At 42.6% G+C, this 144,179-nt stretch overlaps 9 protein-coding genes and 1 long non-coding RNA gene across 20 annotated transcripts in view; 7 read left to right on the top strand and 3 right to left on the bottom strand.

Annotated features, from left to right (window-relative positions):
• The window catches only part of dlg1b (discs large MAGUK scaffold protein 1b), a 166,502-nt gene extending 161,673 nt beyond the window's left edge, over window positions 1–4,829 (top strand). For all 10 annotated transcript variants that reach the window (XM_079530381.1, XM_079530385.1, XM_079530384.1 and 7 more), the window contains 4 exons: window positions 264–436; window positions 3,221–3,330; window positions 3,689–3,780; window positions 4,459–4,829. In XM_079530381.1, the coding sequence (XP_079386507.1) occupies window positions 264–436; window positions 3,221–3,330; window positions 3,689–3,780; window positions 4,459–4,565 (482 nt within the window). In that variant the 3' untranslated portion in view covers window positions 4,566–4,829. The remainder of the gene's footprint in view (window positions 1–263; window positions 437–3,220; window positions 3,331–3,688; window positions 3,781–4,458) is intronic.
• Window positions 4,830–18,102: 13,273 nt separating this feature from the next.
• Window positions 18,103–19,986, top strand: LOC306943090 (protein mono-ADP-ribosyltransferase PARP8-like; the record flags this gene model as incomplete). The annotated part of the gene is made up of 1 exon (XM_079529293.1): window positions 18,103–19,986. One exon carries the CDS (start codon window positions 18,103–18,105, stop codon window positions 19,984–19,986), a length of 1,884 nt encoding a protein of 627 aa, XP_079385419.1.
• Window positions 19,987–26,172: 6,186 nt separating this feature from the next.
• On the top strand, window positions 26,173–28,122 carry LOC306943089 (protein mono-ADP-ribosyltransferase PARP8-like; the record flags this gene model as incomplete). Its single annotated transcript, XM_079529292.1, has 1 exon — window positions 26,173–28,122. Exon 1 carries the CDS (start codon window positions 26,176–26,178, stop codon window positions 28,120–28,122), a length of 1,947 nt encoding a protein of 648 aa, XP_079385418.1. The 5' UTR covers window positions 26,173–26,175.
• Window positions 28,123–29,991: 1,869 nt separating this feature from the next.
• On the top strand, window positions 29,992–33,392 carry rnf182 (ring finger protein 182; the record flags this gene model as incomplete). Its single annotated transcript, XM_079529291.1, has 2 exons — window positions 29,992–30,030; window positions 32,244–33,392. The coding sequence occupies 2 exons, from the start codon at window positions 29,992–29,994 to the stop codon at window positions 33,390–33,392; spliced, it is 1,188 nt and encodes a 395-aa protein (XP_079385417.1).
• Window positions 33,393–41,138: 7,746 nt separating this feature from the next.
• Window positions 41,139–84,520, top strand: ranbp9 (RAN binding protein 9). Its single transcript, XM_079530391.1, has 14 exons — window positions 41,139–41,736; window positions 46,958–47,069; window positions 52,923–52,975; window positions 58,531–58,698; window positions 64,741–64,763; window positions 68,223–68,407; window positions 71,589–71,701; window positions 75,215–75,323; window positions 75,534–75,688; window positions 75,961–76,114; window positions 77,126–77,247; window positions 78,236–78,387; window positions 79,728–79,839; window positions 80,653–84,520. The coding sequence occupies exons 1-14, from the start codon at window positions 41,517–41,519 to the stop codon at window positions 80,781–80,783; spliced, it is 1,809 nt and encodes a 602-aa protein (XP_079386517.1). The 5' UTR covers window positions 41,139–41,516; the 3' UTR covers window positions 80,784–84,520.
• On the bottom strand, window positions 82,227–87,364 carry LOC306943880. The gene is made up of 2 exons (XR_013792455.1): window positions 87,225–87,364; window positions 82,227–87,190 (listed from the first exon to the last, which is right to left on the bottom strand). It is a non-coding gene; the product is annotated as an uncharacterized lncRNA (long non-coding RNA).
• A 3,154-nt stretch (window positions 87,365–90,518) lies between these two features.
• Window positions 90,519–95,917, bottom strand: nol7 (nucleolar protein 7). Its single transcript, XM_079530394.1, has 8 exons — window positions 95,642–95,917; window positions 95,277–95,337; window positions 95,054–95,109; window positions 94,518–94,543; window positions 92,996–93,086; window positions 92,073–92,194; window positions 91,745–91,822; window positions 90,519–90,866 (listed from the first exon to the last, which is right to left on the bottom strand). The coding sequence occupies exons 1-8, from the start codon at window positions 95,860–95,862 to the stop codon at window positions 90,793–90,795; spliced, it is 729 nt and encodes a 242-aa protein (XP_079386520.1). The 5' UTR covers window positions 95,863–95,917; the 3' UTR covers window positions 90,519–90,792.
• A 1,114-nt stretch (window positions 95,918–97,031) lies between these two features.
• Window positions 97,032–108,278, top strand: epdr1 (ependymin related 1). The gene is made up of 3 exons (XM_079530399.1): window positions 97,032–97,402; window positions 104,100–104,308; window positions 106,193–108,278. Exons 1-3 carry the CDS (start codon window positions 97,146–97,148, stop codon window positions 106,396–106,398), a joined length of 672 nt encoding a protein of 223 aa, XP_079386525.1. The 5' UTR covers window positions 97,032–97,145; the 3' UTR covers window positions 106,399–108,278.
• Window positions 108,279–109,919: 1,641 nt separating this feature from the next.
• LOC306943087 (tRNA-specific adenosine deaminase 2-like) lies at window positions 109,920–111,671 on the bottom strand (the record flags this gene model as incomplete). The annotated part of the gene is made up of 3 exons (XM_079529290.1): window positions 111,156–111,671; window positions 110,762–110,910; window positions 109,920–109,999 (listed from the first exon to the last, which is right to left on the bottom strand). The coding sequence occupies exons 1-3, from the start codon at window positions 111,656–111,658 to the stop codon at window positions 109,920–109,922; spliced, it is 732 nt and encodes a 243-aa protein (XP_079385416.1). The 5' UTR covers window positions 111,659–111,671.
• Window positions 111,672–114,471: 2,800 nt separating this feature from the next.
• Window positions 114,472–130,200, top strand: stard3nl (STARD3 N-terminal like). 2 transcript variants are annotated; one of them, XM_079530396.1, is made up of 9 exons: window positions 114,472–114,638; window positions 121,950–122,398; window positions 123,537–123,614; window positions 124,316–124,393; window positions 124,482–124,535; window positions 125,384–125,501; window positions 126,233–126,331; window positions 127,545–127,600; window positions 128,559–130,200. In XM_079530396.1, the coding sequence occupies exons 2-8, from the start codon at window positions 122,198–122,200 to the stop codon at window positions 127,595–127,597; spliced, it is 681 nt and encodes a 226-aa protein (XP_079386522.1). In that variant the 5' UTR covers window positions 114,472–114,638; window positions 121,950–122,197; the 3' UTR covers window positions 127,598–127,600; window positions 128,559–130,200. The 2 variants fall into 2 exon arrangements, with proteins under 2 accessions (XP_079386522.1, XP_079386521.1); XM_079530395.1 differs by having other exon boundaries at window positions 121,947–122,398.
• Window positions 130,201–144,179: the final 13,979 nt, after the last annotated feature.

Raw genomic sequence — 144,179 nt, 5'->3', positions numbered from 1 at the left:
ATTTTGGTGGCAGACTGAGAGCAGTGTAGAATGATAACTTTCCCATGTTTGTTCTAAACTCCATCGTGTGTGTGTGTGTGTGTGTGTGTGTGTGTGTGTGTGTGTGTGTGTGTGTGTGTGTGTGTGTGTGTGTGTGTGTGTGTGTGTGTGTGTGTGTGTGTGTGTGTGTGTGTGTGTGTGTGTGTGTGTGTGTGTGTGTGTGTGTGTGTGTGTGTGTGTGTGTGTGTGTGTGTGTGTGTGTGTGTGTGTGTGTGTGTGTGCAGACACAACGCGTCCTAAGCGCGACTACGAGGTGGACGCCAGGGACTACCACTTTGTGGTGTCCAGGGAGCAGATGGAGAAGGACATCCAGGAGCACAAGTTCATCGAGGCGGGCCAGTACAACAACCACCTGTACGGGACCAGCGTCCAGTCGGTGCGAGAGGTGGCAGAGAAGGTACGATGGCATTCAGAGGTGGCAGAGAAGGTACGATGGCATTCAGAGGTGGTTAGAGAAGGTACGGTGGCATTCAGAGGTGGCAGAGAAGATACGGTAGCATTCAGAGGTGGTTAGAGAAGGTACAATGGCATTCAGAGGTGGCAGAGCAGGTTCGGTGGTATTCAGAAGTGGCAGAGGAGATACGGTGGCATTCAGAGGTGGCAGAGAAGGTACGGTGGCATTCAGAGGTAGCAGAGAAGGTATGATGGCATTCAGAAGTGGCAGAGAAGGTACGATGGCATTCAGAGGTAGCAGAGAAGGTACGATGGCATTCAGAGGTAGCGGAGAAGGTACAATGGCATTCAGAGGTGGCAGGAAAGGTACAATGGCATTCAGAAGTGGCAGAGGAGGTACGGTGGCATTCAGAGGTGGCAGGGAAGGTACGGTGGCATTCAGAGGTGGCAGGGAAGGTATGGTGGCATTCAGAGGTGGCAGAGAAGGTACGGTGGCATTCAGAGGTGGCAGAGAAGGTACGATGGCATTCAGAGGTAGCAGAGAAGGTACGGTGGCATTCAGAGGTGGCCTGGCTAATAAGCCAGACTAATATCACACAACACTGTCGCGGTATATTAGTCTGGGCTGGCTCCACTTGGATTTAATTTCCCGGGGGGCGAGTTCAAACATTTTCTCTTTGACGCAATTGGTCAGAGCTACTGTCAGTCAAAGGTCTCAAGCATTGAACGTCACTGTACCAAAGCCCGCCCATATTGCATACCGTGTCCCGATTGGCCCGACCTGTTCTCGGTTGTAGGAAAGAGTCGTGCTACTGAGCCTCGCCAGACCCTAATCCGCTGGCAGGCAAATTTGTTTTTGCCAACGGCTGATTCGGTCTGGTTTATTAACCAGGCTAATTCAGAGGTGGCAGAGAAAATCTGAGAAAAAGAAAATCAGAGAAAAAGAGGTACGGTGGCATTCAGAGGTGGCAGAGAAGGTACGGTGGCATTCAGAGGTGGCAGAGAAGGTACGGTGGCATTCAGAGGTGGCAGAGAAGGTACGGTGGCATTCAGAGGGAGCAGAGAAGGTACGGTGGCATTCAGAGGTAGCAGAGAAGGTACGATGGCATTCAGAGGTAGCAGAGAAGGTACGATGGCATTCAGAGGGAGCAGAGAAGGTACGATGGCATTCAGAGGTGGCAGAGAAGGTACGGTGGCATTCAGAGGTGGCAGAGAAGGTACGGTGGCATTCAGAGGTAGCAGAGAAGGTACGATGGCATTCAGAGGGAGCAGAGAAGGTACGATGGCATTCAGAGGTGGCAGAGAAGGTACGGTGGCATTCAGAGGTGGCAGAGAAGGTACGATGGCATTCAGAGGGAGCAGAGAAGGTACGGTGGCATTCAGAGGGAGCAGAGAAGGTACGGTGGCATTCAGAGGGAGCAGAGAAGGTACGATGGCATTCAGAGGGAGCAGAGAAGGTACGGTGGCATTCAGAGGGAGCAGAGAAGGTACGGTGGCATTCAGAGGGAGCAGAGAAGGTACGATGGCATTCAGAGGGAGCAGAGAAGGTACGGTGGCATTCAGAGGTGGCAGAGAAGGTACGGTGGGGAGGAGGGGAGCGTATTCAAGTTCAGCCTTATTTTCCCTCAGCCATAGGCTTAATATGTGATATTACAAAAATGATGTGCAAAAATTATATGTAATTGGCCACTGACCCCTATCTGAAAATATGTTGTTCCAGGGACCCCCCTCAGAAGCAAAGATTGCTTGAAAACGTTTGCTGTGAGAGAATATATATTCAAAGACGAAGTGCCGTGCCACGAGCTTGTACTGTAGATCTGCTATTTTTCAACAGCTAAAGTTTAAAATAATGGTTACAGTGGTTAAAAGCTAAGGTGACACAGATGCGTTCCAGGTCTTAATGGCTTATATCTTCGCTGAGAATAATATGGCGTGAGCCACCTTATCTCTCTCTTCATGACAATAGTATGGCGTGAGCCACCTTATCTCTCTCTTCATGGCAATAATATGGCGTGAGCCACCTTATCTCTCTCTTCATGACAATAATATGGCGTGAGCCTCCTTATCTCTCTCTCTTCATGACAATAATATGGCGTGGGCCACCTTATCTCTCTCTTCATGACAATAATATGGCGTGGGCCACCTTATCTCTCTCTTCATGACAATAATATGGCGTGGGCCACCTTATCTCTCTCTTCATGACAATAATATGGCGTGAGCCACCTTATCTCTCTCTTCATGACAATAATATGGCATGAGCCACCTTATCTCTCTCTTCATGACAATAATATGGCATGAGCCACCTTATCTCTCTCTCTTCATGACAATAGTATGGTGTGAGCCACCTTATCTCTCTCTTCATGACAATAGTATGGTGTGAGCCACCTTATCTCTCTCTTCATGACAATAATATGGCGTGATCCACCTTATCTCTCTCTTCATGACAATAATATGGCATGAGCCACCTTATCTCTCTCTCTTCATGACAATAGTATGGTGTGAGCCACCTTATCTCTCTCTTCATGACAATAATATGGCGTGGGCCACCTTATCTCTCTCTTCATGACAATAATATGGCGTGAGCCACCTTATCTCTCTCTTCATGACAATAATATGGCGTGAGCCACCTTATCTCTCTCTTCATGACAATAATATGGCGTGAGCCACCTTATCTCTCTCTTCATGACAATAGTATGGCGTGAGCCACCTTATCTCTCTCTTCATGGCGACACCATGAAGAGACTGCAGTTAACTTGATGATGATGAATGATGTTATTGTATATTTCAGGGTAAACATTGCATCCTGGACGTATCTGGTAACGCCATAAAGAGGCTGCAGTTGGCACAGCTGCATCCCATCGCTGTCTTCATCAAACCCAAGTCTGTAGAGAACATCATGTGAGCCCTCGCTATGTTTATAATGCACGTTACGCACGCATGCATGCACACACACCCACACACAAATATCGTCTTTGTCGGGTGGAAACCTCATATGTCCAAAACTGTTACTTTTCAGGATTCAACTTCAAAAGCAAAAGTAGCAGATAGACATGCTCGCGGATCTGCTACATTTGATGATTTTGTGTGACACTGAAGTATGATTAAGCAGGGCGTTAATTATGAAATAAAACCACAATAAGTTAGCATATGGAGATTATATTTATTATATGGAGAGGTTTCCATGTATACGGTGTGTCCATGGTTATGTGACGTACAGTGCTCTCTGTGGGGATTCTAACCTGAGATGGCGTTTCAGGGAGATGAACAAGAGGCTATCGGAGGAGCAGGGCAGGAAAACCTTAGACAGAGCAACCAAGCTGGAGCAGGAGTTCACCGAGCATTTTACAGGTAACACCCCAACACCTCCTATCATATTTGATTAAATATTGTACTTTTACTCCACTACATTTAATTGAAAACTTTAGTTACTTTGTAGATTTGGATTATTATTACAAAACATGCATTAACCACTTCAGCCCCATATACATTTCGGCCATTTGAAAATAGCCGATCTACAAGCTCATTGTGAGATTTTTAGATCTATGTAAAGCTCTTTGGATAAAAGTGCTATATAAATGCGCCATTTGTAGATCTGCTATTTTCTAAAAGATTTTTGTACATTTGAAAACTTGAAACAGGAGTACTTTTACTTTTCATACTTTTAAGTACATTTGTATGTACTTTTACTCAAGTACATTTTGAATTCTGGACTTCCTGGTTCTCCAACGGTGTAGCCATCGTTAGGGTTAGTTGACACCATGGTGCTAACTAACTAACTATTAACTGCTGGTTCTCCCACGGTGCAGCCATCGTTAACTAACTATTAACCAGTGGTTCTCCCACGGTGCAGCCATCGTTAACTAACTATTAACTGCTGGTTCTCCCACGGTGCACCCATCGTTAACTAACTATTAACTGCTGGTTCTCCCACGGTGCAGCCATCGTTAACTAACTATTAACTGCTGGTTCTCCCACGGTGCAGCCATCGTTAACTAACTATTAACTGCTGGTTCTCCCACGGTGCAGCCATCGTGCAGGGCGACACGTTGGAGGAGATCTACGAGGAGGTGAAGCAGATCATCGAGGATCAGTCTGGCCCGTTCATCTGGGTGATCTCCAAGGAGAAGTTATGAAGAGAGAGAGAGGAGGAGGCGTTCCACTCCTCCCTTCATCCATCCATCCATTCATCCATCCATCCAGCCCTCCCTGTCTCCTCTCTATTTATATGATTTGGTTTGTTCTTGGTTCTTTCTTCTTTTTTTCCCTTTTTTTTTTTTTTACAGCCACGCACCGCACAGGTCGCTCACCGGCTGTTAACTGGGATTTATTTTCATCCCAGTCTTGTTTTAAGAACACTCAAACTGGCAGTCGCCCCCTCCCCTTCCCCTTCCCCACCCCCACCTCACATACTATCAATATGAACTCTCCACCAGGTGTCTCACTGCTAGGACTAAGACTGGTTCTCAAACCTTTTTATATATTTTTTTCACGGACCCCCAAGTTCTGTATCCATTAGGGCCTGCGGACCCCCATAAATGAGAGCGTGTGCAGATGGAACCGGTTCTCCATCGGTACGTACGGTTTCGTTCCTTACTATCAGTCGTTTAGCTGGGGACCCCCTGGAACCCCCGCTGGGGATCCCCAGACCCCACATGACTAAAGGGTTGGGTTTTTATTTTTTGGTTGACCCAGAAGTGGTTGGTTTAACCGTATAGAAGTCGATCAATCCCCCCACATCCCCTTCCATTTATTTTTTTACAAACCACCCCGATGCTAAGGCGGCGGGGCCAGATGATGATGAGCAGGAGGGGCGGAGCCAAGACAAGACCAGCGAAAGAAGCACACGACAACGCCGGGGTTTTCAAGACGACGTTAACGAATTAAAAATAATAATAATTTCACAAAAAAAAGCAAACGGTACAAGTTCCTTAATGTTTAAGGGAGGAGAACTTTTGTGAGGAGGGAAGTGTCCGTGGAGAGAGGAGAAGTACGTCCTTATGTAAAGCGATATTTTTCTTCTTTTTTTCTCCTTCTTTTTTTTGGGGGGGGGGGGGGGGGGTGAAGACTCGATGGCAGGTTGGGTGGGGGGGGGGGTGTTCAGTCTCAGGCATTTTTGGGTGAGGGGTTCACAAGGAAGGCACGAGACACAAAGCAAAACTTTGCACGTTGTAGCTTTAAGACTAAGAGCATGTCTCCTCTTTTTTTTTAGAAACCTTTATTCTGTCTCTCTGTTTCGTATTCTCCCCGTCTTTCAGCCTATACCTTCAGCAGCGGCTAATGATAGCCTGTCATTTTGCTGGGGACCCCCTGGAACTCCCTCAAGGACCCCTGGGGGTTCCCAGACCCCACTTTGAGAACCACTTGCCTATGGGGCAGCCATTCTCAACCTGTAGGCCGTGAGGGTGTGGCAAGTGGGTCGCTGCAAAACACTACGATTTTAACTGAATATGAACCACGTAAACCCCATTATGTTGTTGGAGCGGAACGATGTTGATTTCGTCGGCTAAATCTATGAGAGAAAAACGACGACCACCTTATTTCACTGACGAAAACAAAATGAAAACGAACTCAAAACTAAGCTAGGATGACTAAAACTATGACTAAATATATTTCAATTTCGTCAACAAATAAAAACTAGACAAAAATGATCCATTAGAACTAAAACATCCTGGGTCAAGGTGCCACATGGATGTTACAGGCCAAAAATTACTGATCTACAAGCTCACTACGCGTCGCGCTTGTGAGCTTGTAAATCGGCTATTTCGCCAGGGTTGGTCCCACCTTTCACGTTTCTCAAGTTAGGAAAGATGACGTCCGATTTGTCAGAATGCTGGATCGCAGCCCCTCTAGAAGCCATGGCATTCCAATGCACCACGAGCAGGCGGGTCCACCCATTGTGACAACACGTTGTCAGATGGGTGGGCCGAACCGAATGATGTTCCACATCAGCTGGTTTGTGGCTGATATTTTTCAAACGGCACCTCTTTGTTCAACGACTATCCATGTCTTTGTTTGACTTCTGTTCATCTTATTTGATTCTAAAACATTTTCTTTTATTTCTTCCAAGAGTAATTTTTACAAATGAGACAGAAGGAACTGCCATGTGTAGGAGTCCATAGAGAGACGCAGAACAATGGAGAAGACCATTATGTACAATGAGATTTTAACAGACATTTAACCCTCCGTAAACTGCCTATTTTGTTATAATAAAAAAGAAAAATCTATATTGAACTTTACTTAAGCACTACTACTTACGGGAGTTATTTTCTTTGCATTGTTAATCGTTAATGAAATAGAAAAACTATAAAGATATTTGAATATGAATATATATATATTTTTTCTTTTACTTTTATCACCACCTCCTCTGTCTTTTAATTTTCTTTTTTAAGCATAATAATAAAAACTTAACAAGAATGTGGTGTCTGGTGTGTAAGTGTTGTGTCCTCTGGCCTCGAATAGACCAGGGAATCTCAGTCTTTTTCATATCGAGCACCCTGAGTGCTTGATATCGTCGCTGCCGGTATCTTTAATTTTCATCATGTTGCTGATGTCTGAGGTGGGTGGGTCTTTCAGAAATGAAATGAAATGAAATGATTACTATATTTACCCAGGGTATCTGGGCTAAGCTCAAGAACTTGTTTCCAGCCAGGCCTTGTTCAAGGGCACTTCAGCGGTGGTAATTTTAACGTGTCGGACCGCTGATTCGAACTGGCGACCTTCAGGTATCAAGACCGCTCCGCTATCCGTTCGGCCACCGCTGCCACAGTACCGTCATGATGCTCAGTGACATCATAGAAGGTAGGTTTGTTTCCCTGCCCACATCCCTGGTTTTTCCTTCAGCCAGGTGTTCGGGTGAATTTCACCCGTGTTTAGTGTGATAGAGAAAAATCCAATACACCGGACAATTCTCACATGTCTTAGGAATGGGTGGACCAAAGAATAAGTTCCCAACTTCATTTCTCTTTTTTCTAGGAATATTTTAAAAATAATATGCACGTTTTTCACCGATTTTGCCCCCACATGATAGGGCCCCCCTAGGAAATCTTTTTTTTGTTTTTTTGTGAAAAGTCATGATGAAATATTAAAGAAGAGTACCTCAAGTTGCCATGTATTGCTGTACTGCAATATATTTAGATGAGAAATATTTTTTATGGAATATTTTATATTGGGTAAAATATACCTGTGTTTAGTGATGGTGTAACAAAAAATATGTTTAGTGTTCTTGGGTTAAATAAATAAATCAGTGCTATTGAACACCCTTTTCGTCTGTGTGGGTTTTGCAAATATTGAACCATGAAGTCCTCAAACTGTTGGATCCAAACCACCCAATTACAACTTTGGATATAGTTGTTTTTCCCCCCACTATTGATTAGAATGACAACGTCAACAGCAGACAAAGAAGGTGTTGTATTCCAAGCAACAACATGATGTGCTTGTTATGGCATTGTTACCTCAATGACCGGTGCAAGGGTGAAGGCACCCTATGGCAAAGATGGGGACATTACATCTAAAATGACAGCTCTGCTCTCTGCCACCGACATCACAGGCCTTCAAGGAAATCGTGAAGGGAGCCCATGTGACATCTGAAGGACAGCTCTTCAATCAGCCCAAATGCTGATCCCACCGAGTGGGTGGGAGAGGATTCAGGAATGAGGTTAAGTTAACTAGACTAGTGAATGGTTTATTCCCCATCCTCCTTTACAAAAACAAAATACACCTGCAGTCCTGTTGAACGTTCATTGGCCATTCATTACCTAATTATGCAAAGTTTCATTTTTGGCAACAATTTTATATTTCATACACATTATATTTCAATAATAAAAAAATCACACCTGTGTGAACTGAGTGGTGCAAGGTCTTATATAGCCTGATCAGCTGTGGTCTGACGTAATGTCAGTGACCATAGTAACCATGCTCATTTTTTTGGGTCCCACGTACAGGTACATAGATACATAGATACAGACAAAGCTGGTTGTTGGAGTGGTTTGCACCACTCAAAAACTATCTATAGTATAAAATCACACCCGTGTGAAGTGAGTGGTGCAACTCCGTGTGGGGGTCCCTGGGGGGTCCCCAGAAGTTCCAGACCCACAGGAACGCGGCCAGAGTGCTGGACCGGTTCCGGCGAGCCGCCCGTGTCCGAAACATCGAGAAATGACAGTTACCGTGTGGGGGTCCGAACATCCAGACCCCCAGGAACGCGCCCAGGGGGCTGCCCCGTTTCCGGGTCAGGCTCCTGATGGATCTGTAGATCTGCTACTTTGGTATTTTTTGTGGACATGTGTCAAGTGTTCATATTTTGTCATCTTGCCCTTTGACCATCAGTTTTATCACCCTCCACAGGCCTAATCATCTCAGACCTATATTATTATATCATATTATATTATGGATTGCCTGACGCCAAGCTCAGATTTTATATCTTAATTAGGCTCCATACTGTCTGCCTGTAGTCAAAAGTTAGCTGGCATATTGAGAGGTCTATTTGGATAAACACTACATGCATTTGACCTTGGTGCCCAGTGAGAAAGTAGATAGGAGTATTTCTCTCTGTCTCTGCTAGCAGGGAAAGAATGTTATCAACAGGTTGCCTGGCAACGCCAGCGTCCACGCTTTCCCGGTCTATGGCTTTCAATGACGGAATTAAGGAAGCTGTCCCAATATCAGTCTCATCAGCTATGTGCTGGTCCAATCAGCGTTCGACACCTAGTGCCAGCGTGTCCTAGTGGAAATTAACTGTGTAGTCAGCCAATGAAATGTGTATCAACAATAACGTATTCTACAGTATGAATAGCCTTTGAAATGAATTGTTCGTCAGAGACTACCCTGTGCCCTTTTGGTGGTACAGGGGAGAGTAATTTGGCTGTATGCGGATCTGTTCTGTCTCTCTGATCTGAAAATGAATTAACTAAACCATAATTGCTCGGACTGGACAATCCTTCTTCCTGGTGGTTTCATCTTTTTATTGGGTACAAGGTATTTTTCTAAAAGAGTATTTCCTGCTTAAAACTAATGGTTAACTTGGTCATAGGCTCTCGGCCTAGTTGTGGTGCTGAGTATTTCTGTGTACTCTTTGAGTACTTTCTCAAGAGTAGTTTTATAGTTTTAGCCCTGTGTGGCTCAGTAATTCAATATAATACAGTCCTTTATATCTTTGGTCCCTTTTGCATTTTATAGGCAACAAATGGGTTTTATCTTAATTATAAATCCATCAAATTGGTCCATTTCGAACCGTCTTTTTTTTCCGAGTATAAGTCTAATTTATTTAATTAGCACCTCCGACAAAAAGGAACCAGCCCCATCCCCATTTTTTTTTTTTTTTCCTGCCGGAAGAACAAAGTCCATGGTCATATTTTTGGAGCAGTGGTTTTGTCGATCCATATTCAGTTCTGGAACCGATCCTCCCCAGTTTTGGGAACATACAAGCCGCGGATCTGTGGACGAACGGACGAAGCACGACGGCTTGAACCAGTCCTCCACAGATCTCCCCCCCCCCCATCTGGATCGTCTGTCCGTACGACGGTTCCTCTCCGCTTCGGTGGACCCTGTCCGGGACCACCTCCTGCCTGCCTGATTCTCAGCTGCTTGCTTTTCTGAAGTTAAGTAATTTACCTTTCTGATATCTTTCAAAGATTATACTGTTATTATAATTTATTGCCGTACATTCATGTCTGGGACTTAATCCCTGAACATGTCTCAGTCACATTACTCTTCCTCCTCTTTACATTTTCAGGATGTGCCGCTACGCGTGCGCTGCGTCCTAATTCTTTATTTTTTATCTATCGGCTTCGATTTCTTGTCTTTTTATAATATTTATGCCTTTCAGCATACGGTTATCATTCGTAGGACACCCTTGTTGATATATCGCTGTAAGAATCCATAGATGTTACTTAATTTATAGTCTTCTTTCTCTCAAACCTCGGCCAGGGTGCGAGAGTAGAGTAGGTTCTTTTTATACCATAAAAGGTCTGTGATTCCTTTCACCATTACATTACACATGATTATTTTTTATCACCCCTTTTTACATTGTTTTTAGAGTGTGTAGGCTCCTTATCTAAGGAATTTAGTCTCTCACTCCCTCTCTGGGACTGAGTGCGTGCGTGTGCGTGCGTGTGATAACGCATGCCTCCAACTCTCTCTCTCCTTCTCTCCTTTTTCTCTATCTGCCTGTGGGCCTCTCTGTCTGTCTGCGTGCGTATTCGTGCGTAGGTGTGTATTTCACTGTCTTATGTTTGGATGGATGTGTGTGTTGTCCTGTAGAACAGTTATTCTTCTTTTAGGCCTAATAGTTGAATGATGTGGGTGTGTGTGTAGCGTGCCATTCGTTCAATGTCACCTATTTACGCTGTATATAATTTTATTTGTATTTAGAGTGACTGAGTGAGTACGTTTATCCTGTGGGCGGATATGTTGCCTTTGTCTATGTGTGTGCATGCGTTCGTGCGTGTGTCAGTAGCTGAGACAATTACGCACAGGGTGCGTGTGTGCGTGCATATGTGTTTGTCCGTGTTCATGCGTGTGTGTGTGGGTGAAACATCATTTGATTGTTTTTGTTTTTTTAGAGTGTGACAGTACGGGTACTTGCGTATAGCCTCCATTCTAATGATTAGTGATGATATTAGGGATGCGCGACGACTATTTACTATTGATTTATTTATCTGTCAGGCTCCGTTGTTCCATTTATCATCATTTCATACACTTTATAATTGCCTAGTGGCCGTGCCATGGTTTTTCAATTTTAGATAGGACCCCATGAACATTTAAAGGCCCATTATCATGACAATTTATTATTGATTTCAACCAATCCCCTTATTGATTTAAATTCATTTATTATTTTGTATTATTTAATTTCATTTATTTTTGAGTGGTGTCAACCATTCATTCCCAAGACATTTTAAATTCCCTATTATTATAATACTTATTATTTTATTTTTATTTGTACTCTACTCTCTCTTTTTCTCTGCCTGGAACGAGTTCTGCAGGCTCCTACAGGTAGAACTTGTGATCTCACAATTTCTTTTTTGGCGTCATATACGTGACATTAGCTACGTCATTAATAGCGTATTTGATAAGTACATTAGCATACATGTGTTTTTTTAGGAGTGATGACCTACATTTTGTTTATTTCTGTCCGTGTTTGCAATGCCATGCCATATTATGCATGATAGTCTTAAAGTCCAGTGCAAATACAGGGCAAAATAGACTTGTGCGTTTATTCTGTCATCATCAAGCTGTGTTTCCTGTGTTAACGGATTTATCACTGCAACGTTGTTTTCTACTTCAGATATTATCGTTTTATTGTATTCTCCCTGCCCTTTATCTGTAAGGTGCACATACATACGTAGAATGCTGGTTTTCTTCTTGAGATATCTTTCTCTCTCTCCCTGTCTCTACGTAACCTCCCTCCAGTTGTTTATCTCTGTGTAAATGCGTACGTAGAACGCTGGGTCTCTCTCTCTATCTCTCTCTCCTTGACCTGTCTCTCTAAGTACTCTCCCTCCATCTAACTGTGAAATGCGTGCTGTGAGAACGTCTGTCTCTCTAAGTACCCTCCCTCCATATGAATGTGTAAATACGTACTGTGAGAACGGTCAGGAGAAGTACAAATATTAATATTATTTTTTATTATTATTTTAATTTTAATTTTTTTAAACCATACCCTGTCTACCTACACGCCCTACTTTCACCATTGCTGTGGAACATGCGCGGTTGGTAGATCAGTCATTTTCATTTTTTTAAACTTTACCCTGTTGATGAATTGTTTATAAGTATTATTGTTTCATTTCATTCACCAGTTGTTTTTTGTCTTTCTGTTTTTATCTCACAGATACGGATTTCTGGTGGTTTCGTGGGTCAGGAACAAACCCGGGACAGAGTAATCTAGAGGTCAACAAGAAGTGATGGAGAATAGTGAAGGAATGTGTTGTCGACCTCGAGATCCCTTTTCCCTTAAGTTTAGGGTTTGCCCTTAGACCCCGACCCACTCAGAACCGTTTAAAAAACAGTATTAGGCCCGACCCCCCTAGAACAGTATAGGCCTTATGCCATCTGCTCATAGATTTCCCATCGGGAACAAATTAGAATTCCACTCATGTTTCACCATTACACATAATTGTTTCATGTTTTTCTTCCATGTTGTTCTTTTCTAAGACACTGTATTTTGCTAAAACGCTGTTACCCTTCCCTACCTAGTATTAGGATTCATTTGATCATTCCTTCTACCCTCAATTAATTAATATGGTATTTTGACTATTCATTTTCCAGATCCCAGATCTGCTTCATTATATAGATTATGTAAACTGAATTATCCCATCTTTGGACAATCTAAATTTCCTTCCATTGGGATTCATTATCCCATCTCATTATATTTTTATTATTTTAGATTTGATTCATATTTTACCTCTGAATTTGGAATATCCCTCCATTGTTAACATTTAATCTTTATTATCCCCGAACCACCCCTTGACCTTACATTGAAATATTTAGAATAGGGACATCTTCCCCTTTCATTTCATTTTATTATTTTGTTTTCATCACCTTGAGTTTGACTTGATTAGGCATATATATCCTCCCCTGAATAGACTTGATTCTATATTTGGCCTTCATGGTACTAATGGACTCGCCAGGAAGCGACACGACATCATCAATTACCCTGTCCCCCCCCCTTTCCAAGCTTTGCTTGGTATAAGAACTGTTAGGGGCATCTCCGGCCGTTTTCTCCCGTTTGAATCACAGAGATCCAGTATCTGTCACTGAGAAAGTATAGGCTGAGATTGTCACCTATGGGTCACCTGTTATGTCACCCATCCTGGGGGACAGGGCGAAGATTCGGCTCCGACAACGAGCCAAACCATCCAGTGTCTGCTCTGATGAGCTACAATGAACATTGTCAAACTCTGACACTAAACGTCGGCGTAGGAACGCTGCAACATTGCTGAGTTCTTTGAGAACCCCGAAGATAGAAGATCGAGAGAGAAAAGTCATTCTGTCTCTCTCCCACAGTACCATCTAAATAAGGAGTGATTGTTTGCCTAGTCTTAAGTCAAAACTATTTTTTATTTTTCATTGTTCCTGTTTCCACAGCATTAGTATAGAGTTAATTTTTATTTCTCATCTCCCAATTGACCCTTATATTATTTTAATTTAATTCCCTGAAGATTGATTATTGATTATTGATCACATTTGACACTTCATCCACAGAACGTGATGGAGTTGATGGATCTGTAGATCTGCTACTTTGGTATTTTTTGTGGACATGTGTCAAGTGTTCATATTTTGTCATCTTGCCCTTTGACCATCAGTTTTATCACCCTCCACAGGCCTAATCATCTCAGACCTATATTATTATATCATATTATATTATGGATTGCCTGACGCCAAGCTCAGATTTTATATCTTAATTAGGCTCCATACTGTCTGCCTGTAGTCAAAAGTTAGCTGGCATATTGAGAGGTCTATTTGGATAAACACTACATGCATTTGACCTTGGTGCCCAGTGAGAAAGTAGATAGGAGTATTTCTCTCTGTCTCTGCTAGCAGGGAAAGAATGTTATCAACAGGTTGCCTGGCAACGCCAGCGTCCACGCTTTCCCGGTCTATGGCTTTCAATGACGGAATTAAGGAAGCTGTCCCAATATCAGTCTCATCAGCTATGTGCTGGTCCAATCAGCGTTCGACACCTAGTGCCAGCGTGTCCTAGTGGAAATTAACTGTGTAGTCAGCCAATGAAATGTGTATCAACAATAACGTATTCTACAGTATGAATAGCCTTTGAAATGAATTGTTCGTCAGAGACTACCCTGTGCCCTTTTGGTGGTACAGGGGAGAGTAATTTGGCTGTATGCGGATCTGTTCTGTCTCTCTGATCTGAAAATGAATTAACTAAACCATAATTGCTCGGACTGGACAATCCTTCTTCCTGGTGGTTTCATCTTTTTATTGGGTACAAGGTATTTTTCTAAAAGAGTATTTCCTGCTTAAAACTAATGGTTAACTTGGTCATAGGCTCTCGGCCTAGTTGTGGTGCTGAGTATTTCTGTGTACTCTTTGAGTACTTTCTCAAGAGTAGTTTTATAGTTTTAGCCCTGTGTGGCTCAGTAATTCAATATAATACAGTCCTTTATATCTTTGGTCCCTTTTGCATTTTATAGGCAACAAATGGGTTTTATCTTAATTATAAATCCATCAGCTCCTACTTGGCCTCACCCCCCGAACCCACCTCACCCCTGCCCACTTTGACAGACTGGAATGGCTTAGGGTCGACGACAGAGTACAGCATCTTGCAATGGGTCTGGTCCACAAGATTCGATACTCCACCAAGATACCCATGTACCTCTCTAGACTTCCTTAATGTTAACGAAGTCCACACCCACAACACCAGAGTGAGTGCAACGAACCATGTACAACCCAGATTCGGCACAAACAAGGGACTAAATTATTTTCGCTCCTATGCCACCAAAATGTGGAACGCCCTACCAACAGTCATTAAGACGTGCAAATCCCTTGACTCCTTCAAAACCGCTCTCAAAGGGCACCTACGGACGGCTGCAATTCGAAACTGGCCCCCGTACAAATCTGAATCCCCCACCGCCCCCCCCCCCCCCCCCCCCCCCCTTTTTTTCCCCCTCACTGTATATGTCTCTTTTCCCTTTTTACCTCTATGATGAATTCCTGTTCTGTTCTTTGACTATATAGAAGTGTCTATTTGTACGTCTCTAAATGTTTTGATGAATTGAACATGGTGGACCCTCTTGTAAACAAGTGTAATGCTTAATTGGGTCGTCCACTCACAGTTAACAGTCTTTGTATTGAGTTTGTGCTTGAAATGTACTGTAATTCTGCAAACTGTTAATAAATATTTCAATCAATCAATCAATCAATTCCAGCACAGTTCGGACTGAAAAGTTAAATCCAAGGCTACGTACGATCGCCTCTTCTATTCAGGTGTATACTACAACATAAGGCAGGAGAGACGTGCATGTCTTTCGAGGACGATTATGACACATCAGCTGTGTGTGAATCAATGTTTTGTTATGCTTTAGGCAGTACACATGAACATGTAAGACCAGATATGTTGTGCTGCTGTTTTATGATCATAAAACGAGCACTCTTCAGTGGCATTGAGTTATGTTATCTGTAAAATAAGAGCTGTAGTAGGCAGGGACGGATTAATCCCCATGAGGGCCCCTGGGCCGGTACGTTTTGCAGGGCCCCCATAGCACGCGTGCGTGCGACATTTTCATGATTTTCCGTGTTTTTATCATCTTTTTGACCTAAATTTAACTAAATTAATGGCCAATGAAGGGCGTCAAATCTATTACCGTGCAGTCCAGTTTCTCTGAAGGGCCCCTGAGAGCCAAGGGCCCCTGGGCCATGGCCCCACTGGCCCAATGGCTAATTTGTCCCTGGTAGTAGGTCATGCCAAGGCCCCAAGGGCACTGGTTCTCAACGTCTGATCTGGCCGGGGATCACAAGGTGTCCTAATTTGACTTCTTACTGCCCACCATATAAACATCATGTATCCCAAGGTCATCTGTGTTTCGGTAATATAATAATAATATAATACAGTGGTTAATAGGGGGAAATGAGGGCTAAAATATTTATATTAAAGGAACTACAACATGCAATATAAAACTGTTTTTAATATTGAATATCATATTGTTTATGTCCCTCAAACGTATTTCTAATGGTTTGAGCCTAAATCACTACTCTGATATAACCAGTCCATGTCATTTCTTTCAGGCTTCTGAAGCAGTTTTAGCTGCAGTACCACAATGTCCTGAGGTGGTGGGGGCGCTGATATGCAAGTTATTTTATCTTCAAGTCATTATAATACTGAGGCTAGATAAACCCAGACTTGTTTCCATTCCATGCCAGTGTGGCAGGATGGACGTGCAATGACACGGCCCATCTCCCACCCTTGTTGGTCAGGATGTCACAGCCATCCTCCACCCACTTATTAGTGGGTTGAATGGTAGCGTTATAAGGCAGCGTGTTTCCGTTTTTGGTCGGCTGTGTTGTCTCTCCGTCTTCTTGTGTTTTTGACGCCATGGGAATGTAAACATGGGCTCTTGTTGTTGTTCCAGTGGCTTCCCATGGCTTCGCTGTGTGAGGCACTACGACGGTACGCATCGTCCCTCATTAACACGGTAGGTTCCATTGTGCTCTCGCTGTTCTTGCCTCGGTGAATTGTAGTTTTTAAGTATTAGTTTAACAAGGCAGTTTGTGCTTTTAGAGCCAGCAGCACCACACCTGCTGCTTTGCTGGGAGTTATATACACAGGACTCATCCAAGTTGTCTGTCCATACTCCTCCACTCCACGCTGGCTGGAGGGAGAGTAACCTCCAGACAAATTAAGATGGGTCTCATAGTTGCCTGAACCTTGGTTTATTCTTTTATTTGTTGTTTTCTGTTTGGTTATTCCTTTGTCAAAACCAGACACTTTATGCTGCCCATACCCCTGATTAATACCCGTTGGCTAATAGGAAGTGATACACTTTTACTGTTCCACTGGAGTACTGGCCTGTATTTATAGGATATGTCATATCCCCATGTTTATGCATCTCAACTAGAACTTTTATCTTTTGTGGATGTATCTTTCGTATTGCATACTGAAATGTTGTATTTATTAATGAATTGGTGAATTAATTGATACTTGATCTAATTGCATACAACCAATTAATTTAAATAAAACCATTTGTACCCTGTTGATAAACATGTTTCTGCCTGCCTTTTTATATAATGTAAAACAAATCTGTGTGATTACGTGCTCCGGGTGTTCAGTGTTATATCTTAGTAAATATCTCCTGGGGCGCAATTCCCCAGGTGGCGTAGTACGCTATAGGTTAATTCATACCACCCTGTCACACCATCTTGGAAAATCAACAATGGCAGACATTGTAAACAAAGTGGAAATGCGTATTTGGAACTGGGAGAGGAATTATACAAAGTAGGTAGGGTGATACAGATGACATCACGTGTACAACCAAATCAGTTGAGCTGTTCCTGAGAGCAATTTCCATAAAAGCCCCTATATGATGAGAAAGCATGAATTTTATGTTGTAGGACCTTTAAAAAAAATAGGCTAAATGTTACCTATCCCTTTAAGGAAAGTACTTTTGTTACTTTCCACTACTGGCACAGGTTTACTGTGAACCAATCACAGTCAAGCTTTGTTCAGCGTCCAACCTTATAGGAAGAGATCCAGTGGTGGAAAAGGTTATTTAACCCCACTACTTGAGTCATTTAAAGTTTAAATAGTACAGCTCAAACATTACTCACTAAAAGTACTTTCTATACTGAATCTGACCAAATTTCTCTTAGAAATGTTCTTAAGAAGAACGTTAAGAATTTGTGACGTGACGTGATCTGGCCGCCAAGTCTATTGACTTTTCATGTTGGTCTTATTCATGCTGAGTGTGGAACCCAATGGATCGCTAATGTTTGATTCCATTTGTACGGATGTGAGGCAGGCACCCTCACATCCATATATGGGATGCAGCGCCTGTGCTTGACGTTGCACTGCCGCTCACGTATCTGACGTCATGCTACGTCATCATATACTGCATATAACTATTAGCAAGTGAAATCTGTGCTTAGTGAGTACGAAGGAAAAGAAGAGCAAGGAAGAAAGCAGAAGACTCCATTCCAGCAGGGTTTTGTTTTATTGAGAGGATGTGTTCAAGGCAAGAGAAAATCCAAGAAGACATCAACAATGTTATTCAACTGTGCAAGGCGGACGAGGAGAGCCTTTTCTCTGATTTCAGGTACTCCGATGACATCTTCACGTTTACGTACTCCCAGGGATCCAAAGGGATTTCCTATTTCATGAATGTCTCAGAAGATTATCCCGACAACACCTGTGTGTCCAACTCGGACAATGCTGACGACATTTTACTCACAAGTGATCCGGTTCCTGTTATTTTTGATCGAATTGCAGCAGAGGTGAAGCTGAAAAATTCCGAGAAAGAGACACACCAGTGCCATAATGCACCAGGGAATTCCGACGGAGATAATGACTCTGACGAAGATCATCCTGAGGAACATTCTGACGATGAGTTTCACAGACATCCGGAGCTGGTGGCTGACCTCCAGGCAGTGAGGGATTTGAAGTATCCAGTATTTGTCAGTGAATGTGTCGAAGACGTGGACATTGATCTGCACATTGACGTCAGTTTCCTAAACGAGGAAACCGCATTGGCGTGGAGAGTGCTCCGTCGGGAACCTGTAACAATACGGCTTACCTGCTCACTCACGCAATACCTGGATGGGGCCGTCCCGAAGGTGGATGTTTACCAAGTATCAAAAAAAAAAGACACGTTTGGCCTGGGACATCAGCTGAAAAAGATCATGCAGGCGTTTGTCACCGAGGAGTGGGAGGGAAATCACAAAGAGGATGCTCCATGCCTCACCAACTCTACCAGCGTCAAATGCAACATCAACCACTTGTACAATCTTATCAAATCTGTGCCGAACAGAAACAGAGGATTTCTTGTCCAGGTAATAGAGTACGCAGAGCAGAGGATTCCTCTTTTGAATGAATTCTGCGTGATCTGTGACGAACCTCATGTGTTCATAAACGGGCCCATGCTCAGACCCTATGTGTGTGAGAGGGAGCTGTGCATCTTTGCCTTCCAAACCCTGGGGGTGATGAATAAAGTAACCGATGTGATCGCAACTGGAGCTCTGGTGGTGGATCTGTTATTGTCCATGGCTCGGGCTGCACTGACATCAAACAGGAGAGACATCATATTTGACCCGTATCCCTCTTTGGTCGATCCGGAAAATCCAGAGGAACTGGCTTTAGACCCAAACAAGAAGGACTATCAACGAGTGATGACAGCCATTGACAACCTTCCACCTATTACTGAACTGCTCCAGATCCCTCCCGCAGAGATGAAGGAAAGAATGGTTGACAAGTTGTCTCTCCCATTGCTACGATGGGTCATATCCAGTAACAGGTCATACATTAGCAAACTACCAACAAACAAACAACTGGATTTCATGCACACACCACATCAGTTCCTACTGCTTTGCAGTGCCCCTGCCAAAGAGAACGCCTTCAGAGCAGCCAGAGAAACCTATGGCAGTACCTTTGTTTTCCATGGATCAAACATTGAGAACTGGCACTCTATTCTGAGGAGAGGACTGGTCATTGCGTCCAATACCAAATTTCAGCTGCATGGCAACTCCGAAGGGAATGGGATATATCTCAGTCCCTCGTCAAACATACCCTTTTCTTTCTCCGGGCTTGCCCAACCAACTAATAACCCTCAAGCAACTCCACAACAGAAGACAGGAAAAAAAACATTACAGTTCTTGAGCAGTCGTAATCTGAAGTGCATTGCTGTGTGTGAAGTGATCACTTCTCCTGCCGTGCACAAGCATCAATTCGATATTTGGGTTTGTTCAAACGCTGACCATGTCTGCACCAGGTTCTTCTGCATTTATGAGGATGGGCAGGGGAAAGACCCCAACATCAACACGCAAACTACTCCAGGCATTTACCAGAAGATCCGGAACGTGGTCAACAGTAGACACATGGCGAACGGCGAATAAATTAATAAAAACCTGAGGGGTCCTGATTTTTGTGGACTTCCCCAGATGATAGTAAAGTGGCAATTTAAATACTTTTAATGAATACCTAATACCTTAAAAAAGGTGGACAAATTGCAGCTGCAGCTGTAAAGTTATAGGTATTGCATCACACGCAATCAACAAACTATACTATAACAACATTTTGAAAATAGTTGATCTACAAGCTAACAACGCCTCACAACACGAGGCATTGGGAGCTTGTAGATAATTATCTGTGGAACCGAGTCAAATGTAATGCCTCAATTCCTACAATTCAAAGTGCTTGTCAGGGTGGGGGGGTCCCCAGTTCAAATGTGATTATTTTGGGGGGTTGTGACCTGAAAAGGCTGCTGGGTTAGGTAATGGTTGCCAAGTAATTGTACCTACCCTACTAGAGGTGCACGGACGGGCCTCACAAGTCAAAGAATAATAATCACACTTGTGTGAAGTGAGGGGCGCTATTATCAGCATACATCACATTCCATGCTCAGCCAATCAAATCATCACTGTGGGGTACACACATTGCTCAGCCAATCAAATCATCGCTATGGGGTACACAGTACACACATTGCTCAGCCAATCAAATCATCGCTATGAGGGAACACAGTACACACATTGCTCAGCCAATCAAATCATCGCTATGGGGATGATTTGATTGGCTGGGCATAGGAGCGGCTAGCGCCCCTAATTTCTTTTTACAAAAGAATAAAATAAGAATCGGCTTCCCATCATGCACCTGTAACCCAACATGCACTGCCATCACTGCACTGCAACCAATGTGCGTATCACATGATCGGGCCGTAGCCAATCAGAAAAAGGAAACACAGCCGTCGCTTCTGCGCAGTTTTAAAGCCCTTTTTCCTCAGAATGTAGGCTGCATCCACGGTGATTGAACAGAACGTGAACGTACTGGGATCATTTCTGATGTTATGCTGCGTCGCAGTTGCAATATTAAAGCTTCAGAATGCACAGTATTTAATACGTGCATTTCTAGTTATTTATGTGTCCCTTTTATGCCCATATATGGAGTTCTTTATCAGGCATGCCCAAATATGGAGTCTATGCAGATGTCAGAACATCATTGTGATGTCAGAACATGCCCATATATGGAGTTATTTGTCAGCCACGCCCAAATGTGGAGTCTATGGTACAGAGCCCAGGCAGAGGCTTTTGTGCTGGTTCTGGACAACCGGCGATTACAATTTACAATTTAGGCATTTAGCAGACGCTCTTAATCCAGAGCGACTTACATTAAGCAAGAACAAAAAGCATGGGAATACATCACAAAATGCATTTATTGCGAAACATGCGTAAGCTAAGAACGTAACTAGAACATATCTATATAATGACACTATACATATAAACTATAACTAGAACATATCTATATAATGACACTATACATATAAACTATACATATATGCTATACTATGCTGTACAGATATACTATGAAGTGCTATGACTACATACAATGCACTTATTGTGCTGTCTACATGACATGCTATAAGTCTGTTTCAAATGCTATATAAGTCTAAGAAGTGCTGTCTAAGGGGGTAGGGTAAGTGCTATGGGCCATGATGGAGTCTGAAAAGGTGGGTTTTCAGACTACGGCGGAAGATCGGGAGTGATGCTGCAGTTCTGATTGCAACGGGAAGTGCATTCCACAGTTTTGGGGCCAGAAGGGAGAAGAGTTTGGGACGTGTGGAGCGTTGTCCCGGCGTTTTTAGTGAGGGCGATCAGACGGACTCAACACGGGACACTGCATTCCCTGTGACGGTGTAGAACGCGTGTGTCGAATTTGAAGTCGGTCGGGCGTGGAGTACATTCCATATGTTGATCTGACCTCAGCACACACACAGAGACGTGGTGCATTTATAATAGGATACAGCAGTGCCCGTTGGGCACTGGCCTACTTGGAACATTGCAAGTTGGAAATGCTCTACCAGTTATTATGTCTGTGTCTCTTTTATGCCCATATACAGAGTTATTTGTCAGGCATGCCCAAATATGGAGTCCATGCCGATGTCAGAACATATTGTGATGTCAGAACAGGCCAGCTCCATATATGGAGATCTAGGGCCTCTTTCCAGAGCTTGGGCAGAGGCCTTTTGTGGCGGTCCTGGACAACCGTGGATCCGACCGACTACATACACACACGCACACACACAAAGACTTGCATTTATAGATACTAGACCGGTGCCCGGCTGTAGAGTACCGAGTCGGTTACGATGGAAGTTGGAGATCCATGCCCCACCTGGCTATGCAATACCCATTGTACCCGTGTCAGAGTACCCGTGTCAGAGTACCCGTTCCACCCATCTGTCTGTGTCCCTTTTATGCCCATATATGGATATTTCTGTATCTGTCCCTATATGGAATTCTGTGTCAGGCATGCTCAAATATGGAGTGTTGTGATGTCAGAGATCTGTCCAGAGCCCGGGCAGAGGCCTTTTGTGGTGGTTCTGGACAACCGTGGGTCCGACCGACTCAACACCGGGCACTGCACTCCCTGAAGAGAAAAGAAAACAACAAACAACACACAAAACAGAAAAGAAGCAAAGATAGAATAGGAAATCTGTGTGAAGTGAGGGGCGTTCTTGTCGTCGTACATATAAAAAAAAAATGAATATACTTACTTCTTCATGAATTAATTTGTCAACTATCTTTTAACCATGATGATACAATATTTAAAAATCTGTGTGAAGTGAGGGGCGCTCTTACCATTATACATCATCATACATCATCTCATGAACAACTGAATTTGGGTCAGTGACGTGACACCCCTAAAAAAGTGTTTTTTAAAAACCTTTAAATAACAGGAATAAAAATCATTTACTTTTGTTCTACTCACTCTCATCTTTATGGAAACATATTTTGTTTTTAGATATTTTATTGGAATCAGAATTTATTCAGCATTTTGTTGTACTTGTGCCTAAAATCATCATATGGTGTGACATGACAATAATTGTTTATAAAATGAAAATGGAGTACACCTTTCTTAAGTTACTCACTTTATCAAAGTCCTTTATCATAACTAACCTGTAATCCACTATAGTTTTGTGAAAATTTCTTAAATCTGTATATTATTTTTGTAATCAACACTCAATGTGAGCCCCATGTTGTCGGTCTTTCAACATATTTTGTATTTATTGTGACACAACTTTCTCTAAAATTACACAAATATTTGTGACTCTTCCTGATACTATTTGCTATGTAATCCATGAACATTAATGGTTTCATCATTAATAAAGGTATGATTTTTTCACTATTTGGAACGTCACACCAAATGATTTAGTGTCACACCGTATGATCATATCTTCATTTCTCAAAGCAAACTGTGTTTTAACCTACCTATTAGTGAGTACTGAACTTTACAGATTGATTAAACAATTACTCAGGAAAAACAGCAACAGGAAAATTGCTTTAACATTGAATAACATGCAAATGACTTAATAAAACAAAATTAAACACATTTTATTGTGGATAGTTGCAGATTTTAGGTGAAGCTGTTTAAAACAAATGTTTAAATGGACAAAAGAAACATGGGTCTTTGTTATTTATTGTTATATCTGTAGGAAAATACAGTTTGCATCATATGGTGTGACAAAAAAGTCATATGGCGTGACAGGCAGACAGTCACACCATTATGATATAGTGTCACACCATATTATGTTTTCTGCACTTAACATAACCTTGAGGCTACTAGCTACACATTAGCATGCTAACAACATGCTAGCTATAACAAAGCAACATAGATTTACATGTAATTATGACCAAAAAATCTAATAACTTTAGCTTTTTTAATGAAAAAGGTGTCACACCCACAGACACTCGGATGAGTCGCATTGGTCAGCGTTCCAACAAGATCGTATTTCATGGAAATGTTAAAATGATAATTCACCACAGACACCTGTCATGCTATTGTAATGCAAGTGCTGAGCAGCCTTACTGAAGAAGGACCTCTCTATCCCAATGGGTGTCCAAACAATTGCCTGTTGAAATTTCCCAAAATGGTGTCACACAATATGATTTTGGTTTGGGGGACAAAATCTTTTTGATCAGAAATTACTGAAAACATTATGCTTGGACTTTGAAAAGATTAGGCTCACAAATAAACATCTATATTATATTTATGGAATTTTTAAAAGAATTTTAGCATTTTTTCCCCTTAGTTTTATTCAAGTTCCTACTTTGAGAAACAGGGCCAGGACAGTCGCACCATATGAGTTTTGCTATGTTTGGTTGAAAATTCTGAAGAAATGAGGAATGAAATGTTTTAATCTTGAGTATGTTCACATGAAGCATAATGTCCTGCACAATATTCAGAAGGTTTTTGACAAATATATTTTTTATTTATACGCGTTTGACACTGAGGACAGCAAAGGACAGCATGTCACGTCACCCACCCATTTATGTAATTGGTATAGCCGATTTGCTTGTGCACATATATGACGTACATTTTCCCTTCATTGTCAATTTATCAATGGCATTTACATCATATATGACGGTCTAATTTCTCCTTTCATTGTCAACGGGACGTGTGGGGCCAAAAGCTGTATATAGGAGGTGATACAATTTATAATTTACAATTTAGGCATTTAGCAGACGCTCTTAATCCAGAGCGATTTACATTAAGCAAGAACAAAAAGCATGGGAATACATCACATATGTAAAATGCATTTATCGCGAAACATGCGTAAGCTAAGAACGTAACTAGAACATATCTATATAATGACACTATACATATAAACTATAACTAGAACATATCTATATAATGACACTATACATATAAACTATACATATATGCTATACTATGCTGTAGGCCTACATATATACTATGAAGTGCTATGACTACATACAATGCACTTATTGTGCTGTCTACATGACATGCTATAAGTGATATACATATACAGCATGGACAGACAAGTAAACACGGACAATTCCTCAACGTGTATCTCAGATACCTTCCTCAGGTCTCAGATACCTTCCTCAGGCTTGACGCCGAAACGTGTCCCTGTTTGCTTGTCTGCCCGTGCTGCACAATGCAATAAACGTACCTGTTTGCTTGTCTGCCCGTGCTGCACAATGCAATAAACGTACCTTGAATGGACTTTGGAGTGCTGGTGTGCTGCCTTTGGAATGGCAGTTTGGTTAAAATTCATAGTTTAAAAATGTTAATAATTCTGTCATTTAATTAAGTAAGTTAAAAGTAAGTGTATTGTACCAGTTCTTACTGTTTTTACTGCGCTCCAGTGGTGGAAGTAGAAAGTGAAACTAAACTCAGAGTCAGCATTTCCCCATGAAACAGTGAGCTGTGCACATGGTCTGCTGATAATTCTTCTTTAATGCCTTTGCCTTGGACATTATTGTCTGTAAGTACTTTGAAGTTCTAGTTAATCGGTTCAAAGATTATATTTCATGTAGAATGTGATGTTTGCAGAATACCTTTGTAGCTGGTTATTTTGTGTTTGGAAATTGTGTAAACACATGTGGTCTGCATGTTAGTTTACTGCTGCAGTAGCAGTAGCCTAGCCATTTTCTGTGTTTGACTTCAACATTGTGTACCTAGTTCAGTGCAAATAGCCTACTAATAACTATGCATACTATATTACTCACACACGCATATTTACCTGTGTGCTAATTCCCTTATGTTTATTTCTGTACCATTTCAGTTTTACAAAATTACCTGTGGAGACTTCAGTAAACACAAGAAAAGTCAAGCCTTGTCTCTTTATTGGAGGATCTCAGAAACTGTTGACTAGCTGTCTAGCTGCACATAGGCACGTGTTGCAAGGGCAGCACAGCTGGCTATCTCTCTTTTACAGTACTCTGTCAGCAGACATGATATAGAAAGATACAGAAAGCACAGAAATATGGAGCCGGCTGACATATCTGCATCATGGGATCCACATTTTTGCATTGGCTGACCTTGAAACTCCATATATGGATATATGGCATTGGTTGACTCATCGTGACATCATCTCGCATGACAAGACACCTACGTCACAAGTGTTTATAAGCAGGTGAACGTGAAAGTTATTCAGTTTTGCTCCCAGTTATCTGTGAAAAAGGTCTTCTATGAACCCCTAAACATTTTGCTTTTCGAAGAGAGAGGAGTAAGGTATAAGAAAGCAAGAAAACAACCATCATATTCCAGTAGATTGTTTTTATTTTATGAGGATGTGTTCAAGGCAAGAGCGTATACAAAAAGACGTTGATGTCGTCATTCAACGGTGCAAGGCGGAAAACGAAGGCCGTTTCACAGATTTCAGATACGCCGACACCACCTTCACATTTATGTACTCCCAGGGCTCCAAGGGGATTTCCTATTCTGTGAACGTCTCTGATGATTACCCAGACAACACCTATGTGTCCAACTCGGACAATGCTGACGACGTTTTGATTACAAGTGATCCGATTCCTGTTATTTTCCATCGGATTGCAGCAGAGATGAGGCTGAACAACGACAGAGGAGAGTCCGGTCAGTGCCGTGGTGCACCAGGAGATTCCGACGGAGATAATGACTCTGATGAGATGTACTCTGAAGGAGAATGTGAATACTATGGCGGTCATGAGGAGAACGACGGTGATGAGATCCTCATACATCCGCAGCTGGAGGCAGACCTGCAATCCGTGAGGGATTTGAAAGGACCCGACGCAGTATCTCTCAGGGAATACGGTGGATTCGATGATGTGGAGATTGCTCTGTTCGTTGACGTCAGTTTCCTAGACGAGGAAACCGCGTTGGCGTGGGGCGTGCTCCGTCGGGAGCCTGTAACAATACAGCTTAACTGCTCACAGACGCAATACATGAATGGGGCCGCCCCGAAGGTGGATGTTTACCAAGTATCCAAACTTAAAGACAGGTTTGGCCTGGGACATCAGCTGAAAAAGATCATGCAGGTGTTTGTCACCGAGCAGTGGCAGCAAGAGAGCAGCGAAGGGAAGGCTGCATGCCTCGCAGCTCCAACAGCGCCAAGCAAGTTCAATTTCAACTTCGATCCCAAGTTCAATTCTGCCAAAGTTGTGCCAAAGAGAAACGGAGGTTTTCTTGTCCAGGCAATAGAGTTTGCAGAGCAGAGGATTCCAGTTTTGAATGAATTCTGCGTGATCTGTGATGAACCTCATGTGTTCATAAACGGACCCATGCTCAGGCCCTACGTGTGTGAAGGGGAGCTGTGCATTTTTGCCTTCCAAACCCTGGGGGTGATGAATAAAGTAACTGATGTGATCGCAACTGGAGCTCAGGTTGTGGACCTGTTAGTGTCCATGGCTCGGGCTGCACTGGCATCAAACAGGAGAGATGTCATATTTGACCCGTACCCCTCTGTGGTTGATCCGCAAAACCCACAGAAACTGGCTTTCGACCCGAAGAACAAGGAATATGATCGAGTGATAAAATCCCTTGAAAACCTTCCACGCATTGAAGAAATGACCCAGACCCCTCACTCTGAGATGAAGGACAAAATGGACATGGTTGACAAGTTGTCTCTCCCATTGCTACAATGGGTCATATCCAGTAACAGGTCATACATTGCCAAACTTCCAGCAAACAAACAACTGGACGTAATGCAAACGCCACATCAATTCTTACTGCTTAGCAGTTCGCCCGCGAAAGAAAACATCTTCAGAGTTGCCAAAGAAAAATATGGCAGCACGTTTGCTTTTCATGGATCACACATTGAGAACTGGCACTCTATTCTGAGGAACGGACTGGTTGTGGCTTCCAACACCAAACTTCAGGTGAATGGTGCCGTCCATGGGTCTGGGGTATATATCAGCCCCTTGTCAACCATATCCTTTAGCTACTCAGGGATTTACAGTAATGGGCAACAAAAAGCTACTTCGAAGGACGAAAGTACAGCACAGAAGAATGGGAAAAGGTTCTTGCGTAGTCGTAATCTGAAGTGCATTGCCTTATGTGAAATCATAAAATCTCCTGACCTGCACAAGCATGGAGATATTTGGGTCGCTCCCAACGCGGACCATGTCTGTACCAGGTTTTTCTTCATCTACGAAGATGGGCAGGGGGGCGACCCGCAAATCAACACTCAAAAGTCTGAGACCTACAAGAAGATCCTTCAAATTGTCACCAGCCGACACCAGGCGACCAAGGCGTGATCGTGTCCTCGTGGACACCCGACACCCTCTCTGAGACCAGCTGGATGTTTGAGGCGGGGGCTAGAAAATAATTGAAAAATCAACTAAATGCTTATGGTCTTTGAAATACGGTGGGGAAAAAAACTATATATAGGCCTACCAGGAAGACGCCTAAGGGAGAGAAGCCCATCGCATCCGCCTCGTTGACGGCAGACCGCTGGGCGAGCGCTGGCGCTTTGGCATGGGGGGTCAGATCAACATGGAATTAATTCTGTACTGGCCATATAAGGAGCATGTCTTGAGTGTACAGGGTTTGATGAGGTCAGATCAACATATGGAATGTCAGAACAGGTCAGCTCCATATATGGAGATCTAAGGGTGGTAGCTGGGACGTTCTCTTGAGTGTACAGGGTTCCGGGCCTGTTGAGAACCTGCTATCGCAATTAAGCCCATATATGGAGATCCCTGATGTTGGCCAGCAACTCTACATCTGACCTCAAACCTCAAACCCTTAGATCTCCATATATGTCAGAACCTGTTCTGTTTGTTGATCCTTCCCCATCCATCCTTCCTCTTCAATGTCTCCCTTTTGACACCTGTCCAATCAAACTCTAGATGGGCCCACCCCAAAGTTATTAGTGCAGCCGTGCCCGGCAGCCGGCGAAAACTAGAGTCGCATTTACTATGACATTAGGGATCTCCATACCTGATGATGTCACGTGATGTCACGAGACCTGGGCACCATATATGGGGGCATTCCCATGTATGGGGATTTTGAGAGACTGACTGACGGGAAATGTATGATTTCATAGTAAATGCGACCACAAGAAACTTGTTGTTTTCCCCCTAGGCTCATACATGGAAATACATGTTCTGAAGTTAGTGACATGCTTTGGTGTACCTTCAAATTGTAGAACTTGAGCTTGTAGTTAAGGGGCCTTTTTAAAATAAATACGATTTTTGAGGGGCGCTAGCTCAGCTATACCTCACTTCACTCGGGTGTGATTTTTTTTTGTTTACGTAAAGGTACAACCTGATCTTGTTTACGAAGATTATTTTCTGTACAAAATAGTATGCTGCCATTGTTTTTATACACAAGTGAGGTCTTGATGTATGTCCCCTTGTACAAATGGAACCTAATGGTGTCCATTTGATTCCTAACTATCAATCATTTTGGACCCCCTCTAACTGCTTGAAGGATTCCTTGGGGGTCCCGACTCACCAGACGGACCCCCTCTAACTGCTTCAAGGAACCCTTGGGGTTCCCGACTCCCCAGACGGACCCCCTCTAACTGCTTCAAGGAACCCTTGGGGTTCCCGACTCCCCAGACGGACCCCCTCTAACTGCTTCAAGGAACCCTTAGGGTTCCCGACTCACCAGACGGACCCCCTCTAACTGCTTCAAGGAACCCTTGGGGGTCCCGACTCCCCAGACGGACCCCCTCTAACTGCTTCAAGGAACCCTTGGGGTTCCCGACTCCCCAGACCCCACTTTGAGAAACACTCCCCTTTAACTTTACTGATAAATCAGTATATCATCGTACATCGTAACATCATCATACATCATCTCCTTCTGGCCAATCATAATTTGCGTCTTCACTTGGCTGCCCTCACTTTTAGCTTCAATATGTACTTTGCTCAGCCAATTAAATCATCGGTATGGGGTGATCAGCCAATCGCCAATGGGAAAGCTGGGCATAAGTATTTACTGGAATGCAGATGACCATAGTTTACGGAATAGCCTTTGGCTAACTAAATCAAATACATTATTTAGTTGTTTATCCTTTTATTTGATGTAACAGTAATGTGAATTCATGCAATTTAATGGGTTTTTTTATTACTTGTTACTTGCGCGAGCAGAGCGTGCGCAAGTACTGCTCTCGGCTGCGTATGTTGGTGACACCCTCGGCCAATCAGGGCGCTACGTGCGTACGTTGGTGCGTCACTATGTAGGTTGGCAGCTTATGTCGGTGGTCCCTTTGACCCTTTGGACCGCCTCCTTGTGTTGGTTGTGTTGCTTGGCCAATCAGGGATTGGCTGATGACGTAACTATGTGTGTTTATGTAAAAACATGTTTAAAAGACGTATGTGGATGACGTAACCAATTTAAGTTTATAGTATATATTTACTATATATGTCATGGTTGTGTTGCTTGGCCAATCAGGGATTGGCTGATGACGTAACTATGTGTGTTTATGTAAAAACATGTTTAAAAGACGTATGTGGATGACGTAACCAATTTAAGTTTATAGTATATATTTACTATATATGTCAGATGTTTCAATAACTTGATTGGGGTCTGCTTATAGCGCAGTAGTTGACGGTAGAGAGCAGGGGCGCCAAACAGAATGTAAGTTGACAAGAGTTAGAGATAAGTTGCGCACTCTGCTTGCGCACAAGTCGGCCATTCATGGTCGACTTGTGTGCAAAGTGCAAGTTGGCAGCTCGACGGAGTGCATTTCTAGTTATTGCCATTGCATCATATCATGGGGATCCTTTTCAAATGAATAAATAAATAAATAGGGAAAGACCAGGGCCACACAATCCGCCGCTCCAGAACTACTCTGCCGGGACTGGGAGATAGACCTGTGGGTTGACTCCTGTCCGGGCCCCTACCACGTCTCACCAGGTCCACTCCTGCTATCACCAGGTCCAGGACCTGTGCATTGCACTAGACCAGTGGTTCTCAAACCTTTTTTTTGTGTCACAGACCCCCAAATTGGCTTTGTGTGGGTCTATGTACCCGCGACACGCTGTCAGGCAGAAGAAAAAAACGGCAGGTTACACTTTTTTGTTGTTTTTCTTCTTTGTAATTATTTGTTTGGTCCAAAATATTGTTTGTGTTGTCATGAGTTGTCACGACTCGAGTTGGCTTTGTCCGCGGCGTAACCGTCTTTAAATAAATACTTTAAGAAATGTCTATGGGAAAAATGCATTGGGTTTCATTTCCTGGTCCAGGGTAGGAGGCGGGACTGCGACGCTCTATAGGGGGGTGGATAGAGGGGGGAGCCAGGGGAGAGTAGGGTAGCCTATGTCGTATCCCAGAACGGGTATGGACTAGTATGCCGAAACAGGCAGGCAGTGAATGACACCTCCTTTCGATGGGAATTCACATTTACTGCCCCATGTGGTCTATACTATAGGGCCATTTAAAAAAAGAAGAAGAAGAAGGAACTCCATGTTCTCTATCATTCAGAGTCATTGTGATCAACATGTTTCTTATGACTATGATGCAGGGTTGTTGTTCTCATGTTACTTAATCGTATGATTGAGATGTTCAAACTTAACTATAAGGACTCAAATTTCATTCTACAGAGGTCTGAAGTAGGTGAATCGACGAGCAGCATCCTCTTTGAACTCATTCATCTCACTCTCTCTCTCTCTCTCAAACACACACACACACACACAGTCGAGACATGCTCAACAGTCATTTGCATGTTGCGACATGTGTTATCTCTCTCTCTGTGTGTGGGATGTTTGTGCGTGCGTGTGTGCGGGACAGAGTCACTAATTGGACTGAATTTGAGCGCCTAACAAAAGATTGTCCTGGAACATACCAGAGCTCCCTCTGTACAAACCCTGCTTTGTTGTTGCTGCTTGTTCTGTGCTAGTGCTGTGTTAACAGTTAGCCTGTATACATCCATGACCTCTCTACCCCTTCTCACTCTCTAGCTATCGCTCTCTCTGTCTCTCTTTACCTCTTTCTCCCTTTTCCACCTCATTTTCTACAGTACATCTCTCTACCCCACTCGTTCGCTCTCTCTCATTGGACTCTTTCTCTCTAGTTACCCAACTTCTGGTCTTCGCACCCCGAGGCCCAGAGCCAGCCACACACACACACACACACACACACACACACACACACACACACACACACACACACACACACACACACACACACACAAATCTGGCAACTCCCCAACCCACCCACTCTCTCTCACGCTCTACCGCGTCTCACATGCCCATTTCCGAATCTCTCTCTCTCTGACTGACACGCACGCACGCACGCACGCACGCACGCACGCACGCACGCACGCACGCACACACACACACACACACACACACACACACACACACACACACAGTGAGTGCAGCACACTCCAAACCTTCTCCAGAGTTGATTCCTGTGTCTCTCCCATCAGCCTCAATGGGACGCTCTGTTTGGCCACCATCGCGTCCCCCTGCTCCATGGCTGGATTATCATTGTGTTGACCGCCCTGCTTCATGGCTGGATCATCATTGTGTTGACCGCCGGGCCGTCCAGATCAGCCCGGACGGCACGTCCAGGTGAGAGGATGCTCCAGCGATGGGACACGGTGGACGGCAGGAGCACGGGAGGGGGGGGCAACGACGGCAACGGAGGGGCGAGCAGCGTGTCCGTGGCCATGGAGGAGGGACTACTGAGCGCGGACGAGCTGGAGTGCAAGATCTGCTACTGCCCCTACAGCCTGGGCGGGCGGCGGCCCAAGGTCCTCGACTGCCGCCACCGCCTCTGCGCCAAGTGCCTCGCCAAGATCCTGGCGCTGGGCGAGTCCCCGCCGTACGCCGTGGTCTGCCCATTCTGCCGCTACGTCACCGGCCTGCCGGGGCCGGCGGGGGCCGTGGGCGCCCTGCCCGACGACCGCGGCCTGGTGGCGGTGCTGGCGCTGCAGAGCCACAACCACCGCAACCTCCGCTACCACCACCAGCGCCACCAGGGCGGCACCACTGAGCTGCTGCTCAGCCCCGGGAACCTGAGCTCACTGGTGGGCTGCTACGCCACGGCCACCGCGGGGGGCACCGCCTCCTCCCTCGGCGGCGCCGCCACTTCCACCGCCACCACCTACTCCTCCATCCGCGGCTCGCCCAACTTCGTGGTCATCACCATCATGGAGCCGCCACCGCCTGGCCTCGGCGCTCAGGACTCCGCCCGTCAGCAGCAGCACCAGCCTCATAACCCCCACGGAGCCTCCTATCCGCCGGGGCTGGGACTGGCGTCCATCCGGAGGTCCTCCGCCGGAGGAGGAGGCCAGCGCTCGTCCGTCACGGACTCCATGACGTCCATCACGCAGCGGTGGACGGTGTGGAACTGCGCGGCGCTCCTGTGCCAGACGTCGGCCCGGGCTCTGGTGTGGGCGCTGGGCCTGCTGTACTTCAGCTCGCTGCCCATGGGCGTCTACCTGCTCATCCTGCAGAGGACCACCCTGGGCGTGCTCCTGGTGAGCCTGGTGCCCGCCAGCCTGGTGATGGTCATGGTTTACGGCTTCTGCCAGTGCATCTGCCATGAGTTCTGGGACTGCATGCCACCATAGCCTGCCCCCTCTATCACCACCACCACCCCAAAGGACAACAACATTTGGACGATAGTTTTGTTTTCCATGGAGGCCTGGAATGTTCCATTTTGACTACATGGTGCTGGGTGCTGTACGTGACTGGGAACAGTAATGTCTGAATCGTTGGGATGGCTGACTCATTCTTCAGTTCATTCACAGTTAGGCCAGTCAATCTAAGCTAAAAAGGGGCGTGACCCAAAATAAATTGCAATAGTAATAGTTCAAGGTGTGCTGACCTCATCACATTTGGGCACATTTGGGTAAGTGGCTATGGCCGTTTTAGCCCAAGGAGTGTTTTCCGAATCATGAAAACCCTGTAGTTTGACACATTGCATGCTTCTTAAAGCATAATTAAAATGAGATGTATTTTTAATGGTATAGGCCTACTTCAACTTTCAACCCCATAATTTACCATGATCCAAAATGTCTACTAGTATTGCAATTTCTTTTGGGCCAAATCTTAGATTGACTGGCCTAAGTCATGTTCATTTCGGTAGTGGCCTCAGTATTAGGCTTGCAACTCTCTTAGCGATTTATCCTATAATTACTTTTACCGATGAATCGAGAAGCAAATGTATCATATTTATTTATATAATCAATGAATCCACGCAAAAATAATTCTAATACATTTTTTAATAATCGACTAAATTGTTTAGTATGATTAACCACTTAAGCCCTATTTTATATTACATTGTATAACGATTGTCACACAAAAGTAGCGACAATAGCAAGAACTATTTTTGAAAATAGATCAGTTCGATTAACTGTTGCACCTACTGAATACATTTATTCAAGTTCTGTACTTAAGTATAATTTGAGATAGGCATACTTTTGCTTTACTTGAGTATAGGATATTTCCATTTACTATCATCTCTGGAAACCTCATGTGTCCAAAACTGTTACCTTTCATGATTCAAATTCAAAAAGTAGCAGATCTACAAACTCAAAACGTGTAGATTCACGCTGCGTTTCAAGCTTGTGGATCTGCTACTTTTGATGCGTTTGTGTGACACGCTGTATCAAATAAGGCACTAATTTAGATTACTACGGTAATTTTGCACGAGTAGCCTACTTCAATGTTTGGTATTGTATAGTAAGTATATTTTGATCAATACTTTTGTAATTTCACTCAAGTCAAATTATGAATACCGTACATATACCTTTTACTTGTAACAGAGTATTTTTATATTGTGGTATTGCTACTTTTACTAAAACAGGGGTCTTCAACATTTCTAGGCTAAGGACCCCATAGCTAGAAAGAGATTCATGTTAAGTGTGTGTTTCAAGACCTTTAATGACTTAAACCTCAATACTCTGTAAACTTGACCTTTGGCTCGGTACAAGGTTTTCTCTTTTTTCCCAGCACCAAACCTATTCACCGAAAATAGCCGGAATTTACAAGCTCAGAACGCAAGTTTGTTGTGAGCTTGTTGTAGATCTGATATTTTCGGCTAGAATAGGAATGCGATTCAAGGGTTCAAGTGGTTAATGTAAAAATCACACCCGTGTGAACTGAGTGGTGTAAGGTCTTATATAGACTGATCAGCTGTGGTCTGACGTAATGTCTGACGTAATGAAATCACATCCGTGTGAACTGGGTGACCATAGCAACCATGCTCATTTTTTGGTACGAACAGACAGACAGACAAACTAACAAAGCCAGTTGTAGGAGTGGTTTACACCACTCAAAAATAATATATATATATATATATATATATAGCAGCAGTATCTCTGAGGAGTCGGACCCTCTAGGGGTCCCGGACCCCTGTTGAAGACCCCTGTACTAAAACATTACAGTGTTTCTTCCACCACTGGTGGGGGGTGGAGTGTGTGTGGGGTACATTTCAGATGCAGGTATTTGCAGTTTGTGGGGCATCTTTAGTGCTAACCAGTTGGTTGTAATAATGTAATGTAATAAACACCAGACTTGTGCTACTAGAAATGCCAGAATATGATTGTGTTTGATTGTTATTAATTTGGAAATGAGAAACATGAGCAACTAAAGTTCATCTGGAGTAAATACAGCTTTTTTTAAATATATTAAATGCTTTATCAATCAGAAATGTAAACAGTACAGAGGTACCATAAAACGTTTCAGGCTAAGTATAACATTACATACATACATACATACATACATACATACATACATACATACATACATACATACATACATACATACATACAAGTGAAAGGGACACACATTGCATTGGAGTGGCTGCATCACTCAAAAATGCCACCCGATTCGGGTAGTGTATGACCCCTCATTAATTTCAAGGGGATATTAATGTCTATCTCCAAATGCTTTTTCATGACAGTTTTGAAAGAAGCCAGTGATTCACATCGTTTAATGGATGATGTCAAGGCATTCCACATTATGGTGGAAGGGTAGCAGAATTAAATTTCCCCATGTTTGTGCAAAATTTGGGGGAGCGCAAGATCGTAGATTTGTAGACACTTCGACACTAACTCTGGGGGAGCCCGGGATTGAGCTGTCCGACCGCTCTACCAATCACTTTACCCCTGAGCCATTGCCACTTGTTATGTTATGTTATGTTATGTCGTTGTGTTGCGTTATAGCCTACATTGTGAGCTTGTAGAATAGATCGTCTATTTTCAAAAGGGTTTTATATATTTGAGAATCTTTAATGGTACCTTGTGTAAATTCTTACATTTTTATGCCAATATTGAACTGTTACTCAAGTACATTTTCAATTCTGGACGTTTACTTATATTATATTTCTATATTGCTGCATGTTCCATCGCTTGGTGATAACGTAACGCTTTTATTATGTGGAAACCTGTCAAAAGTATACGCATGGTTTCAGGCTTGCATGACATCATGCTTTTGTAATGAAATAATAGTCTATGGTTACAAATATAGTAATATGATATAGTAAATAATTGAATGCTCTATTATTATTATTATTATTATTATTATTATTATTATTATTATTATTATTATTATTATTATCTTCTTTCTTTCTCATCTTTGCATATTGTATAATCCATTATATAATCACATTTGAAAGTTTGGGTAGTCTACATAATATATACAGTCTTGACATAATTAGACTTGCGGGGGAATTTAGCTTGATGGTCTGATATTTTTGGTGACAAGATTTGGTGTAGAGAGAAAGTGTACAAATGTGCTCCTCCCCACTTCTAAAAGTAGCACTACACCCCTGTACAATTTTGAGGCCTACTTATACTTCACTTAAGCATTCACATTTTCAATACTTCTCCACGACATCTCAGAGGCAAATATTGTACCTTTAACTCCACTACTTTATTTGAAAGTGTTTGTTACAAGTTACATTTAGATTGTTAGTAAAAACCATACGCTATCAAGCCGATTTATTGATTGATTTTCTATTTTTCAAATTGAAAATATCTGATCTACAAGCTCACAGTGTGTCGATGCATTGTGGGCTAGAAGACTGCGCCCACGACTCGGCCGCATCATCGAGGGGCGTCTATTCCAGTTTACCTCCTGGATCAATCTGATTACTATGGAGAGAGGTATAAAAGGTTTGCGTGGCTGCCTCTGTCTTCATTCCTCACTGACTAAAGGTGACAGATTGGGCGTGCTCTGGTGGTAAGCGACACTTTCACAAATTTCTCTCAACACATATAATAAGAAGAAATCACTAATGGCATCATTGGCATGTTTCCTTTTATAGTCAACCTACACCCGAACCTATCTATGAATGCATGCTACTGACACTTACCTGGCTACACACGGCGAGGAACGAAGTACTTGCCTGAGGGCGGCCTGTGGAAGGAAAATTAAATATTAAATGAAAGACTTACCGTGAGCCCCGTTAGAGAAATAAATTACCTACCTGCTCGACCTGTGGAAAGAAATACCTACCGATGTCCTGGAAAAGGGAAAGAACCTGAAAAGGAAGAATTGTATAAATTATTTCATGCATTGTGTGCTCTCCTCCTACGTTAAAGGAGAAATCCACACCAAAACACACTGAATCAGCCTATAATCCTGTCCCAATATACATCTTGGCCTTGAATTGTTTCATAGATGCCCCCTGTTCTCCATTTTCCCCACCCCTCCCACAGTAAAATGTAGCTAGAATGGTAGAAAGCTAGTTGTCTTCATTCTAATGCGGGTATTTTAATAGCTACACACTTTTTTCCTCGCGAATCGTCTATTAATAGTGTCCTGGTACTCACACATGCATCGTTTGTCACCCTCAAGCTGCTGTTCATACAGAACCCAGGGCCGGGCCTTAATTTTCTGGCAAGTTGAGAACTCTTATCGCTGGGTCTGGAATTCAAAGTAGTCTGGAAGTCTGGAATTCAAATGTTCTTGAATAAAAGTACAAAAGTAATGGCATATAAAATGTAGGCTACTTAAAGTACCAAAAGTACTCATTATACAGAATGTCCAATTTCAAGTTTTCAAATGTATAAAAATCTTTTGAAAATGGCAGTTGGAAATACTCAAGTAATGTACAAATACCTCACAATTGACTACATATACTTAGTTACTTTCCATCATTGCTAATTAGAGCAGTTTGTTCTTGTTTAACAGAGCCCTTATTCAAGACATTTTGAAGCTATGCTTTGCTTCCATCTAGAGGACATTTATCAGATTGCTCACTATACATGTAACAATAGTGACATATATATATCCATAATCCATTTGCCCCATGGCCTGCACGGCTGCACCCCTCATCTTCTCCCTCTCTCCATCCTTCCTGTATGTCACAGCAGCATCGGGGGATACAGTCTTCTGCAGCTGTGTGCAGAAGAAGTTGCTGCACAATGTTGGTGATATTGTGTTGATATCGCTTCCTATCTTGGAGCATCATTCTACCATTATTTTTGTTTATAGTTATTTGTTGCTTCTACCCTTAGCTTACAAACTTTCCTTTTTGTTTCACTATAGCCTATATTATATTGTGTTGTACGGCAACTGAAGTTCCCCTACAGTAGGCCTATTAATAAGGATCTATTTAACTTCAAAACAATGTATTGTTTGAAGGCATGGTCTTTACTAGTGAGTTATAAAATGTGACAACATAACCAAAAACTCCTAAGTCTAAGTAGGCTGTACAGCAATATACTGTATAGTAAATGGAAAGAAGGGCCACCCCAGTACATTTCACCACCTGCTATTTTTGAATCCTGTAAGTGAGTAGCCTATACTGTATTTTAAGATTTTGCCAGGTACCAGGCTCAACTAAAGTACAGTGGGATTCATTCCCAAACCTTAAAATTCACACAATTTTGATTGTTAAGAGTGAAGCCCATCTTCACATTTTCACTAAAACTTTTTTAGGGCATGCCTTCTAATACCATTTTTGCTCATAAGAACGGCCTCATACTGAGCCACTAGAGGGTGCTAATGCCATGATTTTTTTCTGCCTACTTGCACGTTCCATCACTATTAAAGGGCCACTTCACCCCTTTTGCAACCAGATATTATTTTTTTATGAGTTGTTGTTTATGAGTTGCCAGGCCGGGCGGGCAGGGACAGAGATTCTTTGATTGACCTCGGCCTCGTGCGTTATGCTATTTTATTTTACCTCATTGTTCTCTCTTGTTTATATCAGTTAAATTCATTTCAATTCAAATGGCCTTTTTCTCTATGAGAAAACATGTTTACATTGTCAAAGCAAACGTGAAATAAACTAGTCTGTCTGTTATGAAACCATGAAAATGTTGCATTTTTCTCTAAGATAAGATAACTTGGTTCTAGGGGCGTCCCCCGCAAAATGGGTTAATATTGCATCACAATCATTTTAAGCCCTGTATCATCACTTTGTGCCGTGCTGTAAGCTTGTACATCTTATTTTGGAACATTTTAGAAAAAGTGTTTGGAAATGTTGACACTAAATCAGTAAATCTCTTCTGGAGGACCTGGCACAGTCCATTTTCGCATGTGGATGCACATCAATGTGAGGGTCCTTGACATGAAATAATGTTTGAGAACAACCGATATGCCATACGTTAGACACCAAATGCCAGAGGTTTGTCAAGGGTCAGTTTGGAAAGCTATCATGTGGTTCTTCTACTATCTACAATTGGAATATCCCAGATGTAGATTCCACCCATCTGCTGCTACAACAAGTAGCCTAGCTTAAAACAAACACTTCAAACATAAGTCAGATTTAATGAAAACACTGAGGACACAGTGTTAGACTAACCAGTCCTTCACTACAGGGACAATGTCTCACATCAACTCAGATTCCTTTTCTGTGATGCAACCAGCAACATTTCCACATGTCCCACCGGCCACCCACTGTGTTAGGAAAGAGACAGGCCAAAACAATCAAAGTTGAACATTCATAATAGACAACATCAGTGGTAAAAAACGTAGCCTACCGGTACTCAGATTTATTGCTTAAATAAACTAACAATACCGATATAAAAGTCCAAAAGTATTGGCGTCAAACTTTACTCACACCCAGAAAGATTGATTGCAGCTGATGGTTTCTCTTTTACTTTACTTTTTATTTGTGTTTTTTCTATTAATTTGGTAATTAAGGTCCCCAGAATGAGAGCTAGGTCTGCTCTGCCGGAAACATTGCAAAAATAAGTTACGGCCATTTTTGTATACCACACCATAGACAACCAATATAAGGCAAACATTTCCAAATTTCATCATGCTTTAAGTAGCATGTGACATGTCAAAAGTGTTTTCATGATTCTGAATCCATTTAAGCATATAGTTTTGCACGGAACACACTCGTCGGCCATAGCTGTCATCACAAATGTGATGAGGTCAGCACATTTGGGCAAGTGGCTATGGCCGACTTTAGGCCAAGGATAGCTCTGGTCCATAGCTCTAATTCGTTGCATTTAGAGCTATGTTACTGTCATCTTCCGGGGCTCGCATGAATGCAGACCAGCCTCTCGTCTTTAGCGTAAATAAAAATAATGTTTTTGCTACTCACCAAAACAAAGGCGAGTTATGTCATTAGAAAGCCTTCTTTCCTTAGTGGAAGCACTCTGAGCCCCCCACCACATGTATAAACGGTACTTTTTGGCCAAAAAGGGATTTTGTTTCCACCGGGGGAAAAAATACTTTTAGTTACTCCAAAAGTGGGTGACAATATTATCACACGAAAAGATGAAATTACCTATCTAGGTTCCATCCTGGAGGCAAATCTTTCAGGTGATAAAACGCCCTACCAACAGCCATTAAGACATGTGAACCCCTTGACTCCTTCAAAACCACTCTCAAAGAGCACCTACGGACGGCTGCAATTCGAAACTGGCCCATGTAAATCGAGTACCCCCCCACACCTTTTCGCCCCATACTGTACATGTTTTTCCTTTCTTTATATGATGATTTCCTGTCTTTTTTATAGAAGTGTATATTTGTACGTCTTTAAATGTTCTGATGAATTGAAAAAGGTGGACCCTGTTGTAAACAAGTGTAATGCTTAATCATGGTTCGTTCACAAAGTAACAGTTTTTGTATTGACTTGTCCTTTCATTTGAAATGTACCCATTCTGCATACTGTGAAATTAAAATGTCAATCAAATTGACACACACACACACACACACACACACACACACACACACACACACACACACACACACTCTCTCTCTGCATCTGACCATAGAGGGTCTATTCTATTCTTGTAGGAAGTGACAGGAGCTGCAGTGAACCAATCGGATCGGAGGATAGAGCCTCAGACAACAAACAAAAGATCGAGGTTAGCACAGATACTTCAGTGAGTGTGTTTAGTCTACTGCTTCACTGCTCTGACTGTCTCCCTGCTCTCTCTGCAATGCACTGGTCCCCAAAACGTCCAGCAGTCTCGACAACGTCCGCTCTCTGAACCCCTTGACACGCCTGTCTAGTTGTAGAACGGCAGCTTTAGAATAGATCCGTGGCTTTGTGTTGTCAGCAAGCTTAATGTCAACCAGGGGGGGGGGGGCTAACTAACTAGCAGTGGCTACCTAGCCAGTTAGCGTAGCCTTGGCTAGCTACTGTAGCTAGCTGCGCTGCTAACTCTATCCCGACGCGACGGGTCCCTGTTGGGTGGGCTCTGGCTTGTTGCTCAAGCCAGTTTTTGTTTTTACTTTTTAAATTGAAATAAACTGTGGTGGTAGGTGGTCGGTAGGGAGGCATGTCGGGCCAGTCGTCGGGGGGTTGCGGCTTCCTCATGTCGGTGGTGGTCCACGGAGACTCGGCGCTCAACGAGCAGGAGAAGGAGCTCAACCGGAGGCTGCGGCGGTTGTACCCGGCCGTGGACGAGAACGAGACCCCGCTGCCTCGCTCCTGGAGCCCCAAGGACAAGTTCAGCTACATCGGCTTGTCGCAGAACAACCTGCGGGTGCACTACAAAGGTAAACGCGCACCCACGCGACGGCCGTGCCGGTACTTTTCGGCTCGAAACACGACAGAGAAATGGGATAAAAACACTTTTTTTTTACCCCTCCTCCTCCGAACATAGTGGCGGCTAACTGTTAGCTCGGCTAGCTTGCTATGGTTAGCCGCAGCTGCCTGCCACGGCGGAGTTGGTGACCTGTCGAATGTTGCTACCGTACCGTGGGAAATGCTCTGGTTCTTTGAACCTAACCTCGCACCACCAGACTTTACAGACAACAGTCAAAACAAAATAACTTTATTTTATAATAATAATATGGAACAACAATCATTCATGTGTCGGTGAAATTGGAAATGGCATGTGTTAGAAATATTCACATAATTGAGAAAAAAAACAACCTTATTTGATTACAAATTATATATATTTTATGCCAATCAGTTATTTGGTTAATAATTCCACGACTAGAGTTTGCCTTTTGAAGGTGTTTAGACATTTTGCACAGCGTCAGTGATGGAAAAACAAGTAAACAACCACAACCACCAGTTTAGCTGAGATCTACTTGGTAAACAACACACCATTCGACCGGTCGCCGATTTCAGTGTAACACATGCTAGCCCCAGCTGCCATTGTGGCTAAAAACAAAGTAGGCTAACGCTAGCAGCCTTCAACACAACAACAAGACAGAGGACATCTTGCAAAACCCAGCCAGCAGCTGACATCCAAAAACTGACCCAGTAGCTCTCTAGCTATCCTGCTAACCGTCTTATTCACCCTGCCGAGCATTACTGCTCTGATGTCATCGAGCTTACATGGTTGCTAATATGTTTTTACATGGTTGCTAATATGTTAGCTTAACTGTCAAAATGATTATTGTGACATTTCAATATACAATGACCATGACATGCAGCTGAAGATGGTCTAGAATGCAAGTCACACAGTCATAAGCTGTCCCGAGCAACCTGCCATTGTTGACAGCTGTGTTGTTAGTTAAGATTGTTAGGTAACCAGATTACAGGAAATGTCATGTAAAGCTGGAGTTTAGTTTAACAGAGGTGGCAGCCTTCCCAGCAACAGCAATTAAGTCTTCTCTGCTACTGAGCTTTTCCTATCAAGTTTTCCTTTTTTTGACATTCAGGTTTGACTAGCTGCTTAGCTAGACTAGAGTAGGGTAGGGTTGTTTTTGATGCAGGCCTACTAGAGAAGGCCACAAAGGGGGGGGGGGGGGGGGGGGTTTATTAGGTGTGACTTTGTTTCCTGGGTGTGTGTTCTACAACACTTTTGTTTATGTCTTGCAATTTTTCTGTCTGAAGAACAAAAGTATCTGTCATGTATGATAAGTGGTTCTCAGACTTTTTCATGTCATGTCACAAACCACATTTTCAAAGGGTTGATGTATACTGGGTTCAAGTGATTAAACTTATTTTGAAGCCACATTATAGCCGGTGGGCCACAGGCCCAAAAGCTCAAGGAATAGGGTTTAACCTGTGATGTCATGCCTTACTTTTTATTTGTGTTTTTTCTATGCATTTGGCCATTTCCGTAGATCTAGGTCAATTAAAGCCTATTATTTAATGCTACGCTTAACGCCATTGCCGTAGATCAATGGCAATTGCGCTTTCGATCGATCAAGCCATAATGCTACTTACGTTAGCATCGGGTAGCTACCAGTGCCCCGGTATAGATCCATCTTGTAAACAACAGTTGAACGGGACCCGTTTCATTTACTAGTTTATGCTCACTTCCGGAAGTCTGGAAATGTGGCTTTTCAAAATAAGAGTGGGGAACTGGGAAAAAATGCTGCCTATTTGTCAATAAATGCTAGCGGGCTAAGTGTTAAGGTCCACAAGATGAGAGGCCTGCTCTGCCGGAAACATCAAGAAAAAAAGTTATGGCCATTTTTGTATACCACACCATAGACAACCAATATAAGGCAACATTTTCCAAATTTTATCATGCTTTAAGTAGCATGTGACATGTCAAACTAGGGGTTTTTCATTATTCTGAATCCATTCCAAGCATTAGGTTTGCACAAAAAACACTCCTTGGCCTAAATTCGTTTTTTTTTGTGCAAAACTAATGCTTGAAATGGATTCAGAATCATGAAAACCCCCTAATTTGCAGGACCTTAATGACCAAATTAATAGAAAAAACACAAATCAAAAGTACGGCATGACATCACAGGTCCTGTTCAATTTTGGGTGACTGGCTCCCTGGCTATTAACACATTTGTTGGGTGGGGAGGGGAGGGGATCCCCTGGAACCCTTTCAAGGACCCATGGAGGTCCCCGGACCCCACTTGGAGAACCTGTGAGATAGACTGATACTGTGAGCTACTAGCTACTGAACATTTTGACAACAGTCCATCACAAGCTGAAATATCCACTCCTAATTGCTTACTGCATACTGTTACTGTAAATATTAATAATAATATCTGGGATTTATATAGCGCTTTTCTTGACACTCAAAGACGCTTTACATGTGTTGGGGCCAGGGGGGGGGAACAAGAAAAGGACAACTTTATTAGAAAAAAACAATTAAAAGAATAAAACCAATAAAACAGTGCATATAACAAGTTTTAAAAACACATCAGCTTGGAAATGCGATGGTGAACAGGTGGGTTTTTAGTGCAGATTTGAAGGTGGGAAGTAAGGGGGCATCTCTGATGTGTTTGGGGAGAGCGTTCCAGAGGGTAGGGGCGGCCACGGAGAAGGCCCTGTCGCCCCAGGTTTTCCACTTGATCCTTTTAGGGACCTCAAGGAGGCCGGCGTTGCTGGACCTGAGGGAGCGGGATGGGGAGTGTGGCTTGAGGAGGACCCCCAACTTAATGTGTAATCTGCCCCCCCTCCCCCATAAGACAAGATTTGTCAAATTGTGTCAACATTTTTCAAAAATAGCAGATCTAGCGTTGTGAGCTTGTAGATGGGCCATTTTCAAATAATTTTTAATTCTAGCTCTTAAGTGCTTAACCCATATTCTTTCAAAGTGAATGTTCAAAGTTTTGCTCCACTGGCTGCCTGGGACCTGGCGTCTCAAAAACAAAACACCCCTGGTTGGTCACTGGACTAAAATGAATCGCAATCTAAATTGTATTATTTAACAAATGCTTTATAAACATGAAATTATTTTGGGGCCCATCTGTTAACAAATGTACCCGACTACTCCAAATCCTAGTTTGTTAAAGGAGCATTCAGTGATTTGGGCGATTTGGAAAACCACCCAGTCCGCCCCGGTGCACATGCACAAAAAACAAGACTGAATGAAGCGAAATCACTGAATATGCCTTTAAATTAGTTTGCAAGTTTCCAAACATGTATGCTTAATATATGTTTTTCAAATAATCAACACGTTACAACAAGAGCTGTGATAAACAGGAAATGGTTGAACAGACGCTAATGCAATGGTTCTCAAATAGGGGTATGCACTAATATCACTATGCAGAGGTACTAGAGTTCTCCGGCCTGACAAATTAGCATACATTTTAGGCTCGACGACCCGGCCCTAAAACGTCGGGTTAGGTACAGCCGTGTTTTGGCAGAATTTGAGAACTATATCACAGAGTAAAGGTGAAACGCCAGTCAGCACCATCTTCATAATGGATTAATACACACAAACACAGCACAACAGAAATATTTTTTTTATTATAAAAAATCTCTGATTTATTTTGAAGTATATCTTAGACTTATCTGATGGTTGGTTACCTGCCAAAGGATTCAGATTAGAATAAAGAACAAGTTAATGTGGTCATTGTTACAGACCGTGATGTATCTCTCTCATAGGTATTTAAAGCAGGATGTCGGTATCCTCAAGCTGGCTACTGTATTTGTGTAGCAGCCATTTTGTCACATGAAATGAGAAATGGGGTTGTTGGACAACAGGTTTTCAGAACGGACGAGAGAGGGGCTGAGATTGGTCTCATTCCTGTTTTAAGTGAGTCCAATGGGAAAATTGAACAATTTAACGTTTCATAACTAAATTGGAGTTTTAACACCAGGCAAATGCTATTAAAATAAATCTCGGCCTGTGGCTGGTAAATCTACTCCAGCAACAATAACAGCCATCATGAACCATCATTTGCATATCTTTTTCTGCTGTCAAAGTTGCTGCTGGATGAAAATAATGCTAGCCGTGGCGTGGACAGTGCATTTAAAAAAAATGTCCTTTTGTTACATGAAACCCTTTTCACAGCAGACATTTGACAGGTGAACGGAACAGAGCCCAAGATAACATGTTTTATGTGTTACTGTGTGCCACTGCCAGCATAGACCACTTCTGTATATTTTACTTCATGCTCCTGTGAGACAGAAACCAAAATGAAAATTACCTGCAATTAGCGTTATTACCTTCGGCTACGTTTACACATCAACATGTCTGCCATGAAAAGGGTCAAAGAACAATGGATGGATATGCATGATAAATTAAACACTTTAAAACCCATATATTTCATTGACCAGTGTCCCCCAGTTGTCTATATTGTGTCATCTCCTTTTCCCCCCTCTACCAAATCTTTCAGCAAAGAGCCGTTTCTTTTTGCCATTTTCGGTGATTTCCTATTTCCTGTGAATATTCACCTATAGCCCGGAATTGGGAGACTAGGGTTCATGTGGTTAAATAATACATAGATTTTTTTTGGTTGAGAAATTAGTGTTTGGTGGTCGGTTATGTCTCTGTTGTAAGTAACCATGTTTCTTGGCAGTAACTTTTATACAGTTAACCTGTGTATTTTCCTTTTTGAAATGGTGCCCCATTTGTAAAGAACATGCATTTGTGAGATGAGCAGCACAGCCGGGTATATGGGTTGCTCACATGGAAGAAGTCGCCATAAATTTACAGAAAACAGTTTGAATATGGAGATAAAATGTTTCTGTCCGACAGCAGCATTGTTCTCTTGTTTATTAACTATTGCGCATCCTAGTTTCTTTACAAATGGGTCACCGTTTAAAAAGAGAAACAGTTTTTTCAACAAAGTCATTTGCGAAGAAGCCTTGGTACAGATGATGCTACAGAGGCATGGCATCATCTACAAAACACACTGTTTTACTATGGTTAATAAGTAAAGCATGTTTTTTTTTTTAATTGAATACTTTATTTGTGAAAATGTAAACCGCACGTGGTATAGTAAGATATTAAGGCTGAAAGGATGACGCAAAAAAGTCCTGGGGAATTGTTTCCATTGCTGTCATGTATTAAATCCATCAACATTATCAGTTAATATTGTCTCCCTCCTCCTGCTCACCCTACAGGTCATGGAAAGACGCCCAAGGACGCAGCGTCTGTCCGGGCCACACACCCCATCCCCGCCGCCTGTGGGGTGTACTACTTTGAGGTCAAGATCATTAGTAAAGGACGAGATGGGTAAGGAGAACCATTTTTGGAAGGCCGCACAGTGTTGTGTGTACACACAGGGGTGTAATTTGGGGTCCACAGAGGATGGCATTTGCCACCCCCCAGTGACACGTTTAACCTCAAATTTAGTTATTTTATGCACTGAACGTTTTCTTTTGCACAAGCTCACAATGCATCGCATCGCTCATGTGGTAACGTTTTTTTTGCCACCCTCTATTTCAGTATTTCTCAAAGTTCTAGTTAGCTCTGTAACTTTGAGTGTACAAATGGAACCAACCCCTTTGTGGCTTTTTACATTTCAAGACGCAAACCCATTTTTGGTACATATAGCAACATATGTTTTTTGTAATTGTTGAATAAATACGTAGTTTTTCTCTCAATGGGAGAGAGAGATGGCTGTTATTCAGGAAAATGTATGTTTAAACAAAAAAAAAGAAAGGATCAACGTGAGAAGTAGTTTTATAACTATAAAGGGTGTGAAGCTGTGGAATAAATGTGATGATGAACTGAAAGACTGTGGAGCTAAGGATAAACTTAAGAAGGTATTCAAAAACAAAGTATTAAATAGCTACACAGAGTAAAGGTTCAAATCAAGTGTTACTGGGCCTCAGGTCTAGTAACACTTGATCGGGTCTAAATGGGTTACAAAGGTCTAACACTGAGAGTGTACACATGTACACTCAGGTTCTATAATAATAATAATAGCTCAAATTTATATAGCGCTTTTCTAAATGCCCAAAGCGCTTTACATAAACACTAGGAACAGACTTTATTCAAGGAAAAAAAACAAGGCAAAACAAGTACAAAATCACTCGGTGCAAGGTTAAAAAGATAAAAGGATAAACAAGGGATGGGGGACATCTTAACCAGACCTTAGCTGGGGAAAGCTATCTTGAAGAGGTGGTTTTTGAGTGAGGTTCCAATACATACCACTATGGCCTATGTATCTATGGCCCAATACATAGCACAGACGGAACCGGAAATGACTCCTCTGCAATGTGTACATGCTTGAATGATGGTCTGTCTCTTCAATCACTTATCAGATTGTGCCTGCAGGTTTAACTAGTCTAACTTGTAGCGAGCTGTTCTCTATCCTTTCAATGAGATGGTCAAATTACACTACTAGACCCTTTACTGTAATTCAGATATTATATGGGTGCTTCAGATATAAAAGATAATCTCAACATGATTCTGGTTGCAGTTTAGGACTGCTATTATCGATTATTTTCTTAGCATTATTTGCTATCTCACTACATTTTCGATTAATCGAGTAATTCAGAAGCACTTTTTTCCCCTCACTCAATGAATCAATTAACCACAAGTTATTTTGTACTTCTTCGCACAACAGTGTTGTTAAACAATTATGAAAATAACAGGTTTACAAGCTCCAAAACACACAGATGTTGTGTCAGCTTAATGGTGTGTGTTGACTCGACCGGTTATTGTCTGCCTGGATCTTGATAACCACTGGCCGGCACCATTACTACGACCGCCAGGCTCGGTACAAAAAGTGCTGTTTTGACCAGAAATGCCACCTGGGAGGGGCATTTGGAGACTAAAGCGTGCGTGCGTGCGTGCGTGTACGTGCACACACATGTGTGCACTAAAGAAGATGGCGCAGCCCAGGGTCTAAGCTAACAGATAGCCATCCGAAGCTAATGTGAGTAGCCTTTCCACTAGATCGAATCAAACGCATTTATACAACTGACTACATGTAGGCTACGCATTTTGGCAGTGCCGCTTCCCAACAAATAACGCAGACTACTTTTTTTTAGCGGGGAAAAGGTTAAATTGTTGCCGTTTTCCAGAAAAGCAACTAAGCAAGCCCATGACACCACTTTAATTTCAAGGATCACCCCAAGTCGGGTGTGCATTTAGGGCCACGGACCCCCATACCTTTTTTTTGACGGTGTAGAAATGGAACCAAATGGACCCGTAAGGGTCTAATGGTTGTTACCAATGATGCTAGTCTCGCGCAGATCCATAGAGTAAGACAGAGTTACGACAACTCCGTTCACTTCATGGGGCCAGTCCAATGGACATAGACGAAGAAGAAGAGCATAGCAAACAGTGACAAGTCCTGGACCGGAAGTTGGCAGAAATGCATTGGACTCGGGCAACAGCCTCTTAAACAGATCTTAAATCCCTTATTTTAGATAGTATTTTAGTAATAGTACAACATAAACATTACAGAGACTTTAGTTGTTACTGTACAATACTTTTGTATTTTGTATACAGTTGGCATGTTGCACACATGCCTAAAATTGCTCTTATTTGCGCTGCCCTCGTTGAAAACAATGTATTTCAAACTCCAGTTCAGGCTGCATGAACAGCGCTCAGTTCAGGCTGCATGAACAGCGCTCAGTTCAGGCTGCATGAACAGCGCTCTGTTTTCTGCCCCCTCAATGTCGTAACTCTGTCTTACTCTTATGGCTCTGGTCTCACGTAGCCAGACAGCAATTCCACAATCTGCGAATGCTATATAGAGTCTGGAACTACACCTCTTGAAATCCGTAAGGAAGCTGGAATTTCCATTCACGAAAATATATTTAAAAAATATCTTTACATTTTTTTTACATTTCTGCTGAGCAGCAAGCTTAGATGATTTCTACTTATATTAGGATAAACTTGCACTACTGTAAAGACGAAATGGAAGTGGGAAGGAGGCTCCACTTCCGCTTTATTTTAATCATGTCATGATAGAGCTTCCGTTGCTCCAGACTGTATGACAGAAGCATTTGAAAATTGCGAGATGCAACAGTCTGGCACCGCAAGACTGCAGTGATACCAATAAGGCTATGTTGAATTTAGTGTAGCACAGTGGTTCTCAAAGCTTAGTTTTAATATGAAAGACCCCCAGGATAACTTGTTGTACAACATGGATCCAAATAGACCCGTAAGGGAGAGGCCCATTTGGAACTCCAGGGAACAATGAAGTTATCTGGACTGCCCATATTTCCGACATCCCAGTACTCCGACTACGTTGCTTTGCATGCGGTTAGGGACAGGATTAGTAATGCGGTGAGTTGGACCAACACGCTGTCGGACTAATGATACAGCGCCACCTGGACCACACCTTGAGACCCACTGGTGTAGCAGTATTTCCAGTGAGCAAACAATATCAGCACCCTGACTCTGTTTGACCAGAACAGAACACGGCCTTCATTAGTAAAAAATAGACACAAATAGAGAAATGGAAGCGCTGCAGGGATCAGTTAGTGGCTCTTAGATGGGTAATTGGTAATACAGGTAGAACCATATATAGACAAAAAAGGTATCTTTCCTTCAAGTTGTACTGCTTAATTCCCAAAGGTGTAAATTGCAGACTTGCAAAGAAAAAAGGAATCCAAGGCACTCCGTCTTTGGTGAAAAAAGATTCATATAAATAAAAACAGGACATACGCGTTTCGACCAAAAAGGTCTTCGTCGGGGTCTATCCGTCAGCCTTCATTAGTATCATTGGTAAGACCTGTGAAGGAAGGAAGAGGCCACATTTCCCTCTAACGCCAGGGCTCCACCGGACGCGTTGCGTCTCCGTCGCGTGCGTCAAAAAACGCACCGGTTCAATTTTAATGCACGCGTCGCGTCTCCGTCAACGCAACGCAACGCGGGCAGTGGAGCCACCCTTCATTGATTAAAAAGGGAACATTCCCTGACGGTGACGGAGACGCGACGCTGACGCGCCCGGTGGAGCCCGGCCGTTATATGGCTGCTGTGCATAGAGCCTATTCCTTGGGCACAGACATATTGGTAGGTGGTGGACATCTCCCATCGCCTGGCATCACAGGACTAAGATGTGACAACACATGTGCTCAAGCTTCATTTTGTGATTTTTGTCACACCACCTTGCTCCGTTTTCTGAATTGTCAAGTAATCCACAAATTAATTACCATTTTGTTCCAAGAAGAATCTGAGACTACTCTCTATGGTAGAATCAATTCACTCAGCGTGCGGTAAGGGTCATCAAATCAATACTATGTGCGTATTCCCCCAAGGCACATGACTGGACTGGCTAGTCTACCATCGATTGACCTTCCGGGACCCGCAGTGATTAGCTGGTGTCTGTATCGGAGACCAGCGGCGTCAATTCATCACGCATTCCTAAGTATCGCTCTGGGTCTTTGATAGTCAGACTGCAGACCCTTGTCCACCGAGGGGCTAATGTGGGGTAGCTGGACACTGACTGAGTGAATTCATTTTTATATTCATTGATTTGTATATCGTCAATGCTTTTTGCGTACAAACCTTGGTATGTCCAAAATGTTACTTTTTTAGGAAAAAATTTATAAAATAAATCCCTAAATCATTTTAATCCGAAAATATTTTGGGCCAGTGACAAGATATGTTTCAAGATATTTTTTGACAATGGCATTATTAGCAGATCTATAAGCATACAACACATCGTGTTGTGACTGTGAGCTTTTAGATTGGCTATTTTCAAACAGCCTTTTTATATAGGGTTAAAGTTTAAATTATTTAGCTGGGGAGTCGGGGACCCCCTGGAACCCCTTCAAAAACCCCTGGGGGTCCCACGTCCCCGCTTTGAGAATCACTGCTTTAAACCACATACTGTACAATCACTGGCAGCCATAAAGAACCATTGAGAAAGGGAATTACAAAGCAGTTTAAATTAATCTTCTATGCAGTGTGTGGTCATGAAGTTAAAGGGGAAAACCACTCATTTTTAACATTGAACTATGTCATTAATATACCTTACACCGGGGCTCCACCGGGCGCGTCGCGTCTCCGTCACCGTCAGGGAATGTTCCCTTTTTAATCAATGAAGGGGGGCTCCACTGCCCACGTTGCGTTACGTGACTGCATTCAAATTTCCCCGGTTCGTTTTTTGACGCACACGACGGAGACGCGCCCGGTGGAGCCCCGGCGTTAGAGTTGTTGTGTAGAAGTAATAAAAGAGTCCCCCCCCCCCCCCCTTCTGTTTAGCCTAGAACTGGAGGTCTAGGCTTGGGTCATATGATCAGTGACATCACAAAGTTGTACTCTGCAAGCCAAAAAAATACAACTTTGGGATGTCACTGATCACATGACCCCAAGTTCTAGACCTCCAGTTCTAGGCTAAACATAAGGGGGGGACTTTTATTATTTCCACACAACACTATAAGGTATATTAATGACAGTTCAATATTCAGAATGAGTGGTTTTTCCCCTTTAAAAGTATATTTACTAAACTCCCCGCAAATGACACAAGTGTTAACAAACGCCTGATAGCATTGGGTTCAACACTTGATAAACCCCTCACTATCGTGTTAGATATGGGATGTAATTGGGGGATGTAATTTCCTGGGGTCTATTAGGACTATAGTAAATAATAAAAAAAGAAAACACCATAATATTTTGTAAAAAAATGTGTGAAGTGAGGGGCGCTAATATATTAAAGTAATTCATGTTGATTAGGTGATGTAATGGTGATGTAAAACAAATGTTGCAAACACAAACATTAAACGCTAATAACTAAAGAAACAATATGACGTAATGAGGCACATTATGAAGTAAAATTTCCCTTCACTGTCAATGACGTTTACAAAACAAACATTGAACTAAAGACAAACATTAAACCTGTGTATAGGAGGGGCTGGCGCCTTTCAAAAAAATCATATTTAGCCCCATGCTCGAACCCCCCTGTCAAACGGCCTAAATCCCTAAAACGAAAGAAAGCAGCAAATGAAAAAGAAAATGAACACTCATCTTTTACTTTCTCTAATAACAACCTAAAACATGAACCTTTCAAAACATGAATCTTGGTTGAAAAAAAACTAAAGTTGTCCTTTAAACCCTTTTATGATTTTTGATGAATACATTATTTTTGATGAATAAACAACTGTAAATAACTGTTCTCTGCAGGTACATGGGTATCGGCCTCTCCGCCCAGGGTGTAAACATGAACAGACTCCCCGGTAAGATTACACTTCTGTGTGTATGTACTTGTAGTATGTATGTGTGTGTGTGTGTGTGTGTGTGTGTGACAATGAAAGGTAAAGTTAGGTGTGTGTGTGTGTGTGTGTGTGTGTGTGTGTGTGCGTGTGTGTTAGTGTCTTTTGGGTGTGGTGTGCGTTCATTCCTGTATTGTTTTGCATGGTGTCCTGTTGTAAGTGCTTATGTGCGGGTGTCTCTTTGTGCTTCGGATGTGACTGTGTGTGTAACAGAGACTTGTAATTTGTATGTATCGTCTGTCAGACGTGACGTGGCTGCATCGGTGTGTTGTCATGTTGTTACCGGTTTGGGGACAGTGATCCTATATCGGTCTGGAAATATTTGGCAGCGTGCAGGAAATGCACTTGGATTCAAGTTATCATTTGTCACTACTGATTTCAGTTATGATATATATATATATATATATATATATATATATATATATATATATATATATATATATATATATATATTAGAGATGTCCCGATACTGTATCGGGAAAAGTATCGGATCGGCCCTTATTTGTCATATCGGTATCGGTGAATATGCCAGTCTAAACACAGATCCGACACAGGGGTAAGGAGTTGACACTATGGCAGGTAAATAAAATGTTCGGGCATGTGGAGTTTGCTTTGGAGTTGCCCAAACTGCAAGTGTACGTTTGAGTGAGGAGTCTGCTATAAACACAACACGAGATATAGCTATAAACACAACACAAGATCACGACACTGGTATCGGTATCGGCTAACACAGAAATTGAGGTATCGGGATCGGATCGGAAGCGAAAAAAGTGTATCGGGACATCCCTAATATATATATATATATATATATATATATATATATATATCATAACATAAAAGTAGCAGATCCACAAGCTCAAAGCGTGGCACCAAGCGACATATTTTTACCTGTTTTAATTAATTCTTTATCTTTTCTAGTTTTCAGTATTTACTGTCTTCTGCTGCATATATTTAACTTTGTTATTTGTTGTATATTAAAACCCTAAGACTTTCATAAAAGCAAAGGTTAAATGCCTTGATCTGCAATTGCTTCTAATGGTTGGCTGTAACAGCTGGAATGATAATACCTCAGCATCAGCAGTAGTATGGACACTGGAGGACTCCTTTCACACACCTTTCACAGATTGGGGACCTCAAAATATCAGCTGTGATATTTCTTTTAAGCTCTTTGACAAAACTGGAAAGGCAGGGTATGAAAAATAAATACATAAAATTACTTCACCCCAAACCTAAAGCCACACAACTGGCTCAATGCAGATGACATGTACCTACATTTATCTGTGATCTGTACCAAATGTGCGGTATTTCCTCTCCTTGGTTTTTGAATGTCAAGATCTGACCACTGAGGAAATTCTATTTATTTGTATCATTAATTTAGGGATGCACCGAATATTCGGCCACAAACTTTTCGCCCGAATAGTGGCAAAAATGCATATTCGGTAATTGGTTCTGTTTATTTTAGAGCCAAAACCGAATAGTCAAAGAACCGGGGTTACCTTTCGTACAGCTATGACCGCTATGGTGCAATAACTGAAAAATAAATAAATAATAGTAATCACTACAGAATTCATTCCATATGTTGATCTGACCGCCCCATGCCAAAGCTCCAGCGCTCGCCTAGCAGTCTGCTGTCACCCAGGCGGGTGCGTGCACGCTCTCAGGGTGTCTTACTGGTACTATATAATGTTGTTTTTTTTGTGGCTTTCGCCTTTATTTTATATATTTTATGGAGGGACAGACAGTAGGCTGACAGGAAATGGGGAGAGAGATGGGGGGGGATGACATGCAGTAAAGGCCGTCGGGATCGGGAGTCGAACCCGCGGCACACTGCCAGACTGGATTACCAGCCAAGGTGCCTGGACCACTGAGCCATGGCCCAGGCCTCTGGTACTATATACGGTATCTGATTTACTTTCATACCACTAAAATGGTATGAAAGTCATTTGGAGTGAATATTGGCCAATCAACGATCGCGATGGATCGGAGATTCGGAGCATCTCTACTCAAAACATGTGCAGCATGCGCCCAAAGAAACCTACAGCTGTGTCCACTGTGTGCATGTTATGACGGGGAGTGTCACATTCCACATCAGCCCCAAAGTTGTAGTTCAAAGGTAACCTGAATCCTGGCGCTCGGGTGGTAAAGTAGCTGTCCGCCGCTACAGAGACTAGGGCTGCGTTCGAATTGCTAGGGTTGTTCCCTACTCCCTACTCCCCATACGGGGACCCAGACTCAGTGGACTCAAATAGTGATTAATTCGGACAATACTCCCTGTATGGGGAGCACCGACTCTGACGTCAATATCGATAGAGGGCGCTATAGGTCCGCGGGTTCATGTACTTTTTTATTTGCATTGTAATCCCCATAGGGTTTTTTCAGATCGCCTCATAAAGAACTGTATGAAAAATAAACAAATCATCCCGGCCGTTTCACAAATAACATAGGCCTATGATTATTATCAATAAATATTATATCCATTATCCAGCAATATGAAAACAGTGCACCACCTTGACAATGTGAAAATTTCAGCAGCATGATTATGAACCCCCGCTAATCCTGGGGGGGGGGGGGGGGATACGGCAAAAGTAGCCGATCTACAAGCTCTGCTCACAATACGGACGTTAACAGAAACAGCAGTCCAATAAATTACTGCCTACATAATGAAGTTTTAATGTATTTAGCGCAATTCAATGAAATAATGTTAGATAACATATATTTTGTAATGGCAGGAATTAATTCATATTAATATTAAAAACATATGTTCGGAGACACAATTAATGTGTCTCACATGCATGTACAAAATATATATTGGACTTTAGCACATAGCTTTACAACCTCACCAACCTTAATCCAAAAACTATTAAAATATAAGGCCTTCTACAGCAAGCAACTCCTCTCCTAACGTCATGCGCTGGGCCTGGGTGATACAATGAATCAGATTAGTAATACTATTGCAAATGAATTGTTTTATCATGAATAAATAAAACAAAACAATTGCAAATAAATGCACAGATCATTTGTCTCGAGATCTGTAGCTTCGAGATCCGCCAGGGAAGAAAAGTTTAAAAAGTTTAAAAAGTACATTTGTGTTGATTTCTTTCGCTGGTTCAACTTCTGCCTCTTCTGAGTTGGAGCGCAATAAGCGCATGCATGCAGAAGCAGCGCACGTGCGTGCAAACGCGGGCATGTGCGCTCAAGAGCGAGCTTGCGCAATGCATTATGGGGCAGATTTGCTTCGCTGTGTTTTTGTAGTGACCATCGGATGGTCCCTACAATTCCCGGTGCATTGTGGGATACTTCAGTCCACTACATTAGGGTGCAAAAATGCTCACTACATATTCGGACACTATAACAAAATGGCGGAACCCCAAAGTAGTGCACTATATGGGGCATAGGGAATGAATTCGAACGCAGCCTAGGGCTTTGAATCCACCGTGGTGCATGCGGATTTGTCCAGCATCTTATGTGTCACTTCAATGAAACGGACACATTTTGTGAATGAGTTTGAATGCTGAAAGTAGGTAGCTTGTTTCACCTCATTTGGGCTGACCCCAAAAAATGGAATATTCGGAAGCTTCTGAAGGCACAAAATTCGAATAAAAAAAGAATAGTTTTCTATCTTTACATTTTTTATAAAAATGTCTGCAAATGTATCCTAATATAAATCTAAGCATAACATAGCTTGCTGCTTATCAGAAATGGATATTAAAAATATCTTTTCGTGAACAGAAATGCCAGCTTCCATTTTGTGGCTTTTGAGGCTCTTTGTGGAATAGTTGTCTGGCTACGGGGGAATAGGTGAGAGAGTAGGCTGTCACACGCTTCCTCCTCCTGCACTGTGTGTGTGTGTGTGTGTGTGTGTGTGTGTGTGTGTGTGTGTGTGTGTGTGTGTGTGTGTGTGTGTGTGTGTGTGTGTGTGTGTGTGTGTGTGTGTGTGTGTGTGTGTGTGTGTGTGTGTGTGTGTGTGTGTGTGTGTGTGTGTGTGTGTGTGTGTGTGTGTGTGTGTGTGTGTGTGTGTGTGTGTGTGTGTGTGTGTGTGTGTGTGTGTGTGTGTGTGTGTGTGTGTGTGTGTGTGTGTGTGTGTGTGTGTGTGTGTGTGTGTGTGTGTGTGTGTGTGTGTGTGTGTGTGTGTGTGTGTGTGTGTGTGTGTGTGTGTGTGTGTGTGTGTGTGTGTGAGAGAGAGATCGGACCACACAGGGTGGTTGTCCCTAGCTGCATCTCACTCCACCAGCACCCACAGGCCCTGACGTAGGGCAGAGATCGGCCCTAACAGCCCCCCTCGGTAGAAAGATAACAGGAGGCCGGCTGTCCGCTGAAGCCATCCCAAGTCCCAGCTAGTTGGCTGCTGGACACCAGGGGTGGAAGAATACTTAACTACTTAAATCCTATGATTGAGTCCCTCAGTGGTGTCTTTGCTGTTTTCGCTCAACATTAAATATCTTCGCTGAAAGCAGCTGATGGACAAGCTTGTCGATCTGCAATTTTCTGCGAAGGTTTTCCCTCAAAGAATACGGGTTTTAATTAATGCTTGAGGAAAAGGATCTGGAAAGTATAGAAAAAAGGGGTGGTTTATGTATCTTTGTAATCACATTCTAAATCTGCAAAGTATTACAGTGGAGTCAAAACAAAAAAGGTACAATATTTGCTTCTGAAATCTAGTGGATTAGTAATTGTAAATATCCAAAAGGCAAAGTGCCTCAAAATTGTACTCACTTGTACTTGAGTAAAGTTACTGGGTTACTATTTCCAGTTTCCACTACTAATGCTGGCGGCTAATAACAATTAGCTAATTGCTTCTTCTCCAGGCTGTATTCGAGACTGCAGTGGTGTGTGTGTGTGATGGATGATGCAACAGCAGCATTTAATAATCTAGCCCTGCTGTAATTTACTGCAGGCTGTCATGGTTGTTTTTCTACACCGCTGGCAGGATAAATCAGCTCAGTGTGTGCTTTAGGACAGTCAGTCTCATTTCTCAACCTTCTTTTCATTTCAAGGACCCTCTCCACCCAGTTTGATATGCATGATAAAAAATAAATCCTCCTCTGTGGTCATTTAACTCTTCAGAGTGTACAAACGGAACATAATGTACCCTTTGATCCAATTGGTTCCATTTGTAATCTCTCGGAGTGCAAATGTGCTACACCTGCCATGTTGAGGACCAACACAGGTGTTTTCAATTAGTCTATAACAGTCTGATTAGCATAGAACTAATTAATCTGTTAGCAACACCTGTTTGGTCCTCAACATCTTAAATATGTAATTTAGCTGGGGACCCTCTGGAACCCCCAGCCCTCACTGACCCTTGGGGGTACCAGGACCAGTGTGCTAGGAGTCCCATTGATGCCCACAGGTATAACTGTAGGCCAGTGGGTAGTAATGCAATTTGTGCCTAAGCAATTCCTAACTTTTCGAAAAAACAACCTTTTAGACCTTTTACATTGTCTTCAACGTGGTTGTACTTGGACACAATGATTGCAATATATTTTTGCTTGTGATGTAAAACCTCTTCCAATCCTCAGGTTGGGACAAACATTCGTATGGTTACCACGGCGATGACGGCCACTCCTTCTGCTCGTCAGGCACCGGCCAACCATATGGACCCACGTTTACAACGGGCGATGTGATTGGCTGCTGCGTCAACCTAATCAACAACACCTGCTTCTACACAAAGAACGGACACAGCTTAGGTACAAAACAATACCTTGGTGATGTGTACACCATCGCTGTTTGTGGAAAAAAAAACATGCGTCTCAGTGTTTCAACTTTTTATGTTTTCTTTTTTGTAAATTAATGCCACATAAAGGCCGTTTTAGACGGGGAGCGCATTCTCATTTGGATCATCGGGGATCACGCTGCGATGTCATGTGCAGACGTGTAGCATTGACAAAAAGTTGAACACAATCCGTCTCTTGCACGTGAATGCGACTGCGGCCGCTTGCGTAACCGCACCTGTCACTCTTTGTGAGCTTGTAGATCTAATTGTGTCTACGGGCTTTTACACATTGAACCAATTGTGATCTGTCGGGTGGAAACCAAATGAACTGTTACTTTTCAAAATTCTAAAGTAGCAGATCTACAAGCTCAACTCAAGCCTTGCACCGTGTTTTGAGCTTTTGAGTTTTGAACTGCTACTTTTCTGTATGATCATATGTTAACGTGTTAATTTACGAAAAAACACAAATTGTAAATGAATAATAGAGATTATATAGATTAGAATATAGAGGTGTCTATGGACTGTTCATGTCACGTTATTTCAGTGGTATCTACTTGCTAGTTCGTGTGCAGTACTTATTTAGACTAGTCATTGGTTAGACCAGTCATTAGTCCTACAACCTATCTCAAACCCTCACCCTAACCCTAACCTCCCACGGGGCAGCAAACCTATCCTTAACCCTCTCCCAACCCTTAACGCACCCTTCACCAACCTTAATCCGGTTGTTTTAACACACCCCTCACCAACCTTAATCCGGTCATTTTAACGCACCCCTCACCAACCTTATGTCTGTGGTTCTCAAACCTTTTTTTTTGTATTAATTTATTTTTGCCTCAGTACTCTTTCCCTGATTTCTGAATCGAAGTACCTTTTTTACCCGACTAACATTTAGCTTGGAAAACTCAATGAGAAAACGATACGTTGCTGTGGGACAGAAACCTCTTATCTCCATATTCTAACCTTTTGTGTTTTCTCATAAATTAGCCCTACTACTTGATCATACTACAGTGTCACACAAAAGCCTCTAAAGTAGCAGATCCACAAGCTTGTCGATCTGCTACTTTTGCTACTTTCGAACTTGAATTGGACATGAGGTTTCCACCCGACGGAGACAAATGGCTAGCATGCTATTTGCCTTTCCTTTGCTCTCTGCAAAGCTGCCATTGTGTGAGAGACGGCAGGTAACCACCCGATGTGTGCGCGCACCCACGCATCTACCACGAGGGACCCACTTAATGTCATCCCACCACCCCCTGCGTGCCAGCACTGCAGTGGATGCAGCGAGGCAGAGGGAATCTGGGACGGTGCAGGAGACTTTTTACAGTCGACTAAAATGCAAAGTGAAGTCATTTATTGTCTTCTCTCAATGTGACTCCTGATGCTCAATTCTGGAAATTGAGCTTCACGAGTCGCATTGTTCTTAATTCATTAAGAACAACAAAGTTGTTTCCGACAGCACTTTAATTTGGGCCTGTAACTCATGGGCACAGACTAGAGCAGTAAACGTTCATCTAATATCTCTCACTAAGTATAGTGTATTCTGGTTAAAAATATCCGTTGTGTGTAGTCACTGTGTGCTCTGAGGCTGGAGTAGTCTTTACAAGACACCATTGTACAACTGCGGAAGGGGAAAGAAGGCTGAACGAACTCTTCGAGAGACAGAACATAGTGGCAGATAATATCTCCACTTTCCATGAGATGAACACGATCGCATTCTCCCCACTTCCTCCAGTGACTGGCAGTGAAGTGATTTTGCTCTGGTTGGCCTGTTCGAGCGCGTGTCAGGTTCTTGATCCGACCAGAGTTTTTGGGTGTGAAAGGCACCTGAGTGTTGAGCAGAATGTCGTGATAGTCCGGCAGCAAACAGGCTTTTTTTTGTTCAAAGTGGGATTTGGTATAAAATACTGTCTATATACATTCATGAATCCACCAGCAGTCAACATTGAGCAATTTCTTTTATAGGGGGTTATATGTGACCATACCATTAACAACCTATATAAGACAAAATTGAATTATGCTTTAAGTACCATGATGTGTCAAACTAGGGGGGTTTCATGATTCTGAATAGAGCCCGACCTATACATCGGTCGCACCGATGTATAGGTCATTTTGGGTGCCGATACCCGACATTGGACATCAGTGTTTATTTAATCCGATGTCCAGATGTTTTAGTCATTGACATGCAGCGAAGCAGCATGCTCCGATGTCTGCTCCGTAGTGATGTGACAACAACTACACTAAAATCTAGTGTTGTAGTTCTCGAGACATGGTCTCGTCTCGAGACCGGTCTCGAGACCACATTTTCGTTGTCTCGGTCTTGTCTCGGTCTCGCGCCTCTCGCCTTTTTTGTCTTGCGGTCTCGTCTTGGTCTCGCCCCTCATTTGTCTTGGTTTTGTCTCGGTCTCGCGCTTCACACCTTTTTTGTCTTGCGGTCTCGTCTTGGTCTCGCCCTTCATTTGTCTTGGTCTCGTCTCGGTCTCGGACCAATTGTCTCGGGTCTCTTCCCCCACCGAGACCACTCGAGACGAGACAATGCAAAACGTTCTATCAACTCGATCGCAAGGACTGATCCCATTCATATTAACATTAAAGACAGCTGTAGGAGCGCAGCGCAGCGCTGAATTAGAGCACACGTAATCTTAAATCTATTGAAATTGGGTTAGAACATGTTCTGATTGTATGAAATGATATCAGGCTGGCATAAATAAAGTGTCGGCCGGGTGGCGGAGAGTTACACAGCGCCACAGCCTGACTTTTTTGGTATAGTGCGAACGGCGTCGGTGCGGCTTGCGAGGCCTCGCGCTAGACAGCTTTTTTTTATTCTTTGAAATGGGAACGGGGCTAGCTCTCTCTCTCTCTCTCTCTCCCCCCGTCTGTGTGTCTGTCTGTCTGTCTCTCTCTCTCTCTCTCTCTCTCTGTCTGCCTGTCTGTGTCTCTCTCTCTCTCTCTCTCCGTCTGTGTCTCTCTCTCTCTCTCTCTCTCTCTCCGTCTGTGTGTCTGTCTGTCTGTGTCTCTCTCTCTCTCTCTCTCTCTCTCTCCGTCTGCCTCTCTCTCCGTCTGCCTCTCTCTCTCTCTCTCTCTCTCTCTCTCTATTAACTATTTAATTACATATTTCCATTTTGCACCAATATTATACTACCATGTCTTAATACAGTGTTGCTTTTTACAAATAAAATAAGCAAATTAAGGTTGATCACAAAGTTAGTGTGGGTATCAGCAGGCTACTTTGATGGGAATGCGACGGGTTGAAGAACAACCGCTGCAGGGTTTGACTGTGAACAGTGAATCATTCTAGTTTCTTACCTTGTGGCTCATGCTAGTCATTTGAAGAATTTTATAATCCAATAATTGTATAATCCAAGGTTTGTTTGTCTGGAGATCCAACGCTATGTCATATTATTAAAGTAAGTAAACTTTAAGAAGCGCTGGTCATTGTGCTGCAGTCAGTGAGAAGCTGGTCCGCTCTGCTAATTGATCTGACCTATATATTTGCGCAACTGACTGGCATGAGGGTAATTACTTATTTGGCAGCACCTGCAATTCCAATAGGACATTTGAAAAGGCTTTCATATATTAATATTTTTTTCTAATAAGGTTTGGCCTTATAGATTTTGTATAGTTTTGGATATTGATTCATTAATTAACACAAAAATGTTTCTCCCAGGCGGCTCTGATGTGCATGCCTCATTGTTATTCATTAATTGATATTTAAAATAAATATTTGAATGAATCATGCTGTAGTAGGCCTATACCTAATTTTGTAAAATCTATTTGCACTGCAGTGTTTCAGATCAAGATTGTTTTCTGTGCCTATCAAATAAGAGGGAAAAATTGTCTTGGTCTCGGTCTCGACCTGCTAGGTCTTGGTCTTGGTCTTGGTCTCGGCCCCCTAGGCTCGCAGCGGTCTTGGTCTCGGTCTCGACCTGCTAGGTCTTGGTCTTGGTCTTGGTCTCGGCCCCCTAGGCTCGCAGCGGTCTTGGTCTCGGTATCGGTCTCGACCTGCTAGGTCTTGGTCTTGGTCTCGGCCCCCTAGGCTCGCAGCGGTCTTGGTCTCGGTATCGGTCTCGACCTGCTAGGTCTTGGTCTTGTCTTGGTCTCGCTTTAGGTGGTCTCGACTACAACACTACTAAAATCTGGTAAAGACTTTTAACAAACAACGTGCACATTCTCTTAAACAAACATTTCTCCTTATGTCTCTTCGTGTGCACCATACTCTCGTCCTCTCTCTCTCCTAATTATGGTCCGCAGCTGTGCGCACACACACACACACACACACACACACACACACACACACACACAGTGCAGCAGTTAAATAACTACAACTAAGTACTTTATAGAGTGATCATGTGTGTGTTCTTGACTTCTTGTTCTTAATGTGGGTTTATCAGAGCGCGAGCACACTACAAGCTTAATCGTCTTCTAGGCTACTTGTATAACGCCAAATAAATAGATATTAACAATTAAGGTTTGTATGAGACGTTAATTCCCCATGCTGTGTGTGTGCTTAATCTGGGCGGAGGAGGTCCCACGACGGTCACAAACACGTTTTGTTATTCACTTGTTGCACACATAGCCTATCCCCGGCCCTTTCCTATTACCAAGCACGAATAAAATACAGAATAAATAATGCCATTGTGTCAAATAAATGACTAATGTATTATTGCAAGGTGCATTTGTGTAGTGTATCACAATGCTGAAAAGCTCAGTTTCCTGTATTCTCTCATCTGCCACTGCTTGAGTGGCAGTACTAGTTCACTTGAGAAAGTAGTAATTCACTTGAAAAAGAATAGTTGACCTAAGCTGGCAAACGGCAACGTGTTTGTGTTTTTTCATTAAACTTAATTATTTTCTTGTAATGCAGCTTATAGTAAGTGGAGACTTAGAACTGTTATGGTGCCCCAGCTGCCAAACTGCTAAAGGGGTTTACTTTTCATTCAAATAAAAAAAAATCAATGCTGCTGAGTTGGATGAGAATGCAGTCAGACATACTGCAAGTTTACAGATTATTTTATTTTTATGAAAAGGATAAGATATTCTGATATTGCACATGTGTGTTTACATTCTATGCTGTATGACTTCAGGGTCAGGGTGCAGTTCATTTTGATACAAAAGCCTTATGTGCCAAAACATTATTTAAATGTTCTCAATGTTGTATTCTATTAACTTGAATAATTTTTTTTGTAATTTATTTTAAGTTTAGACGTTTTTAAAATGTATTTTTTATTTTAATTGATTACTAAACATCGGTCCAAAACATCGGCATCGGTGGTGTAGGTCTCTCCAAAATCGGTATCGTGCAAAAATAATGCTTGCAATGGATTCAGAATCATCAATATCCCCTAGTTTCACACGTCACATGCTACTTAAAATTTGAAATGTTTGCCTTTTATGTAGGTTGTTAATGGTATGGTCACATATAACCCCCTATAATGTTGATAGCTGGTCAATGGTGAATGTATGTACTGTGTATATAGACAATATTTTAGGCCAATTAAAAAAAACTCAACACCCCCGGCTGCTGGACTATGACTATGGATTTATGTTCCGCCTGCTGGCTGCAGCCTTGTTCCAGCAGACAAGGTCACAGGCTGTCAATCGGCCAATCATCAAAAGGTTGCCTTTTCCTTTGCAGTCTTATTTATTACTAGCCGCTTTTTTACAGCATCTTTCAACTTCTTGAAGTGCTTAAGGTTGCTTATTTCTCCATGTTGGTTTGTAATAAATAATAACGATCTAAATGTTGACGGAGACGTTTGTTGGATAAAAATGTGCTGTGGTGATGGTTAACCCATTTTGGGCGGTAACCCCTTTTGGTGTTAGCATTATGTTATGCTTTAGCTATTGAAAAATAGCACATCTACAAGCTCATTTTTGAAAAATCGAAGAACGACTGACATAGAAACATAGCTTTTTCAGAAAACTGTCAGGATGTAGAAGACATTTTTAGAATCTGATCTCAGGTCAAAATGGGTTAAGAGCTCCAAAGTGCTGACATTCTCTTTCTTTTATCTTTCAGGTATTGCCTTCACAGATCTACCGGTAAGTGTCTTAACTCTACTTTCTATTATTCAGATGTCCTCATTGGTGTACACAATAGCCAGGTTCATGCTCTTTTGTACAATGTAGTCATGTGCCAAAGAAATTGCAGATGTACAAGTTCACAATTCAATGCATCGGTGACGTGTTGAGGACCCCTGCTGTAGACCAAGGGTTCCCAAAATTGTCAGGCTGAAAACAAATATATATATTTGATCTTGGGACCCCCCCACCCTAACAAGCACTTGGAATTGTAGGCATTACATTTAGTTTGGCTATTTTAGCCAAACTACGAGCTGTGAGCTTGTAGATCGGCTAGGGTAGGTACTTTGATGAGAAGTTCTTATGGGTGATCTCGGCGCTTACTGTGGGCCCTCCTGGACATCAAGATGTCTTTAATATATGAAGTCATTGGAACGTGTATGTAGTTGGAACAGTGTGTAGTAGTTGGAACAGTGTGTAGTAGTTGGAACAGTGTGTAGTAGTTGGAACAGTGTGTAGTAGTTGGAACAGTGTCATTGGTCAGAAGTTGGGTGGTGGTGATTATATTTATTTTTATTTCTGCATGCAGTCCAGGCTATTCTGCCAGCAGTGACCGTTTGACAAGAACTATAGTCTAACCTCTGAAATCCCTCTCTAGTGACCATGGATAAACACAAACTGTCACGAGAAATAGCAAAACAGCTCCTCCATACTGATAAATGTCCACAGATTGCTGGAGGAACCATATCCAGGTATTAAAATAACCATGCTAGATGTACACAAATAATCCAGCGTCTCGAGACAGAGTGAGCATGGCTGTGATTAATTCGATCAAATGACTGAGTGAGGAGTGGGTCTAACTTTCAGAACAGTGCAGCTGGCAGGCGTTATTAATTAAACACATTCCCTCCCGTTACCATAGGCGGTAACGTGAGGCCAGTGCCATCAGAATGAGCAGAGAAGAAGAGCCCTTATCCGGCCCACCCGGAAGTAATTGTCCTCCATTGCCGCACCAGTCTCGCTCGCGGCTGTGGACGAATGATCAGACTATTATTATGCTTGGCGCATCCTCTAATTAATGTTTTATTAAGCTCCCAACATGGTACTTTATCCCATTCTTAGCACTAAAAACCACTAATGACCGCGTGCATCGAGGATTACATGTAGGCTGTTTCTACCATGGGAGTACTATGGGGTCCAGCTGTGGGGGGGGGGGGGAAATAAATAAAGCTGGATTAAATGACATTAAAGAAACCAGATATTTCCCAGGTTGTCGCACAAAGGTACAAGCAATAAACCCGAGAAATTGCGGGTTCGGCCTAGATTGGGTTAAGGGACCACTTCACTACTTTTCAACCTATCTTCATATAATTTGTCATTTGTAAAATGATAAAATAGCACATTGTTTTCCTACTCAGTCAGTGTCTCATAGGAGGGCTGTGGGCAGTTCAGAAACCCGTCCACCAGTGACATCATCGATGGGGATTCCAAGCTAATAGAAATTGCAGGCTTTCTATTCCTGAAAGGTTCCAATGCGAAAATGGAAGCCATCGTCCTCACGATAATAAAAATCACACCCGTGTGAAGTGAGGGGCGCTCTAATCATCATACATCATCAAGAATGGTGGTCCCTTATTGGCCAAGGGTTCCCACTGACATACATATGCCGATTTGCTCAGACACATGTAAATTCTCTGTTCATTGTCAATGGCATTTTTTAGTGTAAACCACTCCTACAACTGGCTTTGTTAGTTTACGTGTCTGTCCGTACCAAAAAAAATGAGCATGGTTGCTATGGTCACCCAGTTCACACGGGTGTGATTTCATTACGTCAGACATTATGTCAGACCACAGCTGATCAGTCTATATAAGACCTTACACCACTCAGTTCACACGGGTGTGATTTTTAATGTCTGTTCAGACAACACAAACATTAAAGCTGTATAGGGGCCCTCCAAAATCGAAATATTTTCAAAGCTCTTGTTAAAAAAAGCCTAACGGCAATGTCACTGGTGGACGGGTTTCTGAAATTATATGAAGATAGGTGAAAAGTGGTGAAATGGTCCTTTAAGGGACACTAGTAGTCTGTCATAAGTTTTGTTTTTCTGACAGGCTATCAGAAGAAAGTTCTGACGTCAGATGGATTATTTTAGTAGCATGCTTTCAATTCAAACTGTATTAGCGGACTCGGGTCCATAGAGAAACATACAAGGGGTAAACATGCAAGAAAAGAAGAAATAAAAGCATTGATACGTTATTGAGCGAAGTCCCTCAGTGCTCTATACTAGTAACATTTGCTCTGCATTAAATATCTTAGCTGAAAATAGCCGATCAACGAAGCTTGTCCATCTGCTATTTTCCTGCGGCGGTTTTCCCAGAATATGGATGCTGGTGTTTAACCCATTTTGGGCAGGAACCCCTTTTGGTGTTAGCATTATGTTATGCTTTAGCTATTGAAAAATAGCAGATCTCCAAGCTCATAGCGCGCCACCGAGTGGCGCGCTACGAGCTTGTAGGTCTGCTATTTTTGAAAAATCGAAGAACGACTGACATAGAAACATAGCTTTTTCAGAACTGTCAGGATGTAGAAGACATTTTTAGAATCTGATCTCAGGTCAAAATGGGTTAAGTGGTTGCCTGCCCCTCCTGTTTTTACAATGACATGAACCCCTCCCACGACTCGCCCATAACACACTGGAACCCCTCCCGTGAAACCGCCCATACCCCTCCAGAACCACAATGAAGCTCCGTGGAGGAGGCATTAACCACACACCAGGACACAATGGTCCATTGCATGGTCTGGTCGGTTGGCTTGTTCCTTCCTCTGTAAAGACCAGGGACCAGAGACCTGGTTCAGAACAATCAAAGCATTGAGCAGGAACACAGGGTCTTGGCTGAGTGCCACACATTCATGTCTGACCAGAATGGAGCGCTGCCGAGCGTCACCTCGGCACAGATGACCTTTACTGGCCTAGTGGGCTGTCACTAACACGGGATGAAGTGAATAATACACACATGCACACAGGACAGGGCTCTCACCCTTATGAAATTGTACTACTTGTTGATTGTCACTCAACTATGCTAATTGCTATTAACGATTTAATTTTGTTTCTGTCGTTGGAACATCTGAACATTATGAATAAGATTTACATATGTTTGGCTTAAAAAAAAAAAAAGCATGACAAATAACATTTAATTCCTTATACTAAAACATGAATGTAATGGAAATAGCCTATCCAGTGATGCAAATAGTCTGCATCCTTAGACGCACTAAATTGAGAAAGGACGCAATCATGGCACCCTCCAGGGGTCCTGGGGTGCAATACTGTACTCTAACGTTGTTGAAATGGGACAAATAAAATGCCCCTGGGACCCATCTAAAAGACCACCCTTGGGTCCCGGAACCCATTACATTGAAAGCAATATAGTTTTCGAGGCAGATATCTCCCTAACCGCCTTGGCCCTTCTCTCTCTCTCCAGCCCAACCTGTACCCCACAGTGGGCCTGCAGACGCCCGGCGAGGTGGTGGACGCCAACTTTGGCCAGCACCCGTTCGTGTTCGACATCGAGGACTACATGAGGGAGTGGAGAACCAAGATCCAGTCCCAGATCGACCGCTTCCCCATCGGAGAGCGAGAGGGAGAGTGGCAGTCCATGATCCAAAAGTAAGAGCCATGGATTCAAGTTCTCAGTCTGCTATGACAGTCATTTGGATGCTGTGCAAGTCATGCATGTCTTCTATGGAAGCACGTTGCGTAGAAAAAACGGCCAATCTACAAGCTCTCAATGCGTCACAGCTTGTAGATACCGGTAGGCTATTTTGAAATGAATCGAGGGTCCTGCAAAAATATCTGACTATGCATTGTTTTAGGGTATTTGTTTAGTAAATAAATACAAAATCCAATACAATTCTTCTCCGAATGGGCTGCATGATTGCAGCGTAATGTATACAGGGCGTGACAAAAAGAACACCTCTACAAGCTTCAGCGTGATGTGTAGTTACTGTAGTTGTAGGTCTGTTCCTTTGTCACGTGACACCAACCTGTGCAGCTGCAGTGCATCACGTGAATCTTTAGTGATGAAGCGTAAGCAATTGAGCTCAAAGTAATTATCCGTTGAAGTAGCATACACAATGCCTGGGAAATGTGATTTTAATAATTTGTGGCTTACAAATCAAAACTATAAAGACTGGCTAAAGTGAGAAGTGGACACGAATCGAGCTGGCTGCAAATGATGCATCAAAACATTTGCTGTTGGGAACATGAGGGAATCGGCGCTGGTCAGCCATGCGAAAAGCAAAAAAACACGTTTAACTCCAAAAGGCTGCTAAACAGACAGCAGGTGTCTGTGTGTATTTCACGGCTGATGAAGTCTTACTGTTTCTCTTACAATGGCAAGACAACAAGCCACGCTCAACCCGTCCATCGCAGCTTCATTTGACCAGCTGTCGGCTGAAGTGTTGTGGTCACTTAAGACAGTGGGCTCTCACTACTTGTATAACTCCAGCGCCAACACCAGTGAGCTTTCCCAACACTTCAATAGCATCCACATTTACGTGTGGGGAAACAAAATGTGCGTAGACTGCGTACCTCACTATTTGGAATAGCACCTCACTTCGAGTCACTCCTCGTGAGAGGTATCCAGGCAATTTACAATTTAGGCATTTAGCAGACGCTCTTAATCCAGAGCGATTTACAATAAGGAAGAACAAAAAGCATGGCAAATTGGCAATACATCATGCAGGCTGGTTACACTTTGATGTTCGACGAGAGTCTGAACAAACCACTCCAAATGGATCGGCACGGAACCCGGAATGGAATAATACCATTCCACATTCTATACCTTACCCCACTACACTGCCCGTCCCCACCGCACACAGGTCAGGTGTAAGATACTCATTATTGTGCTGAATGATTGTTCTAGTCCTGGAAATTGGGTTAAATATTCTGGAAAGTTTTGGAAATTCATTGGAAAAAATGTGTGGGAACCCTGGATATATTGACAATATACTGTTTATATAATGAGTGATATTGACTTGTTATAGTGCCGTTGTTTTGAATTATCTTTAGTTTTCAATGTTGTAACACTTCAAACAAAAAGGTAGGAGTGCACACCAAAAGTAGGGAGGTGCTGACCACGGGAGGCAAACTTTAAAATAGAAAGGAGAGGTCGCACAGCTCCTAGTCACGATGCCAAAAATACTTTTTATTGGGTTACCAACGTTTCGACAAACAAATTGCCTTCAGGGTAAGCAGGTATCCTGAAGAAGGCAATTTGTTTGTCGAAACGTAACCCAATAAATAGTATTTTTAGCATTGTGACTAGGAGCTGTGCGACCTCTCCTTTCTATTTTAATGTTGTAACATTAAATATATATCGCAATATTTGGCATAAATACAGAGATATTCAATTTTGTCCATATCGCGCAGCCCTAGTCGTGAGATTTTATTTTGCTTTAATCCACGAGCAAGAGCTAAAAAAAACTACGTTTCCCATCGGCCCGTGCTCTAATGGGGATTAGCGCTCTTCTACTGGGATTACTTGTTCTGAATAGAATTAATCTCCATTTGACGGGGATTGGGATTGATGCGGGAGAGAATGGCATCACTTTTACCCCCAGAGAAAGTCCTGTTTTAGCCCCAGGATTTAAAAACAGGATGTTTTTAAGCTGTGTGGCAACAGATTGCTGGAAGGGAAATGAGATTGTCCATGTTTATAAATGTCAACAATACAATAGAGATTTAGGAGGGGGAGAAGCCAGGACATTAACTGTTTGCTCTGATATACTGCAAGACAAAGTGCATCGAATGAGTGGAGTTTACATACATCAGTGTATAAGTACATAATCTATAAGCCTCATGTTAGAAGCTATGATCTGTAAATTCTCAAGGGCCACAGAGAGGTCATTTCCATGAGGCCATAGATGGCGACTCATCGTGTCTTCCTTAAATTACTTTGCAACTTTGCCATTGGGTTATAATGGTTGTTTAGTTGCATGTTGCATTGGTGTGGTCTGGCCTTTAGGGCTCCATCTTGCACCACCCTTATCCCTTATCCCTAAACTTTTTGCCATTTTTTACTATTTTGAAAATCATTTTAAAATAGTTCAACTAGCCGATCTACATCTACACGTTGTGAGCTTGTAGATCAGCTATTTGAACTATTTTAAAAGGTTTTTTAAAATAGTAAAAAATGGCAAACAAGTTTAGGGATAAGCGTTAAGATATAGCCCATAGTCTATAACTTTGTCTGCAAGGTGTTAAGGTGTTTATTTACTTCAATCATTAACCTGCACATTAGATTCCTACTCTCCCATACATGCCGCACTGACAAGTGAATTATTTTTTAAGTGGTGCAATCACTCCATTGAACAGCAATGTGTGCCCCTTTGTATGTACGTGTATGTATGTTTAGAGTACCAACAGGTGACGCTGTTGAGCTTCACACTGTGCACAGGTGCATGATGGGAAGCTGAGTTTTTAGCAGCCATGTGGCGCTGTAAAGCTTCACACTGTGCACAGGTGCATAATGGGAAGCTGAGTTTTTAGCAGCCATTACGTGATTTCGGGTGTGACAGTGCAGTACAGTGACCCCCTGGGGACCCCCACACGGTAACTCTGTCATTTCTCAACCGTTTCGGACCTGGGGTTGTTCGCCGGAACTGGATGTTCCGGGGACCACCCGGGGATCTCTGGGGACCCCCACACGGTAACTCTGTCATTTCTCGACTGTTTCGGAAACGGGGCAGCTCGCCAGAACCGGGCCGGCACCCTGGGTGTTCCCCACACGGAGTTGCACCACTGGGTTCACACAAGTGTGATTTTTTTTCCTTTTTCTTTTTGTCAGGATGGTGGCCTCCTACCTGGTGCACCACAGCTACTGCGCCACAGCCGAAGCCTTCGCCAAGTCTACTGACCAGGCCGTGCACGAGGAGCTGGCCTCCATCAAAAACAGACAGAGTGAGTACACTGGGTGACAATGTGACACAATTTGAGCTTCAGTGACAAAGTTACAGTATCGCAAAGCAGTGGTTCCTCCAGACACAGACAATGATTAGCTTAATGTGCAACATTGTTTTCTCACTCGACGGTACACAAACCAACATGCAGTTTAAGTGTATACAGGGTAAAGTTACACTGTAAACACCTTTTTTAAATAACAAATTGTCAAATATTACATGGGTAGAATCAGAAGGTAAGAAAAATGCCTAGTCCGGAATTCTCCTTTAAATTCACTAGAGCTGCAACTAGCCATTTTTTGATCAATCCATCAACCGAGGAGCCCTTTTTTGTGTGGATAATTTTCCTTTAATTTAATATATATATACATTAATATAAATCAATGAATCGACCCGCAAAAATTGTATTATGTCGTAAATCGATTAGTCTGTATGAAAACCTATTTTAAGCTTTCTATAAACTCACAGATTTAATAATTGATTCAATTGTGTAGTTTGATTAACTGGTGCAGCCATATTAGTCAATGTGGACGCACGCACGCACGCACGCACGCACACAGTACAGAAATAGCACACGTTTCCTTACAGATGAGGGCATTGATGATATATTTATCCTCATGTCCTGAGGGAGGAAGACTCTTATATTGCCTGTGAAGAGGAAGCTGCTTTTGTTTGTTGTTCTGCTCAAGGTGTGTGTGTGTGTGTGTGTGTGTGTGTGTGTGTGTGTGTGTGTGTGTGTGTGTGTGTGTGTGTGTGTGTGTGTGTGTGTGTGTGTGTGTGTGTGTGTGTGTGTGTGTGTGTGTGTGTGTGTGTGTGTGTGTGTGTGTGTGTGTGTGTGTGTGTGTGTGTGTGTGTGTGTGTGTGTGTGTGTGTGTGTGTGTGTGTGTGTGTGTGTGTGTGTGTGTGTGTGTGTGTGTGTGTGTGTGTGTGTGTGTGTGTGTGTGTGTGTGTGTGTGTGTGTGTGTGTGTGTGTGTGTGTGTGTGTGTGTGTGTGTGTGTGTGTGTGTGTGTGTGTGTGTGTGTGTGTGTGTGTGTGTGTGTGTGTGTGTGTGTGTGTGTGTGTGTGTGTGTGTGTGTGTGTGTGTGTGTGTGTGTGTGTGTGTGTGTGCGTGCGTGCGTGCGTGCGTGCGTGCGTGCGTGCGTGCGTGCGTGCGTGCGTGCGTGCGTGCGTGCGTGCGTGCGTGCGTGCGTGCGTGCGTGCGTGCGTGCGTGCGTGCGTGCGTGCGTGCGTGCGTGCGTGCGTGCGTGCGTGCGTGCGTGCGTGCGTGCGTGCGTGCGTGCGTGCGTGCGCGCGCGCGCGCGCAACTTGTCAAATACTGCTCTGTTTCGGCTGTTAAAGGCAGTTTGTTTGTGTGGAGGAGAAGGTGCCATGTTTACTGTCAATCCTGTTATATTTGTTTCCCTGTCAAAATTAATTGTAAAATGTGCATGCACACAAGTTTTTACGCACGCACACGCGCAAAAGATGCCAGTGTATGAGAAAACGGCTGTTGGAAGCTCTATGGTTTATTGTAGGGGAAGCATCAGTTGATCAAATTATAAGTTATCCATTATAAAATTATATTTTAATAGAATTAATTTTTGGATGGAATAGACCAATGGTGTTGTGGAACAATAGGTAATCTACAAGCTCACGACAGGGCTTACTGTTATAAGACAATACACAAAGCATGCTTCTTGATTATCCCATTAATCGAAAGATGTATCTATTTGAGTAATTGCTAAGAAAACAATCAATATTTCCATCAATATTTCCAGCAGTAGTTATTTGTATTTGTATGAAGGCTAGCACATCCACCCTCTCCTTTATGCCTGGTGTAAGCTTGTGATGACAGAACATGTTATAACAGAAACATGACTGTTCTATGTGGAGGTGACATTATTGTTTCAACTCAACATCACTGGTGTCATTTATAACACCAGTACCACAGGCTAAAATTAGATCTTCTTTGGCTTTTGAGGGTATTGCAATTTGCAAGTGGGCAATATCTGTCTATAAAAGCATATTTCGTACTTATTATACCTGTAACCTAGTGACGGCCACCGCTGTCAGAAATGTAAGTAGCTAGCCTGACACTCATTTTCATTTTGTTTCACTTCATTATTCAGAATCGCCAGAACATATTTTCTTAATGGGTGTGGCTAGCGATTCAGGGCTGGGGCCAGGCTAAGTAGCATCAGTGAAAATGAATTTTAACGACAATATATTAGCTTTATGCAAATAAGCCTTAATTAAAGTTTTTTGAAGACGAGGCACCTAAAACAGATTACCAGCCTGCACCTAAAATTTCCCAAAATGGAATGAATTAATTGAAAGTGTATCGCTCTTACACACCTGAATGCGTTGGAAAGGAATGAACTACATTTCTTAATTGCTAAAGTTTGTCGTCATTGTCTGTCTTGACATGCATTCATAAATGGTGATAATGAAACGGAGGAACAACGGCAACAATAGTGCGTTTCTAAGGATGTGTTATACGACAAGATATTGGCACTGGTGTGTGTGTGTGCTGCTATGCGGTACTAAGTGTTTGGCGTCATGCTTTCTATCGTAACACACTCACACATGTTATAAAGGGATATTGTCCATAGGAAGGATGATAACTATAAACCAGTAAGACGCCCTGAGAGCGAGGTCGCGCTGAAACAACAGAGCTTCTTAATATGGCACAGTTGAGAAGCAGGAGTTACACTATACATCTGGTGTCCGTGAGGTCAGATTGCTGCAGTTGCTGGCCGGCTCATATATGCAGATCTAGGTGATGATCCAGTCTTCTCCATGTATGGCTATCCAGGGTTTTATTTGATGAGGTCAGTGTCGTGAACTTCATGGAGACGGCCAATCGTCCATATATGGAGCATGTCACGAGGCGTGACTGACGGGAAATGCAGGTTTTCATAGTAAAATTACTAAGTATAATGATGTGAGCATGAACCATTACGTTATGTAGAAAGAAGATAGAAATTCCACACACAGTTCGTGAGCTCCCACATTTTATTAATAAAGATAAACAATGTTTCTTCCCTTCCGGGTCTTCGACTCCTGACAAAGACTCAGAAGGGTCGAAACGTTGTTTCATCTATTTATATACAATATGGGAGCTCAAGAACGGTGTGTGGACTTCCTACGTTTTTTCTGTACGCATAGAATGTTCTGAATGTTCTGAGATGTGCGTGCGTCCCTTTCGGATTTTACGCCCTGCCCTGTACATTGAGGGATGAAAGAGTCACTCACAGAAAATTATAATCCATCCCAAACACTGAAGTTTGTTCACCACTGTCTAGTTAAGTCTATTACAGTTGTGATGTGGACCTCTTGAGTGAGAATGATTTATTTTTAAAACATGTATTGTTCTATTATATTTGTCATTCATGGTGTGGAGTGGACAGCCATTAACTAGACTATGCATTTCTTAATTCTAAGAGGTTACAGGAATTAGAAGTATGTGTTTGTGTTGCGCAGAAATCCAGAAGCTAGGAATTAGAAGTATGTGTTTGTGTTGTGTTTGTGCAGAAATCCAGAAGCTGGTGTTGTCAGGTAGAATGGGTGAAGCCATCGAGACCACCCAGCAGCTCTACCCATCTCTACTGGAGAGAAACCCTGACCTGCTCTTCATGCTCAAGTAAGACCATCTATCTGTCTTTTGAACGTGCCGCTCACAGCACGGCGCGCCAGGAGCTTGTAGATCGGCTTTCTGACCCTGCATGGTCTTTTTTTTCCTGTATATTTGATGTTATATGTTGAATGTTTATCTCCCTTTCAAACGGACTGTCCCTCTCTCTCTCTGCCTCTGTGTCTCTCTCACTCACTGTCTCTGTCTCTCTCTCTCCAGGGTGAGACAGTTCATAGAGATGGTCAATGGGACGGACAGTGAGGTCAGGTGTCTGGGTGGGCGGAGCCCCAAGTCCCAGGACAGCTACCCTGGCTCGCCCCGCCCCTTCAGTAGCCCCACCCACAAAGGCAGCACCTCCCAACCCTACCTGCCAGGTATGCAATCAATAAGTAAGGGATAATGTATGGCTGTGTGGTCATTGTTTATAGATAAGAAGATGATGGTGAAGATATCTATATCTCTCTCTCTCTCTCTCTCTCTATCTCTCTCTCTCAAAAAATTTGGGAGTCCTTGGCACGAAAAAGTTTGAGAAGCACTGCCATACAAAAAACTGAATGAATTGTGGCGGTTGGGGAGGGTGTCAACAATCGATGGGCTATTTAGAAAGTTACAATGTTAACCTCCTCCCCTGCTCTCTCTCCTCCAGGGTTTGACAGCAACTGCTGTAACGGCGTGATGTCTGGCAAGAGCCATAGCTCCTCCCCTCACAGTCATAAGCCCTGCCTCCCTGTCTCTGGCCCAGCCCTCCCAGCTGCCGACATCAGCCTGAATGGGAGCCGCAGCCAACAGCCCTTCGCCAGGTAGGTACAGGCATGTCTTAGAGCAGCCAACATCCCTTCACCAGGTACATGCACGTTTTAAGACAAATTCCAATACCCAAAATCTCGGCTACTCGCTCACTCACTCACACTGTCTCTCCAGCATGGCAAATTATGGTGAAATTGGTGACCTGCCGAAATATGTGACCATCTTGTGGACTTCACACAACTTACATGGAAGTCTTTAAATACACGGCCTAAATACCGCTAGGTTGAACTCTGCACTGATTTACGTTCGGACACTGACATTATGTGATGTCAACACGATTGTGACATATTTCAGCAGGTCACCAATTTCACTGTAGCACCACCATGCTGGAGTGACTGAGTGTGAGTGAGCGAGTGGCCGAGATTTGGGGTATTGGAATTTGGATTAACCACTTAAACCCTATCTGGTTGACCGGAGTCGCTCTGGACTCGGATGCTATATATCTGACATCTAGAGTTACGATACCAACCTTTGGCCATTATTCCAACAAAAAGGATTGCAGATGTACGGAAAGCTTGGACTATCCTCTTTGTATCTGTAAAGTTTTTGTTTTTTAGGAAACAAAAACTTGACGGATACAAAGAGGATAATCCAAGCTTTCCGTACAGCTGCAATGTTTAGCGTTGTTGAACACAATCGGATAGGACTATTCTGTTTGGATGTATGGGCTGTCAAGGGTTGGGTTTGCAACTCCAGTTAGCATTATAGCATCTGAGTTGTATGCGGCTACGCCGGCTAGAACCCGGATGTTTTTGCTCTACACTTAATATCTGTGCCCAAAAACGTTCTCCCTGCCTGTCTGATGTGCCCGCTTTCTGTCTCCTGTTTGTGTCTCTGTTTCTCTCCCTCTCCCTGTGTGTATATATCTCTCCTCGGTCTTGTTCTCTCTCTTTGTCTTTCTATCTTTGTTTCTCTCAATCTTTCGGTATTTCTGTTTCTATTTTGATGTCTCCCTCTCGCACTGTCCATTTATCTCTCTCTCTCTCTCTCTCTCTCTCTCTCAGTAACGATATAGATATGGAAGTGGATCATTTCACTAATGGAGTATCAGAATCTGCTTCCAACGGCTTCCTGAACGGAAGCTCCAAACATGCGGCCGACATAGACGAATGTGACGCAGACATGGGTCAGTTGTGTGTGTGTGTGTGTGTGTGTGTGTGTGTGTGTGTGTGGTTGTGTGAGTGCTCCATTTGTTTGTGTACACTGCCATGTTTGAATTTGGGTGAGTGCTGTTTTGTGTGTGGGGGTCAAATACAAGTGAGGTGTGTGGGTGTGTTTATAGTTGTTGAGATTATTATGGTGTGTTTTCATGTCATATTGTGTGTTTTATCATTTTTGATCAGTCATGGGTTGTGTAGCCCACAATTGTCTCTAATTTTAGTTAGTTTTGTAAACACGCAATATAGTTTCTTTTAGTTTTGGTGTGTTTGTTTTGACAGAAACCTTTGTCCATATTCTAACTTCATCACACTACTACAGCGTCGCACTCAAAACGTTGCGTGAAGCGGTGTGTTTTGAGCTTGTAGATCTGCTACTTTTGCTATTTTTGAATTTGAATCCTGAAAAGTAACAGTTTTGTACCTACGATGTTTCGATATGGATTTAGGCATGCGTGTTTCTTTTTTAACACAAAGTATGCCAAGAACACGGGACCTCGTTCTTCTCTCCATAACCCGCCGTTGCCAAAACGAGGCAACTCGTCTTTTTGTATTTAATTTAATCCAGTAATTAAAATATAAAAAAATATATATATTTTTTTTGTTTTTACTCTCATGCTAAACAGCCTATATACGGATCCGACGTGCACACTTATTTGTCCTTTTTCTGTTCAAAATGAGACAATCTGGGGTGTTCTTAGAAAACATGAAAACATGCTAAGCTAACGCTGATGCTACCGCCAGCCGTTGCTGCCCCTCCATAAGCAACAACAATCACAATAACATGGGGGCTACACCACGTGGTTAGTCAGGGAGCCCTTCTTTGGTTTTTCACACATTCTTCTGGCACTGACTCCACTTTTTCCCCTCGAGGGCTGGGATGGATTGTGTTAAATGCTCCGTGTTGTGTGGTCACATTCACCTGACCCTGTCCTCTGACTGGCTGTGGCTCTACAGAGGTGGAGTCGGCCCAGTCCAAGAGACAGCTGTGCGGGGGGAGCCAGGCGGCCATCGAGAGGATGATCCACTTTGGCAGAGAGCTGCAGAGCATGAGCGAACACCTCCGCAGGGAGTGTGGCAAGAACTCTGCCAACAAGAAGATGCTGAAGGTAATGGGCAGTGGGGCTGCAGCTCGCCATTATTTTATTATTGCGTTCACAGGGATTAACACAACAGGAAAAAAGGTCATTTCGACAGCAATGAACACATCAACACCTTTCGCCCAAATCCCACCCATACACAGCCGAACCTATTAAATAGACAACTCTCGGGCTTAGCCTTCATTTACAAATCTACTCTCCTGGGCCAAAACGGCGTCCATTAGGTTGCTGTCGGGTCCTAACCTGACTGACACGGAGCACTCGGCCTGTTTACTGAGATCTGTCTGTAGGGATGCTTTTTTTAATTTGTATATATATATATATACCGGTAGTTTTATGGTATTTATTTGGTTTTATTGTATTTACTTGGTCATGTAGCATAGAATGTGAGTAACACTCTTGGCCAGTGCATACTTGTAAAAGACACTTTGTCTTACTGGTTAAATAAATTCTCTATAATTTTTTTCACTCCCTTGTAGGAAATTGGAGAGTCTTCTACCCTCACAGTGGCAAACACTGTGATAACACACTTATATTCGCTACAGAGTTCACTTAAAATCAAGTTAACTTGTTGACAAATGTAACGTGGCAGATGAACGGCTATTACAATGTTTCCTTGTCGGTATCATAGCGACGAGACAAACACTTGTCACCTCAAGCAGGAGGCACCAGTGCTCTGGGCCGTTTATCAAGTGGCTGCTGTTGGCCCAGTGCCCAACGCTTTTCAACCTCAAGACATGTCCCCTGAGGACACCGGGCCTTAAGCTGGCAGCAGACCTCAAACCAAGTCTTATTATTTTTCAGCTTGTCGAAACCAAACGAGTTCTGTTAGGACGAGATTGTTTTATACTGGAACATTAGACATTAGACCTGCCCACAGTAGTGTGAGGAAGAAATGAGATAGAAATACATCTTATTTATTGTTACTTGCTCATACTACACACAAGCATCAAAAGGAGCATATCCGCAAGCTCGAAATGCGCCCCAAAGCGACACATTTTGAGCTTGTCGAGCTGCTACTTTGTTCATTTGTTTTTTTGATTCCTGAAAAGTAACAGTTTTGGACATAATGAGGTTTGCACTCAACATAGACTATACAGTATGTGGTTCACCTTTTGCATTATATGTTTTGACATTTTGCATATTATAAGAGTCAATATGCCTGGTATCATTTTTAGGGTACAGCTTTGTCCTTACAAGCTCGTAGCGCGGCACTGCGCTATGAGCTTGTAGATCTGCTATTTTTCAATAGCTAAAGTATAACATGATGCTTAAGGAACGGGCCCAATTTATTTCCACGACACAGTGCCTGCCAAGTCGCCAACACTGTCTGTGTTCTCTGTTTGTAGGACGCCTTCAGCCTACTGGCCTACTCTGACCCCTGGAGCAGCCCTGTAGGATACCAGCTAGATGCTATTCAGAGGGAGCCCGTCTGCTCCACACTTAACAGTGCAATATTAGGTAGGTCTTCCTGTCTGTAACTAATAAGGCTGTCCTCTAGCCCTGCTTTAAGGATTCGAGCTTCGGCAGGTATTTGCGAACAGACGTCCGAACTATCATTTAATGAAATTAAAATAATAACCTTCGAGAACCGAAGGTTCTTCCGAGTGCTTTTAACCAAGCTGCAATTCATTATGTATCTTTTTGTGTGGCATAGTTTATCTGTGAAAAAAGGATTTAAGCACCAATAAATAACATGTAGCTAGTCAACAGCGTAATAGGCAGCCCAGGCGGTGGCGTAACCGTCTGGGCACCCGACTGGTAATCCAGTCGCAGTGTGCCGCGGGTTCGACTCCCGAGCCCGACACGGCCTTTAATGCATGTCTTCCCCCATCTCTCTCCCGTTTCCTGTCAGCCTACTGTCTGTCCCTTCAAAAACCAATAAAAGGCGTAAGCCGCAAAAAAAATATCTTTAAAAAAAATAAAATAATAATAATAGGCACATCGTCAGACAAAGTGCTCTCTCTGGCCAATAATACGGACTTCGAGAGAATTTGATAATTTATATTATTATTAGCCTATATAATTTGCTCTTATTACATTTATTTATTTGAGGCGCATTTATTAATATGCACGCAGCACAAGGCTGCTGTACAAGGTGATACTTTTAGCCCTGTGTGCCGTCGGCCCATACTTAAATTTGTTAAATCTCAAATAATTGCAATTGGGCGATTATGCTAATAGTGTGACAGGCCTTGTAGCTATGACGGACATCCAGTATGAGTGTAACATTTATCGTGTGTGTGTGTGTGTGTGTGTGTTTTCTCCTCCCAGAGACTCACAACCTGCCGAAGCAGCCTCCTCTGGCCCAGGCAGTGGGTCAGGCTGCCCAGTGCCTCACCATCATGGCTCGCTCTGGGACCGGCTCCTGCGCCTTCGCCTCCGTGGACGATTACCTGCACTAGCCCCGTGCACGTGCACACACACACACACACACACACACACACACACACACACACACACACACACACTCTTACTATACTTGTGAGGAAATACATTTTTAGGGCGGCATTGACAATGGCTGAAAATACATCAATAACTATTAAAAAGTAGCAGCTCTAAAATTATTGTTTTCGCTGTTTTCCAGTGTGCAACACTGATGCGAAACATTGTATAAAATGAGGCGTAGCTCCAACCCTCAACAGCCAAACCTAAACCCCCAATTAACCACCCCCACCTGAAACAAAGCCTGACTCCCCAAATATATATATATATATTTTTAACCATGAATTAGAACCATTTCTCTAGAAAATTGTCCTCACAATACACTCATAACGTCATTCCAGTGACCTTACCGTACCCTCCTGCTGCGTTTGTGCATTTCTAATGGATTTGAATGGAGGACTTTCCTCCGTGTTGGTGTCAGCATGGCCACCTAGTGGTCATAACGAGAATAACGCTGTCACTTAAACCAGTGGTTCTCAAAATGGGTTCCTTGAGGGACGGGTTCCAAATAGAGCCATTACAGGTATGTAACCCTGAGGGCGTTTGGTTCCATTTGTACGCCCTCAGAGTTATAGGGATCCTTGAAATAAACAAGTCACATAGGATGTATCCCTGCAATTGGCCGCAATGCGTGTCATCCATGCATATCCATAGTGTGTGCGCTGACTCATGGGCTGCCATGTTTGCGCTGACTCAATGAGTGGGTCTGTAATGGATGAGTAATGCCGCGTGGTACATCACGCAGTCAGGAGGTTAGGAGTTCATCCCATGTTCTCAGTTCCTAGTCCAGGTCAACCCAGATCAGATCAGTGCGTCTCATAGTGGGGCTCGAGGCCCCCCCAGTGTTAGAAGTGGTTCCAGGAGGACCCCAGAAAAATGGGTTAATATCGCACCATAATCGGTTCAAGCTTGGCCTTGGCTATTCAAACAGTCAATTGGCATGGTGTGGGCTTGTAGATCGGCTATTTAAAAGAACAAAATAAATGGTGAAAGACTTGGAATCCTTTCAAACATTTTCTTGACACAAACCTCTTCTGGGGGTCCCTAGCACAAATGCATAGTAATTTAGGGGTCCTTGACATGAAAATGTTTGAGAACCACTGCCCTAGACCAGTGGTTCTCAAAACAACTTTTAAATTTCAAGCACTCTGAGTTGCGGACCTTTTTTTTTAAAGGTCTGTTTGGTCTAATCATTTTTCTGGAGACCCCCTCTGGAACCAAAGGACTCATGGGAATCTGCTTCTGGTACCTGGTCTGACTGAACTGAAAACCAGTTATAATCTGGGTTCCCTGGAATTCAAATTGACAACGACTACCTTACCCCACACACGTTTGTATTTCTATAATTATGAGGACATTTTAGGACCACAATTTTTAAACCTTTTTTTTGCCTTTTTTTTAAAAAGTCCCCTTACATACTGGAAGCGTAACAAATTAACAATCCGCTTGTGCTTCGTCGCATTTTTCACATCAAACTATTAATTTGTTGACGATTTATTCATACAGGTTGTTGCTTATAGTCACGGTAAAAAAATAACCTCATTTCGACAAATCAGTCACTTTATTGCCTTGTAATATTGGCGTTCTTTAGCGTGGATGTACTCACACGAGGGACCTTAAAGCTTTGAGTTATCCTCGGTTGCGTGTTGTTGCACATCCAAAAATGGCAGATGTACAAACGTGTGGCGCTGTGAGCTTGTAGATCTACTATCTACTATTGTGCATTTGGCTTCATGCTCGATCTTGGAATATGCGCTATGAAAGTGGGCGGGGCAATCTGAAAATGTTAATGAAACTCACTCAACTTAAAACATCAACGCATTGCTAGCTTGTAGATCTGCTCTTTTTAGAAACGCAGCGCTCATCTACAAGCAGCACAAGCTTCCTGTCCATGACCTTGACGCTCTGCGAGTTTATTTGGGGGAAAGAACATTATCATTAATTGCATTCACAGGCGTGGCGCTTTATGAGATTGTAGGTCTGCTACTTTCGGTGCGCAACTTAAGTGGTGTATAACGCCGACCCCAACCCCTAAATCTAACCTCTGAAGGCCTAATCCTAACCTCCACCTGAATCTTCTCAAGTGTAAAAATCCTATTTTTTGTTTTTTTTGTGGAGAACCAGCTAAAATAAATTATCCTCACACGTATATAGTAATAAGAGTGTGTACACACACACACACACACACACACACACACACACACACACACACACACAGCTTCCCTATCCATTTGTACATGGCTGGTGTCATGGCCCATCGCCTGCACCATTCTGATACAGTAGGAGGGGGGAGGGGCTAGCCAATAGTAGCCAACTTGAAAATCCATCTTTAGACGAAACGAGTCCTACTCTGGACATTTCAGGAACACTGACCCACGGACAGACAAAAAAATATATATATATATGTTGACTGGTGGACTGTTTGCTTTTTGGTCCACCCCGTCGAATCTAATCCAGCTTCACATACACACACTGAGGAGGAAGTAGAATGCCTGAGGAATATAGGAAGACACGGGAGGGCCGGGGGCTCTTATCACAGTGGTTCCCAAAGTGGGGTCTGGGAAACTCCAGGGGTCTTTGAGGTGTTTGAAAGGAAGGTTCCATGTTGGGTGCTAATTTCTAAATCGCCGGTTACAATATTAATGCTTCTGATGACTTTTAAAAAGATCGCCTAAAGAATGACTTTAGCCGATTTTTCTTCCAGTTCATTTTCAAGTGAATTTTGTGGTCTTTAAAATAGAAAGAACACGCTGTATCCAGGTGGCAGGGAAGCACCGGAGTCAATGCTGGCGGTGAATGAGTTGGCATAAAAACGTTTGAGAGTAACCGTTTCTCTTGTTATCCATCCTGGACAAGCATACCGGTGTGTCCGTTCAGACACACCGCGCTCTTCGTCTGAAGCAGTGGCCCTCGCGTTTTTATATTCAAGGACACCCACCGTGGTATAAATCAGGCCACAAACACCCATAACTCTAAGTTTCAGACCTGTAAGAGTCCATTTGGCTCCTAACTAAATCCTTTTATTTTTGCACAAATCTCAAGAGTGAAATTCGAAATCCTACAGTTTTTTTTTGGCTGGGAACCCCTTCAGGGACTCCTGGGGTCTCCCTGGTCCCCACTTTGAGAACCTCCGGTCTCTGGTCTGAAGCAACTGACACTCATCTGAAGCATCGCAAACATCCCTCCCCTGGCTGTAAGTGACCTAAACTTGGTTTGGGGGGAAAAAAACTAAAAACAAGCATCCAAAATAGATCCCCGGACCCCCCCTCCCATAAAACAAAACAAAAAAACACTGATTTCAGTATGTCAGGTCGTAGGTCGAAACGCATCCGGACTTCAAGAGGAAACCGACCAGATGAGAGAGACTCTTGACCGAATCTGGACTTTAAACGACTTTATTTTATGTCTTTTTTTTTCTTCTGTTCTCTCTTCCCTCTTGTTTTTAATCTTGTTTAAATGTTTGTAGCGGGACGGGAGGGGAGGGTTTACCTGGATCCCGTTTCCTGTTTTTGTTTTTAAGGTTTCTTTTTTGTCCTGGATTAACGGCATGGTGCAGATTATTATAATTATTATAATATTGTTATTATTGTTAACTTGCATTCACAGTATATTTGTTGAGCGCCAGCAAGAAGCGAAAGTTCCACCCATACATTATTATTAATGATTAAAAATAAATAAAGGTCCCAAACACACCCAATTCTTGTGACCGGCCAACATGTGTACATGTTAACGTTTATATATGAATTTAAACAAAAAAGGAATTGTATCAATAGAGTGAGATATTTAGTTATCAAAAAGGAAATAATTGAAAAATATAATAAATGAAGATGACCTCAGTCATTCATTAACCACTTAAACCCTATATACTTGGTTGACCAGGGTCCCTCAGGGGTCCCTCAGGGGTCTGTACCAATCCTCCCCCCCCAGGGTCCCTCAGGGGTCTGTACCAATCCTCCCCCCCAGGGTCCCTCAGGGGTCTGTACCAATCCTCCCCCCCAGGGTCCCTCAGGGGTCTGTACCAATCCTCCCCCTTACACTAAATCTCTTAGCTGAAAATAGGTGGGAAAACAATAGCTCACAATTGTGAGTTTGTAGGTTGGCTATTTCTTGGCAAATATTGGCCCCAGAATAGGGATGGTAGGGTTGATGTTGCCAGTGCTCACCAACAGTCAGCATATGCAGTAACGTGTTTATGTGATACGTTCTTAGCTCAAGGCGTCATGTTATGCCACTTGTCAAGGTCGCCTTTTATCGCCCCTTTCCGACGGCGTCGTGTTTATGCGCTAGACCAGTGGTTCTGTATTTTTAACTTTTCAGGCCACGATCCCACCCAAAAGAATCCTTTTTGAACTGGGAATCCCCCACTCTGACAAGCACTTGGAATTGTAGGAGTTTTGTTAGACTCAGTTCCACAGATAAATATTGTGAATATAGCTCACAACACCTTTCGAGCTTGTAGATCGGCTATTTTCACAATATTTGCCTCTTACATTATTTGACAATTTGGCCAATGTTTGAACAGTTTGTATAATATAGTTTTAAAACTCCTTGAATTGTCACTTCACTGTCATCTGGGGACCAGGGATGGGACCATATCTTTACTGGTCAGTTTTATCAAGTATAGAGGATTTAACCGGTGCTGAATTTGCAGCTCAACAGGGAACAATTTCGCATACATTTAAATGTCCGATACGCTTATTTATACGTTTTTATACGTTTTTTTTTACCACGATAAAGGCTAATAATTGTCCCATCCCTACCCATGTGGGGACCCATAGGAGGCCCTGACCCACAGGTTGAGAACCACTGCACTATTGCAGGGGTCCTCAGGGGTCTGCAGCAAAACATAAGGAACTGTTTAAACACACTACACTAGTGACTTTTCTGTTTAAGCTCTACATTAAATTAAATATATTTTCTGCAATAGTTTTCTCCAAATTCAGATGCTAGGGGTTTAAAACATAAGCCCTGTTTTTATATTTTGAAAAATGTTTCGCCGCATTGTACTTTTTTCCTTTTTTTTTAAGATTTTCCCCTATAATGGCTTGCCTAAAATATGGAGGCCCGGTTGAAAGTGGTCCCAATGAGAGAATTTAATTTGAATAAATATTCTAGGTTTCAATCTCTCCACTGCTATCTCCCTACCTGAATGATGTGCTAAATATAGTCTAACAGTCATCTACTGTTATGGGGTATCTAGAACAAAGTCTTTAGAAAGGCCATCTGTTTCCTTGACAGGAAATTGTCTGGGAACCACAGTGCTAGTCTGAAATAGACTTCTCAGCCAGAACGCGGACCATTTTCAGTTTAGTTTTTGCAGTAAAAACATTAACAAGGCAGCCCGTCGCTCAAACCTGCTTCGGCGCTGTTCGATTATCGTACTGATAGGCAGCGAAACAATTCAATAATAGTTTCCACTGCATTAACGCGGTACGTGAAATGCACCCACAACGCCTGCGTCGGACGCAAAAGGTACCTTGACCAAGCGCCGAACGATCGATGCTTTGGATTAAGAATGCGTTGGTTCACTGGGTTTTCTACGCACGTCTAACAGGACTGGAGAAAGATTAGTGGTGTCGAACTAATTTTGGGGTGAGGGCCGCATTGGTCAAACAGTCACTTGATGTGGGCCAGAACCAGTTGCGGACACGTGCTCACACGCATCTAGAACGTGTGACTGTTTTCAGCTCTTTTGGTGAATTGTACAAATGGGAAGGTGGGAGCGGGTGTACAGTAGCTGTCTTATCACTCATAACTACGTACATCTGCAAATCCACTTCAGAAACCAACATCTAGAGGAAAGGGTGACCCTTTTAAATGCAAAATATCTGAGCCCTTGTTTAAACCCGATTTATACTTAAGGAAATAGCCAATCTATATTGGCTATTTTCAGTGCATGTCACCGTCAGGAAACTAAGTATAAATAAGGCTTAACCGTCCCCTCCCTCCCACAAACCCTACACCTCCAATTGCACAACAGGTTTGATGCAAACATTGTGCTTTATATTTTCGTAACGTATCTATGCTAAAACTATCGATAAAGAACTCAGGAGCCAAAGGTTTCTTCCCCTCCTTGGTTTTAGAATGCTAAGATCCTAACCCAACCTGGTCTGAAGCGCAACTCGTACTCTGCCTCGTGATGGTATCACTCGCCTCATCTTGTCGGGCAGGCAACACCACTGTGCGACAAGGGTATGAGCCTCCTTTACAGTCTGAAGTGTTTCTGTCTGGTGTGATGGCGGGCCTTTCAAACTTGAAACAACAGTCTTATTACTGCCTAAAAATGACCATCGTTACTTACAGTACTTTGATACTAGGGTGGTGTAACCCAAACTTGGCAGTAATTACTGTGGTGGTGTAAACCAAACTTGGCAGCCGTTGCTGGGGTGGTTTAACCCAACCTGGCCATTTAATGCATTATATAAACGTGTTGGAAGAGCTACTTGAGACTGTCTGGGTGAAATGGTTAGTCTATAACGTCTTTAGCCAAGCTAAACCTCCACTCCTTAACTGCTTTCTGGTCCTGTTGTCTGTATCTACTAGAGCTGTGAGCTTCTCCCACTAGTAGGCTACTACTGTCCTAGTAGCATCCTGCTTCTCCTCATCAAGGCTGCTGCTGGATTTCAGGTGTGAAGCCCCTAAAGCTAGCCTGTTTTTAAGCTAGTTTCTTTCTCTTGTTTTAGGTTTGTCAGCGACATCACGCAGTACCTACCGAACCTCGCAACGAGGCTAACTTCCTCTCCCCACACTTTTTTTCTGGGGTCGTCTGTCTCATCAACTGAGACGCGTAGGTGAAAGAAAACACACCCAGTAATGTCAAACTGCACTGTGGCTGCCACGTATTTACAAAAATAAAGAACCAAATACTTTTAGGGCGACAACATCGCAAACTGTGTTTTGAGCCTGTGTTTGTGCTTTGCCACTTTTTTTGCAGAGAAACCGGAATGCTAAAGGCTTAAATAAAAAAATAGGAAAATCTATATAAATATTATATATGTGTCTGTCTGATCTCGACACTGATCCTCTTGCTTTCTCCAAGGACCAGGGTCTCAAGATGTGATTTCTCCTGATGGGGAAACTGAGCTTTTCTGTAACCTTGTTTTATTTTGTTTTTTCTCTTTTTTAAGTGCAAGCAGTCATGACATCGTTTAGATTTAAAAGAAAAGAACAAAATCTTGTTAGAGAAGTGTCTTATTGTCTCTCTAAATGAGTTAAGGTCTGAAACCTATGCATGCCATAGTATAAAGTGGTGATAAGATCACGTTTAGATGTCTCTTGACTTGATTTTTTTATTTTATTTTATTTGGCCAATTCACGGTGTTTGAAAGGAAGATGTCAAACAAGTTTGTTGTCTACTGCTGACTTGTGTCCATTTGGAGAACACACAAAAAAAAGATGTGCAATTTGTGTGAGGGTGAAATGATTTATATTAAAAATATGACAAATGATAGAACTTGTCTTGGATGCTGTACCATTGCGACTGATGTCTTGGGACAATGCTGGATCACAATGTCTAACAAACTAAAATCGTATAGAAAGTGTCCTTAGTTTTAATATGTCAATATTTAAGGCTAGTATTTTGTGTGGGAGTTTTTATTACACAATTATCTTTTTGAGAAATACTAAGCTGGACTTGAAATCCAAGTCTAAATGAAGTAAAACTAATGGAAAATGCTAAACTATAATAACCTTGTTCACTATAGAACCATACAGAAGATTGGTTATCATACTGGTTTTAATGGCATACACCAAAACCTCACATTTATTGTGCTCTCTCCAGCATTTATGTAATGCATCAAAGTACAGAGCAGGTTCATGAGACAACCAAACCATAACGCTACCCTGCCACCAACATACATCTAACTTATTAATTTGTAGCCTGAGAATGATTAAGAAATGACATGAGATTAGTTTCATAAAAGAAAGTAAGGACCGCAATAAGCGCAAATAAGAACTTCATATTCCCCATCAATCAAAATGGCTAATACAAAATGTGTGCTGTATCAGTTCACAAATAACAATTCAATCAACATTCAACAGGAATTTCTTTTATTTATGTTTTATTTTAAAATACAAGACATAGACATACAAGGAACATGGTACACACAAAAACGACATCTATGACGAAACGACAACACATACCCCAGCACTCAAGATTGGTGCGTTAAAGGTGGTGTAATGATATTTATTTGGTTTAAACTAGGGATGTGCCGAGACAATTTGGCCAATATCGATATCCGATATAATTCATTGCCATTATGGCTGATAACCGATATGATCTCATTCTGTATTTAAAAAATATTATTTTGGCCATTCTGAAAAAAGGCTAAATATTCATTTGAAATATTTTCACATTTTATTCCTCCACATCAAATAGACAAGGATTCATAACATTTGATAATTGAAATCGTATAAATGGACTTCTTTTAACCATTTACTTTAATTTCTTAGGATTTGTGCAGTCTCTTACTAACCATTCAGGTAAGACCTTAAAACGTCTTTGTGCTTCAGGGCATAGTCACACAATACACTTCAAAGGGTCAGTCAGAGGGGTTTTATTATTTGCACCAACCACTCAAACTTTTTATTTAGAATACCAATATTTTTTTCCAATTGTGTTCGTTTAGATTAAATGCACCACAAACCATGGTGGGCAACTTTACCAACCTGCACATCTGAACCCTCAGCATGCGTTGGCTACGATTGACGCACACGGGTAACTGTACCTGTTACGAAGGCTTTTACTTAGACAACGGCAATATCCAGTGCTGACATCAGATTAATGTAGAAACCCCAAAGATGGATATACACAGTGGTGACATCATGACACTAGACTTGCACGCATCATAAAAGGCAGATCCCATCCTCTAAACCTCAGATACTGCTATCACCGATCTCAAATGCTAGGAATCTACAGGAGCCAAGCAAGACAAGATCCAAGATCAAGAACACCTCAACACATAAGAACCAAGGTGTCTGGCTTTACAACCCAGATACCTTGCATAGCTTTACCAAGACCACCATTCCAATTAGCTCCGTTAAACATCCCGGTTTAAGGTCGAATCGGACACTGCAGTGGGTCCTAGCCTAAACAACCAGCACTAGTTCGAGCTATTTTATAGACCCATAAAGCCTCATTTATACTGTGTAATCCCATTGTGATATGTCAACCCACGATCTGGGGCCAATACTACAAATCTAAATCCTAACCTTTTTCTGAAAAAAGTGTTTCTATATCAGTGGTTCTCAAACATTTTCCATGTAAAGGCGGACCCCAAAATATGCATTTGGCTGCTGTTCCCCATCTCAAAATATCATTACAAAGATTTGAGTTAGATGGTCACTTCCAAATATGTATATATATTCAATGATTTTGCACACTTTCACGATTTAATAGCCAATGCTAAAATCTGACAAATGTTTTCCCGGTTTTAAATCAACAAATTAAATCCTGTAGACTGGAGTTGCCCAGGCCAGGGCTCTATAATAGCCGCATCCTTTTCCCAAGCTCACATGTCCTAGTGTGACGCTTTGTGAGCTTGTAGGTCTGCTAATTTGGGTCCATGTAATTTCACTTAAACAATTCTGTGGTCACTTTTAAGTTGAATGGGATAATATGAGTTGTCAAGAATATCTAAATATTGAGTCAAGCAACTTAAACTGTCATTGCACACAAAAGCCAGAGTAGACATCAAAATGATCCCAGGAGTGTTTTACAGTGAAAAACCCATTTAAGCTTTACAGGTTGAAGTTGGTGAAATTTTACACATTTACAGTCCATGGATTAAGCCGACATTGGAACGCAGCAGTCATCCATCCGTCCCATCTAAAGCAGTAAAGCTCGTGCCGTTTGAGCTATGAACTGCTCTTTACAGATCTGATAGTGCTGGTTATGGTGGAACCGGTGTAATGAACTGCTCTTTACAGATCTGATAGCGCCGGTTAAGGTGGAACGGGTGATGATTTCAATCAGCTTGATTGGAGCTTCTGTTTGTGGAGCCACCTTTTCTTGAACTTCTCTGCGTTGGCTTTGTGCTTGTAGTCTGGAAGAGAGGTCACAGTCGACATTAGAAACGGTTTAAAGGTATAGCTTGTTAGTGTATGTCGCGCGTACCAGAGTATTTTGTTCTGCTTCCTCTTGACATTGTGGCAGCATTAAATACAAACTAATAACGACCCATGTGCAATTTAGAAAGAGTTGTATCAAACTTTTGTGAATCACATTCCTAGTGAAAACTGCACAACAAATTATTACACGGCTTGGTTGAATGCTTGATTCTGATTGGTCAATCACAGAATTCAGCGGTGTGTTATTGATAACAGACTCGGAGCACCTGCTGTGCCCCGCTGATTTACTGCCGTTTCCAACATGACAGCCATGTAAACGCACACAATGTCATTTACAGCTAAATAATGCTCTCAAAGGTTTTTGAAAACATTTGAGCGAGGAATAGACGATGCAGTACACGAAAATGGATTTTCGGGTACTGCGATAAAACACGCCTATAGTTCATTTTCAATGAGACCTGCGTTTTTGCTCGGAGAAGTTGCGGTGCGACAACGCAAGCATATTTACGCGAGCGCGGCCCGTGAATTTGTTGCACGCGTGCTCGTTTCGTGCACACGCCCGCGACTCACCAGACCGCGACTGTAGCAGACCTGTCGTTGATCCAGTCAACATGTGCGTTCCTCGCTCCCCGTTTGCAAGACCCTTTAGTAGTCGTCGTCATGCCTACTGTATGTTGCCTTTACATCGATACCGCAGGGAACAATGCATATATGTTGATATATCCAATCTGATAGGTTGTAAATACAAGATTTGGAACAGATGTGGCTGTCAGAACAAAGTTCAGGTTACTCCCTAAAGGCAACGTCAGCCTAAAACATGTTTAACACCGTGTGTGTGTGTGTGTGTTCTCACCCCAGTCCTTGTTGATGAACTGCATGGCGTTTATGTTACTCTCACCTCTCTTGACCCCAAGTGAGAGAAGCTCATTGGCTGTAATGACAAGATGACGGAAATATGGCACAGTTTTAATGTGAAGAAATGGAATCAATCAACATGGAAGTGATTTATTCCTGTTTTTAACTACTTCCTTCCTACTGTGTGTTCACAGTCAGGTGGAACGTGGAAGACTCATGTCCAAAACTGTTACTTTTCAGGATTCAAATGAGTAGTATGTATGATCATCAGTGTTGGTTCTGTTCCTAGATCCATTCAGTGTACAGTATATGCAGTATGCTCTTACATGTGGTTCTGTTGGTTTTGGATCCGTACATGCGGTTCTGCAGGAAGTCCACGGCACTCTGCTGCTGGGAGGAAGACATGGGTGGAGGCCTCTTGGTGCTCACCGTGTAGCTGCCCTTCACACTGAAGCAAACATGTCTGCAGGTCAGCTCATGTACACACCTGATACTTTTCAAGTTACATGTTAAGCCTATCTTAAATGGCGATTAACCTGCCAATATTGCACCAGTGTATGGACAGCTTGGGTTATCCTCTGTCTCTGTCAGGACTTTGTTTTTAAAAAGATCTGCAGTTTTCATGAGAAACTCTTTTTAACCCGTTAGTTTGGAAGCGCTCGTAAATCACTCAACAGCTATGTGTGCAATTTCCAAACGGTTATGCATTTTCAGGCAGAAACCCCTTATCTCCATATTCTAACTTTGTGGGGGTTTTTCGTAAGTTAATGTTCTAATATGATCACACAAAAGCATCAAAAGTAGCAGATCTACAAGCTTGAAGCGCAGCGAAAAGTGACATGATTCGAGCTTGACGATCTGCTACTTTTGTGAAAAGTAACATTTTGACATGAGGTTTCCACTTGACAGAGATGATATGCAGCCCGTTGAGTGGACGGTGGATCATCCACAGTGCCGTGTCATTAGTCAGAAGGTTCATTGTTCCGAAATTACTATCCCTCTATCTCTAACCCTAACCTAAACATAACCCAAGCACGGGAGCAGTCGCCAACCTTAATGCATGTTCGGACTAACGGGACTTCTGATCTATGGGCCGTTCCCTAATCCACGCGGTCTGTACAGGTGCAACATTGATGATTTTATCGCCCTTTAATACAATCAGATAGGACTCTTCTATTTCATGAATGGGCTGTCAATGAAGGGTATTGCTTGGGGCTTCAGGCACACCATAGTCCAATGGATTACGTACGTGCGGTTGTACGTCCGTTTGGTTTTCTTCGTGCCCTCTTCCTCCACCGTGCCGTCGGCTTCATTATCCTCTGGGGAACGTTCCTCTTCAACTGGGTGACAATAGAATGGTTTATAATTTAACTTCATTAACAAGTACACACAATATAGTATGCAGTGATGTAAATAGGGTGCGTTTTGCGTCCCAAAACGCACTTTATAGTTTTGGGCCGCAACCTCCGCTCAACCTTTGCGTCCCTTGGACGCAGAGGTTGAGCGGAGGTACTCAGCACAGTAATAATAATCCACGTGAAGAAGAAAAAATCGCGGGGGGGAAAATGCGGTAAAACAATAATCTAGGGACACGATCATTTTGCATGCCCGCATCCGACCTCATCCTATGTTATAAAAAATAAAATCCACGTAGGAATCGTTCTTGTAGAACCACTAGTCTGTAACAACACTGTCAACACAGCGCGCTGTGCGCCGCCATGTTGGCTCTGACTGAGCGCACTCAGCGCAGCCTCTAGACTAGAGCTGTTTAGAGACAGAGAGTGACGACAATAGAGTGATCAGTGACGCATGCAGCCCCACGAATAAGCAGTGAACGGAGATGTCGCAACTCTCTCAACTAAACGGCGCTGCCTCCGACAGAAATATTTAGGGGAACATGTTTTAGCGTGACAAGCAGACCCGATTCAATGGGAAACACACATTGTGTAACACACGCTGATATTTTGACTAAGTATAATAATTGCAACTGCAAACAACTTTTGGTTTAAGCTCTGTTAAATCCACTGTTGCCCACTATTAGTATTTCTTACTGAGTTGTGCTTGCTAATACTACTAGCCTACATTAAAAATATACTGTATAGGCCTATTTGATATGTTTATATATATTTTTTTATAAAATAAAATAAAACATGTTTTATTATTATTATTTTTGAGTGGTGCAACCACTCCCTTACGGAGCTATGTGTGTGGGTGGGTGGCTGGGTGTCTGGGTGTCTGGGTATGAGCACGAAAACAGCATGGTTGTTTTTCACCATCTGTGCGCAACCTAATGCACACACAAACACACACGCACGTATTAACTGTATGCTTTCGGGGGTGCCAGTACATTACAGTACAGTAGAGGGGCCGCCACACGGTAACTCTGTCATTCTCAACCGTTTCGGACGCGACGCGGTACGCCGGAACCGGCCCGGCCCCCTGGGCGTGTTCCTGGGGGTCTGGAACATCCCCCCCCGCGAACCCCCACACGGAGTTGCACCACTCACTTCACACAGGTGTGATTTTTTTTGGGACTCATAAGAATTTTTTGGGACTCACTTGAATGACCACCTGTGCATCCCGGGACCCATTACATTGAAAACCTATTTACATCACTGAGTATGGCTGTCGTTTGAACAGATCTACAAGCTTCACATCACTTTATGATGTGTTGTTAGTTTGTAGATCAGTTCTTTGGCAAACAAGTTAACACCCTTTCGCAATTGTGTAGTATAAATGAAAGTTAAGGGAAGAGTCTTTTTTTGTTTTACCTTTATCTCCTGGCACCTCCGGTTTCCTATAGAAACGACAGCAGACATGTTTTTAATGATGGAGAGACAGAGTGATAGATCCACTATTATACCACAGGTCGTTTCGAGGAAGCAATCTGATTGGTTGAAACAGCCTTCTAGCCGTGGGTTAAACCAGCACCATTCACCACCTAATCAAAACAAAGAATTCAACTGCTCTGTTCTCCCAGAGCGCTAGCAAACTCGGTGGCTAGGCTAGCTAGTTTCTTGGGACATTTGTGGTCGTAGTGACTACATCTGTCATTAAAAAAAATATTTATTTCAGCGATTCTCTTAGTTTTAAGGGTAACTGTGGTATAATTGCAATATTACACTCGAGGGTGTGGGTTAACGTGATTATTGCCACGACAGGGATGCGGTAAGGAATGCGGTAAGGAAGGAACGAGACGAAGTCTCGTTCCTTCCTTACCGCATCCCTGTCGTGGCAATAATCACGTTAACCCACACCCTCGAGTGTAATATTGCTTAAGTGAACGACACAGTCTGACTGAACGTACTTTGAAGAAGGCGCACCGATCTCCTCTAGAACTTCGGCAGGCAGCAGTCTGCGTTTCTGTAGAGACAAGAGACCACATAACCTGGATCAGTGCAACACACACTACCATAATCACTCACACTCGTTCTTGAAACGACTCCTGTCTCTTTATCCAAGTATTTTGTTAACAGTACAACTATAATAACACAGTGCATACACAACCTCAAAACATTGTCACACATTACCTTCTGTTCTTGAAACAACTCATGTTTCCTTCTTCTCTTTTCTTTCAGTCGTTCTTTTTCTCTGTCAACACGAAGAGATCACGTTTGTTTTGTTTCATTTGCAGAATGTTAAATGTTGTTCAATACAATCAGATTGGGCTTCTACTAACTGAATAGAATTATCAATCAATGGCACAAATTGCACAATGGTTCCATATCGTATGTACACAGAGTTAAATTAACTGGGGAGTTTACTTTGGGTGCCAGAAATAAAACTATCAAATCGAGGTCCTTGAAATTAAAACGGTTGGGAACCAGTGCATTATTGCGTATACTAATATTATTGTGTACTGTAAATATGAATTAGGCTATAATAAATAATATACCTGTTGGCAGCTTGCAGGGCGTCTCTCATGCTCTGCAGCGCCGTGGCCTTGGAGTCTTCGAACGTTACCTCGTCCGGAGCGCCATCATCATCACTGGAATCAAACATCAACATGTTTAAATCTGTGTTCGGTTCCATTTCTTCTTTATGAGAAGCAGGGGCTCCAGTCGTCTTCTTCCCATGCTGTTTGGACGCCATGTTGGATAGTCTGATGCGTGACATGCGTCATAAACCCGTGCTGTGCGTGACGTCCTTCCAAGGCGCCGAGGAGGACGCCTGCCCTCCCCCTTATATACTCTATGCTGCCCTCTTGTGGTGGAGATGCAAAACACATGCACCTGTGCAGGATAGCGGAACACTAGAAAGTAGAAATAACATTATTATAAACACATGCACCTGTGCAGGATAGCGGAACACTAGAAATAACATTATTATAAACTCATGCACCTGTGCAGGATAGCAGAACACTAGGAATAACATTATTTGATATTATTAATGGAACATAGTATATTTGTACCGTTGTACGTCTCTAAATGAATTAAAAATTGTGGACCCTAGTCAACAAGTCTAATGCTTTATCATGGTTCCGTCCACAGTAACGTTTTTTTTATTGACTTTCTTTTGAAATGTACCCATTCTGCATACTGTTAATAAATAATCAATCAAAACACAAATATTCACATCACATTACAATTACAGCACATGAGTGAGGCAAATAACCACCAATTATTTGTTTTATTTTTATTTGGCTATTTTTTAATTTGACCTCTTCCATTATTGCATAGGCCTACTACTAGGCCTATTAATGTCAATTTTATCTTCTTGTAACAAAAACACTCTGTAACCTTGTGCTATAGCCTATTGTGCTAGACACAGCAAACAATATCTTTATTATTAATATTGATGATGACCAGCTGATATTATCGGAGCCTTTTTTTAATTGAGAAATATTACAAACAATTCAGGTAGAAAAACACAGCACAAACAATCGAAGAACAGAAAATAAACAAACGGGACAAATAAACAAAGACAATACAATACAATAACATACAATAATAACAATGATATCAAGGTTCTGTAAATAATGATTCAATTAAATAGCTGTAGCAGTTTTTCATTATTATGTTTTTGTTCTTTTACAGGACCAATGACCTGAGAGGAGCAAGTTCCAATGGTCCACTTGAATTTGTTTTAAATTGTATTATTCTGTATGCTAAATTCTTCATACACAAACAAAATATTTGCCAAAACTACACCAATCTTCCCCCACTTCATATTATCGGAGCCGTGTGCCATTGGATATCAGGGCTATAGTGACGCGACTGCGCGTGTTGCGCTTTTTTTACGCAAATTACGCAGCTTTCTTTCCCGTCAACAAAAGGCCGTCAGTTCACTGACTGGACCAGGAGTCCAGGACCACCGAACCGTGCGAATCAGCAGCGACAGACAGACACGCTCCATTTCATTTTCAACACGCTATAGTATTATTACCATAAATAATCGTCATGCTGCTCCGGGTCGTGCTGCTGTTGTTGTTGTTCTCCGCGGCGTGCGTGCTGCCTTCCCCTGCATCATCATCCATGGGACCACCGTGGACGTGGAGCGGGGCAGGGCCGTGCACGGCCCCCCTGCAGTGGGAGGGAAGGTCGGTCCAGTACGACCACGGCACCGGGAGGAACACCCGCTCCGACCTGTCCTACGACGCCCAGAACCAGAGGCTCAGACTTCTGGAGCAGCACAAGAAACACACACCCTGCCAGAGGTAAAGAATAGAATAGCAATAATAATAATAATGATGATATGGTGATGATGATGATGATAATAATAGCCTAACAACAACACTATATTGTTCATTTAAAACTATTGTAAGTGATTGATTGATTGGTTGATTGAAAACTTAATTAGAAAAAGCCAGTGGTGCAGATTTATAGGCCTACAAAAGATATGCTAGCTAAAGGATAACCCAAACAAGCCTATTATTTCCATTGAGGTCCTGGGTATTCAATTCACAGACATTAAAGACAAACAATAACACAATAATGTGCAAAACATCACTATACTATACGAGTCGTAATACAAAGTAATGTATTTATTTTTGGTGATAAAAAAGGATTTTATAAGCTCTATATTCTTATAGGGTCTACTCTACAGTATAGCGTTTGTTCAGTAACAGGGGCCTCCTTAGCTCTGGTCCATAGCCCTAATGCCCTTTGCTGCCGTTGCATTAAGGCATAGAGCTTTGGATCAGAGCAAGGGCCTCCCCATCTCTCCAGCTCTTTAGTAACCAGAACATACATATTTCAGGTGTGTTACAAGATGTCATCCAATCAGGAGATGGTTGCTATCAGAGAATACAAAACTGCTCGCCCCAATTCCAACTCGCCCCAACCCGCGAAGAATGGTCGCCCCGACTGCGAAGAACGGTCGCCCCAAAGCCCGGCGAAGTCGCCCTAAAATCTCTGGCGAAGTCGCCCCAAAAGTGTGGACAAGTCGCCCCGTAAAACCGTTATATTTTCTAGGTAACAACAGAGAGAGATAGATTTTTACCTGTGCTTTTAAACAGAGCGAGAGAGATTTTTACATGTACTTTTAAACACACACAGAGAGAGAGAGAGATAGAGATTTTTACCTGTACTATATTTTTCCCTGTACTTTGATATTTTTACCTGTACTTTTGGGGGCTAGACAGAGAGGAGGAGGTAAAGTGTCTAGCTATAGTGAGAGTGGAGGGGTCCCAATGGGGGGTCGTCAACCCCTTTTGTTTGAGTGTGGTGGGTCGTTACTACAACAACAGATTAACTGTAGGAATGCACACGGATGGAGTGCATCAGTTGACCAACAACAACAACAAACTGGTTCTAAATGTTCTAATCTGAGAAATAAGATAAAATAAACATGGAGTACAGGTTCTAAATGTTCTAATATACATGGGGCAAGATATCCACGCTTTGGGGCGAGATATCCACGCTTTGGGGGCGAGCTATTCACGGCTTTGGGGCGACCGTTCTTCACTTTTCGAAATTCCAGGGCGACCGTTCTTCACTTTTCGCGGGGGCGAGTTGGAAAAGGGGCGACCGTACCTGTTACCGTAGCGGTGACTATACTATCATAATATAGAGCTTTACATTGAAAGAAAGAAATCAAGACATCTGTGAGTTTCAAGGTTCCATCTGTGTTTAAATGAACACTCAAGATGTAAACATTTTGGGTCTTTCAAATGCTTATTTTGATTGATTGATTGATTGAAAATTTTATTAAGAGTGATGGATTTATAATTAAGATAAAACCCATTAGTTGCATATAAAATGCAGAAGGGACAATTAATGATTCACCAAAGATATAAAGGACTGTATAATACTGAATTACTGAGCTACACAGGGCTATAACTATAAAAAATACTTCTAAGAAAGTATTTAAAAGTACTGATGAATACTCAGCACCACAACAGGTTAACAATTAGCTTTAAGCAGGAAATACTCTTTTAGAAAAATACCTTACGTAGCCAATTAAAAAGATGAGTCCACCAGAAGAATGATTGTGGTTTTAGTTAATTCATTTTCCAGATCTGAGAGACAGAATGATACTCACATACAGCCAAATAACTCTCCCCTGTACCACAAGCAGGCACAGGGTAGTCTCTCACGAACAATTCATTTCACCGCCATTAATACTGTAGAATACGTCAATTGTTGATACACATTTCATTGGCTGAATACACAGTTAATTTCCACTATGCCACGCTGGCACTGGGTGTCGAGCGCTCATTGGACCAGCACATGGCTGATGAGACTGATATCGGGACAGCTTCCTTAGTTCCGTCGAGAGCCATAGACCGGGAAAGCACTGAGGCTGGCGTTGCCATGGCAACCTGAAGATAACATTTCTTTCCCGGCTAGCTGTAAACTCTTACCAGAGAGAAATGCTCCTATCTACTTTCTCACTAGCCACCAAGGTCAAATACATGCAGTGTTCTATCAAAACAGACCTCTCAGTATACGAGCTAACTTTTGACTGGGGACAGACAGTAAATCTTAACTTGGCGTCAGGCAATCCATAATATAATAATATAAAGGATAATATAGGGCTGAGATGATTAGGCCTGTGGATGGTGACATGACATAAATAGGATAAGGAGAACACAGTCTGGGCCAAAAGGAAACATTGACACAAGTCCACAAAAATACCAAAATAGCAGATCTACCATAACTCAAAATGATCTATCAAAGAGTTTGCAGAATTATAGTACATTTCAAGCACAAACTCAATACAAAGGCTGTTAACTGTGAGTGGACGACCCAATTAAGCATTACACTTGTTTACAACAGGGTCCACCATGTTCAATTTATCAAAACATTTAGAGACGTACAAATAGACACTTCTATATAGACAAAGAACAGTACAGGAATTCATCATAATGGAGGTAAAAAGGGAAAAGAAACATATACAGTGAGGGGAAAAAGGGGGGGGCGGTGGGGGGGATTCAGATTTTACGGGGGCCAGTTTCGAATTGCAGCCATCCGTAGGTGCCCTTTGAGAGCGGTTTTGAAGGAGTCAAGGGATTCGCATGTCTTAATGACTGTTGGTAGGGCGTTCCACATTTTGGTGGCATAGGAGCAAAAAGAATTTAGTCCCTTGTTTGTGCCGAATCTGGGTTGAACATGATTCGTTGCACTCCCTCTGGTGTTGTGGGTGTGGACTTTGTTAACATTAAGGAAGTATCTACACAGGTACATGGGTATCGTGGTGGAGTATCGAATCTTGTGGACCAGACCCATTGCAAGATGCTGTACTCTGTCGCCGACCCTAAGCCATGCCAGTCTGTCAAAGTGGGCAGGGGTGAGGTGGGTTCGGGGGGTGAGGCCAAGTAGGAGCCTGACCAGTTTGTTTTGGGAGGTCTGGAGCCTAGTTTTGAGGGCCTTTGAGGTGCTGTGGTACCAGGAGGTGCATGCATAGTCAAAGAAGCCTTGTACAAGGGCTCCTGTTAAGGTCTTCAAGGTGTTTTTGTCGACCAGTGAGGAGATCCTGTAAAGGAATCTTGTTCTTTGGTTGACCTTTTTGATTACGTTGGTGGCCATTTTATCACCGGAAAGATTAGCCTCCAGGATGGAACCTAGGTAGGTAATTTCATCTTTACGTGTGATAACATTGTCACCCACTCTAACCAAGAAGCCATTTGCCTTGCTGAGATTACTATTAGATCCAAAGAGAATGGATTCAGTTTTCCCCAGGTGTAAAGATAGTTTGTTATCAGCGAGCCAGGTGCAGATTCTACCGAGTTCAGAGCTGAGGGCATTTTCAACCTGCAGTTTGTCCCTGTCCGAGACCAGCAGTGCCGAGTCATCTGCGAACAGGAACAAGTTGCAGACACAAGCTGAAGTCATGTCGTTAACATATATTAGGAACAGTAGAGGCCCTAGTATGCTTCCTTGTGGAACGCCACAGCTCACTGGGAGGGGGGGGGGACAGTGTTCCGTTCACTTCCACCATCTTTGCTCTCCCCTCCAGGTAGGATTGCATCCAGCTCACTGATGTGCTATCGAAACCAATTGCTTTTAGCTTGTTAACCAGTATGGAGTGGTTCACTGTGTCAAAAGCCTTTTGGAGGTCCAGCATGACCATGCCGCAGTATTTGCCAGCGTCCACCTCTTGTTTGATGTGGTCGCTCAAATAGAGAAGGCATGTGTCAGTGGAGTGGGATGTTCTGAAGCCAGATTGGAACTCGTACAATAATTTATTAGTGGCAAGATACTTTTCAACCTGTTCATAGACTATTTTTTCCCTCACTTTCGAGATGGAGCTTAGAATAGAAATAGGGCGGTAGTTGCCGGGGTCTAATTTACTCCCTTTCTTGTGCAGGGGGGTTACTTTGGCCAGTTTGAAATCTAGGGGGACCTGTCCCTGTTTGATGGAGAGGTTTACTATTTACTACTAGAGGTTTATTATTGCCCCCACTGTGTGTGTTTAAAGTTAGGTTGAGCAGGAACCAAATGGACCCTTATGGCTCTGTAACTCAGATGGAGAATTGTGCACTCGAGTTAAATTAACGTTGATTTTACAATACATTGGGGTCCCAGAGATAGAAATGCCATTAAATGGAGGTCCGTAGCCTGATGCATGTCAAACTAGGGACAGTGGGGGTCCTTGAAATTAAAATGGTTTAAAACCACTGCTAGAGCCATACAAATCTTCTCTTATGGGGGGTCCTTGGCATATCTTTTTAAATGGGGGTCTGCAGGTTAATAAGTTCTTGAAATGAAAAAGTGTACTAGCCTATAGCCTATATGAAACAACATTTACATTTGGATGCAGAGAGCTGTTTGTTCAGTAGTCATGAGTTCATTTCCAAAGGTTAATTCACTGTGACTGCTTGCTTTGGCACATGATGGCTCTAGTATGGTGACTTTATCCCTTTTATAATCGATCATTTCTGTCCCACGTAACCTGCTGAAATACTGCGTGACCCATTCAATGAAATGAATGGGAATGAAATCCCTATTTTTTTGTAAGTGTGAGATGTCATACATGTATGTATCATATAGTTGCTAATAGAATTATCTCCATATTTGAACTTTGTAAATTCACGCCCTCATACTACAGCATCAAAAGTAGCAGGCACCGCATTTTGAGCTTGTAGATCTGCTACTTTTGCTACTTTTCAATTGGAATCCTGAAAATTAAGAGCTTTGGACATACCGGTATGTGGTTTCCAACTTTCCACCCGAAAGAGACGATATGAGCCAAGCCAATATCACAATCAGAATCAACTTTATTGTCACATGACAGGTTTAAGGTAAATCAAAGACCAGTAAGACCAGTAAGACCAGACCTCGCCCGAAAGGGCGAGGTCTGGTTTGATGAGGTAAGATCAACATATGGAATGTCAGAACAGCTTAGCTTCATATGGAGATCTAAGGGTCAGTGTCTTGAGTGTACAGGGTTTGATGAGGGCCCTTGTAGGCCCGGGCCTTAAGTTTCAGGCCTGTTGTGTTGAGAACTCTAGTTTTCATAGTAAATGCAACCTACCGTCGCAATAATCATGAACGGTAGCAGCAGAGCCGGATTTACTTGCTGAGGGCCCCCGGGGCTGGAGCAAATTCGGTCTCGCGCGCCGCGAGGCCGGAAAATAATTGGGCTATTTTGTTTTCATTTTGGGGTACCCCTGCAGGCCCCTAAAAATAGAGGCAGGCAGGCAGGCAGGCAGGCAGAAGCTCTCAATGGTTTAACCATAATACAACTAAATACAATAACTATACACACATTTCACTTGAATTGGATTTCAATACTTTACAATCTTATAATTTAAAAAAATATATTATTATAACCCAACGGTAAGTCCGGCTCTGGGTAGCAGAGATTACACATGAGTTGCCGCAATAAGGTGAGGTTAAAAATAGTGTTGTTAAGTGGGTCAGCATAATCATGGCTGACTCTGATCAGTTTACATTGCAGATCATGGTCATAGCTACAAGTCATTGGCTGAATTGGTAAGAATAATTACTGTAATAACTACATTGTTGTAGTGAGTAATTGCGAACAAACTCAAATTCTCACAAGATTAAACAAGAAAACTGGTAAAATCTTAACATTTATGACTATTGAAGAGGTGACATTATTAAATTGAAGTGAGTACATTTGACCGTTTTTGTGTTAAATATGTTTTTTCACATTACATGGATATTCTTAGTGATAATGCATCCGGTTTCATTTCCCACACTATTAACCTATAAATGGAAGGGCTTTGCTTAGGTAATGTGTGACTGCGAGTTCTGGTGTGAGAAAACATCGATACAACTGAATATCGTGAGAGTTTTATGCTACTTTATTGATTCTGAAAAACATATATAATATATTATAATTATTGTGGACCTCCTGAAGGTCCACAAGGCCAAGTACCGCACCTGGGGGGACAGGGCCTTCTATGTTTCGGCCCCCAAACTCTGGAATGAACTCCCCAACCATCTCAGAGCTGCTCCCTCTCTCCTCTCTTTCAAAACCTTGTGGAAAGCATTCTAATTCTAATCCAGAGAAATGTGGTTCTTCAGAGTAAATAGCATGAACCCTAGGCAACAGACAACAGGGTAAATGGTCACAAAAACAGAGTGCAAAGGAAACAATTTAGTTCTACAAAGAAACTAGGATACCAGATAAACATCAAACCTTGCATCTTTCTAAACCAGTGGTTCTCAAACATTGTCATTTCAAGGACACCCACAATTGATTTATATTTAAACCACGGACCCCCATTTGAACAGATGTTGTGCAAGGGACTCCCAAATGTATACAGGTAGATTTGTTTGTCAAAAATAGCCGATCTACAATGTCGATCCACAACGTAGATCGGCTATTTTCAGTAACCCGAACGATAGATTAGGGCTTAAGTGGAACCCCCCCAAAGACTCCACTTTGACAGCATGCTATCTATCTGTCTATCCAGTTCAACTCTTGTCTTCTGATTGCAGGTCCTTTGAGTACATCTACCTGTACCAGACTGGGGTGATGTTTCAGATCGACCAGAAGACCAAGGAGTGTTCTAAGCTGGCCTTGACGGAGGCCTGGGACCCCTTCGACATCCCAGACAACTCTACCTTCGAGGACCAGTACTTCATCGGCGGACCCGGGGACATGATCCAGGTGCAGGAGTGGTCTGACAGGAAACCAGCTCGTAAACGTAAGTCTGTCTGCTGACACATCACATCTTGACTACTGCAATCTGAGACTGAGGCAAATAAAGGAAAAACAGTGAGTCAACAGTCTGTCTTGAGAGACTATGACTACTGTAACTTCCTTCCTATTGGCTTCCCGGCAGGGGCAACTAGTACAACCAGATGGGAGTGTGAAGGACCATCCAGTCTTCTGTGTGTTAGAGCCTCCCTAGCCTCGGTACCAGGCTTTCATTTTAGTTGGCGCAAAAAATGAAAGCCTGGAGGAACGCATTGGCCACTCTGGTCTAGAAGTGAGAGTCAACGCTTCCGGATGGGCGTCGCTCCAAATGATGTGACGTAGCGCTGCACTAGGGGGGAGAGGAGGGCTGGGGGTGACTGACAGATCGGTGAGATCCAATCAGGGCGTGCGCAAATCTCTGCCGCGACCACATTAGCTCAGGCTAGAGCCTCCCATCACTGGAATAGTCTCCCTACCGAGAGTATTTGTAATCATTGGTAATTATCAGCTCCATTTTTCACTGGTACGTGTCACTTCTCACATTTCACTGTAATTGTTCTGCAATACAAAGCAACCAAAGGCATGGACCCCATTCAAAATATTCACACGGTGGTCATTTTGCACTTAAGTCATCCTTAAAGGGTAAGACCACTTTTGTAGAGGTTTGGGTTGTGTAGTTACCTTGCCATGATGTAACTCCAAATGTGGACAAGAAATCAAAAATAATTTCTCCAGTGATTAGAAATTGATAATTCAAAATATGCTCCTCATTGACTTACATTGTACGCTGAAACAGCTCTCAAAGTCACTCTTTTAGTACGTAAACAAACACAAACAAAGTTGTTTCAGACAATATAGAGCAACACCAAAACTCATGTGGTTTTATTTCTTCATAAAAATGGTAACTTCCTGTTGATTTTACTATATGAAGATCTGGATCCGGATCTATGGATCCAGTCCGGGTTTTCTTCTGAATAAAAATGGACAAATCAACAGGAAGTTAACATTTTTATGAAAAAAGAAAACCACATGAGATTTGGTGTTGCTCTATATTGTCTGAAACAACTTTGTTTGTGTTTGTTTACGTACTAAAAGAGTGACTTTGAGAGCTGTTTCAGCGTACAATGTAAGTCAATGAGGAGCATATTTTGAATTATCAATTTCTAATCACTGGAGAAATTATTTTTGATTTCTTGTCCACATTTGGAGTTTCATCATGGCATGGTAACTACACAACCCAAACCTCTACAAAAGTGGTCTTACCCTTTAAAGTGCCACACGGGTTTCATTACTTCCCCAACCAGCAAACATGACGTGAGAGCAAAATGTCCGCTGGGTGAATATAGTCAATACCTTAAAAGGGCCGGAAGCCCGGAACCAGCCCTTCAACCCTTTCTTCTCACTTCGATCAGCTAACACAGGAATGCAGTTTGAGCCTTCCCTAAAACACAGTGCACAACGCTCCACAACACATCCCAGACTCTCCTCTATCCTGGTTCACAAACCGTGGAATAATCTCCCCACTGCAGTCAGAACTGCAGACTCATGAGTCACTCCCAATCTTCAGCCGTAGTCTGAAGACTCATCACTTCAGACTCCACCTCACCCCCTAGCACTCCTCGCTCCTTCTTATCCCTTCTTGCCACCGTCCTTCGATAGACTACAGTATATAGTTTTCAATACACATACAGTATCTTGGTCACCTATTCTAATTCTTCGTTATTTAGATGAGTTGTTTCTTGACCACAAATGTTAAGAATGTGATTTAGCAATAGAATGTTCTTTCGACAGATGCTAGATTCATTGTTTAGTTGGTATCCTAGTTTGTTTGAGACACTCTTGTCGACCACCACCATCAACCGGTCTCTCTCTGTCTGTCTCCACCAATCAGATGAGACGTGGGTGGGGGTGTACACACTGCAGGACTGCTACCCCGTGCAGGAGACCTACGTCAGGAACAGCAGCGTCTCCACCTCCACCCGCTTTTTCGACATCCAGCTGGGGATCAGTGACCCGGATGTCTTCACCCCGCCCTCCACCTGCCAGGTGGCCCGCCTTGACAAGATGTCTGAGACCACCAACACCACCCACTGCTGAGACCCTCCACCCAGTCCAGCACCAACATTCACTGTTGATCTTTGATCTTAACCAATGTTGGCGTAACGCTGATTCTAAAATGCCTGCTAAATCCTGACCTAAGTTTTCTGAAGAACTTAAAATATTTATAAAGCCACATCAGATATTTTACATTTTTGAATACTGTACATACTGTACAGAACCCCAAGAGGGGTTCCCGTCCAGAAGGGTTATAACACCAAAAGGGGTTCCCGCCCAGAATGTGTTAAACTACTTAAAGGGATCGCTTAATGCACTGGTTCTCAATGTGAGGTCCGGGGACCCCCAGGGGGTTTGTTGAGGGGGTTCCAGGGGGTCCCCCCAGCTAATTGATAGTCAGTAGACAAATTGGCCCTTATGTGTCTGTAACTCAGAGAGCGTAATAATTGAACATTTGTACACTCAGTGTTAAATTAACGCTGAGGAGTTCACTCTGTAGATTGGGGGTCCCAGAGATAAAACATTGCATCAACTGGTGTGTCCGTCCTAATGCATTTCAATACTTACTATACTATTACGTATATACAGCACACAGTTTTCTCTATAGTTTTTGTTCTTTGCTCACTTCTTTGCTTCGCGCTCTCTCAGGTTGAAGCTTGGTGTGTGATTAGTGACTACGTTCTGTCTTTCCACTAATGCGGCCTCGTAGTTGTCACGTGTTGGGATACACTAAGCCGTTTACACTCATATGTCCAAACGTCCCACGTTAGTAGTCTAGTCGGAGGTCCCAACCTTTTTTGGCCGTGCGGTGTGCACCCCTGTTACCTCCTGACCTAGCTGACGCACCTCCCAACCTGCGGTGTGCACCCCCTGTTACCTCCTGACCTAGCTGACGCACCTCCCAACGCTAAGTCTCATTATATTTGGCCGAAAATGATACAATTTTAATATGATTATGGCAAATAATCACAGAATGTCACTGCACTGAGAGACATGCAGCTGCTGTATACTCCCACAGTTGCTCTATACATCTCCTTATAACTAGTGTTTTACCAGATTTTGCCATTTGTGCTAAATAACCCCTGGTCTAGATAGAATATGTACATGTACATTCATTCTAATGACATGTCCCATATAAGTCTGCATTTGAGCAGACTTGAAAGAGCGGACCTCCGCAAAATTCACTGACAAAAAGAATACTCGGGCAACTTAAAAGCATCCTGGTATATTTGCCTAATAGCGATGCTTGGCTGTTCGTTCAATTGTCCCCTTAATCTTGGAAGTCTGTACTCTGCTTTGGTGTCAGGTACTTGCAGTAGATCTTACCGATCTGGGGACTCACGTCTATTGCTGCAAAAAGCTGAAATATATTAGAATTGTCTGTGACATCAAAGGGTTACCTTGCATTCAGAATATCTAAAACAATCTTTAGTCCAGTGGTTAGTTCATGGCAGCTGTAATGCAATCATTGAGTTCCATCGCAGCTGTTGTGAGCTTGTTGATGTGCTATTTGTTTTCTATTGTTGAACCATTTTAGTTATAAAATGGTTATAATGCCTATAACATGGCATGTGAATAGGCACACCAGGTTGAAAGCTGTTCAAACACAATTCCGTGGTTTAGAGTTAGAAATGCCAGATCCCTGCAGTACTGCAGGGATCTCAATGTTCTGTTGGATTTACACCACAAGAGGGAACTTGAACCTTTCTAATGCCCAACTAGGATAATAAGGATTTATACTTTGAAATTCTTCAGCTTTTAAGATATTTGTATGAGCCTTAAACACTGACACTGCCGTGATTACTTTACTTTGCACTAATTAGGCTATACGTTTGTGCCAGGTACTGAAATGCAAGTTCAATGTGTGTGTGTGTGTGTGTGTGTGTGTGTGTGTGTGTGTGTGTGTGTGTGTGTGTGTGTGTGTGTGTGTGTGTGTGTGTGTGTGTGTGTGTGTGTGTGTGTGTGTGTGTGTGTGTGTGTGTGTGTGTGTTGGGGGGGTGGGGGGGAGTGGGTGTGTGTGCATGCATGTGTGAGAGAGAGAGAATGTTGAAGATTGTGTATAATTTTCCTGGTCAATAAAGCAGAATGACAAAATACTGAGTCTCTGTACAGTTTTTCCTATGAAAGCTTGCCAGAAAAAGTCTTGCTCACTGAATAAACTGTTAAAGGGACACTTCACCCTTTTTGCAAAAAAAAATATATAATGACGTTTAGAAGATTTAGAATGATGTGGTTTTAGATTTTAGCAGTGTCTCTGATGTCATCAACACTGGGCACACTTCCTGGATTACAATTCCCATAATGCTTTGGTGCACTGCTCCTCCTTCGACTTCAGAAAATATAATTTATTTTTATTTTTGAATGCTCATAAAATGCTTTGTGGTCAAAGTGATATTAGCAGTAAAATTAGCAGATGTTTCTGTCCTGGGACCTTCGTCAGTGCTATATGAGTGCATCATAGACAAACCAGTTGCTCAGACTAAATGGAAAATCCATCTGGATTCTGTTTGAAGCTTGGTATCTAAATCACCACGGACAGCGATGAAATACAAAATACGCTTCTTAAGTAATCTATTTGTGGTTGACAATCTGACAGCTGTAGTCAATGGTACAAACATTTGTACCACCAGTAAATATTTCGCTGCCGTCTCCCGTTCAGGCTTGTGAATGTATTGAGCGGTAACCAGAAACCTTCCTGAAAAATGTATATTTTTCATTTCCTGAAAAATGAACAGTTACGTGGTTTCTTCCCTACATTATGACGATCCGTAGAGGATTATGGCGATTCGTAGAGAATTATGGCAATTCGTAGAGGATTATGTCGATTCGTAGAGGATTATGGCGATTCGCGAGGATTATGGCGATTCGTAGAGGATTATGGCGATTTGCGAGGATTATGGCGATTCGTAGAGGATTATGGCGTTTCTTAGAGGATTATGGCGATTCGTACAGGATTATGGTGATTCATAGAGGATTACGGCGATTCATAGAGGATTATGGCAATTCGTAGAGGATTATGGCGATTCGTACAGGATTATGGTGATTTGTAGAGGATTACGACGATTTGTAGAGGATTATGGCGATTCGTAGAGGATTATGGCAATTCGTGAGGATTGCAGCGATTCGTAGAGGAATATGGTGATTCGTAGAGGATTATGGCGATTCGTAGAGGATTATGGCAATTCGTACAGGATTATGGCGATTCGTAGAGGATTACGGCGATTTGTAGAGAATTATGGCGAATCGTAGAGGATTATGGCGATTCGTAGAGGATTACGACAATTCGTAGAGGATTATGAAGATTCGTAGAGGATTACGGCGATTCGTAGAGGATTACGGCGATCCGTAAAGGATTATGGCGATCCGTAGAGGATTATGGCGATTCATAGAGGATTACGTCGATTGGTAGAGGATTATGGTGATTTGCGAGGATTATGGCGATCTGTAGAGTACAGCACTGTCCTCTCACACACACTCCTGGCCTGCATGTTGCCACGATGACACCACTCCAGCACCTGGTCCAGGGCCACCATCCTCTGCATGGCGTTCTTGGTCTCGTTGACTTAATTCCTGCCCTTGCGCACAACTTCATTGTTGTACACCATGAGGCAGCCCACAGGCACCTCTCCGTTCTCCAGAGCGTCTTAAGCCATGTCAAACGCACTGGACATCCACTTCTGAATATGTCCTCTTTGGTTGGATAGAAAGTATCCCTCAAAGCGGTTTCCTTGAATTACATCCCCATAGCAAACCAATAATGACCTCTTCCCTCTCCCATTCACTCTGCAACCTCCTGGTTATCTCCTCCTTTATTTTACTGCAGTATGCTGAGATCCCCAAGGCTATATGCCCACATCCAACTCCTCCCTCCAGGTTTTTTTGTGAAAAATGTTCTACTGTATCTTCTTGTGCATTTTCTCTACTGTATGTTTGTTTTTATGCTGTCCATCACTTTGGTCAACCTTGGTTGTTTTAAATGAGGTCTAGAAATAAAATTGACTTGACTTGACTTGACTTGACATCAGCGGCCTCGTTGCCATCAGCGCAGCTGCGGAGTCCGAGCAGATAACCACCTGCTGCAGCCTCACTTCTTCCATCCAATTTACTACTTCTGACGTAAACACTGACACCCCGTTTGACAGGCGTCTGCTCTGTGCCAGGAATGTCATTGGCCGTTGTCATGATAGCGTTATCATGGTAATATGTTGCCGCGGCGACATGCATTTAGGCACCTGGGATCCAGGTGACACAAGTCACTGCAGCAATGGGAGGAAAAGGGGGAAGTTGCACTGGTTTGTCACTCAGAATGTAGATGCCCTTCATTATAAAGCAGGACAGAAAAGGCTGGCTGAACTTCATGGTTGTACACACAGGGTAATGTGTCTGGGATGCGGCGCTATCTCACCAAGGGAGGAACTCCAGAGGAGATTTGCAGCACTGAACCCTGGTTGGACAGCACAGGCAGGGGGCGTGGCTCCAGACGGTGATGTATTCTTGGAGGATGAGCATGTCCTCCACTTCAGAGTTCCTTCCTGTGAGGACTGTGGAGGAATACTGAAACCCCAAGTTACATGAGTGGAAGAATCAGACGCAGTGCTCGTTGCAGTGTCCTCAGTGCAGGTTTGTTCAGGATACAGATTCTTACAACTACTTCCTTGTTGGCCTTAGCTTTTCTTATGTCCAGGAGTCCATTTACTTCTCCCTACTCTAAACCCACTCTGTCACCATCCTCTCCATTGTCTGCGAGCCAGTCCCCCTAATAGGCCACAGTGTCCAAAGCTCAACCTCGTCATTCTCACCTGTTCCCTTTTGTTGTTCCCTCGACTAACACTATTTTTTCTTTCCTGGTTTTTGGTTTAGGGGCATTTGGATTCTCCTGTTTATAGAAGGTTTTCAGCATTTCCACTGCCTCTTCTGCCCTGTAGCCTGATTCACACTTGAATGAGGTGCCAGTGTGAGGTAGTTGTGCTGAGGAGATATGCAGCACAGAGCCACAGCCTCCAAACCTGTCATTCTCACAGCCATACACCACCACCGGAATGTTGAGGAGCCGCAGGGCTCCTGCACACATGATGCACGGCTCCACAGTGACGTACAGCACCGTCCTCTCACACACACTCCTGGCCTCCATGTTGCCACGATGACACCACTCCAGCACCTGGTCCAGGGCCACCATCTCTGCATGGCGAGTGGCATTCTTTGTCTCGTTGACTTCATTCCTGCCCTTGCCCACAACTTCATTGTTGTACACCATGAGGCAGCCCACAGGCACCTCTCCGTTCTCCAGAGCGTCTTTAGCCATATCGAACGCACTGGACATCCACTTCTGAATGTCCTCTTCGGTTGGATAAAAAGTATCCCTCGAAGTGGTTTCCTTGCACTCCATCCCCATAGCAAACCAAGAATGACTTTGTGAAAACATCCAGTTAAATGATATACTGTGTGTGGAAACAAAGAAACAATTCCTTATAATAAAACCTTCCTCTCTCTTCCCTCTCCCAGTCAATCTGCCACCTCCTGGTTATCTCCTCCTTTATTTTACTGCGGTATGCAGAGATCCCCGTGGCTATGCCCACATCCACCTCCTCCTTCCTCGGGGCCTTTTGATTGTCAGCGGCCTCGTTGCCTTAAGCTCAGCCGCCGAGTCCGAGCTGATAACCACCTGCTGCAACCTCACTTCTTCCACCCAATTTACTGCCCATATTAAGGCCACTACTTCTGACGTAAACACAGACACCCCTTTTTACAGCCGTCTGCTCTGTGCCAGGAATGTCATTAAGCATTGTCATGACATCTTTGTCATGATAACATGTTGCCTCGGCAACAAGCATTTAGGCACCTGGGATCCAGATTACCGGGATATTTGTACCGTCATTTCCTCTGCTGAAGCTTCAGTAAATGTTTGCACCGCATTTCCTCTCGTGTCTGTGACTTATTGAATGTATCCCTTTACCTACCTTTGCCATCATCTACATGCTGCAGAGGGCCTACGCACATCTGGAGAAGAAGGGGAGCATGGTGAGGATCATGTTCTTCGACTTCTCCAGTGCGTTCAACACCATCCGGCCCCCCCTGCTTGCGGAGAAGCTTGCTTCTATGCATGTGGGCTGCATCACTGAGGACAATGATGAAGAGTACAGAAGAGTGGTGGAGAACTTCATTGGCTGGGCTGAACGGAACCACCTACTGTTGAACATCAAGAAAACCAAAGAGCTGGTGTTCGACCTGGTGGTACTGCAGGTCTTGTGTGGTTATGTCCATTTGTGTCTGTTTTGTGTTCTTCTGTCTGTCCAGTAGTTTTAGCTTTCTATGTGTCACATTATGCATCTCATCTCATCTAAACTGGCATGGTGGCAGCGGTGATTGGACTTGCGTCTCATACGTGTGATGCGACTGCCATGGAGGCCCTCTGTGCTTTGTACAGCACGCAAAGGTTCAGCTACAGTTCCTGTAAGGCTGTTGAATTTGTGCCTGCCAGCAGCACCATTGATGCACATTTCCTCGAACAGCTGCAAACCTTTGTATCCCCGTGCCACACAACTTTTTGTTATGAGTGGTACAGGTATGTATACAGAGTCTGGAATTCCTGATTATCGCTCGGAGGGAGTTGGACTGTATGCCCGTACTGATCGACGACCCATGCAGCACGTTGAATTTATTCGTAGTGCTAAATCTCGTGCATGGCCGTGCATGGAAGTTCTAAAAGGCAAACGTGAGCACAATCTCGAGCAGGCCTTCATTGCGGCTGTCACAAATGCTAGGAATATATCCATTTGAAACGCGATATGGGCTCCGCCATGACAGTAGACAATAAACACAAACTCCACGCGTCACCAGTCACCACACACACACACACACACACACACACACACACACACACACACACACACTCGTCCTCCCCCTTCTCTCCCGCACTGTCTCACACAGGCAATCTGCATACAAGCAGTTCTTCTCATTCTCCCCCGAGACTACATGAAAAATAACGGAAGAATAACGGAATAACGCACCATGTAGTAACGGTAACAAAGTTACTGAATTAAAAAAAATAATGCGTTACAGCAACCGTTACTGCCGAAAGTAACGGTGTTACTGTAACATGTTATTTACGTTACGTTACGTCCCAACACTGGAAGTGAGCGGTGTTCTTATCATCATACATCACATTCCGTGCTCAGCCAATCAGCTGAGCGGACAGACACACACACACACACAAAGCTGTGCATATAAAGGAGCTAAAAAGAACATACAAATACAATAAGGTCACCAGGCCCTTCAGGCTTGTGATGGCCCCTTAATAATAATAAATACACTTGTGTGCTTGGTTTCCCTTTCTGTATAATTCTCCAAATTATAATATCCAGCCTAGATCCCGCCTAATTTTATCCAGTAATTTCCACCCACACATAGGCCTACATGCACGCACACAAACTGTTTTCGTATCTGCCCCAAACCGGATATGCAAACTGCCATTGATCCCAGTCCAGTCCGGACCGCTTAATTCCAATCATCGATAGGGTTGCGGCAAGACTCAAGAGCAAGACCCGCTCTGCAGCCTGCAGGAGCTGTTTAAAGGGGCATTCCACTCATTTTCAACATTTTACTATGTCACTAATATACCTTAAAGCTGTTGTGTGGAAATAATTAAAAAGTCCCCCCATTCTGTGTTTCCTAGAACTTTAAGTATGAAAAAAATCATTAACATGGTGATTTTTTTCAGATCTCCAGTTTTAGGAAACACAGAATGGGGGAACTTTTTAATTATTTCCACACAACAGCTCTAAGGTATATTAATGACATAGTAAAATGTTGAAAATGAGTGGAATGCCCCTTCAATGCAATTTATTTGTGCGTTTCATAAGTATTTTTAGTTGAATTTATGACAAAGATCCATAACATAAGCAAGCAGCAGTGCAGCACACTAGCAGTAGTAGTAGTTCTTTCTTTCAATCATTTTTTATATTATTATTATTATTATTATTATTAGCCTATTATTAGCCTATTATTATTTTCACAATCTGACACATCTGACATCCGGAAACTGTGCGTGCTTCGAAACGTAAAGAGAACTACACGTCCCATAATTCCCCGTGCCTGTTTTTGTAACCTACATCCTGTAGAGTGTCGACGCAAAAAAACAGATGACTTGTCTGCTGTGCTTGTCTGCTGTGTGTGCTTGTGTACGTTTGTGTGTGTGGTGCATTGAAAACCCATCAGATCTTCCGTGTGTTTATACAAGAGACATTAAAAAACGACGACCCGGATGGATTGTTGTTGTGTTTAAGGTAAGCAAACGTTCATTGTGTTTTGTTTTTATGCATTGTCTACTTTATAAAAACAGCAGCTGCTGGTATGAACATGTTTTGCGTTTCTTCTGGTAAACATTTCTGAAGACTGAAATGAAACTGATTTTGAATTATTCAACTCGTCACTTATTATTGTGTATAGAATCATTGCATTATTGCCAATTTAACTGGGAATGTACACAATGACGCTCGTCCTTCAGTCATGTGTCGGGGCTAAAATGCATCCAAATGGAACAGAGAGTGGGTCCATTTCGTTACAAACGTACTATAAAGTACTAACACTGGGAATTTCTACTGTGCCATGATCCATTAAACTGATCAATGTATTTTGTCAGCTTGTATATCTAGGCAGTGATCTCTTCCTTAATCGCTCAAGTGATTTGATAAGACTTTGTTGCATTGATATGACATCATCGTCGCACTGGTGTGATGGCAACATCACAGGGCAGATAATACTGTACCTACCTTGTGTCAGGATGCAGTATGTTTGTTTATTTGTCGTTTATAATAATCACTTAAAAATCATAACCATCACCGGCTTAAGGCTGCGATAGGTAGATGTTGAGGCTAGATGGTGGATAAGCCTGATGTTTTTGTCCTTGTTATTGTCACATAGTTAACATTTGTGGCTAAAATAAAAATAATATGTACAGTAAACGGTTCGGCAGGGTGGGGGAGGTCTGGTGTTTGTGATTGTGGACGTCATTGTTCTTTTTGTAGTAGTCATTTGACAGGTTACATGGCCTTACATGGAAGGTTAGTGATGGGTGCCAGTGCCACTGTTGAAATGTTCTGCAGCACCACTGGCAGTGTCCTGTCCAGCTACTGCATCCAGTAGTGTGATTATGACTTTGATGAGCACATAAAACAAGCCACACCCCCCCTCCCTAAAGGGGAACTGAAGTACTGAACAGTAACAGTTGACTTATTGCCAGTGTTGCCAGATTCTGCGAGAGGAACAAGCAGACGGGTATACGAAAACAAGCCCAAAAGAAGCAACTAGGCCACATGATCACACACACAGGGGGTCCCCAGCAAAATCTGGTGAAACACTTAAACCTATACATCACAAGATCACGTGTGCTGTGAGCTTGTAGATCGGCTATTTTCAAAAAATCTTGATAGAAATGTGAAATATTTGGAATTTAAATACACACATCTTGCATGGGTGTACCTGGCACAAAATCTTTTCAGATGGTGTCCGCGGACAAATACATATTGATTTGGGGGTCCATCCATGATATGTAAATGTTCCACTCGTTTACACAGCATTAGGAAGCAAGCAGCAACTTACACTTTAGAAACAAGCCTGACAACCGCAACCCACAGATACTTAGAAGCGACTTTACAGGAAAAACAAGCCCAAAGTCACTTAAAATAAGTGGACATGGCAACATTGCCTCAAGGAGACGAACAGCCCTGACTGCTTCTAGATGCTCTGTTAGCTTAACATTATAGTGGGTTTTGGAATACAGGAACCACATTTATGTGAGTTCCTGCATGCCATAAGATAAGACAAACACAGGTCATTAAGCCATGGTGTGGAAAGTGGGTCATCACAGAGGCAAGGAAACCGTGTGGACAGTATTATTTGTTACCTTCAGTGTTGTTCTAATCACAATTTTAAAGAAATACTTCACCCAAATAATGATTCACCCCATGAAGCCTTGATTATCATTATAGTCTGGGACTATTTATGATATCATTGGTGCATTTATAAAACTCTTTTATCCAAAGCGCATTACATACAGTACACCGATGGCAGAGATAACCATGCAAAGCACCAACACCAACCTGCACATCGGGATTCGGGAGCAATTGGCGGTTCAGAGTCTTGCTCAAGGACACTTTGACACTATCTCTGGGGGAGCCCAGGATCGAACTGGGAAGTGGAAACCTTGCATCCATCTGGCCGCTCTACCGGCCACTCTACCCCTGAGCCACTGCCACCCCATAACATTTTAGATGACAGTTAATTCATACACATTTGATCAATGGTCTACTTGTGTTCTTTGGCATTGAACACTAACTATATAGGGATATTGTTCAATTAGAAGAGTTATATCACCGTATAATGTCCAATCAGATGAGGGCAAAGCACCTTTCAATGATTTAAGCGCTAGAGTGCAATAACAATAGTCTGCTTGCCTATAGGCAACCACACTAAATGGCACTTTTGTTTGCCTTTTAGGCTTTATAAAACAAAGATTGCACAGGGCACATATCCGCAGTGATGCAAATAACCTGCATCCTGCAATTGAGAAAGGACACAATCATGTCACCCTCCAGGGGTCCTGCAGGTGCAATACTGTACTCAGTACTCTAACGTCGTTGAAGTAGGACTCATAAAATGTCCCTGGGACCCATCTAAAAGACCACCCCTGGGTCTTGGGAACTATTACATTGAAAACCTATTTACATGACACTGCATATGACAATAGCTTAAACTGTTAAAGCATATTATTACTGATACAGAAATTTCTGACCAGAACCAATAATAACCGAAATAAATAATGTTCAATCATGCAACAAATAGTTTTGACTAGCTGAAATGATTTCAACCAGGAGATTATGTAATACTTGTGTAAGGCCTAGTGAGAGACATACTGTGAACAGTATACTACTCACTGTATGACAATGCTATGCTACACATTATGGATAATGGAATAATATAATTCCAGGCCTAAGTAGTACATGTGACTGTGTGGTATGTAGCGTGGTGTAGGGAAGTACAATGAGAGTCTATTGGCACATTCAGCCTTCGGTCATTCAGGGGGGAGTTAAATTGGAGACACTGACTGGAAATAGCCCCGATTTTGATTTGTGAGATCCTGCATTTCAAAGACATCTACATCACCTTTATTAATAGTACTTATGTTATATTGGTGAACCGCTATCTTCTTGGAGGGGCTCAATGTCATTATTACATTTAAGGGACTTTGAGTACTCATAAAAGCATAAATTCTATGTATTATTATGTTTTTCTGCATATAGTTTGTGTATATAAGCGTTTCTCAAAGTGGGGCCCAGCGACCCTCAGGGTTCCTTGAGGGAGCTCCAACTGGAGCCTTAAAGGTCTCTAACTCTGAGAATGTACAAATAGAATCTATTTGTATTTGTACGCTCTCAGAGTTATGGGGGTCCTTAAAAAAAGTTTGAGAACCAACTCGTATAGATTTTATAAGCAAGCGTGTGATTTGATGAATATCTTGTTTTGTTTAGAAACAAACTTGTCTCATTTAGGCTAAAGTGTGTTAAACTGTGTGAACTCCAATTGCATCATTTATTGTCTGAATTAATTTACTAAAAACACAAGGTTAGAATATGGAGATAAGAGTGGTTTCTGCTATGAGAGCGGTGCTTTGAGGCTGTGGTTTGGTGTTTGAGCTACAAGAGGAAGCTGACGAGATGTGAAAGTAGTGTTCTTTCTGTTTTGACTTGTCCCCCAGCGCAACCTTTTGTTCAAACGAAATAAAATCCAAAATGAATAATGGAAAAATGACTTGTTTTTTCAATTTGTGTTTCTAAAACCAAGACAAAAAATGGATAATGGACTAATTTTACAATTTTCTAACTTTTGGTTCTGAATCAAAGGTTGAGAAAATGCAAAAGTTGATTTTGGAGCTCTCGATTTCAACTTGTGATTTTGTCTATTTGTCATTTTCTCGTTCTAAACGCAACTGGAAGTAATTTGCTGTATTGTTCCAATTCAGAATAGAAAAATGAAAATAAGGAAAACTACTCACTTTCCAATTTATGTTCTTGTTCTCTGTTTTGAAAAGAAAATGTAACAATTGGATTACAACCAGAGGAATTTGTTTTCTTTTTTGACCGCAGCTTTTGATTGGCTGAAACAGGTAGGGAGCGTTCGGCTGCGTCAGCTTGGACCGCACTCGAGACCGAGAGGCGGAGTTAATAATAATAATAATAATAGCTTGGTTATAACTTATAAGTGGGGGTACTACTTAACATAACTGTGGATATAAGTTAACCTATTATAAAGTTAAAGTATAAAGTTTGAACGAAAGGTACACGGATTGGACAAGTCCCATATAACCCTTTGTACGACAAAGCGGAAATAGACGATCCTACAAGCTCACACTTGAGCTTGTAGATCGCCACCATACTGTAGGTATACTATAAAACTAGGTACAGTAATAGCATATAGGATTTGCCGCTTGAGCAGTTACAATGACTAATCGATTTAGTTGACCACAAAGAAATCTACTATTCAACATTTTCTGTGTCACTATGTTGATATAATAATACAAAAGATGATTAGATTAACCTACATGAGCAAGATTAAGTAACAAAGAAAAGAAGGAGTCCCACCGCATATCAAACAATCTTGCACCGGACCTGACCGTTAATTAAGTCTGTTCTAAAATCGAAATGTCAATTTCTATATATGTTTGGTTAATGTCCTAGCTTCAGCCAGCATCATTAGGACAACCCAATAAGTCTCAAAGCACTGAACCGAAGTGAGCTCAGCCAAGTGTTGACTATATCTAAATCACAAGACTAGGGTCAACTCTGGAGCTCACATGGTCTGGTTTCAATAAAGACTGGATCTACAGTACAAAGGCAGTAAAGGCACACATGCACTTTCACACCAAGGTCTATTCGAATATTACTCAACTGAAGACATAAAACTAGACTGGCACACACCTGCCAGCACTTGAAGCTCAAAACGAATGAATGTTTGCAGACTGCTGAGGGTGATAACATTAGTTATAGAGCAGTTTTAGCTGTTTTGCATGGATATGAATAATACTCATTGAACACAACTCCCAGCACTGGTCCAGTTCATCCTAACACCACTGTTTCTCAACATTGGTTCTGGGGACCACCAGGGGTCTAACTGGACCCTTTTGAGGTGTACAAATGGAACCAAATGTACCCATACAGGTTTAAGACCTTTTTATACCAAATTTGCTAAGTTGTCAAATATTAGATAAGAAAGAGATGTGCGAGGCGTTGTGAGCTGGAAGTGCAGCTATTTTTAGAACATTTATCTGTGGAACCAAGTCAAGCTAAATGTAATGTCTACAATATATATACAAAGAAATGACTGAGACTGACCATACCAACAATCAAAATAAATAATGTACTAACCATGCCAAATTAGGCTACATTGAATAATTTTATACTCTACATTTGAATAAAGAAAATGGAAATAGACTATGTACAAGCGCTCTCGTTCATGTTGTGAGCTTGTAGATCTGCTATTTCCACTTGTTTTAACATTTTCGACATGGAAATGATTCTAAGGATTATGTTGTTTATACAAAATAATTCTGATTATCTCATTGTTGTGAATAGAGAATTATGTAATTATTGTGACAGACCTACTGTAACTGTCCTGGAGCATTTCCCCATAGAGTTTAGGTGACGGACCTACTGTAACTGTCCTGGAGCATTTCCCCATAGAGTTTAGGTGACAGACCTACTGTAACTGTCCTGGAGCATTTCCCCATAGAGTTTAGGTGACAGACCTACTGTAACTGTCCTGGAGCATTTCCCCATAGAGTTTAGGTGACAGACCTACTGTAACTGTCCTGGAGCATTTCCCCATAGAGTTTAGGTGACAGACCTACTGTAACTGTCCTGGAGCATTTCCCCATAGAGTTTAGGTGACAGACCTACTGTAACTGTCCTGGAGCATTTCCCCATAGAGTTTAGGTGACGGACCTACTGTAACTGTCCTGGAGCATTTCCCCATAGAGTTTAGGTGACAGACCTACTGTAACTGTCCTGGAGCATTTCCCCATAGAGTTTAGGTGACAGACCTACTGTAACTGTCCTGGAGCATTTCCCCATAGAGTTTAGGTGACAGAGACCTACTGTAACTGTCCTGGAGCATTTCCCCATAGAGTTTAGGTGACAGACCTACTGTAACTGTCCTGGAGCATTTCCCCATAGAGTTTAGGTGACAGACCTACTGTAACTGTCCTGGAGCATTTCCCCATAGAGTTTAGGTGACAGACCTACTGTAACTGTCCTGGAGCATTTCCCCATAGAGTTTAGGTGACGGACCTACTGTAACTGTCCTGGAGCATTTCCCCATAGAGTTTAGGTGACAGAGACCTACTGTAACTGTCCTGGAGCATTTCCCCATAGAGTTTAGGAGCCTGTGCTGAGTTAATGTTTAGTCTTACTGTTGCAACTTGCAATGTGCCAGTTTCCTGCTGCTGGAATGTTTGATAGTGCCATATAAAACATATTTAACAGATGACCACGCACAGGAAGTTTGATCCTGAAATTCAGTTGCTAGTCTAGCTACTGACCCAGTCGTCTCTGGAACTGCAGCTGGTACTGTATTACAATGTGATGGGCTGAAATGTGGTTACATTTGCATCACTGTACGTGTGGCAGTAGATTTCTTTGAAACGTTTGACTTGTAGGTGGAAAATGCATGTGTATGTCCGGGAACCTTTAAAAAAATGTTATGCCATCTAGATTCAGGTCTGGTTTATGTCAGCATATTGTTTATAATTTATAATGATACGTTTGAAATATTGTTTACAGCATAAGAATGCAGGAGAAACTCTTTGTATTGTAATATCAATCAATTTATAATCAAAACACTTCAAGATACTTTAATGAATCAAAGAGTTATCGATAGAATAGAATATAAAGTGAAATTCACTCAAACCTTTTCATGTCAAGGACCCTTGACCCTTGACCCTTGTATTTGACCGCAGACCCCCATTTAACAATATGGCTAGGGATGGGCCGATAATCGTCATTAATGTTTATCGTGATGAAAAATAGTCACACCTGTGTGAATTGAGGGGCGCTAATATATTAAAGTCTAACTCATTGTGCTATGATTAGGTGATGTAATGGTGAAAAACACAGACAAAACAAACATTAAACTCTCTTTATTGTTAATGGCATTTAATGTTTGTGTTAAAAAAACATGCAGTAATCCTGGTCTCTAAACTGCCTCCCCCTGGCCAGCCGGGGCGCCTGATGGAGGGGAAAGGAACTGGTTGGAATAACGTGTTCCTTCCACGCACTACATTGTGACATGTCATTTTCATATCGTCCTATCCCATCCCTAAATATGGCGCATACAAGATTTGTGTTGTTAATATGTTGAGCTTGCATATCTGCTATTTTCAAATAGCTGATATTTAGCTGATGCCCCTAGGGGTCCCCGGACCCCACTTTGGGAACTGCTGGCATGAAAGGACAGAGTCGTTACCCACTATATCTCTACTAAACGATAAAGAAAAATACTGATTAAAAATAATTTCTCCTTTATCTGTTTTCCTCTTCCAGCAGCAGTGATGTCAACCTCTTCCAGGGGGCGTGGTCATATCCACTAAGTGGGTGTGTCTTCTCCTGAGGGTAACTAACAGTACAGTAGGTGGGGTTCCAATGCTGGGACAGTAACCGATGACACCACCCCCCTGACATTGCAGGACAAAGCTCCACCCCCAGAACCCCTCCTGAATATTCAGCAGTAGGCGGAGCCAACCGGCCCTGTGTGTGTGTGTGTGTGTGTGTAGAGGTAGTGGGCGTGGCCAGCGATGGACAGCCGGTGCAGTAGCAGCGCTAGTTCGCGGCTCACAGGCAGGGAGGCGGGCTCTGTGAACACCACGCCCGTGTCGGCCCGACTGGAGTCCTACGAGGGACAGAAGAAATGCATCTCTGACGTCCGACGCACCTTCTGTCTGTTCGTGACCTTTGACCTGCTCTTCATCACCCTGCTTTGGATCATAGAGCTCAATGTAAGAAAAATATACAATGGTCATAATCATTAAAACAATAAGGGTAGTTTAATTGAAATGTTTTAATTTGAAAGAATGTCTGTGTAGAGCTTGCATGTTATCCACGTGTCCCCTAGGGTAGGTACCCTCACAAAAAGAAACATGCTGTAATCATGGTCTCTAAACTGCCTCCCCTTGACCAGCCGGGGCACCTGATGGATGGGATAAAATCGTGGGATAAAACATTTATGATTAATTTGAAAGAATGAAATTCCCTGACAGCGTGCCGCAGGTTCGTCTCCCCATCCTGATGACCTTTGCTGCGTGTCACTCCCCATCACTGTCTTCCCAATTCCCATATCTTGTCAGACTACTCACTACTGTATCTATCAATAAAGGCAGAATAGGCCCAAAAATATCTTTAAAAAAGGGGTAGTTGACCCAAAAATTCTTCTTTTCTATCAATTACACACCCAATGAAGCCTTGAGTTCATGGAGATTTTCTTGTTTTTTCTCATTCCTGAGCCAATAATTTGATGACCGGGTCATCGGTCAATAGGAGACTCAGTAGGAGACTCTGCGACTCCGCTGGCCACCAAGAAAACTCCCATGAATTCAAGGTTTCATGGGATGTGTAGTTGATAGGAAATAAGTAATTTTTTGGGTGAACTACTCCTTTAAGGGGGTTATATTTTATTTGGCATTAGTGAATTACAATAAACTGCTAAGAGTGATAACATTTGTTATAGAGGCTGTTTTGTATCGATATGAATAATACATGATGTATGTGCCTTTATGGGCATAACATATTTTGACAAGTTCTGTCCCTGTTCCCCAATTTGAGTTTTAGAAGGTCCTTACATCGGGGAGTGGCGTATTCGTGCTATTTCACCTGAAATATATTTTTCTGAACTGTTTGTGTCATGAGCACATACACACAGAAGGTGAATGTTACGATAAAGTGACATTCACATAAAGTTTATTCACAACAGGGTTGATTTCTCACTGTAAGTAAAGGCATCAACCTGTATGATTGATAAAATACTTTTCTGATGGTTTATTGAATATGAATCGACATTGAAATGAAAAGGTTTGAGAACCACTGTTCTAAAACCCTGAGTTGAGGATGTGTATGATTGAAGGTGTTGTCTTCACGCAGGTGAATGGAGGCATTGAGATCCAGCTCAACAAGGAGGTGCTAGAATATGACTACCGTGCTTCCTTCTTTGATATATTTGTGAGTTACTCCTCTTATTTATATATGTCACATATATGACACGTACTGTAGATGTTACTGTCACATGTGTTTCATATTTATTATGCCCTACGATTCATTATAGTACTGTCTGTATATCATATTAACGCTGTCAGGCACAAACCAACTATCTCTGTTTTTTCAACTTTTTATTTTCTTTAACAAATCAATGCTATTAAACACCTGTTTGCGTCTGTGTGTGTGTTTTACAAATGTTGAACAAATTAAGTATAAAAAAGCGCTTTAGACTAAAACTCTGTTGATTCTAATCAATGATGAACAAAACTACTATATCCACATTAATGTTCAAAAACCTAACTCCACTTGAGCTGTATTAGTAAAGTGGTAAAGTGATGATAATATCAATGTCACCACCAACTTTGATAAGGCAGTGTTGTGTTTCCATTTTCTTAAGAAGTCAATATTTTGGAGATAGTTGGTTTCTGGCTGACAGCAGAGACACAATGGGCAGTATTATGCGTGTCTTAAGTACCAGATCTTATTACTTAACTTAAGACCTAGAGGCGTGATCAATGCCATTTGGCTATTCTGAGTGGCCAAAGAGCATTGACCACGCCTCCAGGTCTTAAGTTAAGTAATAAGACCTGGTACTTAAGACACGCATAATACTGCCCAATGTGTGTCCGATATGCTGACGACATTCTCTCCATTCTCCTCCTCAGCTCCTGGCAGTGTTCAGGTTTGCGTCTCTCATCCTGGCTTATGGAGTGTGTAAACTACGCCACTGGTGGCCCATAGCAGTAAGGTTTACTGTTACATTCAAGCATTTAAAAAAATCATTTGTGGGTGTTTATTTGTGTGTTGACATTGTGTGTGTTGTCTTAACAGATCACTACTGCATCGAGCAGTGGCTTCCTGATTGTAAAGGTCATTGTGTCAAAGGTGGGTGTCATTGTATTTGTACAAAGGTTGAATTCAAACACTTGTTTTTAAGCAATGTTAATCATATTTAATTTGAAGATTTATGTAGCCCTTCAGATGCAATGTAAATCAATTTCTGAAGAAAAAAATAGGACCCATTCCTCTTTAAAAGAAAAAATGTGGTATCTTTGATGACAGCCTAATAATCACATCAAGTTACACTTTGTACACACAAATCTCTTGATCAGCGCTAATCATGGGTCTATCCGGACCCATGGGTATTACACTGAATAGAAAAAGACCCTGGACCTGTAATAGAATGGGGCCAACCCAGACCCAATAGATCAGTGGTTCTCTGGGTCCAGAGAAGATGACAAATGTTCTCTTAAGGGTGTCCGTGGCACAGGATCCGCTCGTAATTCCAACGGCGCATTAGTCCGACTAGTAGCGGCTACGTGGCTTCGCGTGTGGTTAGGGACAGTGTGAGTGAGTGTTAATGAGGTGAGTCGGACCAACGCGCCGGCGGCATAATGACGCTGACCCCCATGGCACAACATTGTTTGATATGGGGGTCCGCGGCCAAATACATATACATTTCGTGGTCCTTGACATTCAAACGTTTGAGAACCACGTTTAGAACCTGCCACCAAACCCCTACAAGCTCATGTGTCATGTCTTATCGTCGTGTTGCAAGATTTTACAAGCTCAAAACACATTGCATAGTTCAGCTATTTTTGCTACATTTGTGTGACGCTGTTATGAAGTATGGCATTAATTTATGCTGAAAACAAACAACACATTTTTAAATATGGAGATGTATGAGGTTTCTGCCCGACAGCGCCAATATCAATCTTGTCCTTCTGTCCCAGCTCCTTTCCCAGGGTGCATTTGGGTACCTGCTCCCCATCATCTCCTTCGTCCTGGCCTGGCTAGAAACATGGCTGCTGGACTTCAAGGTGCTGCCTCAGGAGGCCGAGGATGAGAACAGTGAGTCATGCGTTTCATAATGCAGTTATACTGTAGGTCAGTGGTTACCCAACCTGACCCAAAAAGTGAAATTAGACGTTTGCTCGGGACCCACGATTTTGCAACCCATTTTTTCACCCAGTGTCAATTATCTAATGTAATCCTGGGCGCTACACTTCCTCTGCCAACCTTGGGGGGCAGCGAACTGACCTCATGCTTCCTTCTATGCATGATGAGTCGAAGCTGCTTCTTTTCACCTGACAGGGGGGAGTTTCCCCGGCTGGACGTAGCGCATGGAAGGAAAACGTTATTCCGACCAGTTCCTCTCCCCTCCATCAGGCGCCCTTGGCTGGCCAGGGGGACCCAAACCCAAACATTTGTTTTCTAATTTATGGAATTTATTTGATTATCTCCCTGAAATTACGGAAAGAAATCATTGAATTTGTTTTGAATTATTGAATAAGGTAACTTTTTTTGTAAATGTTTTGAAATAACAATTGAAAAGGGACCGTCTCTTATAAAATTAATAAAGTACTGAATCAACCAACTTAAAAACTATGGCGGTGCTCCCAAAAGCCGGTGTAGACGATAAAAGGACCCAAATGTGTGTGCATTATCCCTTTAATGATGATGTAATTAGTGATATAATGAATGAGGATGAATTGTCTCAATTGTCTTGCAGGGTATCTGTCCATGTTAATGAGGATGTAATCAATAATGATGTAATGAAGGAGGATGTCATTGTCTTACAGGATATTTGTCCATCCTGGACGCCACAGAGAGAGCTCCTCTGATGCTACCAGGTCCAATGTCAGACGGACAGTTCTACTCCCCTCCAGAGTCTGCAGCAGGTCACTGCAATAAAACCCTATGGCACAATTAAGTGTCCTTTTCTTTGATTTTAACACAATTTGTGCCACCCTCGAGATATCTCGAGGATACCTATTAAACCCTCCTTTACCATTCACGACCTCACGAGATTTGTTAAAAGAGCATTCATTATTTTAGCTTCCGTCGCTAGCCACCGCTTGCTTCCATGGTAGAAGCAGCCAAAATCCCCAAACTCTGTTCACGCGCACCTGCGGTCTTTAGTGGCTTTAGGGCTCAGAATGAGGTAACTGACGATGTTAGGAGCTTAATAAAACATTAATTCAACCTCCCGGTTAGCATATCAATGTTTCTAGTGACAGATTACGGCCTGGCTTGAAAATTGCCGATTATCACTTCCGGTTCAAACGGCCGGATCACGGCTCTTCTTCTCTGCCTTTTCGTGCATTCTGTTGGCAATGGCCCAAGATCGCCGTATATGGTAATGGGAGGAAATGTATTAAAATAATGTCAGATAGTCTACTCTCCGTTATTGTTCGACATGTGAAAGTTTGACGGACAGACAGATGGAATGAGCTAGCTAAGGACGTAGGTCTAATCCAGTTGGCTGATGACAGGTAGAAAAGGGAGAATTCCCCCCATATTGTCGCTGGCGGGGCAGACACCTCATATCTCTATATTCTAACGTTTTTTCTTTGTTTGTTTTTCATAAATTAATGTCCTACTCCTACTTGATCACACTAGTGTTGCACAAAAGTAGCAGATCCACAAACTCGTCGCTTCACTATGTGTTTTGAGCTTGTAGATCTGCTACTTGATGCTTTGTGTATGTATGTATATATATATACACACACACACACACACACACACACACATGTGTATGTATATATATATATATATATATATATATATATATATATATATATATAGGGACATAGCTGGTTACTGCCTGACCGCAGAGATATAATTACAAGTGCCATACTAAAGTACTTACTTAGTGTTAGAGCAAATCTAGAGGTTTAAGATTGGATCGCTCACACAACAGGATAATCTTGGCAGATAATTACTAGGCATAAAGCTTGAAATGGAGATTTGGTTTAAACACCCCTCCTGATAGTTGGGAGGGTTAAACCCCAAATCTCCATGATTACCCTATAGTGTCTGTGAGCTGGGTTTAACAGGTTGCTAGTTAGACTGGCTGGATGTGTGAGCTCATGACTCATGTTTCATTTTCAGATTCTGATGAGGAGCTTGATGACAAATACGATCCTGAAAAGGGGCTAATTTAACAGGTATGTTCTCTGGATATATATATATATATATATATATATATGCAATATATATGCAATGCTTTGTGAGTTTGTAGATTAGCTATTTTGGTTTAAGTTTTCAGCCCCAGAAAAGGGATGCTACTAGGGTTGGTAAGCTTAGTATTCTCATAGTAATCATTGCTAGTATACAGTAATTGTTCAGTAACAATCTCACCCTGTCTCAGTTCCAGTTCTGATTAATACAGTTCATTTGAGCGGTTTATGTCAATCGATAATAATGTGTGAATAAGAGCCAAAACAAATAAATTATGCCCATAATTGGTGTTAGGCGGTTTCATCCAGAACACATTTATCAGCTTCAAATGTGTTCTAGATATTTTTTTTCTGCTCCTTTTTGGTTTGCAACCACAGATCACATTTACTATGGAATCTAACATTTACCATCAGTGTGTTGGTTGGTCACTCCAGGCAAGCCCCCAGGTCATCGTGACATCACGTGACCCTGTACACTCAAGAGAATGTCCCCGCTACCACCCTCGGATCTCCATATACTGTATGGAGCTGACCTGTTCTGACATTCCATATGTTGATCTGACCTCATTAAACCCTGTACACTGAAGACATGCTCCTTATATGGCCAGTACAGAATTCATTCCAAGTTGATCTGACCCCCCATGCCAAAGTGCCAGCGCTCGCCCAGCAGTCTACCGTCAACAAAGCTGATCGACCTCGCCCTTTAGGTCGCTTCTCGCCCTCAGGCGTCTTACTGGTCGTATGTCCTTTCTCTGTCCTGATTTGATTAAACTGTTATCCAGACCTGACACAAAATATTTTCTATTTACTAAGAGCTGGAGAGATCCCTGTTACTGAGCAAACACTCGCAATGATTACTGTTAGAATATAGAGCTATTTAACACTTATTCAACGACAAAATATCACTTACAGTTACAGCACTTTTAATGTTTTGTATTTCCTTAAGAGGACCAGCAGATCCAGATGCTGTGGATTGAACTTTGTCCTGAAGATGACTTAGAGTGACAGCAGTCAAAGTCAACTCCTGTGCCACAGCCAGTGCGATTACTGGTGGAAGGTTTATCCCATGCCTTCTATGGACGCCCTCTCTGTTCACATCCATGCACACCTGGGTTTACAGCCTGTTGATGGTCATTCACATTGGCCTCAGAACCATGGACCACATTGTCGGCTGATATTCATCGCGAGAAAGCGATTTCAACAAAATGACTTATTTTATTATGATTTTCAAGTTTACTATTATTACACCAGTTTTTTTAATATATATTCAATATTTCGTTTTTTTGGTTTGTTTTTTTCTTTTATTAATGATGTGTTTTCAAAGATACCGAATTGCACCGTTACCAGATGAGCAATTAGGATCAATTATCAGTATTTGGCCCCAGAAATCATGCAATTGTGCTGTTATACTGTACATGGACGAGCAGTGGCGTGCACAGACATTTAGAGGGGCAGGTGCTCAAGTGAAAAAAGGGCACCTTGTGCAGCGCGTGAAACCCGCCGGTTGTCTTAATAGTTTGATATTTATAGATTTTGGGGCCTAAATAATATATTAGAAGCTTTTTATCAAGAATTGATCAATGTCACCATGGTCCACATACTGTACAAAAAAATAAAAATAATAATAATTAATAATTATATATATTTTTTTCTTTTCAAAAGGGCACATTGCCAAAAGGGCAGGGGTGCTCTAGCACCCCCTAGTGTCTATCTGTGCACGCCACTGTGGACGAGCCAAATTCATATCCTTCCATGCATGTCTTTAGGTATTAATATGTGCATTTTTTTATAAATATTTCTCTGTTGTTTATTCAAATACTACTAGTGTGTTAAAAGACATCGATGTTTACTTTTCACACAGCGATAAAAAAAGAAAAGAAAAAAAGCTGTATTACTTTTGGGGGAAAATGTTGACACATCTCTTATTGGAGTCCCTGGCACAAATGTATCAGCCAAATACACATCAATTTGGGAACACTGCAGTAGACCAGAATTTAACATGGACTCGTGTAGTGTCTACTGCTTTCAGTTTTGGTGGACCTGTGAACTCTGACAAGGGAGACTGTTTCCTGAGTCAACAAAGAAGTGTGAGAGCTATAGGTTTCAAATGGCCACTCGAATCTATCATTGTATCAAGATGAACTGTTGGCTTCCACACAGGTCTGGTAAAAAAAGAAAACAAGTTGACATCGGTCAAGCCTTAAAAAGTATTGAAAAAAAGTACAAATTAGAAATGTTAAAATGAACCTCAGTACTGCAAGTCGCTTGGTCAGGTTGCATAGTATTGTACATTATTAGCCTTCTGACAAAAGTGTAAAAAGAAATGAGCAACTGAGCTTTGAAATAGTGTACTTTTATAAAGGAACATGTTTCATAACCCTGTACACTGTATTAATAACCGCTTTAAAATGCTGCTTGAGAAGAGAGGGGCACATCTTCTGAGTTAAATGAACACTGAGAATTTTACTGTGATGGAAAAAAAACAAATCAATTCTGTATAAAGGACCCAAACGCATGCCTTGAAAACCCAATGATTTTGTGTTTTTATGGTAATCTTGTCTTTGAAGCGGAAAATATTAAAACTGAAATATGAATCTCTGCATTCAACAGTTCTTTGCTCACTGGATTTGGAGCAGTTATACTGCCTCCTTGAGGCGAACAGCAGACACTGCATTTCTGGACATGGTTGACCCAAATACATATCCTTCCATGCTCGTCTTTAGTTATTAAAAGGGATAGTTTACCAAAAAATGTACTTATTGCGAGAAAGGTCGCAGATAACTGAAACCTTGCGTTGTGTCAAACCATGTGACTCCCATTGGAAATGCATTGTGAGCTTGTGTTAAGGATAACGTAACGTCGAACTACCGTTACGTCATTCTCCCTTTATAAGGCTACACCCAGCCAAGATCTCTTTGTCGGAAAATAAACTAACAAACGTAGCTCAACTTGGTTCAAACCCTTAACTAGTCAATACAGACCAGACTTTGTCCAGACTCCCACCTTCGACCTAAGAGGCACCCAAACCAAAACCTTAACAGCTTGCATCAGTCAATAAGGCCTGATTTACACTGGCAGACAAATCTAGCCTGAATCAGATCTGTGCCACATTAAGATTGAAATCCGATTGGTTTAAATGGTCACATGACTCATTTAGACAAATCAGATTCCAATCTGGATGTGGCTCCGATCTGATTCAGGCTGGATTCGGCTGCCAGTGTAAATGGGGCCATAAGTCTCATGCATCAGTCTGTTGCAAAGGTGTGAGTCAGGCCTAAGGTTATACCTTTGTCTTGTCTGTCTCGAGGTACTTGAGCTGACTGCACCCTGCTGTCTATTAGATCTAATCTGTTTGGTGAAATATATTGTATACTGACTGTAGCTGCTTGACTCTGACTAATCACATTAAGTCAAGGAAGGTAACGTACAGCTTTAAGGAGAAGGAATTCATTAGCATAATCAGGCTGCTCACAATTTTTTTGGTATAAAGCACAAGCAGTATAAGCCCTAATCGACGTCAAATAATTGAAATGACTTCTGAAGGGAAGTCCCTAATAGGGGGGCAAAACAACCACATCCTTTCTCAATTGTGTTCAGTTTATTATAGCGTTCATCGTTTACAGCCCCAATTTCAATTTATTTTTCTACCAAAATTGGCCACATCGAAAGAAGCTTAACAGCTGGGTTTTCTAGTTCAGTTGCAAGTTTGATAAGAGTTGACATCTTGTATATAATTGGCCTGTGCAATTACAATTCTCAGCTAATGATGACAGTTTGGCAGAAGTTTATCTGTGTTCTTTGGGTCTCCTATTAAACTCCACGCCATATCTTGGTGGTACCAGTTGCTCTTTATCTATAGTAGCTGTTATTGGTTATTCTGCTAGGGTTCTGACTCAGAAAGCCCGATATCAAGTCCACTGGTATGCAACTATACTGCACACATTGAGCCAGACAATCTGGTCACATCATGTTTTATGTGGAACTAAGCCATTTCTTCTCCCTTTCTTTCGTAAATAACTACGAGCTGAATTCAATTTTTATCCCTCGATTTTGTAACCCATTTTTTCACCCCTGTGCCAATTATCTAATGTGATCCTGGGCTCTCTACACACCCTCCGCCAACATAGTCCCCATATATGGGGGACATGGGGAGAGCAACGGACTTGAACTCATGCTTCCTTCCTGCCTGAGTGTCCAAGTTGCTCCTTTACACGTGACAGGGGGGAGTTTCCCTGGAACACGTTATTCCAACCAGTTCCTTTCCCCTCTATCAGGCGCCCTGGCTGGCCAGGGGGAGGCAGTTTGTTTAGAGACGAGGATTACTGCATGTATTTGTGAGGGTACCTACCCTAGGGGACACGGGGAGAACATGCAAACTCCAGAATGGATCTGTCTGGGTGAACAGCCAGTAAATTATACAACTCTGATGAGAAAGTGAGACGTGAACACCCCAGTGAGACGTGGACACCCCAGTGAGACGTGGACACCCCAGTGAGACGTGAACACCCCAGTGAGACGTCCAGTGAGACGTGGACACCCCAGTGAGATGTGAACACCCCAGTGAGACGTGAACATCCCAGTGAGACGTGGACACCCCAGTGAGACGTGAACACCCCAGGGAGACGTGGACACCCCAGTGAGACGTGGACACCCCAGTGAGACGTGAACACCCCAGTGAGACGTGAACACCCCAGTGAGGGCCATTTCAGGTCTCTCTGACCCTTAATTGCAGCTCGGTATTGAAATGGACCATGGCTGTATATGACGGAAAGCTGTGAGTCTTTAAATGTCAAAGACGTTCTCATTCTTCAGGAAGAATAACTAACTTGTCTCTTAAGTCTAAGTAGTGGTAAGAATTGGAAATAAGGACGAGGTTGAGTGGCACAATAATGCTTCACTGAACACATTATCAAGTTGATAATTAAGGCAATGAGACAGAGAAGCAATTTGCTGATTTAATCTCCTCTTTTTCTCTTCATCGTGAGTTACCGCCTGCATTGGATGGATGTTTTTCTTTTTCTTTAGTTTTACAACAAAATGTGTTGTGGATAAATGTCTTACCGCTACGCAGTTAGTCTTTTAGCTCAATGTTCCCACTTGTTCAAAGTACATTTCAATGATTTTCACTGCCTTTGAAGAGCGGCATCCATAATGAATGGCACCAATGTCGCGAGTGTTTATCTCAGCTTAGTTCACCTATAGTGTTGCCTTTGACTCTTGTGTGTGTGTGTGTGTGTGTGTGTGTGTGTGTGTGTGTGTGTGTGGGGGGGGGGTGATGATGAATTTTCATGAAGGACAAACACTGCACTTCAGATAAAAACAGCTTATCCAGCACAGGGATTTGAAGCTTCCGTGCTGGAATTAATTTCTCCAATTTGTTTGCGTTGTCTTAGCAGCCAATTGTGGCAGGCATGGCACTGCTGGGTCATCGCTGTGTATTGGAAAGGAGAAGAAGCTAGGTAGCTTCTTGGAGGTACGTGGTGAGAGAGAGAGAGAGAGAGAATTGCAAAGTCATTCCTGTTTATAAAGGAGGTCGACTTAGCTTTCATCTGGTCAAATGGATTGCAAAGACCACATGGTATCACATCACTCCATATGTTGTTGGTAAGAAGTAACAGGGATACTGCAAGCCTTCTACACACTGGTCAATCAGCTCTGCATGCGTTCAAGAGATACATCATTATTATGTTCTCTGTTATCTGCCGTTTACAGTTTGTTTCATGTGTACATTTAGATGCTGCATGCATGGTGAAGGGTGTGTGAGTAGATGATTGCAATGTGACAATATTTACGTATTAAAGCCAGAAAACAACAGATTTAGCACAGAGATCGATGGCTTTGTAGAACTGGAAGAGGCACGTGGTTTCAGCAGACTTCTAGTACAGTAGGCCAAGGAACATACAGTACAGTATATAATAGGAGTGAGCTATTATGCTTAGTTTCCCTTGTCACTGCATACTGCCCAACTTCTGCCCTCTCCCCTTCTGACTGTGTAGCCCCTCCGGCTTCAAATCATCCACCATTGTTCCATTGCAGAAAAAAGCAAGGTGACCTTACATGATTGGCCCCAACCCTTGTTTCATTGATGGATTTCATATCTAAGCTCCCTTTCTAAAATGTGGTTTCAGTCTCCTCTCCCCCCATGAGTGAGATGCACGTGTGTCCCTCTGTCTCCCCCCATGAGTGAGATGCACGTGTGTCCCTCTGTCTCCCCCATGAGTGAGATGCACGTGTGTCCCTCTGCACATAATGGGAACGATGTGATGCACGGCCGAGGTGGACTCAATGAGGTCCATAGTAAGGGAAGCCGTTTAGGCCCTAAAGTGTTGGCACTGTGTTATTTATTTGCAAAACTGTTTACACACATCAATCAGAAAACCCCTAAGTATATCAACTATAGCCTATAGCTGTCTGCAATTTTGTGCACACAGCAGCAGCAACAACAACACAATGTGATAATTTGTGAACGAGGAAGAACAACAACATCAACGAGAAGATTTTCACGGTAAGGCTTCACTCACACGGTCACAACAGATTGTTGTATAGCTAATGCATGAGACTTGTTTACTGATGCAAGCTCGCAGCCTCGCAATTCATTTCCAATGGGAGTCACATGGTTTGACACAACATTTTTGTTGTATGAGGGGGAGGGGGGGAGTCGAAACACAGCCGAAAGCCGTACAACAAAAATGTTGTGTCAAACCATGTGACTTCGGGAGGCATGTGGACACTGGACAGTTCAGAAAGTAATAGTTTGACCTGTTTTCCAAAATAAAATCTAATATTAATACCATGCGTTGTCATTTTTAAGTTTGTTTTTCACACATTTGGGGAAATATGGTAATGTAAGAATTTTGAACTTTTGAATTCTGAATTAATGTTGCTCTGGAACACTGGTGGAGCTGTTGCCCCCGTGACCAGACTACGGATAAGCGGTTGAAGATGGAATAATTTTGAACAGCTAATACCAATCGTCTGTCAACAATAATTTGGTGGTGTGTTTTAACAGAATCGGAACTGAATCAAGAAACTTGTAATAATGCTAAGATGATGTTAGGTGTAGACCTACAGCAGGGGTGCCCAAAAGGTAGTAGATCACAAAGGCTGTGCAGGTAGATCACATGATGCCCCTACAAATATATAATTTGACTTTAAAGTCTGCTAAAAGTTTCACCATGGTTCCGTTTCATATGGCATAATAATGCAGTGGTTCCCAAAAAGGGGTCCGGGGCCCTTTAGGCCGGGAGTTCCAGGGGGTCCCCAGCTAAATGATAGTTGGGAACTATCTGAGTGTACAAATGGAACCAAATGGACCTGTTAGGGTTCCATTTGGTTCCATTTGTATTTGTACCATTTGTTCCATTTGTTGATCTGTTCCATTTGTACACTCTTTGTACCCTCTCAGAGTTAAATTAACATTGATTTTACAATATTAATTGGAGGTCCCCAGAAACAGAAATGCCATTAAATGGGGAGTCTGTATAGAATGTTTGGAAAAAAAAACATTCATATGAGCAGGACTGGTGTCTAGTATGGTGATGAATCTGGAATTCATAATTCACAATAATATAGTCTGCTTTAGCTAAAGTGTAAACCTGGATCTTTGTCTCTCATTGAGAGAGTGACATGACATGTTTAGACAGGATGCCTGCATGGGCACTGCAGGAGGGACCCTAAAGATCTGGCTTGCTGATAGTAAACGGCCAGGCCTGCAGGACACCTACTGTTCTGTGCTTGCTTCCTGGTGACCATATATGGAGACAATTTAGGCATGTTTGACCACTTTAGACTTAAGGGGGGTTGGGACCACCTTTGCATTCTTCCTTTGATGTCTCTGTCTTTAAGGTTGTCACTAAAATGTATGCATATTTCTGTTGACACCCTACACTCATGTAAACTGCTTAAAAGGTTGACCAAGATGGGACTCTTTGTCAGTCGGGCGCGAGCCTTGTGGATGCACGTCAGGCCATCTCTGGCTGGCGTGAGCTTTAACCTGTATGCATTGCTGCGCTGTGTACTTGTGAAATAAACAACATCATCTCGGATCTGCTTCTGCTGTCTGCCGTGTGTCACAACTTTTCTCCGGGGCTCTCATGGTTCAGATACATCAGATGGTGTCCGAAATCCGTTGTCATTGGACATTTTTTGTGTGCCAGACAAACGGAACCGGCGGCTTTTTTATTCAGTCTAATTCGAGGTGGGGAGTTTTTGTGAGCAACGACGGGGACGTGTGATCCGGCGTTCAGTGCGTCTACATGGAGATGGAGGCCTTCGCCGGCTACGGGCTGCCTCACGACCCTGCCCTGCGAGAGGATGGACAGGAGCGGTCGCATCGACGGCGGGGAGACGGTGAGCGGTGTGCGGCTGCGGTTGGCGGGGACCATCGTCTTTGCATCAGCGCGCTGGCGGTGGACGACGAGGTGATGGGACGCAGCGCGGCGGCGGGGACCCCATGGTTCCCCGGGGGAGAGGCGACCACTCGACGCATGGCGCGGCGGTGGTTTTCACTTTCCTTGGCCGACTGACCAACACGAGCTGAGGGCCTTGCAGTCGTCATACGCGGCGTCTGTGATGAGGTTACGCGACGGCCTTTTTCTTCCCAACTCTGATGAGTTCTGAGTTGGGAGGGGGGAGATGAGATGATGATGAGGACAGCGGAAACAGTGTGAACTTTTTCTCAACTTGATCCGTGGCCTGGCGAACATTGAGGTAACGGAATGCAGCATACAGAAGATTTTCCTTTGTCCATATATCAGAGGCGAAGATGAACTTCCCTTCTCTCTGATTACAAATCGTGTGTCGCGTTTGTTTTCAACATGAATTAATAGGCATTATGTTGGTGTATGTTTTTGTCGTATAATTAGATAAGTTGAGTCATGAGTAGCCTACTTATGAAACAATTAGGTAATTTCCTCGAGACGTGTAGAGAATATTAGTTAAATATTGCTTAAACTCTGGCCTGTTAATGTATTTTTATCTTTTCTTATTACTGTTTAGCTGGTTAACAAGGGTCCAGCGTCATTTATTATGTACTACCCTAGTAGAGCAGAGTTTTATTTAAAGCATTATAAACGTATATGTTATTGCACGTCCTAAATTTCCTGAAAGCGGCAACGTCTGTTAAATGTCAGTTATTATTTGTACTAATCATTTGACCATTATTCTTTGTTTAGGATTAGGTATTTGTCAGAAAAATGATTTGAATTACAGACAGCTGAGTTATCGAGGTGTAAAGGGGATTTTTACTGTGGTTTTTAAGCTAAAATGTGGTTTTTTATATGTTGTTTCCGTGGTTGTGAATCACAAAGAGGTGGTCAGGTCTCACGATGGTCCGTGAATGTTGTAAGTGTTTATTTTTTTATGTTTTAGCCTAAGATTAAAGTAACACAGAGAGAGTCCTAAAAGCACATCGAAGATGAAATGTAATGTAATGTAATCATTTATGACAAGCTGTAATCTTAAATGTCTGTAAACCATTTTGGGGAAAGTCCTACTGTAATGCTGCTGTTTCTGATGTCTTGAATGTACCGTCCAGCTGAGGATCAAGGGGGGTGGTAAGAATTATGATTCCATATTTTAGTATGACAGTCTTTTGGACGGTCATAAGGGGGGTTATGATGAATCTGGAATTCATAATTCACAATAATATAGTCTGCTTTAGCTAAAGTGTAAACCTGGATCTTTGTCTCTCATTGAGAGAGTGACATGACATGTTTAGACAGGATGCCTGCATGGGCACTGCAGGAGGGACCCTAAAGATCTGGCTTGCTGATAGTAAACGGCCAGGCCTGCAGGACACCTACTGTTCTGTGCTTGCTTCCTGGTGACCATATATGGAGACAATTTAGGCATGTTTGACCACTTTAGACTTAAGGGGGGTTGGGACCACCTTTGCATTCTTCCTTTGATGTCTCTGTCTTTAAGGTTGTCACTAAAATGTATGCATATTTCTGTTGACACCCTACACTCATGTAAACTGCTTAAAAGGTTGACCAAGATGGGACTCTTTGTCAGTCGGGCGCGAGCCTTGTGGATGCACGTCAGGCCATCTCTGGCTGGCGTGAGCTTTAACCTGTATGCATTGCTGCGCTGTGTACTTGTGAAATAAACAACATCATCTCGGATCTGCTTCTGCTGTCTGCCGTGTGTCACAACTTTTCTCCGGGGCTCTCATGGTTCAGATACATCAATGGTTTTCAAGGCTAATGCTCAGTCCACTAGGCCACTGAAATCGCTGTATAGAGGGTATGCGCATGCATAAAGTGAATGGCAGATCGAGTGGCAAAGTTAGTGACAGCGAATTTAATGTTCTTTGACTACATAGAAGTGTCTATTTGTACGTCTCTAAATGTTTTGATGAATTGAACAAGGTGGACCCTTTTGTAAACAAGTGTAATGCTTAATTGGGTCGTCCACTCACAGTTAACAGTCTTTGTATTGAGTTTGTGCTTGAAATGTACTGTAATTCTGCAAACTGTTAATAAATATTTCAATCAATCAATCAATCAATCAATCAATGTTGTTTAAAGTCAGTTAATGCATTTAATGGTTTGATTGTTGGCTGTGATAAAGGAACTAAAAGGTGATGAAGAACAGCAGAGGAAAAAAACACAAAAGTCAGTTGGCAGTGAAATTCAGAACAGCGCCACAGCGCGAGAAATATCATTACCTCGATCAGTAGTGGTTCATCAGCAGTTGAGCCGTTGAGCTAAAGAATCTGCCAGAATGTTCCATTTGTATTGTACACCCTCAGAGTTAAATTAACCTTGATTTCACAATATAAATTGGGGGTCCCAGAGATAGAAATGCCATTAAATGGGGGTCCGTGGACCGTGGACTAATTCATGTCAAATTCGCCCTAGCCGTAACCTCACAAAAACAAGTAATCCGTGGTTGTTGGAAAAACATTAGATGGTTCGAACCAATTAAGTTATGAAGTTAGGACTCAAGGTCGGATATCTAGCCCACTAGACCACTGAGGACACTGTCAAGATAGGGACCAGTGTCTGTATTGACTATTTAAGCCGTGACGTAACCCGCTTTTCCAGAGCCACTTCCGGGTCTTTATTAAGGAAGCTTCCACATCATATATTTTCTTTGTCATAGACACTTGTACAGTTACGTTAATAATTCTACTCGAGTTGGAAGCATTAAGGCCCATTTTAACCCTCAATGGCTTCCATTCTGAAAAATAACGTCATTGTAAAAAGATTCAAGCGTTGCTGTTCGGACCGGAGCTGGTGCCTACTAGTACCCGGATGTAACGTAGGAGGACTACAATATGACTACAAGAAACTCGCGGGAAGAAACTCGCGGGAAAAAACTCGCAGGCGTGGCCTCACACCGGAAGGAAGTGACGCCCCCCTCAAATACGGCGCAGAAGCGTTGAGGCAGGTTTGGTCAGTGTTTGTTGAGAGTGCCACGTCACACACCGTGTCCGTCGTCGTCTGCAGGCAGCAGGTAAATAAGGTTATTTAATGCTTAAAGCTGTTTTTGTTCAAACATGTTATCGCTTATGAAGTTACTACTAATGTTTATATATGTTACTACTACTTTTTAAAACCGTATCACAGTAGCAGAGTGGGTACTGTCTTCGGTTTGTTAACATCAGGTCCCGGGTTCTCGAACCCGTCGAGGAGTGAGAGTGCGTTTCCTTCTTACCAAAACAAACACAATTGTTTTTTACTACTGGGGTCCATTTGGTTACCTAATTTAAACTGCTCTGTATTGTGACAGTAATCATTGCTATAGTGTTTGTTCAGTAACAGAGGTCTCCCGGTCTCTCCAGCTTTTTGTTAAACAGAAAAGGCATTTTCTGAAACTGCAATTTTATCCAATCAGGACCGCAGTCAGGACACAGATTAAACAACTGAGATTGTAATGTTACAATCTCACAATTAGAACTGGAACAATATAGCTGCGATTGGCATTTGGAATGTCTTTGTCCTCAGGTTTCAGGCTCTCAGCTCATTAGCGTGCTTGTGTGTTTGTAAACACATAATTCTTTAACATGGCTATAGTGCGAGGGGTTATACTTTACAGAAAATACTTACTTAATACTAGTATGCATGCATGGAACATGATGCGCTGTGTGTGTGTGTGTGTTGCTGGCTGCCCACTGCGCAGTGAACACATGCTCGTCGCGCGGTAGCCCCATATGTGCCCTCTCCCGGAGCTACAGAATGAGCGTAGGGAGAGGGCACATATGGGGCTAGTCGCGCGGCTCAGCTCAGCTCCAACACGAGCCATATCGGTCCCAGGCAATGGTTTGCCTTGCCTGGGACCGCAATGGTTTGCCCCGCCGTCAGACTCCCCAGTCCCGACATATTATATTATATTATATTTCATTATATACCCTGGGTAAATATAGATTTCATTTCATTTCATTTCATCTGTAACCAGCGGACAATGATCTGTAGGCTACTGTACCGGGGGAGGAGGCGCCGCGTCGGGGTGGACTGACTGGAGCGCTCTGGGTTAGATAGAGTGGAAAAATGATATAAAAGACACCGTTCAAATGACACTTTAACACTGTAGTAGTAGGCTCGCTAAAAACTGGTGGTATACGGTGGTATGTTCAAACGGGATACAAATCCAAAGAGTTTCAGTTGAATCAGTTGTAATTAAATCTGCGATTAATTTCAGCTGTGACCAATAGATATAGATTTTTGCAATGCGCTGGGTCGCGCATTGCAAATTGAAACAGTATGAAACTCATCAGCTCCGTAACGTTGTGCTAGAAAGTTGTGTGTGTGTGTGTGTGTGTGTGTGTGTGTGCGTGCGTCTGCCTGTCTGTGTCTGTGACAACTTAGTGTTAAAGTGCTAGTGTTTTCCTTTTTTTTTTAAATCAATATCATTTTGTAGTCTACAGTTCCCTACAGCATGACTTTGGCTAGGGCCTATATTCTTTATATTTGTATATATTATTATGATTTGTAATGAATTAGCCTTTTGTGTGAACACGTGCCTTGCCTAGCCGAATAGGACTGTATTTTAACATGAATCATAATAAGGTGGAGGTTCTGCTTGTTGTAAAAGAGAACCACTGATTTAACCATATTTCTGTTGTCCTTTTCTTAATTTCATAGGCTCAACATTCTTGTCTGGTTATCAATGGTAAAACATGTTTTATCTAATTAAATAGAGTTTTGCTTAAAAGTAATCCAAAAGTAACTGAAAGTAACTAACCCCCTACTTTTTAAATGGTGGTACTCGGATTACGTTACTGACTACAATTTTTAGCAAGTAACTTGTAACTGTAGGGGATTACTTTTTAAAAGTAACCTTCCCAACCCTGCCTAAGGTGTAAGAAGTACCTATTGTTCCTCCCATTGACACACCCACTTCTAGACAGCTCTAGGTGTCAGCGGTGGCCGAACGGATAGCGGCGCGGTCTAGATACCGGAAGGTTCCCAGTTCGAATCAGCCGTCCGACACGTTAAAATTACCACCGCTGAAATGCCCTTGAACAAGGCATCAACCACTACGATGAAATGTGTTCTATGAGCAGGGCCTGGCTGGAAACAAGTTCTTGAGCTTAGCCCAGATACCCTGGGTAAATATAGATTTCATTTCATTTCATTTCATTTCATTTCATTTCATTTCAGAATGTAGTGAACATTCAAAGGAGCTTTTCTCAGCTTTGGGGAAAATAGTACAATCACTTTAAAATGCTCATATCTCCTTCAAATATTTTCCAATTGCATTGAATGATACATCATATGAAAGCTTACATTCTGTACTTTAATAATCTGTACAAAACTGAAAAATGACTCTTGTCGAGATGAGGGCCTATTTGCCAGACTCGGTCACATATGCACAAATAAGAATCACAGGCTGAGTTGTCGATACCCGGATTTGAACACACAACCTTGTGGTCTGAAGGTGAGAGCTCAACCGACTGAGCTATCTGGACAGTCAGTTGTTTCATTGTCTCCACCAGGCCGAAGGCATGGGGAGAGAGTATGTTTTGCACTCCGTCCGTCCGTGTGTGTGTCCTTCCGTCTGTGAACAGCTAATCTCCGGCACCGTTAACCCGGTCGATGCCACATTTTGCACACACACTCCCTGGATGCCAACGATGAACCTCTGCCCCATAATTTCCAGAACGGCCTGTTATAGCGCCACCAGGAGGCCGCTTTGTGCAAAACAAGTTTTTGGACAGTACACCTACAGATTTTGTCCAAAATCAGATTTTGTCCAACATCTTTCAGATTTCTCAGACTCCATCCTGATTGGCTAAGATTGGCTTCCAAAGTTCGCAGGAGTGCTCAGTTTCAAACAAAATGCTGCAAATCATGAACACATCGTGTGATTTCCGTGAAATTGTGCACGCACATTCCCACTAGGCCGAGGAAGAAATGCCACATGAACATTTTCAACTCAGCCTCATGGTGGCGCTATAACTGGCTGAAAAGTGTTTTTACCTCTAACTGCACGGATCTGTGGATAACTTTGTATGCCAACTCCCTAGAGGCCAAGGAAAAACCTTTGCCTGGAATCTTTCACATCTGCTCTTTATAGCGCCACCAGGAGGCCGACATATGTAAAACACATTTTCTAATATTACTCCTTCAGATTTTAGCCAAATTTCACGCAAATTGGTACACATGATCTTCATAGTCATGTGATCAAGACGGGATTGTTTGATTTCTCATAATCCACCCTCATTCGCTACGATTGGCTACTGAACCTTTCAGGAGTAGCCCGCTTAGTACCCGTTTTGTACATATCGCCACAACTACTCAACGCAGCGTCCGATTGTGGTGAAACTGTGCATGCATATTCCCACTGGCTTTGGAAGAAATTGACAAACCTGACAGTTTTCAAATCAGCCTCATGGTGGCGCTACAACAGGCCAAGCCGCGTCACACACACACACACACACACACACACACACACACACACACACACACACACACACACACACACACACACACACACACACACACACACACACACGTTTATATTGCTCCTAAACATTTTGCCAAACATCACACACACTCCTATCCTCCTGGTGGAGACCTGTGCCCAGAAGGGCACTTTTTCTAGTTGTAAACTGTAACATCATTCAGTGTTTTGGTAACGTAAAGTGTGTGTCCTCATTTTGGGCATGTCATTATCCATTACTACAGTGTGTTTTGCTGCAATTCTTTTCACGTACAAACTTCTCTTCAACTAGTATTTCAGATAATGGTCCATACATTGTGTGTAAAACGTTTCACGCAAATTGCTAAAAAAAACCCGGCAGGAAGTCGGGTATAAGCATTTTTCAAACTGCTCAAAATGGCGGAAAATCTGAAGGCGGAGCTTACTTGTCAATGTGACAGATGTGTTCCCCATGAGTCAAGGAACATGTGGAAACAAGTGCCATCAATTTTGACCAAACAAAGCATGATTTATGACTGTTCAAAGGTTTCATTTTCAAAAAACTGCTATAGCGCCCCCCTTTGGCCAATTAGAGTAAGACTGCTTTCAGTGCTATTTGGCATGACCCTCTACTATACTGTAAAGTGACATAAGCATATGACGCTGCATGTATGAATTAGAGGCAGAAGAAGAATCTTCACAAACCAGCAATTTTCATTGGCTCATAAAAACTTAATTTTTTCACTTAAATAAAATGTACTACGATTTTTTGTCCGTATAGGTCCAAAGTGCATGTGTAGAAGTTTTCGTACATTTTGATCAAAGATCCTGGGAGGTGATACATTTTAAATGTTTTTCATATAATTCAAAATGGCGGGTGATCTAAAGGTCAGAGGTCAAAAGTCAGAACACGAAAGTTGTTCGGCATGAGGAGACACATATGTGTATCAAAGTGTCATTACCAACGGTCAAACGGTTCATGAGATATGCACGTTCAAAGTTTGCATTTTCAATTGAGTGCTATAGCGCCACCCTTTGGCCAATTGTCATGGGCTTCGCATAGTCACCGTTTGGCATGGTCCTCTACCAGATTACCGTGTTTGCACCGTTCAGTCAGAACTCCAGTCAGCCATTGTAGAAAGTCAGGCTCAGTCAGCTCAGCCAGGCCTCTCTCGCGGCCTGGCTCTCTGTCTGCCTGGCCCGGTCTGCCCCGCCTTGCCTTGCAGCAACAGAATCAGCCGGCCTGGCAAGCCAGCCAGGCCGGCTGGCATTTGCTCCTCTGGTCATTTAACTGGACATAGAAGCGCCTGTTGTTGAGGAGGCTTTTCCTGACCATTGTGCGGTGTTGGACAGTGTCGTAGGCAGCAGAGAGATCTCTGAATGCTGCTCCAGTTATTTGTTTTCCCTCAAACCCATCCTCAATGTGTTGGGTGAGGTTGAGCTCTGTCCAGCACAGGAGCGGCCGGGACGGAAACCAGCTTGGTCTTTAGTCAGCTTGGTGTCTATGAGTGGCATTAGGCGTTGGAGTAGCAGCCTCTCATAGAGCTTGTAGGTGATGCAGAGGAGGGAAATGGGTCGGTAGCTCTTTGGGGATGATGGGTCTTTGCCAGGTTTGGGGATTGTAACCACTTTGGCCTTTCTTGGTTTTCTGTGCCATGCATGTGTTCAGCATCCCCACGAGCCAGGTCTTTGCGTTAGG

Source organism: Electrona antarctica (assembly GCF_951216825.1).
Source record: "Electrona antarctica genome assembly, chromosome: 19".
Taxonomy (NCBI): domain Eukaryota; kingdom Metazoa; phylum Chordata; class Actinopteri; order Myctophiformes; family Myctophidae; genus Electrona; species Electrona antarctica.
This window is presented reverse-complemented; position numbering and strand designations above follow the sequence as displayed.

Coding starts and splice junctions, on each gene's coding strand:
- ranbp9 (XM_079530391.1), top strand. CDS start 41,517: ATGTCGGGCCAGTCGTCGGGGGGTTGCGGCTTCCTCATGTCGGTGGTG. Junction 64,764..68,222: donor TTGCCTTCACAGATCTACCG/GTAAGTGTCTTA, acceptor CTCTCTCTCCAG/CCCAACCTGTACCCCACAGT. Junction 68,408..71,588: donor TGGCAGTCCATGATCCAAAA/GTAAGAGCCATG, acceptor TCTTTTTGTCAG/GATGGTGGCCTCCTACCTGG.
- nol7 (XM_079530394.1), bottom strand. CDS start 95,862: ATGTCACGCATCAGACTATCCAACATGGCGTCCAAACAGCATGGGAAG. Junction 93,087..94,517: donor GGAGGTGCCAGGAGATAAAG/GTAAAACAAAAA, acceptor ATTGTCACCCAG/TTGAAGAGGAACGTTCCCCA. Junction 92,195..92,995: donor AAACGGACGTACAACCGCAC/GTACGTAATCCA, acceptor TGTTTGCTTCAG/TGTGAAGGGCAGCTACACGG.
- epdr1 (XM_079530399.1), top strand. CDS start 97,146: ATGCTGCTCCGGGTCGTGCTGCTGTTGTTGTTGTTCTCCGCGGCGTGC. Junction 97,403..104,099: donor AAACACACACCCTGCCAGAG/GTAAAGAATAGA, acceptor TTCTGATTGCAG/GTCCTTTGAGTACATCTACC. Junction 104,309..106,192: donor CAGGAAACCAGCTCGTAAAC/GTAAGTCTGTCT, acceptor TCCACCAATCAG/ATGAGACGTGGGTGGGGGTG.
- stard3nl (XM_079530396.1), top strand. CDS start 122,198: ATGGACAGCCGGTGCAGTAGCAGCGCTAGTTCGCGGCTCACAGGCAGG. Junction 122,399..123,536: donor TTTGGATCATAGAGCTCAAT/GTAAGAAAAATA, acceptor GTCTTCACGCAG/GTGAATGGAGGCATTGAGAT. Junction 125,502..126,232: donor GGAGGCCGAGGATGAGAACA/GTGAGTCATGCG, acceptor ATTGTCTTACAG/GATATTTGTCCATCCTGGAC.